Raw genomic sequence first — 144,179 nt, forward strand, 5'->3', positions numbered from 1 at the left:
AAACACGTAAGATTATAAATTTTAAAGTGTTGGTTAAGCTGCATTTCATACATTTTAAAATGCAGTTTTTCTATTGTTCAGTTTTTAATATTTTGTTTTCCATTATGGTTTCCTTTTTATCGTGAGTTGAAAGTACATTTCTTAATTTCCAATTTTTTTTTATGTTTTTTGTTGTTTTTCTTTTTTTTTTTTTTTTGAGACGGAGTCTGGCTCTGTCGCCCAGGCTGGAGTACAGTGGCGCGATCTCAGCTCACTGCAAGCTCCGCCTCCCGGGTTCACGCCATTCTCCTGCCTCAGCCTCCCGAGTAGCTGGGACTACAGGCGCCCGCCAACTCACTCGGCTAGCTTTTTGTATTTTTTAGTAGAGACGGGGTTTCACCGTGTTAGCCAGGATGGTCTCGATCTCCTGACCTCGTGATCCACCCGTCTCGGCCTCCCAAAGTGCTGGGATTACAGGCGTGAGCCACCGCGCCCAGCCTGTTGTTTACTTTTTCTTATTAATTTCTAGTTGTTTAGTGTTGTTAGAGAAGGCTATCTGATACTACCTGTTTGAAATTTGTTGCACTTTGCTCCATGGTACATGGCAAGTTCTGAAATTGTTCCATATGAGCTCAAAAATAATGCGCCCTTGGTTCTGTTCTATATATGTGTGTTAGGTAAATCTAGCTAATTGTGTGGTTCAACACTTCTATATTTTTAATGTTTTCTCTTTTAAATCTGTCAATTACTGAGAGAAACACGTTAAAACCTCCCGTTATGATGGTGAACTTGTCCATTTCTATTTATACTATATCAGATTTAGTTATGTATTTTGAAGGATGTTATTAGCTGTGTGCAAATTTAGAATTGTTATATCTCCTTGTAACTCTCTTCATCTTGAGTAATGCCTTGAAGTATTTTTTTTCTAGTATTAATAAAACCATACCATTTTGTTTTGGTTAATGTTTGACTGGTATACCATATTTATCTTTTTCTATCCCTTTCAACTTTTCTGGGTCCTATGTTTTAGATGTCTCTTTCAAATAGCACATAGTTGTATTTCTTTTCCTAAGCCAGTCTGACCATTTTGACGTATAACTTTCAGTATTTAGTTTAGGTATTTACTGAAATTATTGATATGTTTGTATTTTTACCTTATTTTGTTGTATTTTTCCTGGTTTCACTTTCTTTAACTTTATTTTCCTCTGCTGGTTTTAAACGTTGATGCTCTATTTATATTATTTATGCTCTATTTATATTATTTTATTACATTACCCTAGATAAATTGATGGAAATACTTAAGTTATCAAAGTCCTAAGTTAATGTTTTTATCTTTCTCTCTCCCAATATGAGGTCTTTAAAATACTTAGGTCAAACCTTTTTTAAAAATGTTTGCTTGCTAATTGAATTGCAGATTTTTTGTTTCCATTTATATAAAAATATATAAATTTGTTTGCTTAAATCCATGAACTCAAGCAAAAGGTGCTTCTGATTAATATTACCTAACTCACGTTAGAACTTTCTGATTAGTGGCTGTTTAATTATAGGGCTTTTCTTTAAGGGAGATTTTTTTTTTTGTCATTAGTTGATACCATTTAAATAGTTCAGAAGTAAATGGGAGCCTGGTAGCAGTGGTCTATTAACACATGAAAGAAAAGAAGGTAAATGTCTTCCAATTAAGGTTAACTTGCAAGTAAATAAATAATGGAATTTAAGACTTTGGAACTTGGCAAAATTCTTAAATGTTCATTTACAGGAATTCAAAGGATGAAAATCAAGCTAGCAAGATGCTCTGAAACAGTAAGATTTACTTAGAATTTTGAAATGTTTTGTGATATGTTAGTATGGTCACCTATTCATTTTTCATGTGTATTTGATTCCCCAAGTATAAATACTTATTAAAAACAAAAACCTCATCAACTATTCTTGAAAAATAAGCAATTTCTAAAAGAGAAAATAGTATGGGATCCCAAAAGTTATGTAGTCTAACTCCCTCAAATTAAGGAAACTAAACCTCAGTCAAAATAAAGGTGTCTTAGTCCGTTCTGTGCTGCTATAACAGAATATCTGAGACTGGGTAATTTATAAAGAACAGATACTTATTTCTTACAGTTCTGGAGGCTGGGAAGTCCAGAGTCAAGGGCCCACATCTGCTGACAGCCTTCTCGCAGCATCGTCCCATGGCAGAAGGCGGAAAGGCAAGAGAGCACATGAACACATCAACACATGTGCATGCCCAAAAGAGAAAGAGACGGATGGAATGGGGAATGCAGGGAGCCAAATTCACCCTTTTACCAACGACCCATTCTCACGATAACTAACCCTCTCTCGTGATAATGTCATTAATCCATTCGTGAGGGCTCTGCCTCATAAAAGAGCGCATCTCTCAACACTGTTGCATTGAGGATTTACTTTCCAACACGTAAACTTTGGAGGATACATTCAAACTAGAGAAAAATGATTTTATAAAAAGGAAAGAAGTTACAAAGTGGATGTTATTCCAGAAAGAGCAGCTTCAGGATTCATCTTGATTATCTCTGTTTTGCATAATTGAAGTAAAAGACAAACCAGTGCCACACACTGTTAACCGTGAATCCCCTAAACAGTTGTAAAATATTATGTCAGAGATGTCAATAGTATGAGTAGTTTAGATTACTCTTCTCAGTTTTTACCCCACTATGACGCAAGCCCCCACTCACCTAAATAAGTCTTTCCGCTGGTCATGCAGAAGAAGGTTGATACCCGCCAGCATGCTGCTTATAATTCACCAATAGGAGATTCTATTCGGAAGGAAGAAATACTGAAATCTTTAGGATTCCCTCCTAAGTCCCAGAACACGTATTCTTGAAGGGAAGCAACTTGCTTTGAGAAGGCTGGAATCAATAAGGAGTCCATAGTCACATCCTGGCTGGGCGCAGCTTGTCTGCGAAGTTCAGCTGGCTAAGAGAACTTTCTAAAAGCTGCCAATGGCCAGGAAAGCCAGTCACCCAGTCATCAGGGTCTTCTAGTTCATCTACTTCCTCAGTTGCAGAATGCCCTGGTGCTGATGGCTCCTCAATGGGAAAGTATAGGAGCAGTTTCTGACCTGCCTGCCAGCCCAATTTTGTAGCTTCCTTAGGCTCACCCAGCTGCCGTAACAGAGGGAATATTCCTTTTGAACTTCTATTTTGCCACCCTTTAAATGTCTGGTCATCCTAGGACTGGGAATTATTGTTTTCATCTAAAAGAGTATTTTCCCTTATTTCCAAAACTTTGCTTCTACCGTGGAAGAGTTTGTGACCCACATCTTTGTTCATCTCTAATGTTCTTTCAGCCTTCTTTGGATAGGGATGGTTGTCCGCTCTCCCACAGCCCCTGGCTGGTAACGTTCTACAGGGCTGGTTGCTGCTCATACAGTTGTGCCTTAAGCAGCTCTGTGTGGATGATGGTCCTTTTGCTGTTCTTCCACTAATGAGTGAAAATAGATTTCTCAAAGGCTCTTAGCTGATACAGCCTGATCCAGTTAACTGGGGATGAACAGGGCAGGAGTGTCAAGCTCACTTCTAATTTCAAGTTCTGTAAAATGACCAATTATATAGGCTAGTATTTACTAGCCTAAGTATTAGTATTTAGTACTTCACTCTTCAAATCAGAATAAGAGGGCTTTCCTCTGGGGGTAGGGAAGGCTATTCTAGTGACAGGGCAAAGGGTTTGGAATTAGGACTCTTTAGTTTGATCGTTTTGTCTCTTAGGAGACATGTGCTCTGGCAAGTCACTAAACATACCTGAGCTTCTGTTTCAATTACAAAATGAAAGAGTGTGGACTAGATCCCTGAGAGATGTTATTCTAGCACTAACATTCTCTGTTTCTGCAGATAGAAGAATGATAGTCTACTGACATTACTGAATCCATTTAGTCCCTGAAATTCTTGGAATGCTCTTTTAGCAAAGCGTAAATTGATACAAAGGGAATCTTATGCATAAATAACACTATTCTTATTGCTAAAAGGGAATATTCCTTCTACAATGTCCCACTATCTATAAAAAGAAGTTTAGTGGCTGTTCTGTAATCCTTTAAAAATATTTTATTAAGCATTGATTTAGAAAATGCAAGACAAGATTGTAACACCTCAGGGCAAAGGCTTGAAGGTGAAACAAATATCACTATAAATATTGCACTTCTAAAATCTCTTTTTGACATCTTCACACAACTCAATTCTAAAATATCCTTTTACAGAGATGTATAAATAAACTGCTTCCAAGCTGTCAACGCTTGACACTTTCAGCTTCCTATCACCACACTAAGTCAGCAGGTTTCCAATCAGATAGCTGCTCCTCTGACAGCAGGCAAAGAACTTCCCTCAGCTATCTCCGAGGCCTCATACCTCCATCATGTGAAGAGTCAATCAGTCCCATCTTTCGGAATGCTCTTTCAGAATATGTAATTTTATAAGTATTTTTTTTTCTACTGAGAGAAAATAGATCTTTCAAAGGCAATGGCAGAATACAGCTTAAACGGACACAGTTCACTGTTAACACTGCTTGTTTTTTAAGGCATTCAGAAGCTTCTGATTCTTGGTCTTGAACATCATGATAAAGCTGTTTGGCATGATTTTGCCTCGCCCATCTTCACCTACTTGGCCCATAATAATGTAATTTAGACCTAAAGAAAGAGAATACAGAAATTAATCTTCTTCTCTATGTATGATGTATGAAACAACTTAGACTGTAAGTTACCTCTAGATAAATGTTCTCTTCTGCAGATGATAAGATTATACATGTATTCCATCTAGGATAAAATCTGAGTTTTCTTGTTGTTGCTTTTTAGAGATGGGGGTCTTGCCATATTCCCTAGGCTGGTCTTGAACTACTGAGCTTAAGCAATTCTCCTGCCTCAGACTCCAAAGCAGTTGGGACTACAGGCACACGCCACTGTGCCTGGATGATAAAATCTGGTTTAAGACTCTCATCAGCAAAAAGCCAAATTCAACTAGTAAGGTATTTCGGCTACGCTCACGCCAGGAAACTGGACTGAGTGGCTAGATCCAGCCATGTCCCGCCCTGCAGTGCTGTTGGTCTGTTGTGGTTCCAAATGCCTGATATGAAGATGGTACCGCATTAACGTGAAAGATTCTCCTTCCTTGAGGGGCCTCCAGGGCTCCATGACGGGCCATCCTCAGATGGCTTCTCAATCCCATCATGTGTCTGGATTTTCCGGGCGTTTGGCAACCAATGATCCACTCTCTTATGTTGCTGTTGTCTTGAACTTTAATCAACATCTCAAACATGTATGCTATGTAAGCTTCTTGAGGGCACAGATGGATCATATACTACTTGCATTTGTACAGTTTCTTGCAAAACATCGATGTCAAGAGTACTTATATTGGTTATACTATGTTTTTATACATGGGTGTGACTGGCTAAGTTAGGCCTAGACTGGGGCCTGAGGTGTTAGGTAACTCTGAATATTTACATTACCTCAGAAATAAATCAGAAAAAAAGGTATGTGTTAATTCCTCCTTTAATCTCCCTTTCCCCTGGTGTGTCATAGAGAAAATGTGTCCTTTTTCTCTTGCATTTTCCTGTGTGGGTTGACTTTGTCATCACAGCGGTCTGTGAGAGTCTGGGCAAGCAATGCTGCCTCAAGGCTGAAGTGCTAGCAGCATTATGAGACCTTATAAAACCTTGAGGTGCAACATCTGCTGTTCTGGCAGTTCTGGAAAGAAATTTCTCTTTTACAGAGCCTTTGTGATTCTCTCTGGAGAGTCAACATGAGGCTACTAGCTCCTGACTTTTCTGAACAATCTGAATTCACAGTAAAGGTTGCTTTATTTTTAAATTTTTTTTTTAGACAGTCTTGCTCTGTCACCCAGGCTGGAGTGCAGTGGTGTGATCATGATTCACTGCAGCCTCGACCTACTAGGTTCAAGGCATCCTCCTGCCTCAGCCTCACGAGTAGCTGGGACCACAGGTGCACACCACCACATCCGGACACATTTTTTGATTTTTAATAGAGAGGAGGTGTCACTATGTTGCCCAGGCTGGTCTCTAACTCTTGGGCTGAACTAATCCTCCCATCTCAGCCTCCTAAATTGCTGGGATGGTAAAGCTTTCTTGAAGTGGATATTCTGTCTCTCTCTCTCTCTGTGTGTGTGTGTGTGTGTGTATGTGTGTGTATGTGTGTGTGTGGTTTAGTTTGGTTTCTTGTTCATAACAAGACGAGGAAAGGAATGAGCTGAGGTTGAGCTGAGAAATCACGGTATATCACGTGGTGGAATACCAGGCATGATACCATTACAAAGAAAGAGATCTGTCTCTATGTGCTGTTGTGGAAAGATGTCTAGAGCTTATGTAGGGGAAAAATTGCAGAACTTGTGTGTAGTATGATTCCATAAGTGTATATGCCCATGCTTTATATGGATAGAAACTTTCTGGAAGGAACTTTAGAAATAGGGTCTCACTACTTCACCCAGTCTGGTCTCGAACTTCTGGGCTCAAGCAATCCTCCCACCTTGGCCTCCCAAAATGCTGGGATTACAGGCATGAGCTACCATGTCTGGCTGGAAGGAACTTTTCAGAGTACTTCTAGGGAAAGGAAAAGGGTTTCACTTTTAACACTCTTACCTACTTATTTCAACTTTTTAAAAACCATGAAACATATGTTACTTTTATAAGTTGTTAAATATATATTCCTAAAAAGTCATGCGCCTCTAGCTCTAGAGTAACTGTCTGTTTTTCGTAATTTCTTTCAATAAACTCATTCCCATCCATGGACTTAATAGTCCTATCTCTGCAAATGATTCCCAGATCCTTGAGTCTAGCCCAGAGATACCTCGCTCTTCTGAACATCGGGTCTGCATTTCCCGTTGGCTGCTGGATATTTTCTTTAAACCTAGACGGTACTGGCACCTTCAGTGCAATAATCTAAAATCTCTCCACCGTGCACTGCTCTGTGTGTCTGTTGCTTATTGACTCAACTTCAAACACTTCTTTCACTTGTTCATCATGTCCACTACCCCTTCTTCTGCCACAAGTTACAAGCACTTGGATGAGAGCCCAATTCTTCCTGACTCCAAAGGCCTTCCTGCTCTGAAAGAAGTGGGCAACATATTAGCCCTGATTTGACTTCCCTAGACCAACCATGGCATGGAAAATCCATGGCTTGCTCAGAGAGACCCAGTTTTCTCCCTACTCACCTCTTCTGAGGAGAGGGCACTGCTTGCAGACCACAGTGAGCCTGGCACTCATGTTCTTGCCCGCCTGCTGAATCGCCAAATTTCCCTCTTTGTAGATGTTGATGATCGAGACTGTGGCGTGCAAACTCCCACCACGAGTGACGGTTGTGATGACAGTGCCGGCTAATACTGCAGAAGAAAACATTTTGAAATGATGTGACAGTGAAGACAAATGCAAGCAGAAGTACATTCTTCTAAGTTTCAGACACGAAACATTTTAATGTTAAAGAAAAGGCCCTCATAGAGGTTTCACATTTGCTTCTGTACATTTGTCACCAAAATGCAGGTTGGAGCTGTCATGTTACCCTGGTTGTTGGGGACTGATAACTAGAAGAGAAGCCTAAATACTTGCCACACTGCGGTCCATTGCCAAGGCTGAAACTCTTTAAAATGTTTTATCCAACATGTGGTTGATTGTCAGACAGGGCATAGTCTGGCTTATGAGGCTCTACCTGTGAATGCTTGTATCTGTAGAGGCAGCGCCATGCTAAGAGATTGCGCAATGGGGGTTTGGGCCACTAAGATGTGAGTCTTTGAGTCGGTGTGGGTGTGTAGCCAGCTTTCTGTGTTCTCCTCACCCTTCTCTGTAGCTGTCCTTTCTTCTTGAACTCTTGTTCATTCCCTGAGTCCTCACCTCTGTCTAATTATCAGTAAAGCTCTGTCTTCTGTGGTCTATTCTCTTTCTTATCCACTCTGTTTATTTCATTTAACAAGCTGAAGTATAGAACTGAGGTATTAAACTTTTTTTTGTTAAAAAAAACTCTAGTAGGCCGGGCGCGGTGGCTCACGCCTGTAAAAAAATCCTTGCACTTTGGGAGGCCGAGATGGGCGGATCACGAGGTCAGGAGATCGAGACCATCCTGGCTAACACGGTGAAACCCCGTCTCTACTAAAATACAAAAAAAAAAATTAGCCGGGCGCGGTGGCGGGCGCCTGTAGTCCCAGCTACTCGGGAGGCTGAGGCAGGAGAATGGCGTGAACCCGGGAGGCGGAGCTTGCAGTGAGCCGAGATGGTGCCACTGCACTCCAGCCTGGGCGACAGAGTGAAGACTCTGCCTCAAAAAAAAAAAAAAAAAAACTCTAGTAAAATTCAGTTGATTTTCATTACGTAATCCCCTGTTTTTTCCATCAGACACTCTGAGAAAAGTCTCTCTTTAGAGCCACAGATGGAAAGATGCTGTCTTTCTCACGGAGGTGCTTCCGGCATTCTGGGGGCTTGAGTGAGGACAGTTCCTCGTGGTGCAGGACTTGCACTGAATATGGTTTTGTTTGTTTGTTTGTTTGTTTGTTCTGAGACGGAGTTTCACTCTTGTTGCCCAGGCTGGAGTGCAATGGTGTGATCTTGGCTCACCACAACCTCCGCCTCCCGGGTTCAAGCAATTCTCCTGCCTCAGCCTCCCAAGTAGCTGGGATCACAGGCATGAGCCACCACACCCAGCTAATTTTGCATTTTCAGTAGAGACAGGGTTTCTCCATGTTGGTCAGGCTGGTCTCAAACTCCCAACCTCAGGTGATCCGCCTGCCTCGGCCTCCCAAAGTGCTGGGATTACAGGTGTGAGCCACCTCACCTGGCCTGAATACATTTTTTTTTTTACCAGCCTTGTCCTTCCTAGAAAAATCAGCAGCAGTTCCTAGTTATTGTGACAACCAAAAAAATGCAGTAATCTAACATGTCTACCACTCCCCAGGGAACCATTACCAGCCCTGGTTGAGAACCAGTGGCTGGTGATAGATTTGGTCATTTTGCCATGTAAGTGGTCACATTAATGGAATAAATCAAGTTTTGGACTGGGTTAATCTGACTCCTTCAGAATAAAGTGAACACTCACTGCTTAGGCAGTGTGCAATGTTCATAAAGTCAGAATTCCTATGATGCTTTACGTTGATCCTGTGTGATGAGTGTTCACTGCAAAATTCAGTGTATAGTCAGGTGGAATCAGTGGCTCCCAAGACACAGGGAGGGAGACTTCCTGAAGCACCTCCTACAGAAGAGTAAACCGGACGTGGTAGCAATTACACGTGGCGTTGCTTTCAGTTTTATGCCAGTTATTTGAATTGCAGCATGTGAACTCTAGTAAGGCTTAGGGCCCCAGAGTCTTCAGTGTCTTCACACCTTCACTATGATACAGCTCGTCTGGACTACAGAAGTCACTTCAAGGCACAGAAAAAGCAAGCAAAGCCTCTCTGGGGAAGTTTGGTTTGGGGAAACCTATTTAGACCATAGCAACTTGCTCTTCCTGATCAGATTTGTCTTAAATGTTCCTTTTAAGCCACTTAAAAAATAACCGAGATAATTAAGTTTTGTATCTTTTGCTCTTAAGTAGCTTTCATAGATGGTGCAATTTTTCCATTGGAAAAACTCTTAAAAATTCTAAATCTTTAAAGAATACCTCCTCAGGTTCCAGTTTGTAAGAGTTTCCAAATGTACTCCAGATTTCCAACTTTTGCTTCAGTACTTTGGAAAGGCAGTACAGGGGAAATACTTGAATTTCTTCTGAGAGAGGCCAGCTTCTGAATATAAGCTTGGGTATGTTTCTAATTTACTTAAGTTGAAGTACAGATGTGTGAAAAAATACTCTGCATATGAAAAATATGTAAGGAAAAAAGTATATAGGTTTTTATGCAGGAATAGTCAGCCAGAATACGCAGTGTGGCAGTACCATGTAACAAGACCCAAATTATTAAACTTATATGAAAAAAAGTATATTTTCTAAATCCATATTTTTCTCAGCTGTGAAATCTAACAATTTGACCATTCTCGTGTACAGGCAGGTATTTTCTTGGATAAACGAGTGGTGTTACTGACCCTTCGCCATAAATTCATAGGAATTCCTTTGAGATGAAGCATGCAGCCTCAAGTTTCTGGTTAAAGAGAAAAAGACTGGCTTTTTTTTCTTACCAAAGTCACTTGAACAATAGTTGCCCTCCAGAGTCCCAGTCCGTCTACACTTTTGTTGACACAGGACCACAGTAGGCTTTAAACCTTAATTCAAAGAAGACATAAGTTTTAGGAAAAATGAATTCAAGCATAACTGGTCTTTAGTTCTGAATCCACCCATTTAAACTTATCATTTATTTCCCTGAGCCACCAATCTATCACTGCGAAGAAAAAATTTAAAACCATGCAAAATACGTTCTCCATGCTACCAACTACTGCTGTAATTTCGCCAGGGCAACTCAATACTCTCTAATGAATTTTAAACCTGAGATCAAAGATAGCACAAATGTAGCCCTGTTCTCTTCTTCCTTTGTATAAAACTAGCACTATAAGAAAATATAGACATACTCTGAGTGTGTGCCCTGTTTAGAAAAACCCAGAACAACAAATTGGAACTCACAGAATGTAGCTTAATCCCTCACTTTACAAAAGGAATCCTGGGGTGTTCCCCTGAGGACATCCTTAAAATATGCAATTGCCTCAACATGAGTAGTATAGGTTTAAAGTGTGTTACATCTGTAATTAGATGCAACCAATCACTAAATACTTATTTTGAGCCTGGCACTGGCTATAAGGGTCTTAAGAACTAAGAAGCAGACAAATTTAAAAGTAAACCAAATAGACAAAACACAGCAGTTCTTAAGTACGAGTAAGTACGGGTGATGCTGCCCCCAGTAGGCATCTGGCAATATCTAGAAACATTTCTGGTTATCACAACTAGAGGGTGCTGCTAGCATCTAGTGGGTCAATGCCAGAGACGCTGCTCATATCCCACAGAGAAAAGGACAGTCCCCGCAATACAGAAGGATCTGGCCCAAAATATAAACAGTGCCAAGGCTGAGAAACCCTGGGTTAACAACGTGAAAATAGTTCATCCTCATAATCATCTTAAAAGTGTTTCAAAAATAGTTGCTAATTATTTCTTTCTGTGTGACAATATGCTAGGAAAAACTAAACAGAACCACGATAACAGAATTGCCCTTGTTGGGTGAATATCCGCAATGGTAATATTGCTCTTCCAACAGGCCCCACCAACTCCTCTGTTAATTTATTATTTATCCGTTTGTTTTGAGATGGAGTCTCGCTCTGGGAGTGGTGTGATCTTAGCTCACTGCAAGCTCTGCCTCCCGGGTTCAAGCGATTCTCTTGCCTCAGCCTCCAGAGTAGCTGGGTATACAGGTGTGCACCACCACACATGGTCAATTTTTGTATTTTTAGTAGAGACTCGGGTTCGCCATGTTGGCCAGGCTGGTCTTGAACTGCTGACCTCAGGTGATTTGCCTGCCTTGGCCTCCTAAAGTGCTGGGATTATAGGCGTAAGCCACAGCGCCCAGCCTGTACCCCCTACTTAACTCCAAAAAGAATCTGAAGCAGATAGCAATATTAAAACATATGTAATTTAATGTTAAAATACATATAATAGCTTACATATGCATTTTTAAAAAGAGAGACACACAGAAAGAGCTCAGAAGATGCTTGGAAGGGAAGAGTCACACCACTGTTCCAGAAGTTGGGAAACTCACTTCAGCTGTAAATTTACAGAATTAAATTTACTCCATTAACCGAGTCAAAAAGTTGTGGTGTCGCTGATGGCGAGCCCTTTCCCGGGCCCACTGGGAACCAGCTGCTTCTCAGCCTCGGAAGGTCAGTCTGGAAGTGGGGTGAGTGTCCCACATGCCCTTCTCCCGCTTTGGTGGGGCCTGCTGTCTGGCCTGCAAGTTACTGGCTCTCTCCTTCCCCTCCTCATTTTAACTGTCACCTGTCTCCTTGCCCTTCACTCACAAAGCTGGTCCCCGGTTCTCGGCCCTCCCTGGCTGTGTTCCCGAGATGGTTTCTGTGGGTTCACCCTCCCATGCCTGATCCCACAGTCCCACGGCCTCATCTACGCCAGGGACTTTCCTAGACACTCAGTTCCGGCCTCGGATGTCTTCATGCTATGGCTGTTCATTGTCAGTCTGTCAAATTTAGACCTGCTGGCATCCAGCGTTCTCCCCTTCAAGCTTATTTATTTAATTACTCTATGACTACGTTTTCTTCCATCTTTGATGGTTCAGCACATTGGCTGCTCTCATTTTTCCCAACCCATCAACCCTGGCCTGTCTTTACCTCCTCAGCAATTCGATTTCATTTCCATGGTCCATTATTTCAATCATTTTCTACACAATGCCTTAAGGTCCCTTCCCCTCTGTCCTTTAGCCCTGTATGAATCTGCAGAGAAATCTGTTTTTCCTGTGCCTGCCCTCAGACAACTGATTACACAAATGGGCCTTCAGCAGAGTGACAGCCTACTCTCCGATTTCCACAGCGGTTTTTCAAATTCTTTCTCATTCTCCTAACCTCCCGTGCTGCCACTCCCTTCTCCCTCTCAGAGGTGACCCTGCCTATTTTCCAGGAAGAAGAGAAGCATAGCAGAAAATGTCCTCGAGATCCCCACCAAACCTCCAAGTCATCTTTATACCATCTCTCTTCCTCCTCCGAGAGAGGGGGCACCTCCTCCGACCTGGAGTCGTGTCTTCTGTGAGTCCTCTGGAGCCAGCCCCTCGCACCTTTATTGAAACTTTCCTTCTCAGTTTATTGCTTCCGTCTGCCATTGCCTTCTTCTTCTTTGCTAGTTACTCCCATCAACATAAGCAGCTTTAAGACTCTCAAAGCCTCTCCTTCTTCTTTAAGGCCGAACTTGGGGAATGAGCTACTGAATTTCCTATTTCAATTTGCCGTGTTCCACACTCCCCTCAGCACACACTGTCCGGGTTCTGCCAGCACAACGCCACTTACATAGATTGTGCTGCCATCTCCAGTAGCCTCCATGTCATGAAACCAAATGGAAACATTGTAGTCCTCCCTTATTGGAAGTCTCACCAACGCTTGACTCACTGATCACTCCCTTTTGAAACATTCCCTTCCACCACTTGCAGCTTTCAGGACACATCTTCCCAGTTCTCCTCCCTCCTCCCTCGCCACTCCTTTTCAGTCTCCTTGGCCAGTGTAACCTTCTCTTTTAAAAGCTGTAAGTTACTAGAGGGTTAATCTCAGCTCCTCTCCTCCTCCTGCCCTCAATCTCTCTCTAGGTCATCTCGTTCTTGATCATTGTTTCAACTATCTATGTATTGATGACTCCTAAATTTTTTTTGGTTTATTTTGGCATAAAGACAAACTTTATTGGGCCCCTCAGCACTAGTTCTCTTTCTCCTGCACGGTCTTGGTTCCCCAGAGACGTCCAGTCTGGCGGGCAGCAGTGAGATCCACTTTGCAGCCAGCAGGGTCATCTCTGCAGACGGTGGAGGGCTTGCCGATGTGCTGGTGGTTGCCGCCTCCAAAAGGATGCTCCATAGGGTTCATGGCCACATCCTATACTCGTGGCCAGCAGTTCCCCTTTGCCTTATATTTGTGGTAGGCTCAGCCAGCCTTCAAGATGGGTTTGTCAATTCGGCAACCTCCAGCCACCACACCAACCACAGCTCTGTTGGCTGAGAAGATAACCTTCTTGGAGCCAGACGGCAGCTTCACACGGGTCTTCTTGGTCTCAGAGTTGTGGGAGATAATGGTGGCATAGTTCCCAGATGCCCAGGACAGCTTGCTACGGCCTCCAGGCTTCTCCTCCAGGCAGCACACGATCATACCCTCAGGCATGGTGCCCACAGGGAGCATACTGCCAATGTTGAGTTGGGCCTTCTTGCCGCAATACAAACTAGTCCGTGTGAATGCCCTCAGCAGCAGTGAACAGCTCCACCCACTTCTTTAACCGGTAAGGATCCCAGAAGACCACCTTGGCGAGGGGCACGTTGTGGCCCGGGTTGTGGGTGATGGGTCACTCTTAAATTTAAATCTGGCTTAAATCTTTCTTTTGGATGGCCAGGCGTGGTGGCTCAGGCCTGTAATCCCAGCACTTTGGGAGGCCGAGGAGGGTGGATCAGCTGAGGTCAGGAGTTCGAGACCAGCCTGACCAACATGGAGAAACCCCGTCTCTACTAAAAATACAAAATTAGCCGGGCTTGGTGGCACATGCCTGTAATCCCAGCTACTCGGGAGGCTGAGGCAGGAGAATCACTTGAACCTGGGAGGTGGAGGTTGCGGTGAGCTGAGATCGTGCCACTGCACTCCAGCCTGGGCAACAAGAGTGAAACTCCGTCTCAAAACAAAAAAAAAAATCTTTCTTTTGGTCTGGAGACCCATGTATCCCTATGCTAGTATATCCACTGGAAAATCTCACAGACACCTCAAACCCAACAAAGCCACTGCCTAATTTATAAATCCACCTCCAAATCCAGTTCTCTACCTCAGTGAACAGTGGCAGTATCACCCCAGCTGGGCAAGCCTGGGACCTGGGAGGTATTCCTGACACCTCCCTGACCTCCCTAGTCCAATGAATCACCAAGGCCTGTCACTGTCTCCCTCTCATCTCTTGACTCTCTTTGAATTTGTGCCGTAGCACAGTTCACCTGGACCAGCACGAGATTCTGATGACCCACTGGACTTCTACGATTCATTCACCTGGCAGTGGCCACGGTGATCTTTGTAAAATGTGAAACTAATCCTGAACTTTGCTTAAACCCATCAACAGCGTCCCCCACACATAGGATAAAAGCAAAAATACTTAGAGCATAGGAGAGAGTTGGCAAGGCCTGAAGATGAAATTAGAAAGAGAGGCTGGGGACAAAGTGTGAAGGGTCTGACATACCACGGGAAGGGGTTTGGGCTCCCATGTGGTCCAATCTGGTAGTCACTAGTCACATGAGGCTTTTCAATTTTAAATTCATTAAAATTAAATTAGAAATTCAGTTCCCCAATATCATAGCCACATTTTAAGTGCTCACAGTGGCTGCCATATTGGATAGCATAGCTGTAGACTATACATTTAATGGAAGAACAACATGGTCTACACGGTGTGATGGGAGCGGGGCGGGGCATGAGGTCGGGAGAAAAGACAGAGGGTATCAAAGATGACCCTGAGTGAGGCTACTGATGCTGCGGACGTGCTTGGGAAAATAAGTGGAGAAGTAGGTTTGAGGCAGAAAATAGTGTGATAAAAACAAGTTTGTATATGCTTTCATTTAAACAGCTACAGTCACATTGTGTCCAGGAGAGAATTACAAATCCATGCTTGCGATTTCAGAGAAAGTTCAGGATGGAGATAAAAGCAGGGGAACCACTAGCTCAATGAGTGTGACCAGATAATTCACTAGAAAGAACATGGACACCAAGGCTTATTGAGCTGAGCTGGAGAAATACAGCAGTTACAATGAGGCAGTACACGTCCATACCACACGGTGGCGCACTTGCGGAATGAGAGGAAACGTTAGACCCAGAGGCGCCTGCCTGTACTCAGCCCCAGCCTGAGTGTACATGGAAAATGGGGGCAATAAAGCTGGGCTTATTTCAGCCTATTTTATATCTTAACCTTCAGTCTTTCCTTCCTGCTTTTCCCCCTCCTCCCTAGATTTGGATTTTTAGATCTGAGGCCTGAAATCCCAGGGGGTGGAGCTGATAGGCCAGGTACTAGCTACAGACACCCTGCCTCCCTACATCAAGTCTCAGCACCCAGGCCAGTTTCCCAACCAGCCTCTGTACTTCGTTGAATATTGTTGTTTAATTTACTCCGATTTGAAAATAAATAAATAACATTTTACATGACATTTCACTGAGAAGCAAAAAAACAACAAAAAACAAACAAACAAAAAAATCAAAACCAAACATTGGCAGACTATGAAAAACAGACAGCAAGGCCCTAAAACTTCAACCTAAAATATCACAATTCTATGTAATAAAAAGCAAACGACAATTTTGTCAGTTCCGGAAATGGAAACCTAGGCTTAGAATGATCTGTGCTTATAACAGGCTTCCTAGTCATTGTTCAATGGTCATAATTTTCTTACCTGATATTTAAAAACTATTAGCTTATAAGCATTCTTACCTCCTATACCTTTCTTTCATTAATGCAGTCATATTATTCTCTTACCAAAGCTTTCATCCTATTTAACTTTAATTTCAAGTATCTTTCTCTTATTTTTTTTCTACTTTAAAAGAATTCTTCTTATACTCCTAAAGTTTTTGCACAAACTTCCAAACAGAAAAACTTACCTGTGGTTACAGGGAATGTGGTGGTGACAGGCTGTGCTGTAGTTGCAGGCAGTTTTTTTGGCCTGAATTTGTAGTGACCAATAAACCCATCTGCAGTTAAACTTAAGTCTGATAAAAACTGAATAAGAAGTTCATTTCTCTCAGATACAATTGGCCTAAAAAAAGAAAAATGTGTTTTTAAACATATACATAAATACTTAAAAGTGGTGCCTCTCTGAAAATGTAAAATTTTCTAGTTTTCCATACTTCTGACAATAGAATTACCAGTTGTTTAAACTTAAAAGTTAAAACGCTTAAAAATACCAATTCTAATACCTAACATTTACTGAGTGTTTGCACAGCTAGGCACTGTGCTTTATGTGAATTGTCACATTCCACCTTTACAACAACCCTATTTTTATCTCTTTTTTATGGAATAGGCAACTGAAGTTCAGAGAGTTCAAGTGATTTATTCAAGGCCCTACAGCTAGTATGTTGGGAGAGTCAGAAGTTGAACCCAGGACCAGGTAACTCCTGCCACAGAGACTGTGGCAGACACTGGGACATGGCTGGTTTTCAAAAAGCACCTCATGATTTGCCTGATTGGGAAAAGGCAGATTCTTTGAACTAAGACTCTTGCATTCAAGCTGGCCTGGGTTTGCCATATGTTGGCTACAGAGCATAAAATGAACAAATCTGGTGAACAAATTCCCACACCCTGTAAAGACAAAGCCAGAGGGATTAACTCAGTGGGCTGATTATCTTTTCTATCCACTCTGGGCTAAGAAAGCCATGCAAAGGACTTCCATTTCATTTTCAATGGCAGTTCTTAGGTATGCCTGAAATGGAAGCATTTCTATTATAATCTCCATTAGCAAAATGCTGCAAAGGAAAAAAAAGAAAGTGATGAATGTGTTTTGGTGTTCATGAACGGCATCATGGATTAAGAGCTCTAATTTTAGGAGCTTCCTGGTTAGCTGGCACTAAAGATTAAGTGGAAATGATAACTGAGGCTCGAAAGCTCTCTTAAATCTTAGGGGATTACTACATTACACAAGATCGTTTCATTTAAGGTTTGCTATTGTTATTTACACAATGGTAAAAAAAAAAAATGCTGTCTGATGAATTCTGTTTAAAAACTAATTTAGAAGTAGAAAAAAGTTAACAAGTTATTTAAATGAATTACCCAGTGGTTTGACTGAACACCTTTTTGAGACATCTTCTCAGCCAATCACTTCTTACGCATCGTGGACAGCAAATAATAAGGCACCTCTTTTGTTTTTTTTCCCTACTGTCAGCTATGCTGAGTGGGGTTGGGTGGCAGAGAGGGTAGATCTACCTGACCCAACCAGTTAGAAAAATTGCATGATCTTTTCCATCCTGAATATAACCTTCTGAGCCAGGGGATGGGATGAATCAAAAAGTGAACTTTGTGATCTACAGTTATAGCTTACTATGGATTGACTACTTATCTCCTCCAAAACTCATGTTGAAATTTAATGCCCAGTGGAGCAGTATTGAGAAATGGAACCTTTAAGAGGTGACTGGGTCATGAGGGCTCTGCCCTCAAGAATGGATTCATCCATTCATAGATTAATGGATAAGTGGGCTAATGGGATTAATGGGTAATCACAGGAGTGGGACTGATGGCTTTATAAGACGAGAGACCTGAATGAGCACGCTCTGCCCCCCTTGCCATGGGATGCCCTGTGCCACATGGGGACTTTGCGAAGGGTCCCCACCAGCAAGAAGGCTCTCCCCAAATGTGGTCCCTTGACCTTGGACTTCTCAGCCTCCATAACTATAATAAAGAAATTACTTTTCTTTATAAATTACTCAGTTTCAGGTATTCTGTTACAGGCAACACAAAACGGACTAAGACAGTTCCAGCCACAAAAGTGATCAGGTTATTTAAATAATGCTTCTGAGATTCAAGCCTTTTATGAAAATATTCTATCATGCTTTTGAAAAACACTTCCATTAAATAAAAACAATGCACTAAACACAATTCTCACCTACAATTACAAATAAAACATGTTAATTTTGTTTAAATAAAATTACAAAAAAAGTACTTATAAGCAGCAAAGGAAAGACTCAATCAGGTCAGCCTTCTAGACACGATGTTATAATTATATGATCATTCACTGCCTTTTCTATTGGAAACTGAATTTTCTCAAGGAATAGTATTTTAGGAACAAAGACATATTTTTGTTCTGCTGCACTGAGCTTTAGGATAAATGTGACAGAACCACAGTGCCACAAATGTACTGGGGGCCATGTTACATCGGCAAATTGTTATAAATCACTAGGCAGATAAGAGGAAATTTCACTTAGATCCGCTCTACACTGGCAATTCCAAGAACGGACTGAGATGCTGTTTCATGTCGTATAGAGCCAGTTACTGTTAGCTGGCTCAGTTATCATTCCATAGCCATCCTGTCCTTCAGTCACTACAGCCAACCAAACACGATGTCCTGCCAATTTTGCCTCCTAAATATTTCTTGATCCACATCCTCCTCTTCATCTCTACCACCCTTCTCTACCTCCTCAACTTTACCTGAACCATTGCAATAGCCTCCCTGCTCACCTTGTCTAGGACGGGGGTTCTAGAGCCTCTGGTCCTGTCATGCCTGGCTTAAATTCAGTTGAGCGTTACCATCTCTGCAGCACACGGAAGCCAACTCAACCCTCCTGCCTCATCTCTATAGAGGCCCCAACTCAAGGTTTTGTCTGGATAATAACATACATCTCTCCTGTGTATCTTTATTAATGGAGTTACCTCTGCTTGAGATGAGCCTGTCCTCCCTGCTCTCTCTAACTCCAACTCTTCCTTCAAGACTCATCTTCGAGAGGCACACTCTCCTTTCAAAAGCTTTCCCTAATCACTTGTCCAGACTGGGCCAAAGAACTCAGAAACCCACCCAGGACATTCATTAGCCAATTTACTTATCTGCCTGGTTTTGTTCCCTCCCAGTACTTATCTTTGCAGTTTGAATTTATCTTTGTATTCCAGGTGCCCAGCACCTAGCTGGGGAGTAATCAATATTTCTGAACAGAATTCAATGGCATTGATCTACATGGAATCAAACCAAGTATGATGGGGTGCCGTCTACCTATCCCCAGTGCTCCTCCTGTTCATATTGTAACAGGGAAAAGCTCCCCAAACAGGTTTTCTCATTTTCTGCACTGCTCTAACCCAGAAGTATTCTAACTGTGAAAAATATCCCTCTGGATAGAAGTGTTAGTCGGTGAGCCGGCAGCCAAGCTCTTCCAGTCAAACCCCTGGTAAATGAGTGACACTCAACAGCGGCCGCCGGTGCCGCCCCTCCTCCACCCTCGTGGAGGCAGCCACTACCCTGAATTTTGTGCTTCTCATTTTCTTGTTTTTAGCTATAGGTTTATCACACACATATGCATCACTATGCGATATGTTGTATAGGTCTGCATGTTTTTAAACGTCATAAATGAAAGGGTATGGTGTGCATTTTTCTTTTCTTTTTGGTTTTATGTTTTTGAGACAAGGTCTCACTCTGTCGCCCAGGCTGGAGTGTAGTGGCGTGGTCTTGGCTCACTGCAACTTGTCTTCCAGGTTCAATGGATCCTCCCACCTCAGCCTCCTAAGTAGCAGGGATTACAGGCAGACATGCACTACCAGGTGACATTAATTGTTTTGTATTTTTAGAGACAGGGTTTTACCATGTTACCCAGGCTGGTCTCGAACTCCTGAGCTCAATGATCCACCCGCCTCGGCCTCCCAAAGTGCTGGGATTGCAGGCATGAGCCACAACGCTCAGCCTTTTTTCTTTTTTAATTAAAAAAAAAAAAAGCTCATTCAACATTATAACTGTTTTTTATAACATATTAAAAAAATTCAACATTATGAGATTCATTCAGTGTTTTCATTGCTATATAGCGTGCACTATAACACAATTTAAAAATTCTCTTGCTGATAAACATTGGGCTATTTACTGTCTCCCACCCTCATTACAAACCATATTGCTGAGAACATTCGTGTATATGTCTTGTGGTGCAAAAGTGGTCATACCAATTTACACACCTTTCAAAGGTTTATTTACTATGCAGTTTTCTTCTTTTGGGAATGCCTTTTCATGTCTTTTACCCCCCCCCTTTTTTTTTCCTACTGGGTGGTCATCTTTTCCTTATTAATTTTTAGGATTTCTTAATACATTCTGGAACCTAGGCCTTTGTCAAATGTATGTTATAAATGTTTCCATCTGTGCCTTTTCTTCTCCCTCTCTTTCAGGTAGATTCTGATGAACAGAAATTCTCATCTAAGTTTCTCATTTCAGTTTCTAATCCATCTGTCACTGATTTTTTTGTGTGATATTAGCTATGAATGTAACTTCATTTTTCCATATGAATAAAAATAGCCTAGGCCCCATTTTTCAATGAGGCCATCCTTTTCCTGCTGACTGATGGTTCTCTGTGACAGGCCCAATCCGCAGATACACGTGGATATGTTTCTGGCATCTCCTTGTTGTTTAATTAGCCAGTCTGCCCATCACTCTTTTAAAACCACACTGTCTTAATTACAACATCTTTCTGATAAGGTTCCATACATCGTAAAGCAAGTCTTCCTGCCAGGTTCTTCTCCTTCAGAACTGTCTTACTTTTGCCCCCTTCTTCCTATCCCCTTGCAATCCCATGCACATTTTAGAATTAGACTGCTAGGCTTAATGGAAAACCATTTTTAATATTTTTAAATGATATTGACTCTTCCTATTCATGAGCATTGTATATAGCTCCATTTATTTAGGTCTTTTAAAATATATTTTAGCAAGGTTTTATAATTTTCCCTATTAAAGCACATTTTTATACTTATTCCTGAGCAACATTTTTAGTGCTTTTAAAATAATATATGTTTAAAATATATAAACTTTTAAGTTCAAGCTATTTAAGAAAAAATATTTGTGAATAAAATGATGTTTCCATTATAAGTCCACAAGTCACACTTTAATCTGGTAAGGTACAAAGTTAAATTAATAAAGTTTCTAAATTCAAACCAACCTTGAATTCCTAGTCACAGAGTATTTTTTCATACATTGCTAAATTTGGCCTGCCAAGTTTTTTGTTTCAAGATTTCTTTTATATCATACCGATAAATGAGACTGGTCTCTAATATTCTTTTCTTATACTGTCCTTACCTTGTTTTTGGTGTCAGGTTCATACTAGCTTTATAAAATTAGAGGTGGAACAATCACTATTTTTCTCTGGAAGATTCTGTGCAGTATTAGAAATGTCTGTATCTCAAATATCTGTCAGAACTTTTCCTTCCTTGACAGGAAAACCTCTAACTACTGATTAAATATCTTTAGTGATCATTTGGCAAATATGGCTTTTTCTTTCTCCTGTGTCCATTTTTGCTTGAGAAAACTAGTTTCTCCAGTTGCTGGATGTAGTGTTCTCTATTTGTCTATTAGACCAAGCCTGTTCATTGTTTTTCAAATCTTCTACCTCCTAATTTCCCATCTTTCTCTCATTAACAGTTAATCTGTTAATTATTGAAAGAGATGTGTTAAAAATCTCAGCTATAATAATGAACTTTGTAGGTCTGTCTTTCTTAATTTTTTAAATTTTTTTGCTTCATATAATCTTATGTACAAGTTTACAATTTTACAATTATTACACCTGCCTGATAAACTGGATCTTTTATCATTTATATAGCAACTATTTCTGGTAATGCTTTCTGCCTAAAATTGATTTTTTCCTGATATCAATGAAGCTATGCCAATTTTCCTTCAATTAGTGTTTGCTTCTAATCGTTTTTATATCCTTTTATTTTCAAACTCTGTTTTTATTTTGGGGGATGTGTCTTGTAAACAACATATAACTGGACTTTGTTTTGTTATTTAGTATAACACTGTTTTCTATTAATTATTTGGTCCATTTGTATTTATATTGATTACAGGCATATTTATAGATATACCTGTATGTCTATCTAGATGGCAGATACATTTCTACCATCTTATTTTGTGCTTTTTGTCTTTTGAGACAGGGTCTTGCTCTGTCACCCAGGCTGGAGTGCAGTGGCACGATTATAGCTCATTGCAGCCTCGATCTCTAGGGCTCAAGTGATCCTCCATCTCAGCCTCCTGAGTAGCTGGGACTACAGGTACATGCCACCATTCCCAGTTAATTAAAAAAAAAAAAAATTGTACAGATGGTATCTTACCATGTTGCCCAGGCTGATGTCATATTCCTGGGCTCAACTGATCCTCCAACCGCAGGCTCTCAAAGTGCTGGGATTATAGGCTTGAGCCACCACGCCTGCTCTGTCATGCTTTTGAAAATATTTCTCATTTTTTCTTTTCTTACTTTCTTTTGCACTGAATTTTTTGTCACTTCATGTTTCCCTCCACTGTTTTGCAAGTTGAAGACCGTATTTCTACTTTTCTCAGAGGTCATTCCAAATTTAACATCCACATTTTCTTTAGCATATTATAAAGTTAATATCTTCACCCTATGCTCAAATTTTCTTTGGAATGCTTCCTTTTGCATGTCAGTCCTTTATTCTGTGATCATTATCTTTCTGCGTCCAGTACATGAGGATGCAGTGAGGGTCTGCTGGTATGTTGTATTATCAAATTTCCTTCAGAAGCTCTAGACTGAATTCATTCAAGACATATTTCTCAATTCCCTAATTCTTTCTGTAACTGTCTTATCAGCTATTTGACACAAGTACTAAGTTTCTTGTTTTAAATTATTACATCTCTGTTCTGGGAATTCTATTTGGTTCCTTGTTAAATCTGTTCGATCATTTCTTAAAGATTCTTGTTTCTTAGTCATACTTTCAATGGCCTGTACTTTGTAGGCTATTGATTGACTTTAAGCACAATGATTTTATATTCTGTATCTAATAATTTTAAGATATATAATCTCTGTGGGTCTGATTATACTGTTTGTTTCTACTGACTCTGTTTATCTTGGCTTTCCTTTCAGTTCTGTGATTTTTTGATTGGGAGTTTACATTCCTTGAAACTTTAAAAGGATTCTGAAGCTTAAGTTCAGATGCATTCTTCCAGAGATTTGTGTTTTCATCTGTCAGCTCCTGTGGGCATTATCAACTTGGAAGCTTTAAACTAAATTCTTGACCTGTTTTTTTGGGGACAGTCAGGTAGTGTAAATTCTAACCCCAAATGTTGGCTGGTGTTTGGTTAGAAATTCTCATCGGAGACTAACTATCCTTTCCTTCACCAAAAGCCAAGGCAAAAACAGCCAGTTTTCCTTATCTCCCTTAAGGAAGAGAGAAAGTTAGCTTACTTACATTGGTGTCACCTTCTTTGGGTCCCTTTTCTATACATGCTGTGGTCTTTGCTCCGACCTCCCCTTGCCTAGACCCCGAGCTTTGTCTCTTGTCCGCAAGCACGGTCTGTTAGAATGAAGTGCTGGGCCTCCAGGAACTGGCACATGCCCTGCGGGAGCTGCCACCTTCAGCATGTGCTTCTCTCTCTGGCTTTGGGCTTCTTACTACTTCTGACCTCTGACGAATTCTCTTATTTGTTGCCAACTCAGCAATGCTTTCAAAATTTTTTCTTAAACTTTAAGGAACATTGCTTAGTGTTTATGAAAAGTTTTTAAGGATATCTTATCTTGCATATTGCTAGAAAATGCAACTTGAAATTACTTTTTAAAGGTATTTGGATATGAAGAGGAGAGACATGGAAGAAAAGCTAGAGCAGGACAGAGTCAACAGAATTGATAACTTTTTTTTTTTTTAATTTGGGAGAACTTAGGTTTATAGGCTATGGGGAAGTATAAAAAGGGAGGTAGAGGATAAACATGAAGAAAAAGAGGACGGTTAATTAATGGAGGAAAGTTTCAAGGGAGAAAAGGAGGAGGTCCAAAGGAAGACATAGATGAATGTGTTGGCTTTCAATAGGGTGTGGTGGTCCCCAAAAGTGTCCATATCCTAATCCCTGGACCCTGTAAATATGTTTCTTTATATGGCAAAGGGGCTTTGCAGATGTGGGTAAGACTCTCCAGAAGGGGAGAGTGTCCGTTATTACCTAGGTAGGCCCTAAATGTAACCAGTGTCCTTATAAGAGGGCGATTTGACTAAGAAGAGGAGACAGAAGCAGTGACTGAAGTGACATGCTTTGCCAATGAAGGAAGAGGGCTACAAGCCAAGGCATGCAGGCAGACTCTAGAAGCGGAAAAAGCCAAGGAAACAGATTCTCTCTCAGAGCTTTCAGAAGGAAACAGCCCTGCTGACACCTTGACTTTAGTACAGTGAAACTGACTTCAGACTTCTGACTTCCAGAACTGTAAGAGAATACATTTGTGCTGTTTTAAGTTGGTGCATGTGTGGCAATTTGTTACAGCAGCAATGGGAAAATAATTAGGAGCTTAGAAATAGGCCCTTCTCCAATATATTCATCTGTAAACCAAATTTGGGTATGATTATGCTTAAATTATAACTACTATCTTGTACGTATTAAAACATTCTTAATATTATCAATGTAAATGTAAATGAATTGAAATAGAAAAATACCCTCCTTTAACTCAAATATGTCAATGAAAAATCATAGTAATGCATATAAAATCAAGTGATGCATATAATCTAATTATGTTTAAGCAACAGAGTAGAAAAGGGTATTTAAATTGGCATAATGGTAACTTGAAGGCAAGCTGCAGTAATTTCAGCTGTTGTTTTTACTAATATTGTCAGTGAAGTTGTGAAATATCTTGCACCAAAATACAGTTATATATCAGACCAGAATACAGCAGAGTTAAGTAACGTGCTCAGTGTCACACAGTTATTAAGTGGCAGAACTCTTGGTTCCATAAATGTTTGTTGAATAAATACATGGTGCCTTCAAGGTCCACTTAGCAAAAATTTGGATAGCAATGTGAGGGGGAGGCATAAGGCCTCAAACAGTCCAGGACAGAGCTCTGATAAGGTAAAATCATTTGGGTTTGTCGTAAACTTCTGGGTTTCCTTGTCTGGATCCCCAGTACTCAGCCCCCTGGTTGTTTTTATTTTATCTTGTTTTCAGAATTTTCCCATTCCACTCTGATGCTTGATCTCATTCTTACAGGGCAGTGATGTATCCAGGTACCTAGCTCTGCATCTTACCCTGGGGTATCACCAGCTCTACTTGTTTCTGTTTGGCTGTTGACACTCCTGTTAATGTTGTCTCAGGGTATGGGTTGGCTATTCTTTGTTGGTGGTGCTGACTCCATGGTTATGAGACTTATAGTGGTTTGGATCTGTGTCCCCGCCCAAATGTAATGTAATCCCCAACGTTGAGGAGGGGCATGTGTGCTGGGAGATGACTGGATCATGAGGGCAGTTTCTCATGGCTTAACACCATCCCCCTTGATGCTGCCATTGCGATAGTGAGCTCTCTGCTCTCTGGTCATTTAAAAGCATGTGGCACCTCCCCCCTACCTTGCTCCTACTCAGGCCATGTGATGTGTGTGCTCCCTCTTTCCCTTCCACCATGATTGTACGCTTCCTGAGGCCTCCCTAGAAGCAGAAGCCTCATGCTTCCTGTACAGCGTGCAGAACCCTGAGCCAATTAAACCTCTTTTTTTATATATAAATTACCCAGTCTCAGGTATTTCTTTATAGCAGTGCAAGAACTGATTAATAGAAGACCCAATAATTTAACAAAACAACAACATAAAATTTTCCAGAAAATAAATGTGATTGGGAAACTGAACAAGAAACAAGTTTAGAGCCATAAAACTATTAATGACATAAACAGGTGCTACTTACGCAGGTGGACTATCACCACAATACTTTCCAATTCTTTCAGCATCATTGACTTCCCCGCCATTAAACACAGCCACATAATCATATCGGCAGTAGTTATCTCGCTCCACATCAAACTTCTCAAACTTTAATTCTATAAGCTTTAGAGAAAGCACAATAGAAGTGTCAAATATTAATAGCATTGTTGTATAACCTCAAATGGAATTCTTCCTCTCCCCAGATTTGGAGGATACTACAAATTTCCTTTGTAAAAAAAGTATGCATTATGTTTAAGTGCTTTTTGTTGCATATTTCTTTAGTTAAAAAAAAACAACTCTGGTATTCTTTTGCTTTTAATTGTAATCTTTCCAAAAGATCATCTCAAACTCAGATCAACTCTAGTTAGGATATTAAAGTTAAGAATTCTGTTCACTTACAGCTACAAAAGTATGGGAACATTATGTAATGCTAGCAACCTACTTTAAGACTATAATTGGTTTTGGAGATCTATTGTACAGCATGGTAACTATAGTCAACAATAATGTATAATAAACTTCAAAATTGCTGAGAGTAAATTTTTTTTTTTTTTTTTTGGAGACAGAGTTTCACTCTTATTGCCCAGGCTGGAGTGCAGTGGTACGATCTCAGCTCACTGCAACCTCTGCCTCCTGGGTTCAAGCAATTATCCTTCCTCAGCCTCCTGAGTAGCTGGGATTACAGGCGCCCGCCACCATACTCGGCTAATTTTTTTATATTTTTAGTAAAGACAGAATTTCACCATGTTGGCCAGTCTGGTCTCGAACTCCTGACCTCAAGTAATCTGCCTGCCTCGGCCTCCCAAAGTGCTGGGATTACAGGCATGAGCCACCATGCCCAACCAAGAGTAAATCTTAAATGTTACCACCACCCTCCACACACAAACAAAAGAATAACTATTTGAGGTGGATATGTTAATTACTTTGATGGTGGTAATCATTTCACAACGTATACATATATCAAAATACAATGTTGCACACAGTAAATATATAATTTTCACTTGTCACCTATACTCAATACAGTTGCAGAAAAAAAGAAAAAGAGAAAAACAAGACTGTAATTGGATAATTGGATGTGTGTTGTAGTGGGAAAAGAGTCTACATACCCTAATAGAAGCTAATAGAAATAAAAAGTATTATCTAAGGTGCTCCTTATATTAGTGTATGTCAGGGAGTAGTAGTGTGTGTGCGTATATGTGCAGGAGGGTGAGCTGAGTGGATAGAGTTGTTCCTCTTTTGAGGGAAGGAGACTGACATTTCTATCCGATGTAAAGGAGTCAAACTTTCAGGACCAATTATTCAGGGAAGTGGAATTGACGGCAGTGTCTTCTTGAAGTATGTTTGAAATGTGTGATACCGTGCACAGCCTAATCAGGGTGTGGTTATTTTTGAAGAAGTGGCATAGGAGCACTGATCTACAAAGTCAGTGTTAGGTTTTTAGTATTTCTCAATTTTTTGCACTAGTACCAATAATAGTGTCCTAAATTATTCAAGTGAATAGGAAATTTTGATTAAATAGGCAATCAATCATTCCCCATACAAGCAGATGTTTAAAAGAACATTTCCAACATGTGAATGAAAAGAAATCTCACTGGATTTATTATTACCTACGACAGCTGGTACCCAATCTTGCTGGGCAGCAAGTGAGCAAGAACCCTCCTTGCTACTTCAGGGAAGATAAAGGGCATCAATTTCTATTAGCTAAAGAAGGTGCACACACAGTACTCCAGGTGAAGATGATAACAGCAACAGCATCACAGATGGACACAAAGGTAATTTTGGCTTTGAACATAATTGCCGCGTATCTTCATACTGAACTACCTTTTAAAAAGTCAGTGCCAGTGACAGGTGAATAATGCTTATTCATACTTAACGCGGCTTTAAATTGTATTAAAATATTTCCTCTTTGGGTCCAGTGATTTCTCACCACTTACTAATAAAATGCTTTCCAGGTTATTAAAAAAATTGGTGAACTTTTTCTACTTAGAAATTAGTCACAAAGGCTGGGCGTGGTGGCTCACGCCTGTAATCCCAGCACTTTGGGAGGCTGAGGTGGGCGGATCACGAGGTCAGAAGATCAAGACCATCCTGGCCAACACGGTGAAACCCCGTCTCCAGTAAAAATACAAAAAATTAGCCGGGTGTTGTGGTGGGTGCCTGTAGTCCCAGCTACTCGGGAGGCTGAGGCAGGAGAATGGCGTGAACCCGGGAAGCAGAGCTTGCAGTGAGCCGAGATTGCGCCACTGCACTCCAGCCTGGGTGACAGGGCGAGACTCCGTCTCAAAATAAATAAATAAATAAATAAATAAGTCACAAAAGTCTTTGCAGAGAAGATTTTAGAAAGTAAAGAAGAAGATAAAGAAAAGAACTGTGGTAACAAATGAAAGTAAGGTAATTCTTTAATAGAAGAAAATTCCAATAAAATTCCTTCAGTAGAATAATTCCCTTGCATAGAAACTATTTAGGACTTAATTTTCCCATTATATTTCTCTCCTTTGAGAAACTGCCAGTGATTTCAAACACAGTGATTAAGAACTCAATTGACTGAAGCCAAAAATCACATTAATAAAATAAAAATCAAACTTAAAATTTAAATGATCAAAGAGAAGAACAATGGAAAAGAGATGCTTAACCATAATCTGCAAGTATAATTAAGTTGGAATTATTTGGTCAAATATATTTACAAATGTTACAGAGAAAATGATCAATACAATTTCAAGAAATACATAAAGGTTTAAATGTTTCAGAAACACAATTTTTAAAGTTACTTTAAAACTATAAAACATTCAACAGACTTATAAAATCTTCCATTATTAAATAAATGGCCATATATTTCTTCTTAAAAATAAAACCAAGTTTTGGGATTATGATCAGTGTTTATGTCTGTGTGTATGTTCAAATCACTAACTTGCATGGTATATTAGCTTAAATAATTTTCTATGAAAAAAAGAAATATATGACAAATGGTATCTGTGCAAGCCATATGAAAGGTCAATTTAGAAAAGTTTTTTAAAAACAATATCATAATGTTTAACTCATAGTGTTTGGATTAAAGTCTATAGTGTTTCTAATAGTAATAATTTTTATAAAGTTATCTTTAATGGTCCAGAAAGTAGATTTCATCTGTTTCTATGCTAAGTTCTTTCCTGCAATTAAGATGTGAAAGTGGTTCCCAGAAAGGGTAAAAAGTTGTATATGTAACCACAAATTAATAAATACTAGAAAAGTCGACCTTCTCTGTGGATTATTTTAGAACAATGAATAAAGCTTTTTGTGGGGAATCTGCACATATTTTATTTTAAAAGACAACCAAAAACACACTAAAGCAGACCAGCTTGTTCTTTGAAGAGATAATGTGGCTTGCTTTTGCTGGCTTTGTTAAGGAAAAGCATCCACACTTTTTGATTTAGTGACTACGATAACTATTACCAGGACATGATGGGTTTGTGATGTGAGCAAATGGTAACCTGAAATGTCCACGGACCTGGGGATTTTTATCCTCCCACAGTTAGTTGCTGCTGCTTATAATATCCACTACAGGGTTAAACAATCCTATGTGGCATTTGCTTACCATTTGTATTTTTAAAACTGTTTTGAAAATTGTCATTATATAGCAGGAAATTAAATCCATGACTTTGCAAGTCAACAAATGCAAAGGCTAGGCCGTGAGCGGTGGCTCACATCTGTAATCCCAGCACTTTGGGAGGCCAAGGCAGGCAGATCACCTGAGGTCGGGAGTTCAAGACCTGCCTGACCAACATGGAGAAACCCCGTCTCTACTAAAAAAATACAAAATTAGCCGGGCGTGGTGGCGCATGCCTGTAATCCCAGCTACTCATGAGGCTGAGGCGGGAGAATCGCTTGAACCCAGGAGACGGAGGTTGCGGTGAGCTGAGATCGCACCATTGCACTCCAGCCTGGGCAACAAGAGCGAAACTCCGTCTCAATAAATAAATAAATAAATACATCTGGGGTTTTCGCATGAAGAAATACGTGTGTCCAGGAGCCTTCCTCTTCTTGTATCCCTTAGCTCTCGAATAGACCCCACAACCGGAGGCTCTTGAGAGCTCGTGGGCCCCTCCCACTGTCTGGGCAATTCACACATGCATGCTTTCTTTACACTTCCAGGGAATCTCACCTGATTCTTTGGGGCTACAATGTGCCACACACAAGTGACTCCTGCAGGGTAATCCCGGTCTGGCCAGTTGGGGGTTTTAAAAGAGCCGGAAGGTCTGTCAAGGCGTCCTCCACAATACTGATCCCCTTCAAGTATTAAACAAGGAAAAAAGCACAGAAGTTTATGTAGGTTACAGCAATACAACCATGTGAAGATTAGGAATGTGGGATCTTTGGTGAGAGTACAGTAAATAAAGGCAACGGCAGAAGCGCTTACATTTTCCCTTAAAAATATGGTTTACATATATAACCCCCCCAACACACACAATGAATGATCTCCGTTACCTGACATAGCGTATCAACACAAGAGAGGGCAGAAGTGGACTCAGGGCCTCTTTTTCTTTTTTTTTTCTTAGACAAGGAAGACAAAACATTTGAATTTGCACTCATTCAGAAAGCTTGTAGGCTCAAATAATCATAGAGATGTGAGGATTCCTCAAGGCATTGGTATTTAGTAAATACCCAGGGACAAAATTTGAATTAGTTGATATAGACAGCTCTCATTACTAGAAAACTTTACATGTTATATATATAGATATATATATCTTTAATAAGTTTTAAGAATAAATTTGGTTTGTAAAAATAATACATTTATAAATTTTCAGCAGTACAGGAAGGCATAAGGAAGAAAGTAAAAATCTATCCCCAAATCCCTAGTTTCAGCCACCAAAAACTAATCACATTTAATAGGTGACAAATAACATTTCAGGCAGCTGTACTCATAGGTTGCACATGTACCTGTAGGTTGGCAGAAATAATGTAAGAATTATTTTAATACAAAGTTCTAAATTTAATTTTACTTGAATGTAAATAACAAAAACTGAACTGAAACTAAAATAATTATACTTTAATGGAATATTTCTTTGACACAGAATATAATCATTCTTAAACTTCTAAATTTAAGAAAATGTATTATAAAAATGGAGGTTGGAATAATTTCTAAATCTCCATTTAATGAAAAATTTCAAGTATACACAAAGTAAGTAGAATAATATAATGTCCTCCTACATATCCATTACCCAGTTACAATAATTGTCATCATTCTATTATTCTATCTATATTGTTACCCACTCCCCACCACCGGCTTCATTGTTTTTATTATTATTATTTCACAGGTTTTTGGGAGATAAATTCACATACACTGAAATGCACAAATCTTAGCTGTACAAATTTGAAAAATGGCTATACCTGTGTAAACCACACTGCTATGATGATATGGAATCCATTTCCCACTAAATTTGTGCATCCCTGCCCATCCTGCCAGTTCTCTACACTACTTTTCTGAAAAACTTCCCCGTAGATGAGGTTTCTTTTTTTTTTTTTTTTATACTTTAAGTTCTAGGGTACATGTGCACAACGTGCAGGTTTCTTACATATGTATACATGTGCCATGTTGGTGTGCTGCACCCATCAACTCGTCATTTACATTAGGTATATCTCCTAATGCTATCCTTCCCCCCTCCCCGCTCCCCACAATAGGACCCGGGGTGTGATGTTCCCCTTCCTGTATCCAAGTGATCTCATTGTTCAATTCCCACCTATGAGTGAGAACATGCGGTATCTGGTTTTCTGTTCTTGCAATAGTTTGCTGAGAATGATGGTTTCCAGCTGCATCAGATGAGTTTAATTTTACAGCTCCATGTAAATTTGTTCACCCATTCTCCTGCTGATGGGTTGTTTCTAGTCTGGACTATTGTGAATGAAGCTGCTATGAACAGTTTTGTACACATTTTTTGTACATGTACCTTCATTTCTCTTATATAAATACCCAGGACTGCAACTGCTGGGCCAAGCGTAGATGTAAATATTTAATTTCATGAAAAACTACTGCAACTTTTCTCCAAGTGGCTGCATCATTTTGCACCTCTCTGAGTAGAACACTTTGGTTGCTTTACATCCTTGCTACCACTTGATGGTGTCAGTTTTTTTAGCCAACACGGTGGGTAAGTAATGGCATCTCACTGTAATTTTAATTTGCATTTCCCTGATGACTAATGAGAGATACTGAGTAGTTTTGCATGCACTTATTGGCCATTCATATCTTCCTTTGTGAAGTGTCCAAGTGTTTTGCCAATTTTTATACTTACTGGAATCTTTATCTTTTTATCATTGAGTTGTATGAGTTCTTTGTATATTCTGAATACAAGTTCTTCACCAGATATTTCTGTGAATATTTTCTCCCATTCCGTAGGTTGCCTATTCGTATTTGTAACCGTGTCTTTTTATAAGCATTAGTTTTAATTTTAATGAAGTTTCATATTTTTCCTTTTACTTTCAAACAACTTGGTTTTTGTATTTCAAGTGCTTTCTTGTAGACAACATAGAGCTGGGTCCGACTTTTCAATCCATTCTAACAATAACTGTCTTCTAATCAGAGTATTTAATAATTTACATTTAATATATTTATTGATCTTCTTGGATTTAATGTGCGATTTACTATTTTTTTCTATTTGTTTTACCTTTCTTTTATTCCATCTATTTTTCCTTCCAGCCTTCTTTGGGTTAGTTGGATAATTTTAGTATTCTATTTTAATCTTTTGGCTTTTAGTGATAACTCCTGCATTTTTAATGGGTTCTCTAGGGATTATAATACGAATGTTTAACTTATCAAAATTCACTCAGAGTTAATATTGTACTTCTCTAGGTGTTGTATATGTATGTGCAACAGTATAATTACATTTATGTGTCCATCCTTTGGTTGTCAAACATATTACATCACACACTATATATTCCACATCACAGTGCTAAGGTTTTTTTGTCTTGAACAGATACATGTAAAGAAATTAAGAGAAGAGAAGAAAAAACATATGCCCTATTATATTTACTATTTCCAGTGACCTTCATTCCTTCTGTTACTTTCATTTTACCCTACAAGGTCATTTCCCTCAACCTGAGGAATTCTCTTCAATATTTCTACCAGTGCAAGGATAAAAATGTCTTTCAGAGATTTGTAGTGTTAATCTGAAAATGTCTTTATTTTACTTACATTCTTGAAGGCTGGCTATAGAATAGTGGTTGACAGTTTTACTCCAGCGCTTTAAAAATACTATGACAGGCCAGGGGCAGTGGCTCACACCTGTAATCCTAACACTTTGGGAGGCTGAGGTGAGATCACCTGAGGTCAGGAGTTCGAAACCAGACTGGCCAATATGGTGAAACCCTGTCTCTACCAAAAATAGAAAAATTAGCCAGCCGTGGTGGCGCATGCCTATAATCCCAGCTGCTTGAGAGACTGAAGCACGAGAATCACCTGAACCTGGGAAGTGGAGGTTGCAGTGAGCTGAGATCACGCCACTGCACTCTAGCCTAGGCAACAAGAGTGAAACTCAGTCTCACAAAAAAAACCAAAAAACACACTATGACACTGCCTTCTGGCTTCCAATGTTTCTGATGAAATGGAAGCCATCATTCTTATCACTGTTCTTCTGTATGTAATTTAGTTTCATCTGATTGATTTCAAGATTTTTTCTTTGTCTTTAAATTTCTGTAATTTAATTATAATGTGCATAGGTGGTGTTTCATTTTTATTTGTCCTGTAGAGTGTATTGACGCTCTTGACTCTATTTTTTTTTTTGAGTTACACTTTATTTATTTATTTTTTAAAAATTATTATTATACTTTAAGTTCTAGGGTACATGTGCATAACGTGCAGGTTTGTTACATATGTATACTTGTGCCATGTTGCTGTGCTGCACCCATCAACTCGTCAGCACCCATCAACTTGTCATTTACATCAGGTATAACTCCCAATGCAATCCCTCCCCCCTCCCCCCTCCCCATGATAGGCCCCGGTGTGTGATGTTCCCCTTCCCGAGTCCAAGTGATCTCATTGTTCAGTTCCCACCTATGAGTGAGAACATGCAGTGTTTGGTTTTCTGTTCTTGTGATAGTTTGCTAAGAATGATGGTTTCCAGCTGCATCCATGTCCCTACAAAGGACATGAACTCATCCTTTTTTATGGCTGCATAGTATTCCATGGTGTATATGTGCCACATTTTCTTAATCCAGTCTGTCACTGATGGACATTTGGGTTGATTCCAAGTCTTTGCTATTGTGAATAGTGCCGCAATAAACATACGTGTGCATGTGTCTTTATAGCAGCATGATTTATAATCCTTTGGGTATATACCTAGTAATGGGATGGCTGGGTCATATGGTACATCTAGTTCTAGATCTTTGAGGAATCACCATACTGTTTTCCATAATGGTTGAACTAGTTTACAGTCCCACCAATAGTGTAAAAGTGTTCCTATTTCTCCACATCCTCTCCAGCACCTGTTGTTTCCTGACTTTTTAATGATCGCCATTCTAACTGGTGTGAGATGGTATCTCATTGTGGTTTTGATTTGCATTTCTCTGATGGCCGGTGATGATGAGCATTTTTTCATGTGTCTATTGGCTGTATGAATGTCTTCTTTTGAGAAATGTCTGTTCATATCTTTTGCCCACTTTTTGATGGGGTTGTTTGTTTTTTTCTTGTAAATTTGTTTGAGTTCTTTGTAGGTTCTGGATATTAGCCCTTTGTCAGATGAGTAGATTGCAAAAATTTTCTCCCATTCTGTAGGTTGCCTGTTCACTCTGATGGTAGTTTCTTTTGCTGTGCAGAAGCTTTTTAGTTTAATTAGATCCCATTTGTCAATTTTGGATTTTGGTGCCGTTGCTTTGGTGTTTTAGACATGAAGTCTTTGCCCATGCCTATGTCCTGAATGGTACTACCTAGGTTTTCCTCTAGGGTTTTTATGGTATTAGGTCTAACATTTAAGTCTCTAATCCATCTTGAATTAATTTTCGTATAAGGAGTAAGGAAAGGATCCAGTTTCAGCTTTCTTCTTATGGCTAGCCAATTTTCCCAGCACCATTTATTAAATAGGGAATCCTTTCCCCATTTCTTGTTTCTCTCAGGTTTGTCAAAGATCAGATGGCTGTAGATGTGTGGTATTATTTCTGAGGACTCTGTTCTGTTCCATTGGTCTATATCTCTGTTTTGGTACCAGTACCATGCTGTTTTGGTTACTGTAGCCTTGTAGTATAGTTTGAAGTCAGGTAGTGTGATGCCTCCAGCTTTGTTCTTTTGACTTAGGATTGTCTTGGAGATGCAGGCTCTTTTTTGGTTCCATATGAACTTTAAAGCAGTTTTTTCCAATTCTGTGAAGAAACTCATTGGTAGCTTGATGGGGATGGCATTGAATCTATAAATAACCTTGGGCAGTATGGCCATTTTCATGATATTGATTCTTCCTATCCATGAGCATGGTATTTCCATTTGTTTGTGTCCTCTTTTATTTCACTGAGCAGTGGTTTGTAGTTCTCCTTGAAGAGGTCCTTTACATCCCTTGTAAGTTGGATTCCTAGGTATTTTATTCTCTTTGAAGCAATTGTGAATGGAAGTTCATTCCTGATTTGGCTCTCTGTTTGTCTGTTACTGGTGTATAAGAATGCTTGTGATTTTTGCACATTAATTTTGTATCCTGAGACTTTGCTGAAGTTGTTTATCAGCTTAAGGAGATTTTGGGCTGAGACAATGGGGTTTTCTAAATATACAATCATGTCATCTGCAAACAGGGACAATTTGACTTCTTCTTTTCCTAACTGAATACCCTTGATTTCTTTCTCTTGCCTGATTGCCCTAGCCAGAACTTCCAACACTATGTTGAATAGGAGTGGTGAGAGAGGGCATCCCTGTCTTGTGCCAGTTTTCAAAGGGAATTTTTCCAGTTTTTGCCCATTCAGTATGATATTGGCTGTGGGTTTGTCATAAATAGCTCTTATTATTTTGAGGTACGTTCCATCAATACCGAATTTATTGAGCGTTTTTAGCACGAAGGGCTGTTGAATTTTGTCAAAAGCCTTTTCTGCATCTATTGAGATAATCATGTGGTTCTTGTCTTTGGTTCTGTTTATATGCTGGATTATGTTTATTGATTTGCGAATGTTGAACCAGCCTTGCATCCCAGGGATGAAGCCCACTTGATCATGGTGGATAAGCTTTTTGATGTGCTGCTGAATCCGGTTTGCCAGTATTTTATTGAGGATTTTTGCATCGATGTTCATCAGGGATATTGGTCTAAAATTCTTTTATTGTTGCGTCTCTGCCAGGCTTTGGTATCAGGATGATGTTGGCCTCATAAAATGAGTTAGGGAGGATTCCCTCTTTTTCTATTGATTGGAATAGTTTCAGAAGGAATGGTACCAGCTTCTCCTTGTACCTCTGGTAGAATTCAGCTGTGAATCCATCTGGTCCTGGACTTTTTTTGGTTGGTAGGCTATTAATTATTGCCTCAATTTCAGAGCCTGCTATTGGTCTATTCAGGGATTCAACTTCTTCCTGGTTTAGTCTTGGAAGAGTGTAAGTGTCCAGGAAATTATCCATTTCTTCTAGATTTTCTAGTTTATTTGCGTAGAGGTGTTTATAGTATTCTCTGATGGTAGTTTGTATTTCTGTGGGGTCGGTGGTGATATCCCCTTTATCATTTTTTATTGCGTCTATTTGATTCTTTTCTCTTTTCCTCTTTATTAGTCTTGCTAGCGGTCTGTCAATTTTGTTGATCTTTTCAAAAAACCAACTCCTGGATTCATTGATTTTTTGGAGGGTTTTTTGTGTCTCTATCTCCTTCAGTTCTGCTCTGATTTGAGTTATTTCTTGCCTTCTGCTAGCTTTTGAATGTGTTTGCTCTTGCTTCTCTAGTTCTTTTAATTGTGATTTAGAGTGTCAATTTTAGATCTTTCCTGCTTTCTCTTGTGGGCATTTAGTGCTAGAAATTTCCCTCTACACACTGCTTTAAATGTGTCCCAGAGATTCTGGTATGTTGTATCTTTGTTCTCATTGGTTTCAAAGAACATCTTTATTTCTGCCTTCATTTCGTTATGTACCCAGTAGTCATTCAGGAGCAGGTTGTTCAGTTTCCATGTAGTTGAGCGGTTTTGATTGAGTTTCTTAGTCCTGAGTTCTAGTTTGATTGCACTGTGGTCTGAGAGACAGTTTGTTATAATTTCTGTTCTTGTACATTTGCTGAGGAGTGCTTTACTTCCAATTATGTGGTCAATTTTGGAATAAGTGCGATGTGGTGCTGAGAAGAATGTATATTCTGTTGATTTGGGGTGGAGAGTTCTATAGATGTCTATTAGGTCTGCTTGCTGCAGAGATGAGTTCAATTCCTGGATATCCTTGTTAACTTTCTGTCTCGTTGATCTGTCTAATGTTGACAGTGGAGTGTTGAAGTCTCCCATTATTATTGTATGGGAGTCTAAGTCTCTTTGTAAGTCTCTAAGGACTTGCTTTATGAATCTGGGTGCTCCTGTATTGGGTGCATATATATTTAGGATAGTTAGCTCTTCCTGTTGAATTGATCCCTTCACCATGATGTAATGGCCTTCTTTGTCTCTTTTGATCTTTGATGGTTTAAAGTCTGTTTTATCAGAGACTAGTATTGCAACCCCTGCTTTTTTTTGTTCTCCATTTGCTTGGTAAATCTTCCTCCATCCCTTTATTTTGAGCCTATGTATGTCTCTGCGTGTGAGATGGGTCTCCTGAATACAGCAGACTGATGGGTCTTGATTCTTTATCCAGTTTGCCAGTCTGTGTCTTTTAATTGGAGCATTTAGTCCATTTACATTTAAGGTTAAGATTGTTATGTGTGAACTTGATCCTGCCATTATGATATTAACTGGTTATTTTGCTCGTTAGTTGATGCAGTTTCTTCCTAGCCTCGATGGTCTTTACATTTTGGCATGTTTTTGCAATGGCTGGTACCGGTTGTTCCTTTCCATGTTTAGTGCTTCCTTCAGGGTCTCTTGTAAGGCAGGCCTAGTGGTGACAAAATCTCTAAGCATTTGCTTATCTGTAAAGGATTTTATTTCTCCTTCACTTATGAAACTTAGTTTGGCTGGATATGAAATTCTGGGTTGAAAATTCTTTTCTTTAAGAATGTTGAATATTGGCCCCCACTCTCTTCTGGCTTGGAGAGTTTCTGCCGAGAGATCTGCTGTTAGTCTGATGGGCTTCCCTTTGTGGGTAACCCGACCTTTCTCTCTGGCTGCCCTTAAGATTTTTTCCTTCATTTCAACTTTGGTGAATCTGGCAATTATGTGTCTTGGAGTTGCTCTTCTCGAGGAGTATCTTTGTGGCGTTCTCTGTATTTCCTGGATTTGAATGTTGGCCTGCCCTACTAGGTTGGGGAAGTTCTCCTGGATGATATCCTGAAGAGTGTTTTCCAACTTGGTTCCATTTTCCCCCTCACTTTCAGGCACCCCAATCAGATGTAGATTTGGTCTTTTTACATAATCCCATACTTCTTGCAGGCTTTGTTCATTTCTTTTTCTTCTTTTTTCTTTTGGTTTCTCTTCTTGCTTCATTTCGTTCATTTGATCCTCAATCGCTGATACTCTTTCTTCCAGTTGATCGAGTCAGTTACTGAAGCTTGTGCATTTGTCACGTATTTCTCGTGTCATGGTTTTCATCTCTTTCATTTCGTTTATGACCTTCTCTGCATTAATTACTCTAGCCATCAATTCTTCCACTTTTTTTTCAAGATTTTTAGTTTCTTTGCGCTGGGTACGTAATTCCTCCTTTAGCTCTGAGAAGTTTGATGGACTGAAGCCTTCTTCTCTCATCTCATCAAAGTCATTCTCCATCAAGCTTTGATCCGTTGCTGGCGATGAGCTGCGCTCCTTTGCCGGGGGAGATGCGCTCTTATTTTTTGAATTTCCAGCTTTTCTGCCCTGCTTTTTCCCCATCTTTGTGGTTTTATCTGCCTCTGGTCTTTGATGATGATGGTGACGTACTGATGGGGTTTTGGTGTAGGTGTCCTTCCTGTTTGATAGTTTTCCTTCTAACAGTCAGGACCCTCAGCTGTAGGTCTGTTGGAGATTGCTTGAGGTCCACTCCAGACCCTGTTTGCCTGGGTGTCAGCAGCAGAGGCTGCAGAAGATAGAATATTGCTGAACAGCGAGTGTACCTGATTCTTGCTTTGGAGGCTTCCTCTCAGGGGTGTACTCACCCTGTGAGGTGTGGGGTATCAGACTGCCCCTAGTGGGGGATGTCTCCCAGTTAGGCTACTCAGGGGTCAGGGACCCACTTGAGCAGGCAGTCTGTCCCTTCTCAGATCTCAACCTCCGTGTTGGGAGATCCACTGCTCTCTTCAAAACTGTCAGAGTCGTTTGCGTCTGCAGAGGTTTCTGCTGCTTTTGTTGTTGTTTATCTGTGCCCTGTCCCCAGAGGTGGAGTCTACAGAGACAGGCAGGTTTCCTTGAGCTGCTGTGAGCTCCACCCAGTTTGAGCTTCCCAGCGGCTTTGTTTACCTACTTAAGCCTCAGCAATGGCGGGCACCCCCTCCCCCAGCCTCGCTGCTGCCTTGTGGTTAGATTGCAGACTGCTGTGCTAGCAATGAGGGAGGCTCCGTGGGCGTGGGACCCTCCCGGCCAGGTGTGGGATATAATCTCCTGGTGTGCCTGTTTGCTTAAAGCGCAGTATTGGGGTGGGAGTTACCCAATTTTCCAGGTGTTGTGTGTCTCAGTTCCCCTGGCTAGGAAAAGGGATTCCCTTTCCCCTTGCGCTTCCCAGGTGAGGCGATGCCTCGTCCTGCTTCAGCTCTTGCTGGTCGGGCTGCAGCAGCTGACCAGCACCGATTGTCTGGCACTCCCTAGTGAGATGAACCCAGTACCTCAGTTGAAAATGCAGAAATCACCGGTCTTCTGTGTCGCTCGCACTGGGAATTGGAGACTGGAGACTATTCGGCCCTCTATTTTTTTATTTTTATTTATTTTTTAGACGGATTCTTGCTCTGTTGCCCGGGCTGGAGTGCAGTGGCGCAATCTTGGCTCCCTGCAACCTCTGCCTCCTGAGTTCAAGCGATTCTCCTGCCTCAGCCTCCCAAGTAGCTGGGATTACAGGAGCACGCGACCATGCCTGGCTATTTTTTTTGTATTTTTTAGCAGAGACGGGGTTTCACCATGTTGGCCAGGCTGGTCTTGAACTCCTGATCTCAGGTGTTCTGCCTGCCTTGGCTTCCCAAGGTGCTGGGATTACAGGCATGAGCCACCGTGTCCAGCCCCTCGTGACTCTGTAAGTTGATGTTCTCCACCATATTTGAGCAGAGTCAAGTCATTATATCTTTAAAATTTTTTTTACTTTATTATCACTTTCTTCTTCTGGGACAAAAATTACAGATGTTAGACCACTTGATATTGTCTCACTGGTTTCTCGAGCTCTTTTTCTTCAATCTTCTTCCTTTTTCTTTAGATTGAGTGATTTGTATTTAAGTTCACTGACTCTTTTTTTCTGCCATCTCCAATCTACTTGTGAGCACACCAGGTACATTTTAAAATTTCAGATCCTGTTTCCTTTATCTCTAGAATTACTCTATTTTTTTAATAGTCCCTGTTTCTCTTCTGAGATTCTCAATTTGTTTATTTATTATGCACATATTTCCCTTTATAAATCCTGTAACAAACTTGTAATAGCAGCTTTAAAGTACTTGTTTGCTAATTGCAACATCTGAGTTACCTTTGGATCAGTTCTTATTGACTGCGTTTGTCCTTGAATAGGGACACACTTTTCCTGTTTCATTACGTAACTATAGACTGGACATTATGCATGATACATTATACTCTAGATTCTGTTGTGTTCTGATAAAAATGATTTTGTTTTAGCAGGCATTTAACTTGGCTAGACTCAAACTTAAAGTCTGTTTCCCTGGCAGCAGGCAGCAGCTGTAATCTCTCTTCAGTTCTTTCATTTTTCAGCTGATGCTTTTGTGCCAGGCCAACTGGGCTCTCCTCCACACATGTAGAGTTTAGCTGTCAAAGATTTCAGTAGATTTTATATGAATATTTTGCACCTCAATTCTGTAGTTCCCTGCCTGGATTTCTTCCCCAACATTCTGGCTACTCTTGCAGCCCCAGATGCTGTCCTCTGACCTTTCAAGAAAAATGTGGCACTACAGTCCAATCCAAAAGCAGATTATGGACTGCTCTTTGGCTGAAAACATACAAATATTGCCCACTGCAGTGATCTTTCAAAAGCAGAGATTTCTACCCTTAGGAGACATGTACTAACATGAAAATATCCTAAGACCTAGCGTTAAGTAAAAAGAAAAGGCTGTAAAATAATATGAATGTATGTCTCCATATAAATAAGCGTGTGTGTGTGTGTGTGTGTGTGTGTGTGTGTGTGTGTATATATATATATATATATACACACACACACACACATATTTATTGCTGAGACAGGGTCTCACTCTGCCACCCAGGCTGCAGTACAGTGGTGCGATCATGGCTCACTGCAGCCGTGACGTCCCTGGGCTCAGGTGATTCTCCTACCTCAGCCTCCCGAGTAGCTGGGACAACAGGTGTGTGCTACCATACCCAGATAATTTTTGTATTTTTTGTAGAGATGGGTTTCACCATTTTGCCCAGGCTGGTCTTGAACTCCTGAGCTCAAGACATCCACCTGCCCTTGGTCTTCCAGTGTTGGGATTACAGACATGAGTCACCACGCCTGGCCTCCACTTTTATTTTTTAAAAGCTATTGTATAAGCACTCAAATAAAAGTAAGCACACATAGAAAGGTATGGGAACCACTGGCCATGGCTATTTCTGGAGAAGGGACTATGGAGTGGTGAAGAAGTGTGTTTGTATATTTGCATGTGTGCTTATGTATGCAAGCTCCACATTTTTACTCTATGAATTTCTATATTTGATTTTTTTACAAGAATGCATGTGGACTTAAAAGGCTGATTTCTTTCTTTATTGGTCTTGTCATGGTTTGATGGCATTCACTAGCTCTTTGAGAACTACTCTTAAGCTTTAAAGGAGTAAATAACTATCAGGTGCCAAGAACAGTGAACCAACATTACTGTTGTTATTGCCATTATGTGGAAACAGTACCTCTTTCGTTTGGTTCAGCAGCGGAGAACATGGCCATGAAGCCATTGCCAGCAGTGTTGGCGTCAGAAATCATCTGCACCATCATCTTGTTGCTACTGGACACAAGGGCTCCAGGCCGGAAAGTGCCACAGAAGCGGCCAATGCGCTGGCCATTGGCGTGGCCATTGTACACATCCACAAAGTCATAGCGGCACAGGTTGTCACTCTCAAGGTCTATGAATCGGAAATTAAGAACGACTACTTTTCCTTCGGGAACCTGCCAAGAAAAGGGCCAATTAGAAAACTGTCATGAAAACAATATCTGAGGCTTTGACATTTAGTCACTTACTTCAGTGTGTAGATTAAAGTATAATATCCAAGATAATGCTTTTTCCTCTCTCACATCTGAACCAACCCAAGGGAAGTTTTCTAGCATATTGCATTCCTAAAAAATTTAAGTACTTATTTTCTTTGGACAAATTCCACAATTCTCCAGGATTCACAATCTTATTCCTTAAGAACTTACCTCAACAAAGCTGCAAAATATTAGATCAGTCTTATTAATGGATGAGTCATTGCGTAGAAAGAATACCAGTCCTGATTGGACCTTAGCATATATCTGCATATTCTAAAACACCATGGCACCTAGAGATATTGCTTAGCAAAGAAACATTTTAAAATATCATTTCTTACAAATAATACAGTAGAACACACTCAATGCCTGTGTATAGAATGTTTCTATGAAGTTCAAAATAAAGAATTTATTTGGCAATTGTGTAGTTAATTTACAGGTAATTCACTTTGGGTCCTGAAACATCCAGATGAACTAACTATACTGAATAAACGAACTGAGTAATTGCTGAATCATCTCTTCTGAATGTCACTGAGTTTTGTGTACACTTGTTTTCCAGGTGAAGACTTTATATGTCAGGAAGCCTTGAAACACAAGGCACTAATGAAGAAAAAGACAAGCTTTCATTTTCTCATATTTTATTTGTCATAATTTCCCCATAAAATTCTTAATGATGGTTTCTTCCTTATTCCCTGAGTAGGCAGAAAAAAAATGGCTATAAAAGCATTTGGTAGGATTCTTAGGTTACAAAAGCCCCATTTCTTTCCCAGTTCACACCACTTTTTAATTTTTTCATTCAAGTTGTTCAGTCATAAAGTCTTGATCATAATTGTTTTACTCCTTTAATCAGATGAGGTCTCCACTTAATAGTGGAGAATTCCATTCTGTAAAAACTTACATATAACAAAACTCAGTGATTAAAAAAACCAAACTGAAAAATCCAAACACACACAATCAAAAGTGGTTGGTTTATATTCATCTTAATTAACTATTTCAGACTCAAGGGTCAATAGATGCTTTGACATCAATGTGGCTTCCCCATGTTGGTAAGTGCAGTGCCATACATTTTATTTTCCTACGGTAAGATGAAGAGTTTTCAGTGCTAATTTTTGTGTCAAACACATCTACACACCTCATGGTAGAAACTGTAATGGCATAGTCCCCAAAAGGGACATGTTTGGCTTTGCCATGGTTGCATTCTAATTCCTAGAAGCTTATCTCAGTGGTGTGAATATCAGAGTTCCAAAGAACTTACAACAGCTTAAGAAGCTAATAGCATAAAGAACAAATTAAATTGTAAACATTATCACCAAGATGTCTCTTGTAGAACTTCCTGTCTTTTGCTTTGTTTATTGTTTTGCGCACAACCTCTATCTGTACAATGATCAGAAAGTTATCAAAATACGATGCCACATCTGTAATCTTAAATATAAGCAGGCTCTCTATGAATCACTGAAAAAGTCCTAGCCATGAAAAGAATCTCAAACTAATTTGTTTTTTTCTTGCATGAACAGTGACTATTTGTGTAAATGTATAGGGGGTTAAGTAACTCAAAGCTATGAAACTTGGTGAAGTCACTCCCAGAGTGAATGTGGATAGAAAAAAAGGAAGAGGTCTAAGTATAGAGGCCTGGAACACTCCAATGTCATCAAGTCTGTGAAGAGGTCAAACCACAATAGAGACAGAGTCAGCAAGTAGGAGGCAACCAAAGCGTGTGGCGTCCGGAAGCCAGGCGAAGAGAGTACGTCAAGGAGGAATGAATGGGCAACTGAGTTAAGCACTGCTGCTGAGAAAGACCAGCGGATTCAGCAACACAGAAGTTGATCAACCAGAAGTCACTGGTAATGCTGACAAAGCTGTTTTGGTGGCACCATGGGGAGAACACTGGATAAGAGAAGGATCATGAGAAAATGGGGTGAGAGGAAATGGTGACAATAAATATAGACAAGCTTTTGAAGGAGTTTTGCTGTAAAGATGAACAGAGTAATATGGGGATAGCCGGAAGGGGATATGGGGTCTAGGCAGGGTTTTTGCAATGGGTGCTTCCTAAGGCATGTTTGCATGCTGATGGGAAGGATTCTGTAGAGAGGGCAAAACTGATGAAGCAAAAGAGAGGGAGGATTGCTTAAGAGATGTCCTTGAGCAGGCAAAGAGGGATCTGATCTACAGAAGGAACAGCTGTGGAGTTGGCCTTAATAGGAGCATGGACAGTTTTGCCCAGTGAGAGGAGGGAAGGCAGATGTAGGTAGGTCAGTAAATGAGGTGATGAAAGCATATAGAATTTTTTTTCTGGATTGCTTTTCTTAGTGAAATAGAAAACAAGGTCATCGGCAGCAAATGTGGAAGAGAGAGGAGTTACTGGGAATCTCATAACAGAAGAGAAAGTGAGGAAATGGATTAAGGAAATGCAGCAGGAGTACCAGGACTGCTGGGGGCCCACTTGAAGTAAATGAATTAAAATTAAGACTTCTCTGCATGGTGGAGGTATTAGTTTTTGTTTGTTCGTGGTCTTCTTCCCCAGCCACATTCAGCTCCGTGGGCGGAGGTAAGGGCAGGTGGAGAGTTGGATGTAAGCAGTAGGGGAGAGTGATGAGCTTTGCCAAGTGAGGATATGGCGGGACAGAGGGACAAGGGAGTTGAAGACATAGGCAAGAGAATGACCCTAATGACGTGCCATGCAATCCAAACTGGGTTAGGATGGAAATTAGGACCCAGTGGGGTGAGGACAGTAACAACCAAGACTGTGGTGGAGTAAGGACAAAATAACAGTGGAGGTGGGAGGCTGAGGAATTAGGGAGCATACGTTCTTTGGCGGAGAGGAGGTTAAAGACCTGAGAAGATCACCCATATAGATACTGAAATTATAGTGGATTAGGACAAGGAAGAGTGTTGAAGACAGTGACAGTGAACCAGGAGTTAAAATTTGCAAGAAGTGAGGAAGACTGTCCTGGAGGCTTTAGATGATTTCAATGAGCAGAGGAACAGGGAGATATAATCATGTTTCATTGGCAGGTTCTTAGTCCTCTGACACTATTTAGACAATTCTGTCGACTCTCTCCTGTAGACAGGTGTTGAAATTAACTACAGGACTTGGATGCTCATTCTCAATAAAATAAATCATTTGTTCCAAAAAGTTTTGTACCTGTTCCCATGGCAATGAAAATTTGAGAATGAGACACAGATATGATCATCAATAGAAACTGGGTTACATCATTGCAATTTTGAACACATGCTGACCCGAACAACCCCAGCAAAGTTTCTTTTGAAAGAAGGATGCAGAGGTAATCTGTACCCGTGTGAGTCTCCTATAATCAGAGACAAATGTCATCTTGCACTGAAAGCCAGAGAGAAATTCTATTGCAAATGAGATGCATACTGCTGTGAACCTTTTCAGTATAACACAACATCTGTTCTTCATTTTTATACGAGTGATCAAGATTGTCTGATGCCCTCTCAAGCAAGCTTTGATAAGAGCTCCTGATTGTCATTCTAAAGGACTTTAGAAAGAATATTCTCTGAAGATGGCCTTTCCACTTGGAGAATCCACAGTTCGTATCCTTGAATTTTCTTTGTTAAGACTAGCAAAAAAAAAAAAAAAAAAAAAAAACAGAAAGATACACAGAATAATTTAACACCTGGATACCAAACACGAAATTGACTTTTGTTAACATTTTGTTAATATATTTTTAAAGTCTCCTTTAATGAAGTAAATAAAACATTTCAGATAAAAATAAGATTTCCTTTGTCTTCATCCCAGGCCCCATTTCCTCCTCCTTCCTCAGAAGCAACCACTGTTACAAATTTAGTGGGTTTCCTTCCATGCTGATCAAAATATTTGTGTGTGTGTGTGTGTGTGTGTGTGTGTATATTTATATATATATATGTATGTGAGTATATATATACACACACATAAATATGTATATCTATACACATAAATATTTGTGTATACATTATGTATACATGCTTGTAATCTTAATGCTTTGGGAGGCCAAGGCAGGAGGATTGCTTGAGTCCAGGAGTTCAAGACCAGCCTGGGCAACATAGGGACATCGTGTCTCTACAAAAAATTTAAAAATTTAGCTGGATGTGGTGGTGCATGCCTGTAGTCCCAGCTACTTAGGAGGCTGAAGTGTGAGGATTACTTGAGCCTGGGACATCAAAGCTGCAGTGAGCCATGATCACACCACTGCACTCTAGCCTGGAGGACAGAGAGACCCTGTTTAAAAAAAAAAAAAAAAAGAAAGGAAAATGGGATAATGTTGTACATCTAACTCCACAACCTGGGCATCCTTGAATTTTCTGGCTGAGGAAGAAGAGAAGAAGGAAAAATAAAAATACATAGGACCTTCACAAGCTATTCCTTCCACCTGGAACATGTTCCCACTTCTGCCTTTCTCTCACTCATGCTTAGGGTCTCAGTCTCAAGGTCACTTCCTCCTGGAGACATGCCTAGACACCCCCAAACCCCAAGGTGGGCTCTGTCCAATTAGCAGTGCACCCCTCAGGTCTGTGAGCACGGGCAGGCTCAGCCCACTCACTCACTCACTGTATGTTATAAAGCTCAACCTCGAGAAGGCAAGGATCCTTCCTGCCTTGTTCACTGTTGCATCACCAGGATCTGACATGGCCCCAAGTTGAAGCTTAACATTAAAAATATTTGTTAAATGAATAACCCATTAGGTACTCAATGAATCACCGGCTTCCTTGCACAAATCACAGACAATATACCTACTGCTGGCTCTACCTCTTTCATTCTAATATATTCTGCCTTGCCTGGCAGCGGAGCTCCAAAAGGCCACCCTCTTTTCTAAGCCATTCTTTGCAAAAAGAAGATGAATATCTTTTTGGAAACTTTATATTTCAAATCTCCTGTAAATGCTAACACTTAACGCAGAAACTCAAGGTGCTTTTTTGGTGGCAATCAGATGAAGCTACTGTTTTGTGAGATTATATTGACTTGGGTATTCATTATCTGCCTGCAGAAAAACAATTCGATGTTTGTGTTTTTTCCTATCAACAGCAAAGTCCTGTGTGGGCCAAAACCTAGAGCTTCCACAGTGACCTCAACTCACCCCACAGCTCCTGGGATGTCCTCACTGTCACAGGCAAACATGCCAAGGCTCTCGATGCCGGGGCTCCTGCCAGAGGACAGAGGAACTGCATTTTAAGCTGATGGTTTGCATTTTTAGGACACTATGAGCGAAATGAAAATAGGAGGCCAGCTTCTGTGTGGAGGAGTGAGTTTCTGCAGGAATGGGAATGCTCCTTTGTGTCTGCAGCTTTTCCTCCCCAAACACATCATTTACTACTTGGATCAAAAAGAACTGTGTTTGCAGCACATGTGATTTTTTTTTAAGCCATCATTCTAATCTTCTACAATTTCCCTCTTCCACAAACAAACCTTTGGGAACGTGCATTCTAAAATGAAGACCACAGTTTATCTACGTAAAGCTCGAGGCACAGCCACTCAGTGTCACCTCTCTCATGTACCTCCAAAGGTATTCCAGAAAGATCTATAGACAAGTTATGTACAAATATTTGGCAGTCTTTCTAGAGGGGGATAAATCAGAAGCTTACAAGATCTTATTCATCTATATTCTAGATATATTTCAATACTACTTTTTTAAATGTAAATCTTATACATGTTTAAAAAATAAAACATATATTGATTAGCAGAAATAACGTGATGTTTTGAACATTTTCTTTTGTTTTTGGGGATTTCACCAAAAAAACTTTACCCCTGGATGTCCAGAAGGAGCATGGAAACTCCCATCCACCTTGAGCCCAGCATGAAGACATCAGTGGAGATAACCACTGAAAACCACCCAAAACTTTCCCGCTGCACTTTAGAATACACTCTTCACCTTAATTATAGTTCACTCTTACTGAACATCAGGTGCCAGGTATTTTTCTATGCACTATATACGTATCACTTCATTTAATCCCTTACAGCAACCCTATGAAGTTGATATTATTATTAGCCCAACTTTACAGTTTACAGGTGAGGAAACTGAGGCACAGAGAGGTTAAAACACTGCATGATATATCCCCTTATCTCTCATCTTTCTCCTTCAAGCAACAACTTGGCTGTCATGCCACTTTTCTGTTCAAGGCGCCCTCCGAGCTGGTTTCTACCTAAGGCCCTTTGCACAGCCTGGTCCTCTGCCTGGCACAGCCTTCTCCCTGATATTCACGGGTCTGACTCCACCTCATCATCTAGGTCAGCTCAAGAGTCACCGTTTCAGAGAAGCCTATCCTGAGCACCCCTCGTCACTTAGATCACACAGCCCTCTTATTTCTTCACAGATTATTTATCATCTGTCTCACCATCAGAATGTAAGCTACAGAGAACAGCTTGTCTGTGGGTCTACAGTTTGTCCAATGCTTGGCTACTATAGGTGCTCAGAAAATATTCACTGAATAAATGACGGGGATCCTTATAATCTTATAAAAAAAAATAGTGCAGGCCATGACTCCTCTTACTAGCACATACCTTTATATAACAATGTAAACTCACAAGCACAGGGCAAGCATCATTAAGATCCTTACGGGGAGGAAGAAATGGCTGAGAGCGGTTATGATGACTTGCCTAAGGCCACCCAGAAAGTCAATGGCAGAACTCAGGTCACCTGACTTCCACCTTGCTGTGTTTTTCCATGACCTGACTGTGGCAGAGGCTGAGGAGATGCTCCCAAACCTTGTTTCTTCTCAGGTCACACATGGAGTCGACATTTCCCAGCCTCCCTTGCAGTTAAGCTGGGGCCATGAGTCTGGGTCCTGGCCAATGGAATGTGGATGGAAGTGATGCACCCATTCCCTCCAGCCCTAGCCTAATACACCCCGTGCAATCCTTTTGGAGTTCTCTTTTTGCTCTAAGGAGGGGATTCAGTAGAAGAAACGTGGAGGTGCTAGAAGACAACAGAGCCACACAAGGAGGAGTCAGTGCTTAAAGGAGAGCTGCCCACAACAGCTCTCCCACTGCACTGGACTGTGCTGCGTTAGGCCACTGAGACTGGGGGTTGTTTGTTAGAGCCATTTTGCACTTTGTGTTAATTACCCTGATTAACAAATGGATAGTGACATTCACCAGGTGTCCTTACCCAGCACCTCTGTGGCAGGTAACTGTATAGACACCCTTGTTGTTTGGGGTGCCTACAGGCTCTCTAGGAATCAACAGTGTGACGTGGCCACCAAAGAAGCCGACACAGGCTGTGTGAATAGTAAGGGAGGTACCAGCTTTGCCTAACTGTAGACTGCTTGGAGTACCATGGGCTGAATTCAGGTCAAAGCACCTCACTTTTGAGTAGACATGGATGATCTGGAGCCACCACAAAGGTGAGAAAATTCAGAATCATCGAGGCACATGCTGTAATTTCCATGGCCGCTGCAAAAGTGTAACTAGGGCCCTCGAGCCCCTGTTACCATCTCTGAGTTATCACCCCTGAGTCCTTTATCTGTGGCTGGTCAGCTGGGGTGACAGGCAATCAGCAGCTACTAGTACTTCTTGAGCTGAATGAATGAAGACTCGGTTACAAAACAAACAAGAGACAGGACTTCAGGTTACGCTTCTTGTGCAAATGCTGCCTAAGCATGAAGAAGTCAGAAAGATCCTGGCTGGGCCAGGCCCTGCCCTTCGGCACTGGGAAGGTGTTCAGACTGAAGTCTGCCAAGTGGAAAGGCAAATGGGAAAAACGTGAAGGAACAACAAAGCAGAACCCAGAGAAGCAGGAAGGCTACGGTAGATGCAGCAGGATGAGGAGACAGGCAATCATGCCAAGAGCTGCCGCCTTAGGTTTTGGTTGGGAAAGAGACAACGTTGAAAACGAAGAGTATTCCTTTTCACATACATTTGTCTTGCAGTTTTCCTTTGGCCAATGATACCCTGAGATCCTACTGTGGACATTAGTGGTGGCAAATCTTCTAGCAAGTTATACATTCCTCATCCACGTTCTTGAGAAAACTGGAAATTCACTACTCAGTTTTTCTCTAAACAGGAGCTTTTTTTTTTTTTTTAAGCCATTTGCTCCTGAAAGGGTTTACAGCAAAACACTTTTTAAAAGCATTACCAAATGATAAGATAAAGAGCTGTGGATACACACCGAGCAATGAATTTCAAAAATACTCTAGGCGAGAGCATCCAGGATATTCTATATACTCTATAGTAAGAGTCCCCATTTCCCAATCCATCGTACATGTGCAGTGAAGCTGTACTTTCCCATGCTTCCCACTGAACCAGCTGGTGTGAGCCTGGTGCTTCGGGCACCTTACCAGGCCTGGCATCAATCACAGCACTGGCACCTCCTGTGGCTGCAAGGAGCAGCAGCAGCAAATGCTCAGCCCTCCACAACCTGAGACTGGAAGGAGTAGCAGTATCTAGTGGCTGAAGCCCAAGCTGTTTCATGTGATCAGTGTGCGCCCCACCTGCTGTCCTTGAAAGGTGTTAGTTGTGCTGGGAAAGGAGAGACAGGTTATCACTGGCTGTCTTTCGCATTTGTCATGTGTTGAAGGAGAACTCTGGGCACTGCATATGTGTGTGAAACACTTCTAGACAAGACCATGGTAAAAGGTGGAAGTACTAAGTGAAGCTCTACCAAACCCATCCTAGATTATTTTAAAGCAACTATTAAGAGTAATATTTCTAAAGTCCTTAAAATGACTATAAAAAAGGGAAAGAAGGTAATACTTATTTTAAAACACTGAAAAATCCGTGACAAACGGTAAATCATATGAGAGGCCCTGGATGACAAGTACACTTCAGAAGTGCCCAGGACAAATGTGGACACAGGGCCACCCTGGCCTTAGAACCTCTAGGCCTCTCCTCTAATGTTTGAAGCTGCCCCATTGAATTCCCAACAACCACAGGTTGAATGAATAAATAGCTGTTGAATGAATAAAAGAATGAAAGAATAACAGAAGGGCTTTGTATTACCTGCAGAATGAAGTCCAAACTCCTTAGAATCATAGGGTACGAGGCCCACCCCAGGCTGACATTCTGGCCTCATCTACCCCCCAGCCCTTTGTCTTGGGATCATTCTGTTCATCCTCAAACATACCTGGCCCCTTTCCTTTCCCACCTCTGTGAGGTCGTATGTAAATTCCCTGCCTGGAATATTCTTTCTTCCCTTCTCAGACTATTAACTTCCGCTCCAATTTCAAAGTTGGGGCCAAATACACCTTCTCTAGGAACTCATCCTCTCCCACCCAATTCCTAGACCTGGGGGGATGTTATCTTCCCTCTTTCACCTCCCAGAGACAGAGTCCACTGTTCCCTCTCCCCCTTCAGTACCTCCTCAGCATCCACAGGTCTCGCAGGTGTCTGTGGTGTGCATCTGGTCCTGCAGCGGACTGTGAACCTTGCACAGACAGGAATGTTCTAGTCATCTGTGTCTGAGTAATTGAACCCACATGCCCCTGGCAGCCAGGCATCCCAAAAGCACAATGAAGGTGAAGATGGAGATGGAGAAGTTTCCTATCTTCATATATTTTGGTCTCAGATCTGTGAATAGTTTTGGGATTTTCTTTGCTATTTATTTGTTTTGCAAATCCAACAAGTATTCATCAAATACCAGCTGCTGGCACAGCAACATACACATATATGTGTGTGCATGTGTGTGTATGTGTATCAAACTAGGATAAAACATAAACTCCAAGGGTTCATGTGACCCAGAACCTGGCAGTGCCTCCCTGGGGGAAGTTGGGGGTTCCACTAAGACATGTGAGAGATGGCACCAACAGTTTGTTCATATGCCCATTCTAAGCAGTCTTCTTTGTTATATTCCCTCAACCCATGTATAAAGGATTGTGTGTGTGTGTGTGTGTGTGTATGTGTGGGAGAGAGAGACAGGGTCTCGCTCCGTCACCCAGTCAATTTCTTTATACCTTTGAAAACTGAAACAAAGTACTTAAGCCATTTTAGGGCATTCTTTCAATTCTCCAGAAGTTGTCAACATAAATTAATCCAGAAGACAGACATGACAGGTGGAGATTCCTGGAGAAAAAGCATCCGTAGGCTAAACCACTAGTACATATTGTCTGGCAGATATTCTTAAAGGTAACAGACATAAAAGCTGGGGGAGACTTTTGCCCTTATAGCTAGGAGCCTTTTTGTCATACAACACCCATGGTTTTTTTTTGTTGTTTTTTTTGGAGACAGTCTGGCTCTGTTGCCCAGGCTGGAGTGCAGTGGCACGATCTCAGCTCACTGCAACCTCCTCCTCCCAGGTTCAAGTGATTCTCCTGCCTCAGCCTCCCAAGTAGCTGGGACTACCTACAGGCACCCACTATCACGACCAGCTAATTTTTGTATTTTTATTGGAAACGGGGTTTCACCATATTGGTCAGGCTGGTCTCGAACTCCTGACCTCAGATCCCCCCACCCCTCAGCCTCACAAAGTGCTGGGATTACAGGCATGAGCCACCATACCTGGCCCATGTTTTCTTCTCAATGACACATGAATATATATATTTTTTCAAAAATGTTTATAGGACAGAACTGACTTCTATGCAATAATCTAAGAAACAAATCTGAAATATTTTCAAGAAAATATCTCCATAAACTGGAATTTCATCTGATAAATCTTTTATGGGTCAGGAACACAAAATTATACTAATTTTTTCTTTTCTTTGTTTTTTTTTTTTTTTTTTTTTGAGACGGAGTCTTTCTGTGTTGTTCAGGTTGGAGTGGAGTGCAGTGGCGTGATATAGGCTCACTGCAACCTCTGCCTCCCGGATTCAAGCAATTCCCCTGCCTCAGCCTCCTAAGTAGCTGGGACTACACGCACGCGCCACCACACCCGGCTAATTTTTTGTGTTTTTAGTGGAAACAGGGTTTCACCATGTTGGCCAGAGTGCTCTGATCCACCCGTCTTGGCCTCCCAAAGTGCTGGGATTACAGGCATGAGCCACTGCGCCCAGCTATGCTAATATTTTATTAGGAATGAAACAAAAAGCTCTTCCCTTCTGGAATAAGAGAAATCAGAGTAAAGAAGCAAGCACATTTAAAACAGAACAGATGTGTACATGAGTATCGAATGTTCTCTTAAATGAGTAAAAGACAGGCTTTACATGGTAGCATTAAATTGCTACAAAAGAGAACTAAAATTGTTTTCAAATCCAATTCTTACATTAAAAGTATGTCCACAGTTTACAATATAAAAGTATGTCCATCGTTTATAACAGCAATGGGAAATAAGTCCTTGCCCTCTTCCTGCCCCTGACAGCCACTCCTCAGAAGCAACCAGTGTAATTCTTTCAGACATTTTGCCTGAAATTTATTTCCTTGTTGCTTCATATATTATATGCTTATGCTGCTACTTCTTGACTTAGCCCTTTTCAACTTTACCTCTTTGCTTTCTGTTATTCCCCCTATTCCTCTGTCAAAAATTCTGGTTAAATCCATATTCAAGATTTTCATGACTATGCCCACATGAATATTAAATTTTTCACTGCTGAGCTAATTTTTTTTTCATTTTTCCTAAAGCTAATAATTGCCTTTTTGTTGTTGTTGTTGTTGTTGTTTTGTTTTGTTTTGTTTGAGATGGAGTTTCGTCCTTGTTGCCCAGGCTGGAGTGCAATGGCGCAATCTCGGCTCACTGCAACCTCTGCCTCCCAGGCTCAATCTATTCTCCTGCCTCAGCCCCCCAAGTAGCTGGGATTACAGGTGCCCACCACCACGCCCAGCTAATTCTGTCTTTTTAGTAGAGACGAGGTTTCACCATGTTGGTCAGGCTGATCTCAAACTCTTGACCTCAACTGATCTGCCTGTCTCGGCCTCCCAAAGTGCTGGGATTATAGGCGTGAGCCACCACGCCCGGCCCTGCCTTGTTCTTTGGGTTAGCTTAGTTTTCTATGTGCCTATCACTAAAACCTGTCTCAATACTGGCCAGGCACCAGTATTCTATCAATTCCATTCTCTCCTTGGAAACACCCATTCTGGAGCTCTCCTTCCTCCTGCCCACCCTCTATCCAGTCTGGACTGGCCACTCTCAAGGCCTGCAGCACAGCTGTGGGCTGAGACTTCGCTTCTTCACCAATTCAGGAACCCCTGTTCCCAGGGATTCTATGTCATTTTCCTTGCTTGTTTTATTCCTTCAGTTTTCTGGAGATCCTCCTCCTTTAGGTTTCTTACAAAGGGTGTACAGAGATTAAAAGTTTAAGATAGTACACCTCTGAAAATGTCTTTATTCTGTACTCAGCACTTGTCTGCCAGTTTGGCAAGGTACAGAATTGTAGCTTTAAAATGCTTTTCTCAGAACTCTAAAGGCTTTGCTCCACTGCCTTCTAGCTTCCAGCAACAGGCTGAAGCTGTTCTTCCCCCTTCTATGTGATTGTCCTCCCCTGCAGAGACTTGTAGGATTTTTGTGAGTAAATTTAACAAAGATGCACCTTGGTGTTTATCTTCCTTCACTCATTTGTGCTGAGTGTTATTTCTTTGATAATTCCCTCCTCTCCAAATTCCCTGTTCTTTCTTTCTAGAACTCTCACTAGTCAGACTTGGACTTCCCTGATAGGATTCTCTAATATTCTTATCTTTTCTCTTCAATATTCTACCTCTTATTTTATTCTACCTGCTGAGTATCTTCAAGTTTATCTCCCAGCCCTAACAATAATTTTTTTCATTTCTATTATCAAGCTTTTAATTGCCAACAGTGTTTTCCTTGTTTCCTTTGTTTTTAGTATCCTGCTTTGATTTTATGTGCACAGTGTCTTTTCGCATCTCCCTGAGGATGATAATGATCATTATTTTGACATTTTTTTCTGCTCTGCCTTGTCTCTGTTTCCTTGGAGTTTTTGTTTCCCTCGGTTTGGGTTCTGCCTTTTCATGTAAGAGGCTTTCCTCAATGTCTAGTAATCCTCAACTGCCTCTTCATATTCAGAACTGAGGTGACGCTGACTGGAAGCTCTGTGGCAGGGCTTATCACCAGTGTGATGGGGACAAGCTGGCTTTTTCCTTGGGCCTCCCAATGTCAGTATTTGGACAGAGGTCCTTTCTCAAGGGCTGTTCATTTTCTCTAAGATTGTTCAATGCCTCGCCTGAGGGGTAAAGACCTTGCTGCAGCTTTCGTGGGAACAGAGGGAGAGGTGGGGCCTGGGGTCTCACCATTCTAGTACGCACGCAGACTGTAATTACCCTGTTTTCAGTGCCACACCTGGGCCTGACCTCTTCTGCTAGCCTTGCAGTTCTGAAGCCCAGAACCCCTGTGGTTCCCAGAGCATACTCCCTGCCAGGCTGGAGGGAGAAGGTGGGGAGGTGGAAGACAGACAGCACTCTTGCTGCTTAAGGTGGAGGAGGGAACCTGTAGGGTTGACTGCTCTTACAGAGGCCTTCAAACAGAACTAAAATTTCTAACCTCATCTGCCCGCCTGCCTTCCAAGAAACCAGGTGCCTCCAGCTCCAGAGCCTTTCTAGAATTCTGTGGCACAAATCAGCTTGTTTCCTACTGACACCTTCCTTCCCCTCTGGCAGGGGAGTGTTTGTTCTCTCTCTTCTGTTAATTCAGTCACCACTGACCATCTGCTTTCTTATCTTCCAAAACCTTGTTGGTATCTCTCATGTACTATTAATTCTGTTCCAATTCCATTTGTCCTATGAGTTTAAACTTTTCAATTCCTTTCCTGCAATTTTGGTGGGAAGAGAAATACTTAAATAAACGCTTAAATATGTAAATAAATGCTTAATTCATCATGTTTGACCAGAAGTCACTGAGGTGATTTTTATTAGGATGTAGTAAGAATGATAGATGCTGTATTTGTAGGTTATCTAGAAGAAAATGTCATGTTATAACATTATAAAATAATACAAGTATATTTTTAAAATGGAAGCCAGATCTGTTAAGCACCTATCAAATATCCAGATAACTCCAAAAGACTGAAAGACAGCTATACTACCATCTGTAATGGCTTTATACTATTCTAATGTACACTTGTACCATAATTTATACAAGAAATCTCAAGTTTTTCTAAATTTAGCATGTTTCCAAATTTTCATTAATATAAATAATGCTATTATAAACATAATTATAAAAATATTCTTGTGCTTAAGGGAATATTTTTATAGGATAAATTCCTAGAAATGGACTTGCTAAATCAAGGAGTTGGGCATTTTAGATGATTACAGAATATCCCCCAAGAAGAGTTGTATTAATTCCCATTTTTCACACCCTCTCCTACACTGGATGCCTATCAATACTTATCAATCCAGCAGGCAAAAAAAAAAAAAAAAAAAAAGAAGATACCATTGTTGTTTTAATTTCACAGTGGGCATTTGCATGGGAAAGCTTGGTTCACTTAATGTGGCAGAGGCCAGATGTCTGACGGCAAGTTAAAAAAAAAAAAAAACATTGAAGATAGCTTCAGGGTTTCAAGCCCTGCAGGTACCATCCACAATACAAAGGCAGTAAGGAGAGAAAGGTTTTATGTTGTTTTGCTTTAGAGAGAAGTAGGGCAGAGGGACAGAGGGGGTCATAAAGTTTGCTTTTGAACATGTCAGGTTAAGATATTTGAGCTGAATGTTGCAATATCATAAGGCAGTTAGAATGACGGGGAAAAACATTTCAAAAGGTCCAGTTCTCTCAGGAAAGAGGACATCTGATCAGATAGATGGGACATGGAAAAACTTTTACAAGAGAAAACAACGTCTGAGGCCACAGACGACTCTCTTACTCTAGCCAGATGGCTCACAAATGTGTAGCTTCAAATAGCGAGGAAGAGAGGAAGAGGGTGTGGGAAGGGCTAGGAGGTGCCAGAAGCAACAACCCGAGGGCACATCCTTGGGATGGTGGTTAGGAGCATCAACAGAGGAGGCACCTTCATTATTTCCACACCCGTCTGCCCAAGCCTCCCGACAACCTAGCTAACTTTGCTTATAAATTCTTTTCAAGCTAGCTAAATAAATAATTTTCCACTCAGACTCCTCCAAACACAAAGCTTTTTAAAAAATGTAAATGAAATTAAAAACAAAAGTGGATAAACTAGCATGCTATTTAAGAAAAACCTCATGATTCCCGGAGGAGAGTTTAGTCAGCAGAAGAAAAGACAGTGAATCATTTTGCTCAGATGGTGTGGCATTTAAATTAAATGTTCTGTGACAACAACACATTTAAGGAAAAAAATCATAAAAGAAGACACTAGTAGACAGGAAAATAAGACTGGGGAGCATCTCAGAAAGAACTTACTAGTCCAGACTGCGTGAAACTGGCACAGATGGCTTGAAAGTTATGGCAGGCTGGGGGTAATTACGTTCAAACATGCCTGGTACTTCCTGCATGTTGACCTGGTACAATTGCAAAGCTTAGGGTTATTCATAAAATGCGAATACCCAAGTTTCACCAAGCACCTTTTCCTCAAAGCCCTCAACTGTCTGAAGAGATGGCTGATGTTGATGAGAAGCACTTACGCTGTGGTTTTTCAATTCAAGGAGAAGCTGATTCTTAAACCTGAGAGTCCTAGAATGCCATATAGAGCAGTTCTGCTTTTATCATTCCCCACTTGGCCACAGGTTTCAGGCAGGGTCCTGGTGTTTTTCCTTGATATTTCAGACCCAATTCAGGTCCGAGTTTTTCAATCATAAAACACTTTTTTCCTTAAAACACACACACACACACACACACACACACACAACTTTATAGAGGTATGATTTACAAACCATACTAACCCACTCATTTTAAAGTGTACATTTCAATGATTCTTAGAAAATGTATGGAGTTGTGCAACCACCACTACAATTCAATTTCAGAACATTTCCATCACTCCAGAAAGATTTCTCATGCCCATCTGCAGTCACTGCTCATTCCCACCCACAGCCTCAAGCAAGCACTAATCTACTTCCTGTCTCTACAGACTTGCCTTTTCTGGACATTCATATGAATGGAATCAAACAGTATGTGGTCTATTGCATCTGGCTTCTTTCGCTTAGCATAGTGTCTCTGAGGTCCATGTTTTAGCATGAATTAGTACTGCATACGTTTTATGGCTGAATAATATTCCATTGTATGAATATGCCATATATTTATCCATTTACTCTGTTGATGGGTATTTGAAATGTATCTCCTTTTGGCTATTATTAATAATGCTTCCATAAACATCTTTGTACAAGTCTTTATGTGGATATATTTTCATTTCTCCTGCACCTAAAAGTACAACTGCTGGGTCATATGGTAAATGTTTAACTTTAAAAGAAACTGTTTTCCAAAATGGCTGTACCATTTTACATTCCTACCAGCAGTGTATGAGAGTTCCAACTTCTTAACATCCTCACCAACACTTGTTTATTCTCTGTGGTTTTTTTTGTTAAAGTCATCCTAATGGGTATGAAGTAATAGTTTATTGTGGTTTTAATTGCATTTCTCTAATGACTAATGATGCTGAGCATCTCTTCATGTGCTTATTGGCCATTTATATATCTTCTCTGGTGAAATTTCTATTCAACTCTTTTGCCTGTTTTTTTAAAATTGTCAACCCTAAAGCACTTTTAAAATACAAATAGAAAAGCATCAACATTTAACTTGTGATAAAGATGAACATCTGAGTCACACTGCAAAATCTGGTTTCATACATCCATTTTATGCCAAGAGTGAGAGGCAAGGAACCCCTTACAAGCTTGTTTAATGAAGTTACCCTATACAAAATAAGTGAGTTGACAACAACATCTCTTAAAGAATGCATTGGCTAGGAACACTGGTTTCTCACTTTAATTTCTGGATCAGCCATAATTTCTACAGAATATAAAAATAAACAACATCCTGTGAAGGATGGCGGGCCTCTCGCTGCTTTTTAGAGGATAATATGAAAGAGCAAAAATTAAAACACATGGTGAAGTTTTAGAAATAACTACAAATACAGGTATTACGTAGTCAACATGCTCTTTATATAAATATGTCAACAAAATCAATGTATGGAGAACTTGGAATAATTTGTGTGACTGGATAGGAAGAAAGGAAATGTGGATATAGTCTTTCAATCTAAGGCTTATTTTTCTCTTTTTAAAAAAGTAGTTCACTTAATATGTTGTTAATTATCAACATAATAACGATGTCTAAAAAGACTCCCTGTTAGCAAGATAAAAATAGTCAGGATAGGCAAACAGATCAATGGAATAGAAAAGAGTCCAGAAATAGACCCACACATATAATGGTCAATCAATTTTTGCCAAAGGTGTCAATGTTCTTCAGTAAGTGTGATGGTTGATTTGTAGGTGTCAACTTACTGGGCTAAGGAATGTCCAGGTAGCTGATAAAACATCATTTCTGGGAGTGTATATGAGGGTTTGCCTGGAAGAGACTACCTTTTGAATCAGCAGACTGAGTAAAGCAGATCCATTGTCAACAGTGTGGGTGCACGTCCTCTAATCTGCTGAGGACCCAAGTAGAACAAAAAGGTAGAGGAAGGGCAAATTCTCTCTCACTTCTTCCTTGAGCTGGGACATCCCTTTTCTCCTGCCCTCGGATTATCAGAGCTCCTGGCTCTCAGGCCTTGGGACTCCAGGACTTACACCAGAGGCCCTCCTGGTTCTCAGGTCTCTGAACTTGGACTGAATTACACCACCAGTTTTCCTGGTTCACCAGCTTGCAAAAAGCAGATGGTCGGACTTCTCAGCCTCTATAATTACACGAGCCAATTCCCATAATCAATCAATCAATAATAAATAAAATCTTTTGACTCTTTCTCTGGAGAATCTTGACTAATATAATGAGTAAAAGAACAGTCTTTTCAACAAAAAATGTTGAAAAATATGAATCATAACCCCATCTCACACCATACATAAATTAATTTGAGATGAATCACAGACATAAATGTAAAAGCTAAAATTATAAGCTTCTAGAAAAACATAGACATATTATAGGAGTTATTAAGAAATTATTTTAGGCAGCTAGAAAGGGTAAAACAGTCTTCGGTAAGGCTTTTACTTTTTAAAAAAAGCAGCCCCCAAAACTTTTCTTTTTTTTCACAATTTATTTATTTTTTTATTATACTTTATGTTCTAGAAAACATTTCTTTTCTAACAGAAAATGGCCTGAAAAACCAGACCTGCAAGCATTGATATGCAAGCCACAGGCCTGCATATGTAAATACAGGTGGCTAAGAACCAGGTCCACCCAACAGGGCAGTTCCCACTCCCTTTTCCTTGTGCAGGAATCATGGTGGTGAGCCAGGTAGAAGCCACAGGTACAGGCATCATGGCAACCTGCCAGGTAGAAGCCATATTTGCATAATAAAAGGTTAGGGTGGGAGGGCCACTTTTTTCGAGGGCTATGTGAATGATGCACCTGATCAAAACAATCCCCTGGGCCCTATGCAAATCAGACACCGCCTCCTCAAGCCTCCCAGTATAACTGACTGTTTTCTGCCACACACGGGGGTTAGTCCTCCCTCCGTCGTCGGGGGAGCTGTTCTCTTCTTTCTTGCCCATTAAACTTTCTGCTCCTTAATCCACTTCACAAATGTCTCCACGTCGCTAATTTTCTCGGTGGGAGATAAAGGACCCTGAGTGTTTCCCCAGACAACAGAGCCATATCAGAAGAATATCTTTGCAATCTTGGGTAGCAAGAAAGTAGTAACTGCAAGAGTTAAAAACTACTAAATTGGATTTCAAAAGTGTTTTAATTTCTGCTCATCAAAAGTAACTGTTAATGAGTAGATAAACTACAGATGGGGAAAAAAATTGCAATACATACACCTGACAAACTTGTATTTGGAATAAAGAATTACAACTTCCTGATAAAAGACAATCCAATAAAAAACATGGACATAAGACTTAGCGTACACTTCACAAACAAAGACCAATATGCACGTGAAAAAAGAGTTCAACCTTATTAGCCATCAGGGAAATGCCAACTAAAATCACAATGTGATATGACTAGAATTTTGTCCCGTAGAATAGCTAAAACTAGAAAGACTGATGATACCAAATATCAGAATGTGGGGCAAACAGAACTTCTAACCATTGCCAATAGGAGCGCAAAATGATCAACCCCTTTGGAAACTGGTCTGGTAGTTTCTCATGAAGTAAAGCATATAGCTACATATATAAATAAATTAGGAATATCAGTGGTTAGTTTGGTAGCTTCCAGGTTGTGGAGGATGGTGACTTCATTTTGGTTTCAGCTCAGAAAAGTACCTGAGATGCCTGGGAAAACTGAAGCAGAATGTAAAACTCAGAAATGAAATGGTTATAAACTCTTCCCAAATTAATATTAAGTTACTTGAGGAGAAGGCAAGGAACAGGAGGAAACAATGATAATTCTTTTGTTTCTCCCATAAAGGCCATACAATGTTTAAAATAAATTAATCAAATATTTATTAAATACCTACTATGTGTCAGGTCAGGTGCAGGGCTCTAAGGAAAGGACAAAGGTAACTGTGGCTTCTGCTCTCAAGGACAGCACTGTCTAGGATAGTGTTTCTCAAACTTTTGGCCGCCAAGGACCACTTGATAGATACTGGTAATATACACAGTTCATTGCAAACCAAATATAAAATTCTAAGCCCCTCAACCAACTGAATGGATCCCTCCTCTTGGCCAAGGGCATTCCAAAGCTAATCTGAAAAACTAGTTCAGCCATGATGGGAAAGGGTGTTAGATATAAGTTCTAAATTTCTCTTCAAAGAATCAATATGTTAGTATGTTCACTTCTTTGCCTTCTACTTTTAAACTTACCTTCCGGGTAAAGCAACCTTTTTCAATCACCTGCTCCACCCTGACTCATTCTGATCACCTGCTCCACTCTAACTTATTCAGATTACCTGCTACGTGCTCCACCCTGACTCATTCTCCACCTTGCACAACCATTTTTTCCCTGCCAAAGCACTCACATCATCATTCTCTTTAAATCAGCCTATCAGAATTAGTTTAGCCTGTGCAGTCTAACCCTAGGCAATAGGGGAACGACACAGCAGCAGGGGCCACATGCGTCAGGGATAAGAACCCTTCCCCTCCCTTGTCCAAGTATGTGCTCACCATTGCTCCATCTGTAAGGGCACACCCTTCTACAGAAGTAACTTGCCTTGCTGAGAATTAAAAGAAAATTTTATATTCAAGTGCTATTTCTTTTGCAGCACCGAAACTTTATATATAACAGGGGGGTCGGACATGACTCATCATACCCTCCTCCCTTTGGAATCCAGGCACAGGTGACCAGCATTAATATTAAAACAGAGACCTTAGACTGACAAAACAGACTCTTTGTAGCAATAAGATATCAACATGACAGATAGCAGGCCCTGAAAGAATTCCAAGTATTTTACCCTAAAATATATATCTTTCACATATTTTGAAATGGCCTTGCAAAGCTGTCTGTTGGGGGAAAATCTACATTCTGTAGAGAATTTCCTTCCCTTTCCAGATCTTCTCCCTGATCCAGGAGAGAATTAACTAAGAGTCTGGCACCTTTTGAAATCTGGTAAGAAACACTTACAGTCTATTCTCTCTGAAGCCTCTTATCTGGAGGCTTCATCTGCATGATAAAAACCTTGGTCTCCACAACCCTTTATCTTAATCAGACACTTACTTCTATTGATTCCAGGTCTTTAGATAATTAACTCTTTCAACCAACTGCCAATCAGAAAAATATTTGAATCCAGATGACCTAGAAGCCCCCCCACTTCAAGTTGTCCTGCCTTTCCAGACCAAACCAATGTACACCTTACATGTAATGATTGATGCCTTCTGTCTCCCTAAATGCATAAAACCAAGCTGTGGCCCAAGCACCTGGGGCACATGTTCTCAGGGCCTCCTGGGGCTGTGGCATGGGTCATGGTCCTATTTGGTTCAGAATAAATCTCTTCAAATATTTTACAGAGATTTACTCCTTTTGTCAACACCATCAATGGTAGGCCTGTTTTTTAAAAATAAAAATTAACCATCCTATCTTAAAATTAATACTACTTTCACATGAATGAGAGGGATAATTTTAACATATGTCAATCTGTTAGGTAATTATCGCAAAAGCAGTCACTTTTTTGTTCTCTGTCTCTATAAGTGAGAAGATCCTAACTCAAAACAACAGGCTGTCAACGGTGGCAAAGTGCTTGCTAGCTTCATCAGATGGTTCTGGATAGTCAAATCAAATTAGGACCCAGAAGTAACGGAATGATTCCTCATTACAAATTCCAGTATTATGGAAAATGTGTTAGGTTGATGGATAGATCACACTCAAGATCTAAAAAGTAGACTGTTTAAATTTGGACAATAGCAGTAAACGTGTCCCTGATTCTCTCTCTCATAGCATTTAGCTCTAGAAAGTATTTTTCATGTTTTGCTGCAGCATCTGGGTAGGGTTTTGTGCAATAATAAATTACTGATTTCTCTGAAGAGTGAAGAAAAACATCGAACATTAGGAAGACTCCAAACTCTCAACAACCAAGCCCTTTGACCACAGTTCAACCTCAAAAAATCCTGATGTCTTACTTTCGATGTAAAATGGTGACATTTTGGTTCAGAACAGACTCAGGTTAGGCAAGAAATAGGATTTATTCCTGTGATACACTAGAGCAAGCCATCTGAAACAGAAGTGTCTTTATTGCCATTATCAGTGAATGAGGCTTTTGTTTGTTTGCTTTTTACTATATACTGTTCTTCTCAAAACCTAAGTCAAGAGCAGCTTTATCTTCAGCAGCCAACACACCTACACATAGTTGGATACAGCCACCCAGTTCCTTGAACTGCATGCTTTAAAGACAGGGACTCACCAGCTGCCATTTATCATGTTTCCAATTTTTGTTACATCCTAAAGTACTGGTCCAAGAACAGGAAGGAAACTGTTACCTGCTCCCTGTTCTCCCTGATGATAAAATCATATTTGGAACAGCTATCTGCTGTGACGTCATCACTTGGGGTCTAATGTACAGCTGAGCTTAACATGTCGAAGACAGACCCTCGGCCTCCCCTGCCAAAGCTGCTCCACCTCTGTCTTCCCTGCACAGCTGATTGCATCTTCATCCTTCCAGTTTGCTCTGAGGTCATTCTTGACTCCTCTTTTTTCTCTTACACTCCTTATCTTATCCATTAATAATTTTTATTGGCTCTATTTTAAAATATATCCAGAAAACTGACCATCCCCTCACCACCTCCATGGTTCCCATGCTGGCCCAAGCCCTCATTCTCTCTCATATGAATTGCAGCAAAAGGTTCCCACCTGCTCTCCCTTCTTCCATTCTTGCACCCCATGATCTGTTCTCAGCACAGTATTCAGGGTGATCCTTTGAAATCACAAGCCACATTATGGCACTCCTCTGCTTAAAACCCTGCAGTGGGTTTGAGTGGCTGTGGCTCTGAGATGGTTTAGTTTTCTGGGTCAACTTGGCTAGACTATAGTAAGTGGTTATTCAATCAACAATAATCTAGGTATTGCCATGAAGGTGTTTTGTAGATGCAGTTAACATCTACAATCAGTTCACCTTAAGAGATTATCCTCAATCATGTGGGTGGCCCTCATCCAATCAGTTGGAAGGCCTTAAGAACAAAACTGAGGTTTCCCTGAGGAAGAAGAAATTGTCTCAAGACTGCAGCAGTATCTTCTCACTGGGAGTCTTCAGTCTGCTGCCTTGCACTGCAAATTTCAGACTATTTCCTAATCCCACAATCACATAAACGAATTCCTTGAAATAAAGCTCTTTATATGTGTGTATATATATGTGTGTGTATATTCAATATGCATATGTACTTGCATTAACATAGACATACATATTTTTATATACATATACATTTATATATCTACATCTCCTATTGGTTCTACTTCTGGAGAACCCCAATACAGACTCCCTGTGCCAAACATTGTCCACTTGCCCCTCCAGATCCACTCTCCTCCCATCTTCACCCTACTCTTCTTGGGTGGTTGACCTAAATGAATGCATCAACAACTGTCTTTCAGTTGCTTTTGGCCATGGGAAGCCCCAACAAGATACTAAAAACAGAGAGGAGAGTCCGGTCAGGGCATTTACTTTCCTGTCTCTTTCTCTGTGAGGTCACTTTGTGCTGACTCCTGGCTCCACACCTCCTTTGGGGACTAGAAGCGGTGACAGCCTGTCTGCCACTTTCTCTGTGTTACTGTACTATCCTTTGTAGCCTACCTACTCTTTCTGGATAGTCCCTATGTAAACAACCCCCCTTGAATCACTGTATTTTGACTGTGCTATTTTCTACGAGAGCCCTTATTGATAAGCTTTCCATTTCACTCACAATGGCCCACTGGGCTCTTTAGGATCTACCCCACTTCCTTCTCAACGACCTCAGCTTCTACAACCTTCTGCTTGTTCACCCCATAGGCCTCTTTGCTGCTCCTAGAACATCCTAGGCATGTAAAGCTTCTCAAGGGCAAGAGTCTCTGTTTGGCTCACTGATATATCCCATGTGCCTAGAACAGTCCAAGCTAAGTAAATGTTTGTTGTATGAATCGAATAAAATAATCTCATTGATCCCCATTCCAACATCCTTCCTTGTTGCATCCATAGCAGGTGTTCAACCTTCTGTCTTCATATAGCTCACCAAATAACCACTAAGGGAAAAAAATCTTCTCTCCTGTTACAAGGCTCTACATCACAAAGCCACAATGCCCGTTTCCCTCATATATTTACTCCAGGATCACTGAATACCTATCTTGGGCAAGTGTGAAAATCACAGGTTAGCCAGAGCCAAGTATCATCAAAAGGATAAGATTTACTATTAATTCATCCTGAGAAGATATAAAGAATTCCCCCCCAAAAAGTGCTTTTATTTTTCCCCAAAAGACTTATGGTCCAAATGGAAAGAAATACTGAAAACTTAAATACATACTGAAGGTGATTTTATTTAATGTTATAAATGTTAGTTCAATATTCAATTTTTAAAATGTTAGAATTATGATAAAACCTCATCTATATCACTCAACCTTATATTACTTACATTTTCATAAGCACTTGTTGACTCTAAAAGAAAACGTTGGCCAGGCATAGTGGCTCACACCTGTTATCCCAGCACTTTGGGAGGCTGAGGCAGAGGGATCACCCTGAGGTCAGGAGTTCAAGACCAGCCTGGCCAACACGGTGAAACCCCATCTCTACTAAAAATACAAAAATTAGCCCAGTGTGGTGGCAGGCGCCTGTAATCCCAGCTTATTCAGGAGGCTGAGGCAGGAGAATCACCTGAACCCGGGAGGCGGAGGTTGCAGTGAGCCAAGATCGCACCATCACACTCCAGCCTGGGCAACTAGAGCGAAACTCCATCTCAAAAAAAAAAAAAAAGAAAAAAATTTTTTAAAGTTACCTACCTATATAATATACTCTCTTAATTCATATTAACTGTTAACCTATTTCCTTATTTGATGATTTGAAAGTTTAACACAAAATGATTTTACACATATAATTAACAAAGTTAACATTAAAATTGTAGCATTATACTCTTGCATCTACAAGAAGCATAATACATATTTATATTTCAACTGACTGGTGGAATGTAAATAGAGAAAGCACATAGGAGCTTCAGTTAATGATGTATCTGGAATGTTCACCTACACTGGAAAGTGAGTATTCAGAAACCAACAATAAGTCCAAACGGCCTGCTGCTCTGTCAATGTTGGTACACTGACAGTCATTCAATACAATCATATGGTGACAGAAAATGACACACTTGGGGGTGTAGAACGCAACTAGACACACAGCAGGGGAGGACACAGGAAGAGAACATCTTTCTCGATGTAGAATTCTACAGAGTACAAAAACTTAGAAGTCTCCTGATATGGTCTGGCTCTGGGTCCCCACCCAAATCTCATCTCAAATTGTAATCCTCACATGTTGCAGGAGGAGCCTGGTGGGAGGTGACTGGATCATGGGGGCGGTTCCCCCATGCCATTCTCGTGACAGTGAATGAGTTCTCATGAGAGCTAATGGTTTTATTTTATTTTATTTTATTTTAGACAGAGTCTTGCTCTGTTGCCAGGCTGGAGTGTAGTGGTGCAATCTCAGCTCACTGAAACCTCCGCCTCACGGGTTCAAGAAATTCTCCTGCCTCAGCCTCCCGAGTAGCTGGGACTACAGGCGCACACCACCACACCCAGCTAGTTTTTGTATTTTTAGTAGAGATGGGGTTTCACCATGTTGGCCAGGATGGTCTCGATCTTCTGACCTCGTGATCCGCCCGCCTTGGCCTCCCAAACTGTTGGGATTAAAGGCATGAGCCACTGTGCCCTGCTGAGCTGATGGTTTGAAATGTGGCACTCCCCCTTTACTCTCTGCCATGATGTAAGACGTGCCTTGCTTCCCCTTCACTTTCCATGGTGATTAAGTTTCCTGAGGCCTTCGCAGCCACGCAGAACTGTGAGTCAATTAAACCTCTTTTCTTTATAAATTACCCAGTCTCAGTTTTTTATAGCAGTGTGAAAATGGACTAATACGTCTCCTTTCTCCAGACATCTTTGGAAACAAATTGATACTTTTCTTCAGAGATTTATCATTTCTGTGCTGTTCTGCCCAGAAGCAGGTGGATGGAGCTATGAATTGATTGATTAATCAATTCATTCTTTCACTCACCTACTACTGTATGTGTCAACCACTACGTTAGCTACCAGGAAAATAGACAACTAAAACAAGGGCCTTGTCTGCAAGAGCTTTATAGTTTAGTAGGGAAGGCAGATTAATAAACATGATTATAATACAGGCTGATCAGTGCTGTAATAAAGATGTCCCCGAATGCTATGGGAACACAGAGGAAGTGGACATCCGGTGTGTACTAGGGTACAGACAGGTAGTTAGGAAGACTGTCTGATAATTCCCTTCTGACTTCATAATTCTGTCATTTCTATTCTAAGAAACATAGTTTTGTTATTTGCAGATGTATACAGATTGATAAGGAATAATAAAATAGTATACGCATAGCTAAGATTTATAGGAACAAATTTTCATATATCTAAGATTTATGGGGAAATAATAAAATAAGTTCATTAAAATTATAGTTATCATAATGAAAACAAGCATATTGGGCATCTCCTGGAGTAGCTGCCTGGCTCCTGATGATCCCCTTGTTTAAAAAAATTTTGTCAACCACAAATATATGTATCTTTAAACAATGCACAAGTTGTAACCACTAAAGCACAATGGCTCAAGTTCATAGCAGCTGATGACTGTGCCAGCATTCTCTTCAAAATGCCAGTTGTTTGGGAGCAACTCCAGGGGACATCCACACTGGCCTACAAAGCAGTCTGGCTTCCTGGTAACAGTGTTCACCAGGTTTTTTCTCTTTCACTTCTAGAAAACAGTTTGGCGATTCCTCAAAACCTAAATTATCACATGATCCAGCAGTTCCACTCCTGACTACATATGCAAAGGAAGTGAAAGCACTGCATGGATCAAAATACTCAAAATAGCCAAAAGGGAGAAGCACACCCAAGTGTCAATCAACAGATGAATGTGTAAATGAAATGTCCCTGCTGATGGAAGTACCCTGGACAGACCCATGAAGAGGAAATCTCTATCTGTTCCAAGGGCGCTCTTTCTTGATGTTCTTAAGATTCCCCCCAACAAAGGTTGCAGAGAGCTGTGAATGGAGATGACGAAAACAGCTTCCTCCCAACTCCGCACCACAGTGCAAAGTTCTGGTACCCAGAACCCAAGGCAACATTCCTCATAAAAACAGACCCTTCAGCTCCCTCCTCCCCGTGTCACATCCCCAAAGCATCTCTCAAAAGTCAAAAACCAAAGACACCAAACATAAAGAAGCAATCCAAACCTACCACCCTCACCACAGGAGCTAACCTTAATCCATGAGCAAGGCCTTTCCATTTATAAACATCCAGGAGACATTTTGTGCTTCACTTATGATGGGCAAGAAGCCTCAGAGATACTGTCTGCTGCCACATAATAAATCACTGCACCCAAAGGAGTGGTGACCTCACAGTTTCTCCAAGAACCATCAGTGGGTAGACTCTTTGCATCATCTAGGTTTCCACTCAAATGTCACCTCATCAGGGTCACTCTTAACATCACCATCCTATCTATTTTACGGTTTCTCTCCTGCTCCTAGAATGCAAGCACCATTAGTGCAGGGACCTTCTCACTGTGTGCCCAGGATATGAAACAGGCCATGGCACACAGTGTTCAATAAGTTTAATATTTCATGAAGAAATAACATTTTTTGAGTATTTACCATGTGCTAGGCACTGTTCTTAATGTCGTACACATAATAACTAATTTCAGTCCCAAAGCAATCCTATGAGGTAGGCAGTATTATCATCCACATTTTATAGATGAGGAAACTGAGGCACAGGGAGGTTAAGTAGCAAGCCCAAAGTCATACAGCTCGTAACTATTACAGTAATCTCCTGCCGCACAACAAACCACCACCAAATTTAGTGGCTTAAAACAATAATGCATTCTTATTTATTACGGTTCTGTGGGTCACTGGTCTCAGCTGGATGGTTCTGGCTTGAATTCTCTCACGCATTTACTATCAGTTAGGAGCCTGGGCTTGAGTCATCTGAAGGCTCACTGGGCTAGGCCTTCCAAATGACTTCATTCACATGTCTGGCACCTCAGCTGAGAAGACTGCAACTACTAGGGACCTTCTGGGCCTCTCTCTCTCTCCACAAAGCCTCTCTACATGGCTATGTTGGGCATCCTCACAGCATGGTGGTCCTTATATGGCAGCTTCTCATGTTCTTGCCCCAGAAGTCATGCAATGTGTGTCACCTCTGCTCCATCCGATTTGTTCCAAGGGCAAGCCCAGATTCAATGCTGGGGGATACCAGAAAAAGGCATGAATAGCAGGAGGTGTGGTGATTGGGGAGGTCATCTTTGGAGACTCACCAGCACAATAGTGGAGCTGGTATTTGAACCAGGTTGTCTGGCTCCAGAAACTACACTGTTAGAAAATACACTTGTAACCACCATATTATGTTGTGTCTCTATTAGGAATAAGTGAATACAGTCTTTACTTAATTTGTATAATTAGTGAGGCCTATCCTAATGATTTGGGACTCCAAGGGTAAAATAAAATCTCCATCTGTAAACAGAGAAAATTATTTGCAGTTTTTAACCGACAATCTTTTCTCTACTTTGAAAAGTTAACGGTTAAGGAATGCCCTTGGTCGGTGATGGGGTAGCGGTGGCTGGTTGAAGTAGGGAGGGTTTGGAAGCACTTCTGTGGACAAAGTCCAGATCTTATGAAAGATCATATTTTAAATGAAGAAAGGGCATAGTGAGTAGGAATGGGTATTTCCAATGGGAACTCGCCATGCCCCAAAGGGATTACCATCCAGCTTGAAACAAGTTGGCTTGTAGACAAGTTCTACACAAACACCACACTTCTATTCCTTATTACAGACCTGGAAGAGAGGTTAAAAAATAAATAAATAAAGCAACACTACCATTTATTGAGTGCCTGCTTGTGCCAAGCACTGTGCCAAGAGGCTTTCATCTACTGCCTCCTTCAGTCTTCAGATCAACCTTACAAGGCAGGTTTGACCATTACATCCAGGATACTAACTTCAGAAAGTTCCAGAAACTTAATCACATACCTAGTAAATTAAATGGCTGAACAGGGATTTGAACCCATGTCAGTATAACTCTCCAATGCCCATTCTTCTAGTAACTGAGCAATATCACACATATAACCCTGTACCATGATCCCTGCCACTGTTCATTGTTTCTGGGACATCCCCCCAACTAGTAAGAGCCTCCTTACCTCACCCAGCCCCATTCAGGAATGTGATTTTTCAATTATTGCAGTTTCTGTGCCCAATCCAGCACCTGATCTCTGATGGGTACTTTAGAATTTTAATGAATTAACAAATTACAATTTATTTGGAGGCGCTCAAGTGTAGCCCAGGGATTTTAGAAGGTCTGTGTCTAGCAATCAAACCCTTATTCATTTCTAGGAGCATTTAGCAGGAGTAAAATTGCCCCTGGGTTCCCTGTGCTTTTCTTCTTGTCAGTCCGGTCCATGTAACAGCCTATCTTTGATTAAATGGTCTCTCCCTCCCTTCATATTTTTGAAAACACTATTTTATTATATGCAGTACTGAGGAGCGGCTTGGGGGTGAGGTGGTAAAAGAGGTGATATTTAGTGGCAGGGCTTGTGCTTTGGGCAGTTATAATTCCAACTCCCCACTTCTCTGTGGGTGTTCCATTTATTTTGGGATGTTTATATTTGTTTCCTAAAGACTTGCCATACTGACTCTCATGATCAACCAAATAATGTATCTGAGGAAAACACTTATTTTCTCCCAAGTTCCTAGAGTAAGAAATTCAAAAGTCCCCCAAAGTGCTATTGCCACCCTTGATAAAGCTGTGAACTCATAAGTTGCAATTGTCTAAGTTGACAGTGGTTATTACAGTTTTCACAGGATTGAGGAGCAATCCATACATGTAACATTTCTCTGTACGAGAAACATGGGAAAGTGACAGCACACAAAAGCACTCTCCTGACTCTAAGTAGAGCAATGTGGGAAAAGAAATCCCACTTTGGGAGACCAAGGTGGGCGGACTAACTTGAGGTCAGGAGTTTGAGACCAGTCAACATGGCAAAACCCTGTCTCTACTAAAAAATACAAAAATTAGCCAAGCGTGGTGGTGGGTGCCTCTAGTCCCAGCTACTGGGAGGCTAAGGCAGGAGAATCTCTTGAACCCAGAAAGCGGAGGCTGCAGTGAGCAAGATCATACCACTGCACTCCAAACTGGGTGACAAAGTGAGACTTTGTCTCAAAAAAACCCCGAAAGAACTCCTTAGAATTAGGAGCCCTCTAAATGTTTCTCTGGTCTTCAGCATTAAGCAACCAATAAATGAGACCCTTCCCTTTTTTACTGCCAAATCAGAGATTTTAAGGCATTTTCAAATTTATGGTACAATTCTTATTTGCCCATAATTTCACATCATAAATTTAACTCTGGAGGTGGTCAAGGGATATAGAAGTAATTTAATCTGTCTTTTAAATAATATATTCTTAAAAATCCTTTCTGAGTGTTTTAATTATACTAAATGCCTTCTTGATTTATACTACTTTAAAAAAATGTGTTATCTTTATGTTCTATTTTTATAGTGATGTTTCAGGAAAGAATGATTTTTGTTTGGTATGAATATGTTATTAAAGAGAATCTCTTTCAGAAAAAAAAATATACATGAAGACTTCATTTTCATGTTTTCTCATTTTCTTTTCTACTCATTAAACCTCTTCTAAGGCATCTGCTTGAACACAGCACTAAAAATGCAAGTAGTACAAACAAGTTATTTATAAAACATCAAGTTTTCAATCAATAAAAACAGACTTGATTTCCATGTGAAAGAGCAAAGAAAAAGAAAACAAAAACAAGCAACAGAAGCCTTCAAAAGCAGGCAGAAAGCTAAACAAATTTAGAAAAATTGGACTGAGGCCCTGGTGGGAAAATGTCACCTACAGTGCTTGCTTATTTATTTAGGATTTAGGATTTATATTTGCCCTGCTTCCCAGAAAAAGTTAAGGCAATAATGAAAACTTTTAAATTTTTCTGCTATCTTTTCAACTGAATCTAATTGAACAGCTTATGTGCCATAAGAATTGTAACGTTTTGTCCCTGCGTGGTAGCTCACGCCTGTAATCCCAGCACTTTGGGAGGCCAAGGCGGGAGGATCACGAGGTCAGAAGATTGAGACCATCCTGGCTAACATGGTGAAACCCCGTCTCTACTAAAAAATACAAAAAATTAGCCAGGTGTGGTGGCGGGCGCCTGTAGTCCCAGCTACTGGGGAGGCTGAGGCAGGAGAATGGCGTGAATGCAGGAGGCGGAGCTTGCAGTGAGCCAAGATCACGCCACTGTGCTCCAGCCTGGGCCATAAAGCGAGACTCCATCTCAAAAAAAAAAAAGATTTGTAAAGTTTCCAAATTATACTTTCTGGATTAAAAAATAACCCCATCCCACCCACCCACCCCCCAAAAAAAAAACAAGCTATAGTGCTCTTATCCCATTCATATAGTCTGGATATGCAAACATTTTCTGTTAGTTATACTCATTTTTACTATTCTTAAATATAAAGAATACTAGCTCAAGCATTGGATTAAGTTACTATTCAGGCAACTGAAATAATGAGCCTAGTGCAACCAATGTATACATATATATTTTCTTTAAAAAGCCCATAGTTAAGATTGGAATTTAAGTCTCTATATAATTCTAAATCCTATGTGCAGTTTAAAGTCAGGAAATGTGTTTTTAAAGTCAAAATTCCATTCCCCTATCTGTCCTGCTGTGGTTATACCAGGCAAATAATAGTTACAGCAATTTTAGAACCCCTTGCTATACCCTTAGGTATAATTAAGTGACTTAAAAGTTGAGTTCCTGCCTAAATTCACTATTTGTTTTCTCAAATTATACACCTAGCACTGATCTTACTAGACTATCACTATGTCTCAATTTTCGCAAACCCTTTGCTCACCACTGCTGACTCTTTCTTCTCATGAAGCCATACAAAAGTTACTAGCAAGGCATAAATCCCAATCACTTTTTTTTTTTTTTTTTTTTTTGAGATGGAGTCTTGTTCTATCGCCCAGACTGGAGCGCAGTGGCGCGATCTCGGCTCACTGCAAGCTCCGCCTCCCGGGTTCACGCCATTCTCCTGCCTCAGCCTCCCGAGTAGCTCGGACTACAGGCGCCCGCCACCACGCCCGGCTAATTTTTTTTTGTATTTTTAGTAGAGACGGGGTTTCACCATGTTAGCCAGGATGGTCTCGATCTCCTGACCTGGTGATCCGCCCGTCTCGGCCTCCCAAAGTGCTGGGATTACAGGCGTGAGCCACTGCGCCCGGCCCCCAATCACATTTTTTTTTTTTTTTTTTTTTTTTTTTTGAGACGGAGTCTTGCTCTGTCACCCAGGCTGGAGTGCAGTGGCCGGATCTCAGCTCACTGCAAGCTCCGCCTCCCGGGTTCACGCCATTCTCCTGCCTCAGCCTCCCGAGTAGCTGGGACTACAGGCGCCCGCCACCGCGCCCGGCTAGTTTTTTGTATTTTTAGTAGAGACGGGGTTTCACCGTGTTAGCCAGGATGGTCTCGATCTCCTGACCTCGTGATCCGCCCGCCTCGACCGCGCCCGGCCCCCAATCACATTTTTAATCTACTAGTTCCTTCAACTAAATAGGAATGCCATTTAAAATTAATCAGGCATCTGGAGGATGGATTAAGTATGATGACTTTAACATATGTAAGTTATAAAATTGCCCTCAAGGCAATGTTATAGGAATGCCTTCACATAATTGTTTATTAGGCATCTTCAGAAATATCAAGGCACATGTAAAATAATCCTGGGAAGTCAAACAGATCCTTACAAAGGATACAGTAACAACTTATCCAGTCTTAGAGTAGCACACACGTAAAACAGGTCATACTCTTTGCACGAAGCAATAATTATTTTCACCTTAACTAATCTTAAGATCTTCAATAATTTTTAAAAGTGAAAATAAGCTTTATTCCAAATTACTAACACTTAAAACTGCTTACAGTGGGCATTATAAGAATTCACACACATAACCGTTACCTATTCTCTTGTCTAACTGCTCTCCACGAGATTATAAACTCCCTGAGGACAGAAATTATGCCTTGTCTTTCTACCCCCACAGTCCAATGCAATGCCCACTAAATAGGAGGTGCTCAAAAAATCTTGGTGAATATTTGATAAATAAGTGCATGAGAGTATAATGGTATCCTGAGTCAGAACGTTATGTGCTGACGTTTTCATACCATTTACAAGTATGACATTAGTTAAGATACAAGTTCTTTAGACTTCAATTTCCCCACTTATAAAATGGTCATACTAAGGTCTGTCACCCCAATCCCAGAGAATCAGATGCAAATAAAATAAAATGATTCAAGATATGCTAAAAACTATAAATACTATTATTATTTTTAGTTCCATGATTTCTATCACAAGTATACAGTCAAGTGTTGTTTAATGATGGAGATACATTCTGAGAAATGCATCATTAGGTGACTCTGTTGTCCAAATATCACAGAGTGCATTTACACAAACCTAGATGGTATAACCCACCACACACCTAGGCTATATAGTATAGCCTATTGCTCTCAGGCTACGACACTGTAACAGCATGTTCCTGTACTGAACACTGCAGGCAAGTGTAAAACAATGGTAAATACTTGCGTATCTAAACACAGAAAAGGTACAATAAAAACACGGCAATATAATCTTACGGCACCACTGTCATATATGTGGTGGTCATTGACTGAAACATTGTTATGGGCTGTGTGACTGTATTTCACTCTAACTGAACAGAAAAACATATGTAATTATAAAGATGATAATACTTGAATTACCTGGAGAATCTGAAGATTTTTCTATGTAAGACAACTTACACTTTTTTCTTCATGAAGTAGCTAAATAAGGAAAATTATGCCACATACTTTTTGCTTTAATGGGACTGCCTCTACCCATTGCCACATTCTCCTCCCATTTCTGTCATAGGTCTGTGACCCTCCCACATCATCATCATCATCATCAGGATCTTGCTCTGTCACCCAGGCTGGAGTGCAGTGGCACAATCATAGCTCACTATACCCTCTGACTCCTGGGCTCAAGAAAGTCTCTAATCTTAGCCACCCAAGTAGTGAGGACTACAGGTGCGCACCACCACTCCTGGCTAAAAAAAAAAAAAAAAAAATTAAAAAAAATTTGCAGAGACAGGATCTCTTTACGTTGTCCAGGCTGATCTTGAACTCTGATCTTCAACACCTTGCCGCAAGCAATCCTCCTCCTCAGCCTCCTAAAGTGTTGGGATTACAGGTGGAGTACAGCCACCATGCCTGGCCTCTCCCATATTTTCTTCATAAAGGGATAAAAAGTTATATTCTAGGTGGACCCCAAGACTAAATCTTTGCTCAATGTTTGCTGATTTTTCTCAGGTTAGATTTATGCTGAGAATGAAATGACTGAATCCTTAAATAATTGGCCAATGTCAGTACTTTTAAATTATAAATAATAAAAACCTAATGATTTTTAACAACAGGACCACATACATGGATTGCCTTATTTTATGTTTGCTTGTTTATCATTATTATTATACTTTAGAGAAGGGGTCTCACTCTGTCGCCCAGCCTGGAGTGCAGTGGTGTGATCACAGCTCACTCCAGGAGCCTTGAACTCCTGGGCTCAAGCGATCCTTCAGCCTCTGCCTTCCAAAGTGCTGGGATTACAGGCGTAAGCCACTGCACCTGGCCAGATCATCACCTTCTAAAAACAGATTTGTAAATTATGCCCAGTTTTAAATCTAAGAACAGAATCAATTCCAGCGATCTCTGCATAACAATTGCTGTTTCAATTAGATAATGTAACAGCAATTGCATTAGACATTCAGATGTGATGTTTAGTTTTAAGTTTGGGAACCAATTTTAAACAAAAATTCCTATATACCTGTTCAAGGAGAATTCCCAGAAGGTTCTAGGCTTTAAGTTTCCTCTGGTTTGCAGTTACTATAAACAAAGTTTCAGCTGGTTCCACTCAGCCACCCATACCATATGCAGCCAAAGTCGAACTCTAAATAGAGTTGCTTTCACAAGGTCTTATTTTTGCTATTAATGTCTATCTTTCTTTTTCCGTTTTTTTGGTTTTTTTTTTTGAGATGGAGTCTCACTCTTATTGCCTAGGCTGGAGTGCAATGGCGGGATCTCAGCTCACTGCAACCTCTGCCTCCCAGGCTCAAGTGATTCTCCTGCCTCAGCCTCCTGAGTAGCTGGGATTACAGACGCCTGCCATCGCACCCAGCTCATTTTTGTATTTTTAGGAGAGACGGGGTTTCACCACATTGGCTAGGCTGGTGTTGAACTCCTTACCTCAGATGATCCACCCGCCTCAGCCTCTCAACGTATGTCTATTTTTCTTTAAAAAAAAAAAACAAACCAAAATGCATATTTGGTCAAATCATCAATATGTATCTCTCATTCTATTATGGGAATTATAAAATGAACAAGTTATGAATGAAAATATCAAGGAACAGAAGAATTGATGATTTGCTGAGTTTGCAATGAATTTATAATGAAGCGATTAATGGAATGGTGGTCTCTATGCCAGGGGTGCCTGCGGAGCACAGAATATAAGACGCCTGGTGGGCTTTCTCTCACTTCCCACTTAGGGCCTCAGGAACACATCCTAGCAGGTAGCTCCCCATGTGCTCATCACCTCCAAACTCACCTATGTGTCTCCAGCACCCAGCACCATGCCTTGTGGGCTCTTCTAAATGTGTCCTATGTTGCAGTAAAATACATCACACCAGCTGTGTTTTTTTCCCACAATGGTCCACTCTCCCCTACTTCCTTTATGGATCTCGGAGATGTTTCTTACTGTTGTCTCCTGCACACAATCTCGAACTGCAGAAAAACCACTGTAATAGAGGGGTCCAGGTGGTGGGATGTCAACTTTTGGAGTTCCATTTCTTGCTGCAGGGCTTAATACAGGTGGAGTTACTGATTCTTCTTCTTAAATAAATTAGGGTGACTTATGCCTCACCCCAATCCTATTGTTCTTCCAAGCCTGCTTAGAAGACCAGTCACTGCTTTCCAAAGGATTATATATACCTTAGCTGTCAAATCACATTTCACTCATGCCCACATCCCCGTATATGAGAATTAGGGGATTTTATGCAGATGCCTTTTAGCTTATAGTCCCCAGAATCAACTCCTAAAGGAAACTAAGAAACTCTCAGCCCCATCATGGATTACAAAATATTCAACTATTTCTTAACACTCAAATTCTCTAATTTAGTCTCTAAGCATACATTTTTTGAGAACACATACAGTAAAAGTAAAAAACCTAAGACTAGTTAAGGCCATCAACTCTTGGTGGTAAAGCTGAGTCAAGAGTCTTGAGTTCCAGTTACAGCTGCAACAACTACAAAGAACCAGTGCAGCTTCCCTATTTGCAAAGCTTCCCTAGTTGCAAAGCAGAAGTACAACTAAGCAGCACAGAGCACCTCTGTCTTCAACATATCCTTACGTGAGTAAAATTAAGCATAAAATTTTTCTATTAATAGCACAGCACTGTCCACAAGAAAAATTGTGATGACAGAAATACCCATATTATGTATTGTCCAGTAAGGCAGCCACTATCCACATATGGTTACTGAGCACTTGAATGTGGCTAGTATGACTAAGAAACTAAATATTTAACTTAATTAATTTACATTTAAATAGCCAATATAGTGTGTTGGAACAGTACAGCTGTCTAAGAAATTGCCATAAAAATTTTAAAGTACTATAATGTAAGGACAAATTAAATTTCCAATCTGCGGGCTGTACTTCCATATCAGAAAGTCCAATACAAAGGACTGGAAGTTTGGTGGTAACAACTAGGATTCACCTTTCTTTTTTTTTTTTTTTTTTTTTTTTTTTTTTTTTTTTTGAGACGGAGTCTCATGCTGTTGCCCAGGCTGGAGTGCAGTGGCGCGATCTCGGCTCACTGCAAGCTCCGCCTCCTGGGTTCACGCCATTCTCCTGCCTCAGCCTCCTGAGTAGCTGGGACTACAGGCGCCCGCCACCGCGCCCGGCTAATTTTTTGTATTTTTAGTAGAGACGGGGTTTCACTGTGGTCTCGATCTCCTAGGATTCACCTTTCTTAAAGCAAAAGTTAAAATCAGACATTTCCCATTCTTCCATTGATAAACAGTTTAATGAAAACTATTTAGTGGTGAAAGCTAGCATGCTGGGACACATCTCCGGTTTGGACGAACAGAATGGGAGGCCAGTGAGTGAAAGCAAGATATTTCCCCCCAGCTACAGGAACTACAGTTTAAAGACCACTCTGAGGCTTTCCCATCTCCATTGGTCTCTGTGATAGTTTAATAAAAGTGATACTGAATCACCCAATGGGAACACTATTCTTGGTTTACGACTGCAGGAACAGAAATGTGGGGTGGACCAACCAGCTTTGGAAACACCTTTAATAGATGGCCTTGGACAAGGCCATAGCAGAGCACAGTCCTGTCTGGAATGGCTAAGCAGGGAGACAGAGCCTGGTGCGTATCCTCCTAGCTGGTACCACTATACCCTAACTGCAGGCAGAGCTTTTGAGAAAACACTGTAGGCAGAAGACTCCGCATTTCTTCATCTTTTCTGTTACCACCTTGTCTACTCCACCATCTTCCCTCTCCTGGATACCACAACAGCTTCCTAATTGGTCTCTCTGCTTCTACTCTTAACTCCCTACAGTTCATCTTCCACACAGACGCCAGATAAGCTCATCCCTCTGCTTAAGATCTTCCAGGGACTCCTACTCAAAACAAAATGCAAACTCCCCACCATGGCCTACAGAGTCCCGTTCACCTTCGCTTCTCTTCCCACTGTCCCCTTGCTCATTCCATTCCAGCCACTCCGACCTCCTTGATTTGTTCTTCCGACAAATCAAGCTTCTTCCCCACTCAGGCACTGAGTTGAAGCGTTTTGCACTATCTCATTTTGTCTTCACAGTTATCCTGAGGTTTAAAGGAGGTAAATCCCAGACACAGAGTTTATGACGGTGAAACTGGAATTTGAATCCAGGGAAGTGACTGCTGAGCTCACAGGCTCTCCCTTCACAAGACATCCATGATGGAGCGTCCATTTAACTTCCCCACTCCTACACAGTAAACCATGCCTCTCCTGAGGCAAACGCTCCTTTATCAAGGAAAGCTTTCACTGGACGTGTCCCCCAGCCTCAGTCAAAGTTTAATGTCACATCAACACTGTCCACAATATTCAGAACACATGGCCAACCATGAATTTCTTCTTGGGCACATGACGCCTCTGAGCCATTGATTTTCTAGGGTCGTTTAAAACTTACAGCCATTTAATTACATTGAAAACACAATTACGATACGAAAATCAAGCTGCTTTTATTTTTGTTTCAGAGCCTTATTTCACATTTATGTTAAAGGTATTTCAAAATTATTTTCTATGACTTCTCTCCTGGCCATATGTGCTATAACATAATGAAATCTGTACCAGTTTGTGACATGGTTGGTATTTTACAAGAGGCCGTCAAGGCATGTAAGAGTTGAGTTTTATATTATGAAAGGGGACCTCTCATATCTGCCTGCAAAATGACCTCAGTGGGAGTAGGTTTTACTTTACATAAAGTTGGGCTTACCAACTGTCTGATTAAGTCAATTTCTGTAATTGTTTCAGGCCTCAGCTTCCCCTTCTATAAAATGGGGATGATAACAGATACTTTCTCACAGAGTTGTTTTGAGGATTCTGGGTGATTATACTTGTTAACTACTTGGCACGGTAAATGCCTGCACACAGTAACTGCTAGTTTACACAGTCAGCCGGGGCTACTTTTTAAAAAATCATAAGTCCTCCAGTGGCACAACCTGACTAAAGGAAGTTCTCAGTGAACCAGTGTATTCAATTACTAAACAACTTCCCAACAACAAAAACGTGAAGAAGATAACAGTCCATGCTACACTGACTGGAAAGATGACTCACTCTAGTTGACTCTAAATCAGTTTAAAAAAAAAAAAAGGCTGTCTCTAAATCCAGCTTATCTTGACTCAGCATCATCTATGTGATTACTGATCAGCATGGACTTTCTATTGGCCCTTGGCTGCTATTTAGATTCCCACCTGCCCCCCCCCACTAATTCTCTTTTTTTTTTTTTTTTTGAGACGGAGTCTCGCTCTGTCGCCCAGGATGGAGTGCAGTGGCGCGATCTCAGCTCACTGCAAGCTCTGCCTCCTGGGTTTACGCCATTCTCCTGCCTCAGCCTCCCGAGTAGCTGGGACTACAGGTGCCCGCCACCTCGCCCGGCTAGTTTTTTTTTGTATTTTTTAGTAGAGACGGGGTTTCACCGTGTTAGCCAGGATGGTCTCGATTTTCTGACCTCATGATCCGCCCGTCTCGGCCTCCCAAAGTGCTGGGATTACAGGCTTGAGCCACCGTGCCCGGCCTAATTCTCTATTCTTACACTGCCTTTAGAGGTGGTTTCAACCCAGGAACATTAAGTGGGCTTTTTAAATTTTTTTTCTTTTTCCTTTCCTAATGGGCATAGAGTAGTCAAAGCACTATCTTTGATCTTCTATTTCCCACTGGGAATTTATGAAGGCACGAGCAACAAAAAACCTCTAAAAGTCATTACCACAGGCCTTTGACTGAAAACAGCTTTAATTATTGAATCTATAAAACTCAACTGAGTCACACTGGGCTTTCAGAAACACATTTGCTTTGAGAATTTATTCCTTCGAGCATTACCTTGTGCCCTTTGTAATCACTAATGCAGGACACGACTAGATCTATTATATTAATAAAAATCTTCCCAATAGTTGGGGTAAATCCAACATTTCCCTATTTCAGGCATTTGCCTCTTACTCAAATCCTACCACCAGAGGAAAAAGGCAGCAGCCTCCCACTGTTTCCAACACCCACTTCCAGGAGAATACCTTTTTAAAAAATGCTTACTGTGATTTTCCAAGTACATTTGCTATTTGGAGGGTACACTCCAGGAAAACCTTCACTGCCAATAAATCCAGACTCTCCAGTAAGAATGCCACCACATGTGAAAACAGGTCTGGGAACATAAAAGAAGAAAAGATAATGTAATTTGAAACATGGTCTAACAATCTGCTGTTACCTTCAGAAAGGTGTAGCCTATTAATATAAATAAAAGTTAATGTTGATTAATCAATTCTCACACCATAATGGGATCTGAAAGCTTGCTAGCTCTTAGAATATTTAAATTGCAGCCTGATAAAGCATTCTGTCCAGCTGCCATCTGTCTCCATCATAGTAACACAAGATTTTATATACATAATCAAGTCCTCGGCATTGTGGCAAAGTCTTGTAGGAAAATGGTAAATACATCAATTTAACTGGGGGGAGTGGGAGAGAAGGTAAGAGTCAGGCTGAATGAAGAACATGGTTTTAAAGAAAGATAGGCAAGCAATTGGTTAATATAAAAAAGTTTGCCGTTCCCATATTTGGAGATGCCCAGTTCTCCTCCCCCTTTCTGAAAATTACTGGCCATTGGCAGCGCTTCCCATCGAAAGGGAGGCTGATATTAACGAAGGCTGAAGAGGCGATGCCAACGTTGGCCACCGGGCAGGTCCCACAGCCCAGCTCCTGGGGCCGTCTCGAGGTTGGCGAAGAGTTAACTTTCCAGAGCGGCTCCCTAGGCGCCGCGCCGCTACGGTTGTTCCCTAGTTTAGGTCTCTGGGCAAAGCCTCTCCGCTAAGAAAAAAAAAAAAAAAAAAAAACAGCGGTAAACCAAAATCCACATATTTGGGCCCCAGTGCTTCCCTCCGCCTCCATAGACACGGGGAGAGGGGAGACACAAGTCAGATTAAGCCCCGCCACGTGGTGGCCAAGCCAGCTGCAGGGCCATCAGGCAGGCCGGGCCGAAGACCCAGGAGGGAGCCCCGCGAGCAGGGATGGGTCCCCAGGTCCGGGACTCAGCCCACGCACGGGGGTGGCGGACGCCTGCACCGCTCGGGGAGCGCAGGGTCGAGCGCTGGGTCACCCAGGCGCGCCGAAGCGGGTTGAGTAAAGCAGCCGGCGAGGTTGCAGAGGTGGAGGAAGGGAGGGGAGAGAGAGGGAGCCCAGGCGGGGGTCGCGTTACCTCTCTGGGGACTGCTGCCGCGAGAGCTGGGTGGCGGCAGCCAGCAGCAGGCAGAGTGGCGCCCAGGCGTTCGCGCCCCTCATGGCAGCGTAGACGCTCGGGGTTTGCACCCCACGGCGCGCGCGCCGGCACACACGCCCCTCCGCACCCACCGCGCTCACACCGCCGCTCACACCGGCAGCAGTGCAGGCTCACACCGGCGCTCGGCGGCCCGCGCGCTCCCTCTCACTCGCGCACCGCCGTGGGGCGGCCCAGGTAGCCGAGGGTTGCGCGGCCGGCGGGGCGGAGGCGCTTTTAAAGGCGATTACGGTGCCGTCTGACTCGACGCTTAATTTCCCCTGAGGAGCTGCTCTGGCAGCCACAGGCCACTGCTGAATATCCCGTTTGTTCTCTGGCGGCAGGAGGGGCGGCTCCGAGGCCAGAGCCGCCCCCTCTCGTGGGGAGGGCGGGCGTCTCCTCGCGGCACCCCGGGATCAACGGGTCCTCTCGCGTCCAGCCCTCAGGGATCCCAGGGAGAAGAGGAACCCCTTGCGGAGTGGCACCCCAGCGGCCCTGGCCCAGACGCCCACAGACGATTCTCAGGGAGAACTTCGGGTTTTGCTTTGGGGAATGTTTCTCCCAGTTGCTTTTAAATAAAAAGTAATAGCACTTGCTGGCTGCTGGAAAGCCTGGGGGTCCTTCTTTGTCTCCTTCAAAACCCAGATCCAAGGAAAGAAAGGGAGAAAAAGAGGGATTTTATCGTATTTTAACTTCTGTGCTTATTCTCTCTGTAGGTTCTTTTCCTTTTACTGGTGTGACAATGACAAGGAAGATAGTCTCTGTGCGGGCATTTAAACGGGTTCTCAGACGAGCGATTTCTGTGTGAACTGTCATTAAATGTCAGATAATGAGGACGGAACCAAATGAGCAAATCTCACCATCTCATGTCATGTTCTGAAAATGGTGTTTCTCTGCTGGCATATCTCTGTTCTTAGACCTTTCCAACATCTTTCTGTGGTATTAACGGGTTAAAATTTATGGAGAATTTGTTTTTCTTAGACGAACAATTCTAGCCTTGTGGAATCAATACTCTCTTTTACTTAATTACAGAAATATAATTTTAAACATTTATTAAGAGCTTCCCAATAACCAGGGATTAATGAAAGAATAACAGAACAGACTAGATTCATTGAGATTTTAAATTATCACCAGCCGTGGTAGATACAACTTAACTTTGGTGCCTCGTGTTGTTCCTTCTAAATTGTTTTCACCTTTCTAAACAAGAAAAGTAAGTATTAAAGTAGTTCTTATCAAGACTTTATTTCTAATGAGCTGTTAAGAATCTAAACACGGGTGGGCGCGATGGCTCACGCCTGTAATCCCAGCACTTTTGGAGGCCCAGGCAGGCAGATTACGAGGTCAGGAGTTCGAAACCAGTCTGGCCAACATGGTGAAACCCCCGCCTCAACTAAAAATACAAAAAATTAGCCGGGTGTTGTGGTGTGCGTCTGTAATCTCCGATACTCGGGAGGCTGAGGCAGGAGAATCGCGTGAACCCGGGAGATGGAGGTTGCAGTGAGCCGAGATCATGCCATTGCACTCCAACCCTGGGTGACAGTGTGAGACTCCGTCTCACAAAAAAAAAAAAAAAAAAAAAGAAGAAAAAGAAAACACTCCTGGCAAGGAAGTAAAACTGACTACAGGAAATATTCTGACTTTTCATAGTGAGGGAACCCTGAAGCTTATACTAGGAACCAGAATATACCCACAGGACTTAGATTGTCTTACCATTTTTTAAAAAAGTGAAGGCAAAAACATCATAAAGTACAACTTTCAAAAATTCTCTACAGGCACCACACCCTTTATGACATTAAAAAAAAAAAAAAAAAAAGAATGACAGAATTTGGCAAACTGCTTTATATCCTGAAACACCCTCAACCCAATAAAAATGTCTTTAAAACAGCGAAGAGGAGAATAAATGGTTTATTTTGCATGCATTTCAAGAATATGCTATCTAATAGCATAAGTGTTTTTACATGATTGTTTATTTGAAAGTCATAGTTTTAAATTATAAAGTGAAAATATTGCTCAATTCACTTTCTGGTAATGATTTGCAGTCCTCGTAAGCCAGAAAATACTTCATTCAGGACTAAGCTAAGTTTTCAAAATTTAAAATAAACAAAGTATTAAATGTGCCTAAATAGATAGGAAACTATTTGAACTAAAATACACAACCATTTCTTAATTTATAGATTGATGACTGTGTTCATATGCTTACTAAAGAGTTAGGATTTTAACACCAATCATTCTGTTGTTGTTGACACTCATAAGAAGGACATTGATTTTACCTTGTGATTTTAGAGTTTACTAAGACCCATATTATTTGCTCTTAAAAACACATATTTGACTTGGAACTACAGTTCTGACCAAAATTATAAACCTTAAATGTCCTGAGAAGTTGATGTGTTAAAATTGAGGGAGACTTGTATTAGTTTGTTCTCACACCGCTATGAAGAAATATCTGAGACTGGGTAATTTATAAAGAAAAGAAGTTTAATTGACTCACAGTTCCACATGGCTGGGGAGTCCTCAGGAAACTTATAATCATGGCAGAAGGCACCTCCTCATGGGGTGATAGGAGAAGACAGAAAGCCCCTTATAAAACCATCAGCTCTCCTGAGCACTCACTCACAATCAGGAGAACAGCATGGGGGAAACCGCTCCCATGATTCAGTTATCTCCACCTGGTCCCACCCTTGACACCTGGGGATTATTACAATTCAAGGTGAGATTTGGATGGGGACACAGAGCCAAACCATATCAAGACTCAAGTGCACTTTGAAGGTATATGTGGGGTCCAGCTCTGTGAGACCAGTTTCGGGACATTTGTGATAACAGAATTAGTATAATGGACAGGGAGCTACCCACACAGGCAGTAGAAAAGTGAAGAGAGAGAAAGAACAAAAGCCCTGTGGGTAGATTCTTTAAAACAAAAAGTGGAGTGCTGGGTGAACTGATTCTTATTATCCAGCCTCTGCAGTTACCAGGTTGCACAGAGCATCAACATCATGGGAATATGAAAATATTCACCGATGAACTGACCACTTATAAAATTAGGCCCCACTCAAACATTCCTTGCTACATAATACTAGCATCTAGCTGGGCCCAGTATGTCAACATCATTGTCAGTTAATCTCTGATTCACTCATCAACCTTGTAAACATCTGAAAATGTCACGTAAATCCAGCGCACATTCATTCCATAATGTGGTACTCATCTTGTAAAAATTCCAGAATTTTCATAAGTTAGTTCACACTGGGTATGGTGGCTCAGGCCTGTAATTGCAGCACTTTGGGAGGCAGAGGTAGGTGGGTCACTTGAGCCCAGGAGTTCAAGACTAACCTGGTGAAACACTGTCTCTACCAAAAATACAAACATAAATTGGGCGTGGTGATGGGCACCTGTAATCCCAGCTACTCAGGAGGCTGAGGCACAAGAATCACTTGAACCCGAGAGGCAGAGGTTGCAGTGAGCCGGGATCGCAGCACTGCACTCCAGCCTGGGCGACAGAGCGGGATTCCGTCTTAAAAAAAAAGTTAAGTGTTTTTTGATGTCTGTAAACATACGTTAGGAACAAATGTAGACCTTCCTCTTTCCCCTGTCCCACCCCAACACATCTCTCTGCCAAGGATAAGATATTAGGGAGGAATTGTACTGGTCAGGTTTCTTAGCTACAAACAACTGAGTCCACTCAGAATGAGTCCCCTCTTCTGGTTCAAGCAGTAAAAGCAGAAAGTTCACATTACCATCAAGAGAGTCATAGAAACAGTCTCAAAGCTCATTTTCCTGGAATAATAGCCAAAACCTCGCCTCAGAAATGGCCAGTGAGAACTCTATTGTCATTATTGCCACCAAGACTAAGCACTAAATGCAGGTACTTGAACTGAATGCAGTCGCCACTGTTGTGAGCACTTCAGATACATTTCTGCCTTGGGAAATTCAACCTTGCCACAGTCCTGCCCCAAAGACCAGACAGCCTGTTGCCTCCTACAGAATAAGAGAATCACAGAACCTCTTTGCTCACGGTGATCTCTTGATCAAACTCTCATGCAAGCCTATATGATTGGTACTGTCCATGTGACATGACTTGCAGTGTCTCAGCCACAGGGGAGGCTGGAAATTCAACACTATTAGGAGGTGAGGTTACATAATGTAGAAATACCTCCAAATATTAAAAGGCTACTAAAACAAAATGGGCAGGCACAAGTATGTTTAATGTCCATGATAGGGATCTACAAAGTTCAATTAGCCTGTCTCCCTGCATCCCTCTGCTGAGGAAAGCAACCCCAAGGAGGTCTTGATATATGAAGTTGCAGAGTTAATAGGATGTGTTGAATGAAACTAGTTCCACTCACCTGTCCACCTTGGACTGGGTCAGGCATTGTTTGAGTCAAAGGCAACCATGTGAAAGCCGGCCAAGCTGAACACAAGGGAATCAGCTGCTTCTTGTTGGTGTGGAATGAAACTTTGTTTAGTGGAGTCCTTCCATAATGAACTGTCATTATCATCATCTCAGACTTTTACTGAGCATTTATTATACACCTGGAACTGTGCTAAGTGCAAACAATATTTTGTATAATTCTCTTAACAAACTTATGGGGTAAGAACGAGCATCATTTACAGGTGAAGATTCTGAGATTTATAATCCAAAATTTTTTTTTTCTTTTGAGACAGGATCTTGCTCTATCGCCCAGGCTGGAGTGCACTAGTGTGATCCTGGTTCACTGCAGCTGGGACCTCCTGGGCTCAAGCAATCCTCCCACCTCAGCCTCCTGAGTAGCTGGGACTACAGGCATGTGCCACCACACCAGGCTAATTTTTTTTTTTCTTGAGAGGGAGTCTCTGTCGCCCAGGCTGGAGTGCAATGGCGCAATCTCAGCTCACTGCATCCTCTGCCTCCCAGGTTCAAATGATTCTCCTGCCTCAGCCTCCTGAGTAGCTGGGATTACAGGCACCTGCCACCATGCCCAGCTAATTTTTGTATTTTCAGTAGAGATGGGGTTTCACCAAGTTGGCCAGGCTGGTCTCAAACTCCTAACCTCAAGTAATCCACCTGCCTCGGCCTCCCAAAGTGCTGGGATGACAGGCATGAGCCACAGTGTCCAGCCTGGGCTAATTTTTTTTATTATCATGATTTTTGTAGAGACAGAGTCTCACTATGTTGCCCAGGCTGGTCCTGAACTCCTGGGCTCAATTGATCCTCCTGACTCGGCTTCTGAAAGTGCTGGGATTACAAGTGTGAGCCAACATGCCTGGTCTTAAGGCCTACAATATATAAATAAAAAGCTGGGGGAGAAAAAAGCTGGGGGTTGGGCACAGTGGCTTATGCCTGCAATCCCATCACTTTGGGAGGCAGAGGTGGAAGGATCACTTGAGCCTAGGAGTTCAATGCCAGCCTGGGCAACACAGTGACACCCTGTCTCTACTGAAAAAAAAAATTTGTAATTAGCAGGGCATGGTGGTGTGCACCTGTAGTCCCAGATACTTGGGAGGTTGAGATGGGAAGATGACCTGAGCCCAGGAGGTCAAGGCTGCAGTGAATTACAGTCCTGCCACTGCAACTCAGCCTGAGTGACAGAGCAAGATCCTGTCGCAAAAAAAGAAAAAGAAAAGCTGAGATCTGAACCCAGGCTAACTGGAAAACTCAAGGTTTTCATCAATATTGCATGAAAATCCATCAGAGCCTTTCTGGGAATTCAGGAATACTCAGTACACATGGAGACAGCGTGAACAGACCTATGCTGTTTATCTACTCAGGATCCCTTCCTTGGGGAGCCACCCTTCCCTATGCCGTGAGCTTCTGTGAGCACTGATTCCATTCACTGCTGCTCCAGCCCCAGTGGGACATGCGACCAAGGGTTGTCCAATCAGAGAGCTCTTCCTACTACTCTGGAGATGCTGCCTAAGAGGTTCTTTCCTTTTCTTTCTTCTGGAAGCAGCATGTAAGCAAATATTTTCCTGGTAAAGCAGGACCAAGACTGAGGTGACTGCTTCAGAACAACAGGTCACCCCACTTCCACATGGCAATAAGCCTTCAAGAATTTGGAAAAGGCTGTTGAGAGAACCCAGGGTTCTACCATGTCATACGGAGACAACTTGAGTGTGAGAAGAACTGTAAGGACAAGTGCTAAAAAAAAAAAAAAAAAAAAAAAAAAATTACCTTGGCTGGGCGTGGTGGCTCAGGCCTGTAATCCCAGCACTTTGGGAGGCCGAGGACAGCAGATCTCCTGAGGTCAGGGGTTCGAGACCAGCCTGACCCAACATGGAGAAACTCCATCTCTACTAAAAATACAAAATTAGCCGGGCATGGCAGTGCATGCCTGTAATCCCAGCTACTCAGGAGGTTGAGGCAGAAGAATCACTTCAACCCAGGAGGCAGAGGTTGCCGTGAGCTGAGATCGTGCCATTGCACTCCAGCCTGGGCAACAAGAGTGAAACTCCGTCTCAAAAAAAAAAAAAGAAAGAAAAGAAAAAGAAAAAGAAAAGAAAAGAAAAAATATGTATCTATAACTTTGACACTAAAAAAAAAAAAAAAAAAAATCTCAACGTGTGGCCATTGATGGTAATGAGGACCATGGAGTAAGAATTACTACTAACAACAGGTGGGGCCCGGTGGCTCACACCTGTAATCCCAACACTTTGGGAGGCCAAGGCAGGTGGATCACGAGGTCAGGAGATTAAGACCATCCTGGCTAACCCAGTGAAACCCCGTCTCTACTAAAAAATTCAAAAAATTAGCCGGGCGAGGTGGCGGGCGCCTGTAGTCCCAGCTACTCGGGAGGCTGAGACAGGAGAATGGCGTGAACCCGGGAGGCAGAGCTTGTAGTGAGCCGAGATAGCGCCACTGCACTCCAGCCTGGGCCACAGGCGAGACTCCATCTCAAAAAAAGAAAAACAAAACTACTAACAACAATACCAAATCAAACCAAAACTTCTTGGAATTGTTTTATTATGTTGACTTTTGGGGATGAATCTTTGCCTATAAAAGTGATTTGTATCAACTGTAGGTAATAGATATCTTTTTGTTAGGTGTACTCATCATATTTAAAGAACCTCATCCAACAGATTGACCCCTTTAGCCAGCTGGATGCTTTTGTAGCTAATTCATCTGACTTTCTCACCAGGACTCAATGTTACTGATAATCATGAGTTAAGCTAAGATGGTAGTTGTCTGCAACGCAGGCAATGCTATAGGGCCATTAGGGAAGTGCTGGGACATTACAAATGAGGAGAATGTCACCAAGACTGGCTGCTAACAAGGGGCCAGGACTCTGGAGCAAGAAATACCGAAAACACCACAGGATATCAGCCCAGATCCCCTTTTTCCCAGACTATCTTGGGGTCCCTGTGCTCTCCTCACTCACTGATTCTCAAAGCTTGGGGCAAGAACTTGGCATCAGTGCCTGAACCCTAACCCACGCCAAGAAATGAAACTGAAGCTCTCTCCAGTTTTGCTCTATGGTCTTCCATTGTCATTAAACATCTCTTCTTCTTTTTGTTTTCAAGTAAAAATGTCCTCAAGTATAAAGGAAATACCTGCTCCTTATATAAAATCTGGAAACTATTTAAAAAAGAGAAATTAGAAAATGACCCTTAACTTTGCCACCCAAAGACAATACTAGTGCCACTGCACTCCCCTTTCTTTCCAATGTCTTTTCTACGATAAAAGTATTATCCAGGGATTTGAAGAGTTTGTTTTAGTTCCAAGTTCTTCTGGGTCTTTGCTTTTGGAAAAGCCACCATTTAAAAAATCAATGATGATGATTTTAGTGTCAACGTTACCCTAATAAGAGACTGGCTTAGAATGAGAGGAATGATAGTGGATCTTTTTCTGTCTTAGCTCCCTTCACAAGTAACTTCCTGTTTACTCACTGTCTTCTAAACTGCCATTTGGAGAACACCATTCTAATCACAGGCAGAGATAACAATCTACCTCAATTCAAATTGCTGTTTATTTGTTCCTCAAGGAAAAGGTTTACATTCATTACTCGCTAAACAACTGGAATTAAAGAGTCTGTATTTCCCACGTTTGTTACGGGTTACAAGATTGCTTAAGGGTTGTACTTCTGAAAAAGGAAGCTAACTACCTAAAAGGCATTATCCAAATAAATGTTACATGCAAACAAAGTCTTTAGAACTATGAGATTGTGTAATTTACAGATTCTTTAAAGTTGTGAGCGTAACAGAGAACTAACTGCAAAATTAACATATGTGCACATACACACACGTGTGTATTTTTACATGTTTGTATATATACACACATGTATACACATAATCATGGCTATGAACACAGTCCTAAAACCATTATATTAATAAAACCATTACATAATATAATAAATTATATTATATTAATAAAACCATTATATTAATAATGTATGTGCCTTGAGTCTTATCCTCAGAATTCTGACAACATTTTAAGTCCTGTAAATGCTTTAAAAATAATCCCAACATAAGCTTTATTTTCCTAAGAAATAAGTAGAACCCCGAATATGTATATTTTTCCTGCTAAGATAATTGCAAAAGATCTATATGGGAAAGGATCATTCTAAGTAAATTCTAAGTGAAGTCAAAATGCTTGAATATCAAATTATATTTATTGTGGGTATTAAATGGTTATTAATTTTTAAAAACAGCAAGAGACTTACCCATTTGATTGAATTTGATAGGATTATAGCTCTTCATTGAGACTAGAGCTTTTTCTCAGGGACACTGGAATTGATGCTTCTTAGCAGGGATATATTTGCCAGATGCTAATGACAGGAGTATCCTGGCCCACTGTGTAGGACTAATTGTACAAATGGGAAGTTGGAGCAACAGAAGCACTGTCTCTGCCTGGAGCTGGCAGTTGTCTCTGTTTTCTCAATTGGTAATGTTTCCATTGGCAGTATCTAGAGAATTTTTTGTTTGTTTCATTTTTCTTTTACCTTGGAGGTATATTTAGGTATTATTTATATGTACTGGATATTCTGGGTATATATACTGAGCAAAATAACAGGCATATAAATATATGTATAATATACACATACACATTACTTCCCATGTATTAGAATTTATGCATATTAGATATGGATACATATATAAATGTGTGTATGCATCTGTGTGTGCATCTGTGAGACAATGCTGGAGACACACGCAAATTTTCACTCTTTGAAGCTCCTTTCTCTAAATTCCAGACTGACCACCCTTTTCTCCCTACATATGTTCCTTCTAATGCTATGGCTTTTTTTTTTTTTTTTTTTTTTTTAACATTCACTAAGGCTTCATTAGATTTTTAAGTCCCAGCTAATCAAAAAATCATTCCTTTTCCCTCCCTCCATTACTCCCTCCCTCCCTTCCTTTTGCAAGTTATCAAGAGCCTACGCCATGCCAAGTGCTGCACTAGGCACTGTAGATAACAGTGTTGGATAGAAGAGACCTGGTTCTTGCCCTTACTGTTGAGAATGCTCTTTAAGGTTATTTCTTCAATGAGTCTCATTCATTTTATATTGTGTTTGTTTGGGTCTTCTGAGAAGGAGACACCATTAGAGAATTCTATTCTGCAAGAGATCAATGTGCAAGAGAGGTATCAGGGGAAAGGTCTATGGAGGACAAAGGGAAGAAGGACTATGAGTAGGTGGGGAGCCTCGAACTGCAATGCAGGTCTGACACCTGTGAGAGGAGTTAGGGAGAGAAGGAGATTTGGGCTGGAAGTGCTTCAGATCATAGTGCAGACCTGAGTAAAATACTGGCCAGGGCAATGAGGAGCTCTAGCAAAGATGGCCTGCTAGAGGAGACCTGTGTTGGGGAGGAGCCACCTGGCTCTGGTACCCCTGCCTTGTTCAGTCGTTGGCTGGGCAGCCTGGCTAGAGTATGGCTTGGCATGTGTGATGCAGCAGATCCCAAGAGTGTGACAGATGGAAGCTGCCAGCTAATGACAGTCCTTTGGCAGATTCTGTCTTGGAGGAGATATATGTGGTACACTCCCATGGCAGTCACATGGGTGGATTTTAGGGTTTTATTCTCAGAGGCAACTTTATTTTCAAGTTCTCAGTATAGATGGAAGTAGAGTCCTGCCCCCATGTAAAGACTACAGCTATCAAGAATTGAACTTTGTGACTTATAAATTGAAGTTTATACTTGAGTGCATCTCGGTTTTACGAGGGAGGTCACTATGTTTGGTTATTTCAATACTATATGGAAAGCATATGTTGGATGTCATGGTCCTTCCTGGTATCACGAATCTAGGGATATCTTCGGACTGCATTTCTCCTTTTCTTAAAGCAAAACAAAACCCCTTACAATATGATTAACAACAAAAGACTTGTAGCAGAGGAAAATAAAGATCAAGTTGTCTTAGTCTGTTTGGGCTGCTATAACAAAAATACCATATACTGAGTGTCTTAGAAACAATACACATCTCTTTCTCATAGTTCTAGAGGCTGGGAAGTTCCAGATCAAGGTACTGGCAGATTCTGTGTCTGGTGAGGGCCTGTTTCTCATAGACAGCCCCTTCTCACCGAGTCCGCACATAGTGGAGGTAAGGCAGCTCTCTGGGGCCCCTATTTATTATTATGTTTTTGAGACAGGGTCTCACTTTGTCACCCAGCCTGGAGTATAGTGTTGTGAACACTGGTCACTGCAGCCTCAACCTCCCAGGCCCAAGCAATCCTCCCACCACAGCCCCACAAGTAGTTAGCTAGAACTACAGGCACACACCACTACTCCTGGCAAGGTTTTGTTTTTTGTTTTTGTTTTTTTTTTTGTATTTTTTGTAGAGACAGGGTTTTGTCATGTTGCCCACGCTGGTCTCGAACTCCTGAGCTAAAGCGATACCCCTGCCTTGGCTTCCCAAAGTTCTGGAATTACAGGCATAGAGCCATTGCGCCTGGTCTGGGGCTTCTTTTATAAGGACACTAATTCTATTCATGAGGGCTCCACCGTCATTCCCTAATCACCTACAGGACCCACCTCCTCTTATCCTGAGGATTAGGATTCTCACATGTGAATTTTGGGTGGACATAAACATTCAGACCTCAGCACCAAGCAGGCAAAACGAATTTAAAAAGAGAAACTACAAAACCATGTGATTATCTCCAGAGTAATTACCCAACTGCACTTGACTGAACCCTTCTCCAAGTTGTCATCTCATCAAAGATAGCTCTTGCAGATCTGAAAACTTAAGTAGTTCAAAGTATCTTAACCAGAAACATACCGGGTAAATAACTCTCTACCTTCCAAATTATTAGCAGCAAACAAATTTTGTAATAGCAAAACCAACAATTAACTGAACTCTTCAGGGCATAAGGAAAATGAAGGAATCAGTAAATGTTCAGGTGGGCAGTATTTCGGATAAAGATCTGATAGTTGGACATTTTATTTTTTTAATCTCTGCAAAAAAGCACTACAGTAACAAAATAAACTTTTTTCTTGGCTTCCAAAAAAGGAACTATGAGAACATTAGACACAATAAGTAGCCAAGAAGATGATCAGATCTTCCCAAATTGTTTTTTTTCTTGAAGTCAAATCTCCACTTATCCAAAATACTAGCTCCATTACGTTCATTTTGAAACATAATGATGATTACTTTAATATTGTTCTAAGAAACAGTAAATTCCAACACTTAAGTATAACACAGCTAATTATCTAGATGCTGTCCAATACAGTAGCTACAGCGTCTAGATAATTAGCTGTGTTATACTAAGTGTTGGAATTTACTGTTTCTTAGCTGCAAGTGGCTATTCGATTTAAACTTACATTAATTAAAATAAGGTTTTTAAAAAATTAGTTCCTCAGTTGTATTAGTCACATTTCAAATGTCCCAAGAGCTACAGGTCCTAGACAATGCTGGTCTAGATGAAGGATTGGACTTTTAAGCTAAATTAGCTGGTATACTGGAGAGTCAAACAGCTTCTCACTTATAAATGGTTAAACAATGAGTTTGACCTTAGCAAATGGTTTTAACTTCTCTCTTTGCTATGAGAACTCCTTTCCCCCTTTCCTTTTTCCCTTGGTCCTTCCTTCCCTTTCTTGGTTTATTCTTTTGTTGTCTGGTGCGAAAACAAAAAAACTCCTAAACATTCAGAACAGGATTAGCCTTCCCCTCCCACATTTGGGGTTTAAAGCCCAAAGGAAAAGACAGATCAGTTAAAATTTCAAGATGGTGGCCGGGCATGGTGGCTCATATCTGTAGTCCCAGCACTTTGGGAGGCTGAGGCAGGTGGATTGTTTGAGGCCAGGAGTTTGAGACCAGCCTGGCCAACATGGCGAAACCTTGTCTCTAATAAAAATACGCAAATTAGCTGGGCATGGTGGCAGGCGCCTGTAATCCCAGCTACTTGGGAAGCTGAGACACAAGAATCACTTGAGGCCAGGAGGCGGAGCTTGCAGTGAGCTGAGAATGTGCCACTGCACTCCAGCCTGGGCGACAGAGCCAGACTTGGTCTCAAAAAAAAAAAAAAAAAAAAAAAAGCCAAAAGAAAAAGAAATAGTAATCAGCAGGGGATCCATACTGTTCCTCTTGGAAATGAGCTTTCACCTAGGTTAAATCTAATGCTTTAGAATTAAACAAGATCATATTATCTTAATTCTATATTTTATTTATCCAAGTAAAAAAAAAAGACCTTAGAGTTATAAAACATGAAAAATATATTTGAAAGTTAAGAAAAATAGCTTTAATTATATTTTCAGAGGAGTCCCAGCTACTCAGGAGGCTGAGGCAGGGGAATCACTTGAACCCAGGAGGCAGAGATCGTAGTGAGCCGAGATCATGCCACTGCACTGCAGCCTGGCAACAGAGCGAGACTCCGTCTCGAAAACAAAACAAAACAAAAAAAATCAATTACTTTTTCCTAAAGACATACTCCGAAAATTTTACAATATGTAAAAAAATGATCATTTTAAAGATGTCAGAAATATTTTTATATTTAGTATGATCAGATGTCATATATACTAGTGACACTGATGCATAGTAATATAATTTTACCCATCACACCAAATACTAATTTTAATCAAATAATCTTCACATGAGTAAAAACATTCATTCACGGCCGGTTGTGGTGGCTCATGCCTGTAATCCCAGCACTTTGGGAGGCTGAGGCGGGCAGATCACGAGGTCAGGAGATCGAGACCATCCTGGCTAACACGGTGAAACCCCGTCTCTACTAAAAATACAAAAAATTAGCTGGACGTGGTGGCGGGAGCCTGTAGTCCCAGCTACTAGGGAGGCTGAGGCAGGAGAATGGCGTGAACCCGGGAGATGGAGGTTGCAGTGAGCAGAGATCAATCACCCCATTGCACTCCAGCCTGGGCGACAGAGCAAGACTCTGTCTTAAAAAAAAAAAAAAAAAAAAAAAAAAAAAAAAAATTTCAGTTTATCGATTGTGCAGCATGTGTGAATCTTAACAATTATAGATCAAGATGTCTCAGAAATGGAACTTTCTTTATTCCTCTATAACTGAAACTAAACCATCTCTCAAGCCCCAGATAGCAGAAAACCTATTCTTGCCAATTGACTCTAAACTGAATCATTTCCAGATTCTTCGCAGTTTATTTTGGATAATAACTCAGGCAATTCAGTCATATCCTGGGTTGGTACACTTCCCTTCTCTTCCCCTTCTCCAAGGGGCAATCTCATTTATTCATTCATCAAATATTTATTGAGCTCCTCTTATGCACCAGGAACTATAGTCGTGGGGGGTATAGAAGTAAAGAAGAAAAATTCTTACTCTTGAGGAGCATATGTTCCAATGGGAAGATGGACAATAAGGAAGAAAACAAATACATGAAAAATGTCTTCAGTGATGAAAACTCTGTAGACAATTAAAACAATGTGGTGTGATAAAGAGGCCTGGATGAGCAGGGAGTCCTTACTGTGGTAGTATTTAGACTGAGAGCTGAACAATAAAAGAATTAGAAAGGGAAAAGAGCCCTTCAGGTGAAGGGAACAGCAAGCAAAAAGACTCAAGTCCACCGTGAGAAAGAGCTTGGTTTGTAAAAGGTTTCTGAAGACTTCTGAAGGCTTGCAAGGTCTCCAACCACCAACAAAAGGGACGCTGCCTCTCCTCCCTGACCCTGAGCAAAGCATGAGGCTGCGTCAATAAAACAGGGACCTGGGAAACTAGAAAATTCTAGGAAAAAAAAAATTCAACATTATCTTAGAGTTATATTATACAAAAATAAAAACTCTTTGATAAACTGGTGCATTTCTTACCTTTTATTTTCCATTCCTCACCTTGCTTATTTTTGGTTTTTAGTAGAAAATAAAAAGGGTAGTAGGAAAGTCTAAACAGAGCTTGATGATAGCATAATTTGAAGGAAGACACAAGAGGACCCTTTTTCTTTGACGGGAGCATTGTCTTTCTTGCCTCAATTGAGCACCTAAAAAGACAACACATATCACAGAGTTGTTTGGGACCTCCTTTATGTTAATGTGATTTTTAAAAACGTGTCACAAATGAATGAACTAATATATTCTTTATATTCTTTTCTTTTTTTTTTTTTTTTTTTTTGAGACGGAGTCTCGCTCTGTCGCCCAGGCTGGAGTGCAGTGGCGCTGCCTCGGCTCACTGCAAGCTCCACCTCCCGGGTTCACGCCATTCTCCTGCCTCAGCCTCCCTAGTAGCTGGGACTACAGGCACCCACCATCACGCCCGGCTAATTTTTTGTATTTTTTAGTAGAGACGGGGTTTCACCGTGTTAGCCAGGATGGTCTCGATCTCCTGACCTTGTGATCTGCCCGCCTCGGCTTCCCAAAGTGCTGGGATTACAGGCTTGAGCCACCGCGCCCGGCCGTATTCTTTATATTCTTAAAAAATTTTTTATTCCTTGAGGATGTGTCATCTATCCATTCCATTCGTCCATCTGTCCATTCATCCACCTGTTGGGCAGATTTAATTGAGCATCCAAAGGTGGGCTCCTTTTCCAGTCAGTCTTCTGTGGTCTCTTCAGCCCTCATTTATCTCTCTTCCCTCAGAATCTCTATAGCTCTCTCTTCACACTGCACAATTTAGCACCTTATGATGTGTTGATGTACATTATCCATTCTGATCATCACAAAGGTGGCAAGAATTAGACAGGGTAAATATTGCTGTATTCCTATTTTACTAATGAGGAAGCCATGGCCCAGAGTATTGACATACATGAATATTCTGTTATTCTAGTAAATATGCATCTGCCTACTTTCTTACAAAGTTAAACATATACTTTTGACTTGGAGATCCCACTCCTAGGTATTTGCCCAAGAGAAATAAAAACATATGTCCACACAAAGACTTGTACACAAATACTGATTGTAGCTTTATTCATAACAGCTAAAAGCTGAAATAGCCCAGGTGTTTATCAATAGAATAGATAAACAAGCTGTGGTATATGTATACAATGGAAAACATTACGCTGGCTGGGCTAGGTGGCTCACGCCTGTGATCCCAGCACTTTGGGAGGCCGAGGCTGGTGGATCACTTGAGGCTGGGAGTTTGAGACCAACCTCGCCAACATGGTGAAACCCCATCTCTAGTGAAAATACAAAAATTAGCCAGACGTGGTGGCTGCACCTGTAATCCCAGCTACTTGGGAAGCTGAGGCAGGAGAATTGCTTGAACCCTGGAGGCGGATGTTGCAGTGAGCTGAGATCGTGGCACTGCACTCAAGCCTGTGCGACAGAGCAGGATCCCCAACTTAAAAACAACAACAACAATAAGCAAACATATATATATATATATACACACACACACACACACACATATATATAACTGAGGTGGCCTTACCTGTGGCCTGGCCTTGGTAAACACTGGGACAGAGCGGTGAGTTGGTGGTAGAGCAGGAGAGGAGAGAAGGAGGCAGGGACTATGTCTGGGTCTATGGGTAAGCCAGGGCTCCCTGAGAGTCAGGGAGCCTCTCAAGACTGCAGCACTTGCTGGCTTCCTTCAGAGGCTGAGGCTTTTCAGTGGGAAGGAAGTGAAAATGTTCCCACAGTGTGGACTCCAGAGAAGATGGCTGCTTACAAGTGAGATGATAGAAATCGATCCTTCTGGAGAATCTGACTTGGTGCTGGTCACATGGAGCCCTGTGGTGTTGAGTTGCTCCAGATTCCTGGTGACAGCAAGACTGGTGCTGAGACGAAGGTTTGTGGTCAACGCTCCCTTCTTGGAAGAACAGTGCCCAGATTGTCCTTTTGGAATCTTAGAGCAAGTTGTCCTGATGAGGATAGCTCCACCCGTCTCTACGTGGGAGTGATGACACAGGCCACAGTTAATCAGAGCTTCACCTTGCCTAGCCACAGGGATTTCTTCAGGGGCATATGACTGCCACCTCCCCAGAGCCACTGGGATTCTGTGAGACATTTTCAGAAACAGTGGCACATGGTAGTATTCTTTCCTCTAAAGTCAAGACCTGAGACAATATAGGGTCAAATCTGCTGTCACCATCTTGAGAGCACTGGAGCCACCTCAGAGGAGATGAATGAGAGACAGAGAGAAATCAAGTATTGAAGACAGTGCATGGGCCCTGGATCCAGCCAGCCTGACAGGTCTACTCTTGGGTGTTTTTTTTTTTTTTTTTTTCCCCCTCACTCAATTCCCCAACAACTTTATTTGTTGCTTAAACCCATTGAGTGGGGTCCGGTTTTCTGTTACATGAGGCTGGAGTTGGCAAGTTCCTGTTACTGCCTCTATCTGGAATTCCCCTATGTGGTCACATCCCCATCTACTGGCAAAGACCTTCATCTCTTTCAAGACTCATGTTAAGCACTGACCACCTGTATGCCTTTCCTTTCCGCTGCCTCTCATGGAACTGATTCCTCCTTTATAATCCCCCATTGTACTCTGTACACACTTTTATCATAGCACCTAAATTATTTGAAACCCCTTGTTTCTAAGGGTATGGGTCCCTCTCTATAAGGTTGTAAATCTGTTGAAGGTAGGGGCTATTTGTAGGCTTTGTGTCTTCAGAGTCTAGCCCAGTGTCTGACACATGATAGGTTTATGACTAGCATTTGTTGCATGAATGATGAATGAATGAGGCAAGAGCCTGCCTCTAAGTTTTTTCTAATAAAAGATATTCACATCTCAGCAGTAGACACAGTGAGGCCTTGAATAACTTGGAATGGATAATGGAAGGAACTAATCTACTTGTCAGTTGGTATGTCTCAATGTCCTTGGGCATCACTTAACAACGGGACTTCCAGGCCAAGAGAATGACTCATGCTTAGGAGCAGAAAGTTCAGAGCTGTTTAAATGCTACCTATACCCAGCACTGATTTTTGTAGCAACTATTGCCAAACTGCTTCCAGGTGGGGAGTTCAGTAGGCAGCTCTGGAGAACCGGAGGCATAGAACTGAGGAAATGAAATGGGAGCTGATGAAGCAGTTTCTAAGCATTTAATATATTCTTTTTGATCATTTGAATTTGTTTCTTATAGGCATTTTTTTCTCTCCATTAATATGAGAAAGTTTGTGGGGTTGTAAATATGACCAATAGTGTTACAGCAGACCGCTGGTCAGGCGTGAGCAGGGCGGGAGAGGGTTCCCCATACACACACCAGGAATGTCAGGTGACCACCAGGTGATAGGCAGGCAGTTCTGTTAACTGTCTCTCTAAAATAATCATTGGTCACAGCCAGTGCCAGGAGAAGGCAGTCTCCTGATAGAAAACACCTGAAACTGGTGATCAGCAGCTTCCCGATGAGATCTCAGGAGTGGAGCGAGGGGGCTCAGGCATGCGCATTAGGAGGCAAAATGGCAAAGTTTAGCTGGCATATGACCTTTCTCTAGGAATGCTAGACTGTTAAGGGGAGAGCTCCTCAAGTAAGCATGCATATAACTCCAGTAAACACACTGCGTGTGGCCCCTCCCAAGCGTGCCCCTCCCAAGCGTGCGGGCTGCCCACCCCAAGGGAAGACTCAGGGGAGAGGTAAGGCAAGACCCCGGAAGTATGCCGACACATAAAACCCCAAATCGAAAAGTCAAACTGTGCACTTGATCTCTCAAGTCGCCCGCTTGGCCTCTTCCAGGTGGACTTTTCTTCCTTCCATTCCTGCTCTAAAGTGTTTTAATAAACTTTCACTCCTGCTCTAAAACTTGCCTCTGTCTCTCCTTCCACCTTATGCCCCTCAGTCGAATTCTTTCTTCTGAGGAGGCAAGAATTGAGGTTGCTGCAGACCTGTACAGATAGGGATTTGCTGCCTGAATAAAATTAGATTAATAGATGTAGACAGAAAATGTTTGAAGCGTCACATAATTTTCTAAAATTATCTTTAAGACAATCCTTGTAAACAGGCCTGCTTAACTGTCATGTTTTGGTGTACTGATGTTACTGGTCTTGACTGCAAGTTGTCCAGGTTCTTGGTGTTTTGAAGAAAGAATTGGACAAAATGCACGGCAAAGCAAGGAAACAATGAGGCAACGAAAGCAGAGAGTTATTGCAAATGAAAGTATACTCCACACTGTGGGAGAGGGCCTGAGAAGCAGCTCAAGGGCCCCAGATACAGAATCTTCTGGGGTCCAAATACCCCCTAGAGGTTTTCCGTTGGCCGCTTGGTGTTCACCTCATGTAAATGAATTTGTAGCCCGCAATCATTCTGGAAAGCAACCAATCAGAGGCTAAAGTGAAGCTACAAAGTTGCACTTCTGTGCAAACCAAGACTTGACCTGCAATCAATCTGATTGGACAATAACCAATCAGAGGCTGAAATGAAGTTACAAAGTTACACTCCTGGCCAGGCATGGTGGCTCACGCCTGTAATCCCAGCACTTTGGGAGGCCAACGCGGGCGGATCACCTGAAGTTGGGAGTTCGAGACTAGCCTGACCAACATGGAGAAACCCCATCTCTACTAAAAATACGAAGAAATTGGCCAGGCGTGGTGGTGCATGCCTGTAATCCCAGCTACTGGGGAGGCTGAGGCAGGAGAATTTCTTGAACCCAGGAGGCGGAGGTTGTGATGAGCCGAGATCACACCATTGCACTCCAGCCTGAGCGACAGAGCGAGACTCCGTCTCTAAAAAAAAAAAAAAAAAAAAAAAAAGTTACACTCCTATGCAAACGTTTTCAGTTTTCCATCTGCTGCCAGGAAAGGTGGGGTTTTGCAAAGGGAGTAGCCGCTGGTCCTTTTGGTACTTAGATGTGGAAAGTTGGGGTTTTCCTTTCGATTTAGTTCTAGGAAGTCAGGGTGAATCAGCCTTAGGTTCCCTGCCTCCAGACCCTATTCTCCTGCCTCACTGATCTTGTTGGCTTTCCCTTTTTCCCAAATTTGAAGGTGGCCAACTCCAAGCTCTATCATCTGTTAGCTAGAAGACTGGGCAAGTCATTCAACATAACGAGGTTACAATTTTAGCACCTCTTCAGTGAGACAATAAAACCACCGCCCCTACTTACATCTTATAGTTATAATGGGAGTAAATGAAAGGAGAAAAGGGAAATGAAAATTAGCTTGCATGCCTTCATGTTCCCAGAATTTTTCTGCTTGTTTCGTAGATTGCATCTGTCAGGATATTCTTGGTTGAGAGTGACAGAGAAAAATAATACAAGATGCATTGGCTGTCATAACTGAAAAATCTAAAGGCAGATCTAGACTCAAATGGTATCACTGGAATCCAGCCACTCTCTGTCTCACCTCTGTTCTCCATGCTGGCTCAATTTGCAAACATTACTGCCCCATGAGATTACAAGATGCCTGCAGCAGCAGCAGACCTCATTTGAATCTATTATCAAGGAAGTAATTATCCTTTTCCTAGAATTCCCAGCAAAACCACATTGAGTTTTATTGGCTTTGTTTGGATGGTGTACCCATCCCTGACCAAACGAAAAGATACTCTTTCTAATTGGCTAGGCTTGTATCACATGTCATACATCAAGTCAAGGGTGGAGTCAACCGCACCATGATTGTATGAACTGAGACAGGTAGAGCTTCTGATCCTCCTGAGGAGAATCATGCTACAGCTACCACGTGGACGAATGGAGGCTGAGTGACAACAGATGCCCATTACCCAGATGCAGCTCCTAATACCTCAGGCCCCAAGGGGGGGTGGTGGTAGCGGCAGGAGGCAGATGGGAGGGACAAACAGGTTTACAAGAGCATACAAACTAGAATTCTTCTGGCTTTATCCCCACCTGCCGTGTGGAAACCCCAGCCTCTTAGCTTCCTCCCAAATTGTCCTGGGTGTTCCCAGAGGCTCTCCTAAAGAGCAGTTTCATGTGCACTTATAAAATAGTTCTTTGGGATAACACTCAGCACCTGTAACCTCTCTCTTCCTTTGCTGTGGTCTCCTGTGATGTTTCTGTGGCTGCCAAGACCAAGATGCTCACAGTACCGGTGCTGCGGCTGCTGTCTAAATGTTCCAGAAGCAGCAGAGACACTGTGTATACTGTTGAAAGGAACAAACCCTTCGAAAAATGGTGTCTCTTCCCTCTTCTCCAAGTGCCTTGAGAACAGTACCCTCACTCTCATTTCTGCCACCCACTCCCTCTTACTTGATAGATGGGGGCCAGGAGTTGTGTGTCCAGCCAATGGGTAAGCCAAGAGATGGGGCTAGGAGACCATTATTTGTGATTGTAAAATCAAGGATATGGAGCCATAGAGCCAAGGGCAATTCCTGGATGTAGTGCCCTACTCAAACCCCAGCTCAGAGCCCAAGTACAGGAAGTGAATGAGGGGAGCAGATGTTTGAGGAGCACCAAGCTGGAGAGATGGACTTGAGCTTGAGTTGATTGCCTGATTAATATCACACAGCTTCTCTCCCACAGCTCCTGGTATAGGCTGGTATTCCAAGAGGGGCTATGCTTATTTACTTGGCCACAGAGATTTTAGTTAAAAACAGGCCTGTGAGTTGTTATCTACTTTTTCTTGCTGCCCTCTTGCACAATGAGTTCCGGAGGCTGGGCTGGCCATGAGTCAACGTGATAGACTACTGAGAACGTGATAGACCTTCAGTGCTAGATTTTATTGTCCTTGGCCCAGGCCCAGTGTCCCAACTCTTTCTCCCCTAGGTGGGCATTTCCCAGGGGCTCCTTTCTTCTTCATGGAAATACATGCCTGGGAAGGGTGGTAGCAGTGAAGCTGACCACCCTGCTGATGCTCCAGGCAGTCTTCAAACACTGAAGAATGGACGTTATAAATGCTAATATCAACTGAGAGCTTGCTATGTGGCAGGCAGAATTTTAAGGACTATACATGTATTGTCTCATTCTCTCTTTACTGTGAGTTAGGGGCTATTATTAGCCATAGTTTAGAGATGAGGTCACTGAGGCAAAGAAAGGTTTAGTGAATGTCACTATACCTTGTCAGGTATTTGTCTGTCTCAATCACTGATATATTTCCAGTGCTCAACACTGATGTATTTTTAGTGCCTGACTTTTTATATGTTATTTTATTTTATTTTACAGAGACAGAATCTCACCCTGTTACCCAGGGTGGTCTTGAACTCCTGGCCTTAACCCATCCTTTCATCTCAGCCTCCTAGAGTGCTGGGATTATAGGCATGAACGACTGCACCTGACCTCAGTGCCTAACTTATAGCAGTTATTCAGTAAATGTTTATTGAATTGATGGAAGGTTGAGTGGGTCCTGCGGTGGGCCTCCCTGATCTTGCATTCAGGACCAAGGCACTCATTCCCTCAGCTGCCAAAGGCTCTTACCTGGCATCTGTCCAGGAATTTCCCACAGAACAAGTTTACAACCCTTTCCCAAGGACAACACCCAATGACTGATCTATGCTGGAGATAAAGGATACGTCCCAATTTTGGAGGACTGAAAAGGCCACCCCAGTTCCAGCTGAGGATGGAATCATCAGTAGAGGCATCTGTTGCATCTGCATTGGCAGTTCAGCCTCTCCCTCTGCCTGGCCCTGCTTCCCTCGCTTCTTTATGGGTGTCATTACTGACTACACCCGTCCGTGAACTACTTGCCCGTGAGTCTCCATCTCAGAGTCGTTTCCAGGGAAACTGACCCAAGGCAGTTGGAATGTGTTATTCACACGGCCTTGTGGCTCCCACCTCAACAATGCTCTCTATAGACTGGCTCTTTCTCTGAAGCCATTTAAGGCAACATGGCAGCCTCTTGCTCCCAAATACACTGTTGTGAAAACCTATGCTGTCCTCTCTGACCAGGAAGTTCAAGAAGATGCCACCTCTTACCCCTGCTGTTTTCACTACAGCTGGACTCCTTGTTCAGCCCTGCAGCTGGGAATGGCTCTCGCCATCATGCCCCAGTGCAGATCCCTGCCTAGGCCACAGCGATAGGTCAAGACACATAGAATGATGCTTCTCTCCCATGGAACTCTCTCAGGAGCTCCACCCCTGCTTTGTGGCACTTCTATATGCCCTCCTCCAGCAACACTCTCAGGCCTTGCCAGTGGCCAAGGCTTCAGTGACCAGTACCAGTGTTCCCCCAGTGAAGTAATGGCACCCTGGCCGTTGGTTCAGTCTTTGCCTACCTGTGAGGTGAATTTCCTCAGAGCTCTCTTGTTCTCTCTTCCCATCTGCCTGTTGTCGGGCCACATTCTGTACACTTGTGAACCACAGAATGGGTCTACTTCCTCCCCTCTGCTCCTTTATAGATTTTCCTGACTCTCCACTCCCCTTATCTCTCTCTAAGAACCACCAAGCTCTGCAAATAGTATTGAATTTGTTGAAGCCAGGGAGGAGGAGAGGTGTAGGAGGAGACCACATCTGTTTACAGAGACAAGTCTCAGACAACATCGTCTCATCAACTTGATGAACCTGGCTTCTTTACTTCGTCATCTATGAAGCGGGGCTGCTTCGTTAATTGGTTAGGATAATTCAGTAAGGGAATGCACACAAAGCCCTTGGCATTGTGCCCAGCATGGGGTGAATGTGCCATAAGTGGCATTTGTGCCATTTATCAGACTTTGGTTTCTTAGTTCCAAACCCACCCTTCTAAGCTTTGTGAACTGGGACTCTGCAGATCCCATTCTATTTTACCAGCTGTTCCCTGTTGGGCTTTGTTAATAGGGAAACCAGAGGGAGGCTGTGAGGCTGGAGGAAGGGAAGGGGACTTGCTCTTCCCCGTGGACGTGTAGCTACTTCCTATTCCCATGAACATCACATCAGCAGCTTCTGGATCCAGTTTGCAGTTTTTCCCTCACTTGCAGGACCAGTCTCATTGCACACCACCCCAGCCCCCACCACAACCCCCAGAAATGTCAGCTCTAACTTGTTGTGCCCCAAATGTCCTATGTCGCTCTTCCAGCTTGTTCTCCCTCCCCCCATCTTTAGGAATGGTAGCTGTTTCTCTTATTATCTTTTCAGTTACCTAGTGAACAACTGGTGTGGCTTCTGTCTCCTGATGGGACTCTGATGAATAAAGCATAGTTTTTCTATTTTATGAATGAGGAAACAAAGGCTCATGTTGGTTAATGAATTCCCCAAGGTCACAGAGTTGGGAGGGAGCTCTTTAGGATTTGAATGGAGGTCTACCTGATGCCAGAACTGGGGCCTTTTATACTGTAGAACACAGCTGAGATAAGCCATGTTGCTCTCGCTCCAGGACACTGTCACTTTTTCATTCCTTCTTTGGCCTCACCCAGTGGAATAGGTGAGGATGTTCTCCACCCTCTACCCTGGGCCTGGAACTACGGATGAAGCACAGCTGCTGCATGGTTGAAAATGTGACATTGAATGCCCCTGCCTCTGAAGATAGCTTCCTCTCTAAGATCCTCTATTTAAGAAAATGATTCTAACCAACTTTTGAAATGTTCATTAAGTAAAAAGGAATTAATCATAAATCAGTTATGAAACTCTCAGATGCTAGTGAATAGAAGAGGATTCACTAAGGGTTATAAAATTATCTTGACAGAAACAGATTCCCTAGTCCTGACCTAGAATTCTGTGAAGAGAAGAAAAACCCTCAAAACACTGCTATTTTGACTTCACTTTTATTTTAAAAGAAGTTTCATGGAGTACTTTCTGATGGAAGACAGGTGGTCAGAGAGAAGAAAGGGAGTCAGGCCAGAAGAGAAATCTTTCATATCAAGCAAGGATGGACTACTCATCTTTTAAAGACGAGAAGCCGGCATTCTAATAGACTAGTTGGGGAAAGGCACAATGACATTACTGGGAATCTGGCCAAAGCAGGGACTATTACTGGATGTTTCTGACTTTGTTCAGAATATTCCTGGAACTGAATGTCTTTATAAAGCCATAGAGATATAATTTTTTTCTAATATGAAGAGCACCACAGTCCATTAACAGAAATTGATTTATATTTTAATTTAACTTAATTAGAAATAGTATCCCAAAGAAAAACAAGTGAGTTGTCAAATAATCATTGTCTAGAAATAATGAGTAATGTTATTAGACAAATGGAAAAAGGCCGTTCTGTTTATGAAAACAGAAAATACAGTCCAAGTCCTGGATCATTACCTAGGAATGAGGGCAGAGTTCTCATTCCAGGCTGTGATAAGTTGCAATGCTTGATATTTTTCTGCTGGGAAAAACAAAATAAAGTTAAAAAAAAGTCATTTTTATAAATTTGAAGAACTAATTTTGTGTTATCAAGAAAGAACGTTCCTAGGAAAATCACTCATAAATATAATTTTTGTAAGAAATCGATTCTCAGAATAATGCCAGAGACTTGAACATTCAGAATTTATTAAATATTAAGTGTTGCCAAGTAAAAGCCAAGAAAGGTAAATGTTTCCCCTATCTAGCTGCTTCTGTCTAGTATTCCAACATTTCATGTTTTCATCGACTATATTCTACCTGGCTATTTCTAGGAGGTTCCTGTTGTTTATGCTGTTTACTCATTACTGAATGTAAAGAAAGAAAAATGACAGAATCCACTGATTTTTCTGCCCATCTGACAGCTTCCTAAAGTAGCATATTTTACAAGCTTTTGTATGACTATTACTAAGAGCACTGTTAGAGTATTTCCTAAAATTATTATTGTTTTTTTCATTCTTCAAGTCAGCAATGGAAGCCATGGCAGTGTGGGGTCCTGGATAAGATCACAGTCTTCAATGACCCACATATGTGTGTTTGGAAACTTGGTTCAACCACTCACTAGCTGCATGACCTTGGGGAGATTACTTAACTTCTCTGAGCCTTAATTTCCTCATCTATAAAATGGGGTAATGAAAGTAGCCACCTCATTGGACTGAAGAGTGAATCAAATTATCTACTTGGTACACAAATTATCTACTTGGTACACAATGTGTGTGTCATTCCATGGGGGAGTTACTATTTAATAAGAATGCAGGGGCCCAGAACAGGATTGGAGTGAGGGTTACCTCTTGCTAAGGCATCAACTGTGTATGATAAAGAAACACACCCATGATCCATGATAATTGATACTTTAAAAATTTTATTGTATTTATTTAAGGTGTACTACGTGATTTTTGCTATGCATATACATCGTGAAATTATTACTATAGTCAAGAATATAAACACATCCATCATCTCACGTAATTACCCATTTTTATGTGTGTGGCAAGATCAACTACATTTGCTCTTTTAGCAAAAAATTTAAATACAATACAATATTATTAACTATAGTCCTCACTTGCATATTACATCCCTAGACTTGTTCAGCCTACATATCTTCTACTTTCTATCCTTTGACCTAGATCAAAGGATAGAAATCCCCAATTGCCTCCTCCCTCAGCCCTTAGCCCTCCCTTGTATCTCTGTGTATTTGAATTTTTTAAAAAATAGATTTTATTATACCCTAAATATTGACTTTTTAAATTGACGCTTTCGTTCATTCACTTATTTATTCACATTTATTGATCCCTTACTGCATAAGAAGAGCTTACAAAATGTTAGGTAAGCTACAACCCACATCCCCAAGAAATTTAAAGTGAAATAAGGGAATGTGAGTAAAATCCAAGTATCTTAGATACAGAAGATAAGGAGGGACATTAGAGTGAGACAAACAATGAGTGCTAAGGTTCTCAGTATGGAGAGTTGTGAACTTCCTAAAGCCAGAGAAGATCAGTGCAGGTGGGAGGGTTATACCAGGGCTTAGCAATGGCCATTTCAGGTGGAGGAAACAACATCAACCCAGAAATGGAGATAGTTAAGTCTGTAGTTTATGTGGGGAACAGTGATTAACCTGTTTGGCTGAAGCATAGGGTCAGGGGAGTGGAGAATAGAAGGAAATTGTCTTAGTTCATTTGGACTGCTGTAACAAAATACCACAGACTGGATAGACTATAAACAACAGAAACTGATTTCTGCCAGTTCCAGAGGCAGGGAAGTTCAGCATCAAGGTGCTGGAAGCCTCAGTGTCTGGTGAGGACCCACATACTGGTTCACAGATGTTTTCTCACTGTGTCCTCACAGGGTGGAAGGGGCAAAAGGGACTTCTTTTATAAGGGCACTAATCCCATTCATGAGGGCTGTACCCTCGTGACCTAATTACTTTCCAAAGACCCTAGGTCCTAATATTACCATTTTGGGGATTAGGATTTCAACATGGGAATTTTGGGGGGAACACAAACATTCAGACAAAGGCGGAAATGAAGCTGGTTAGACTTAAACTTTGGAGGGCCTTGAATAGCAATAGACTGGAGAGTTTTGTTGGCTTTGCTTTTGTTTTTTTGTGTGTTTTTGTTTTGTTTTTAATTTTTATTTTTGAGACAAGGTCTCACTCAGTTGCCCAGGCTGAAGGGCAGTGGTGGAATCACAGCTCACTGCAGCCTCAACCTCCTCGTCTCAAGTGATTCTCCCACCTCAGCCTCCCGATTAACTGGGACTACAGGCAGGCACCACTACATCTGGCTAATTTTTCATATTTTTTTGTAGACATGCAGTTTCACCATGTTGCCCAGGCTGGTCTCAAACTCCTGGGCTCAAATGCTCTACCTGCTTTGACCTCCCAAAGTACTGATATTGTAGGTGTGAGTCACCATGCCTTGTGTATTAGTCCGTTCTCATGCTGCTATGAAGAAATACCCGAGACTGGATAATTTATAAAGAAAAAAGGTTTAATTGACTCACAGTTATGCATAGTTTGGGAGGCCTCAGGAAACTTACAATCTCGGAGGAAGGCACCTCTTCATAGGGCGGCAGGAGAGAAAATGAGCGCCAGCAGGGGAAATGTCAGACGCTTATGAAACCATCAGCTCTCATGAGAACTCACTCACTATCACAAGACCAGCATGGGGGAAACCACTCCCATGATTCAATTACCTCCCACCAGGTCCCTCCCACAACACGTAGGGATTATGGGGATTACAATTCAAGATGAGATTTGGGTGGGGACACAGCCAAACCGTATCACCTGGCCTGCTTTGTTTTTATATATGTGGTGCTATGGAGCCACTGGTAGCATCCAAATGATCTCATGTCTCTTTTGCCTGCTGCCTGCTTCCCGCCAGCTGCTTCTACCTTTCTATTCTCCTTTCAGCTATACTTCTTGAAAATCTTACCTAAATGTTTTTTTTTTCTGAAATTCAGATGCTTCTACATCCACAGCAACCTGGCTTCCATTCCATCGTTCTACTTGGGACTGGCTCATCAAGCCCACCACTGATCTTACAGCCACTTTGCAGCTCATACCATGTTGATACATTGACTCTCTCTCCTTATTTCATCCAACACCTCTGGCTGCTCTTTCTCATTCCTTGGCAGGCTTATCTTCCTCTGCCCATCCTTAACTATCAACATGCCTTGGGGATCTAACCACATTCCTCCTCCCTTCTCCTCATCTCTCCCTGAAGGATCTAGTGGCTCCTCTTCAGCTCTATATCACCACTTCTGTGCTGAGGACACCCAGATCCTCACGTGCAGCCCTGTCCTCTCTCCTGGGCTTCTGAGCCATATTTCCACCTCTGCTTGGATGTTCCCAGGCACCTGAACCCCAATGTGCACAACTGAACTCATTATGGGCCCCCATCCTGTGGTCTCTATCTTAATAAATTGCCAGCCATTGTCTAAGCCAGAAATCAAACGTCATTCAAGCCTCTATTCTCCCTCATTTCCAGCCACCAAGGCTTATTGCCTGTGTCTGTTTCTTAAAATCATCTACCTCTCTTCATCCTCATTGTCACTGTCTTATATTCTCTGCTAACCCTAAGTGGTCTTCCTTACAGGAAGTCTTGCCTTTTCCTCTCCATCTATTCTCACACTGTTACCCAGCCACCGTTGTTGTTTTTAAATGCAAATATGGTCATATCATCTCCTTACTTAAAACCTTCCGTAGTCCCCATTACTCATAGGGGTGAGTTGCAGACCCATCATGACTTACAGGCTCTACAGGATCCAGTCCTGAAATGACAAGCAAGTTTTATCCTAAGATTGCTTAGCGGTTTCCTATTCCCTCAGGATGGAGGCCAAACATAGGGGCTCACAAGACCTTTCATTCCCTGGCTCCTGCCTGGAATGCTTATCCAGTTCACATCTGGATTCTCACCCATGTGCACTCTGCCCTCTAGTCAGCCTGAATCTCTTCCAGGTCCTCAAATGTGCCACACAGCCTCCTCTGTCCCCAGCCCATGCACATGCTACTCCCTCTGCTCCCTCTGTATGGGGCATTTGTCTTCCCTTCCACAAGTGATATGTCCTGTTTATTTACACATTTAATTTAATTTATTTATTTTGAGATGGCGTCTTACTCTGTCTCCCAGGCTGGAGTGCAATGGCCCAGTCTTGGCTCACTGCAACCTCCACCTCCCAGGTTCAAGCGATTTTCCTGCCTCAGCCTCCCGAGTAGCTGGGATTACAGGCGCCTGCCACCACGCCTAGCTAACTTTTGCATGTTTTAGTAGAGATAGGGTTCCGCCATGTTGGCCAGGTTAGTCTCAAACTCCTGACCTCAGGTGATCCACCCGCCTGAGCCTCCAAAGTGCTAGGATTACAGGCATGAGCCACCATGCCCGGCCAGAGCAGCCTTTTCAGATTGACTTTTATCACTTAGTAATATGCATTTAAGTTTCCTTCATGTATTTTCATGGTTTGATAGCTCATTTCTTTTTGGTGCTAAATAATGTTTTGTTATCTGGAAGTACCACAGTTTACCTATCCATTCACTTACTGAAGGTCATCTTGGAGCTTCCAAGTTTTGGCAATTATGAATAAAGCTCCCATAAATCTTCACGTACAGGTTTTTGTGGGGACATAAGTTTTCAACTCCTTTGGGTAAATACCAAGGAGTGTTATGGCTGGATCAAAGGGTATGGTTAGTTTTGTAAGAAACTGACAAATTGCCTTCCAATTTTATTCCCACCAGCAATGAGTGAGAGTTCCTGTTACCTCACATCCTTTCCAGCATTTGATGTTGTGAGTGTTTGGATTTTGGCTATTCTAACAGGTGTGTGGTGGTGTCTCATGATTTTGATTTTCATTTCCTTGATGACACATGATGTGGAGTATCTTTCTGTATTCTTACGTGCCATCCACATGACTTCTTTGGTAAGGCATATGTTAAGGTCTTTGGTTCATTTTTTTAACTGGGTTTTTAATTTTCTTATTGTTGAGTTTTAAGAGCTTTTTGTACAATTTGAATAACAGTCCTTTATCAGAGATGTCTTTTGGAAATATTTTCTTCCAGTGTGTCACTTGTCTTATTCTCTTGTCGTTGTCTTTTGGAGAGCAGGAAAATTTTATTTTAATGAAGTCCAGCTTATCGGTTGTTTCTGTCATAGATGTTGCCTTTTGTTTCACATCTAAAAAGTCAGTGCCCAACCCAAGGTCGTTCAAATTTTCTCTTACATTTTATTCTAGGAGTTTTAAAGTTTTGTGTTTTACATTTAGATCTGTGATCCATTTCGAGTTTTTTTCATGAAGGGTATAAGCTCTGTGTCTAGATTCACTTTCTGGCATGTTAATGTCCAGCTGTTCCAGCAACATTTCTTGAAAAGACTATCTTTGTCTATTGTATTGCCTTTGCTCCTTTGTCAAAGATCAGTTGACTATACTTACGTGAGTCAACTTGTGGGCTCTCTATTCTACTCCACTGGTCTATTTGTCTGTTCTTTCACCAACACACATTGTCTTAATTACTGTAGCTTTGTAGTAAGTCTTAAAGTTGAATAGGGTCAGTCCTCCAATTTTATTCTTTTCCTTTAATACTGGGTTGGCTATTTTGTGTCTTTTGCCTTTAGAATCAGTTTGTTGATATCCACAAAATACTTTGCTGGAATTTTGATTGTCATTGCGTTAAATCTATAAATCAAATTGGGAAGAACTGATATCTTGACAATATTGAGTCATTCTATTTATAAACATGAAATATCTCTCCATTTATTTAGTTGTTTTACTTCTTTAATCAGAGTTTTGTAGTTTTTCTCATTTTGTTAGATTTATACCTAAGTATTTCATATTTGGGAGCACTAATGTAAATGGTATTGTGTTTTCAGTTTCAAATTTTACTTGTTTGTTGTTTACATAGGAAAGTGATTGACTTTTGTATATTAACTTTGTACCCTAAAACCTTTCTATAATCCCGTACTAGTTCTAGGAGGGTTTTCTTTGTCAGTTCTTTTGAAATTTCTACACAGGCAATCATGTTATCTGTCACAGTTTTATTTCCTCCTTCCTAATCTGTATACATTTTATATCATATTCTTATCTTATTGCATTAGCTAGGACTTTCCAGTATAATGTTAAGCACAGACATGAGAGGGGATATTCTTGCCTACTTCCTGAACTTAGTAAGAATGTATCAAGTTCCTCACAATTAAGTATGATGTTAGCTGTGTGGTTTTTGTAGACAATCTTTATTAAGTTGAGGAAATTCCCTTTCTAGTCCTAGTTTGCTGAAAGCCTTTACCATAAGTGAGTGTTAGATTTTGTTAAATGCTTTTATGCATCAATGTATATGATTTTGTAATTTCTAAATTTGGCCTGTTGATGTGATGGATTACAATCCCATTTGTGCCTAGTGTTCCATTATTGGAACGTTAAGCATGTGGGAGTAATTTTTATCTTACTGCTCAAGGTCATCTCCAAGGTCTGATTGCAAAATTAAAAAAATTGTAACCTCAGGTATAAATGGGTTAATTGATTTTCAAATGTTGAACCAGCCTTGCCTACCTGGATAAATTCCACTTGGTTGTGGTGTATAAGTCTTTTTATACGTTGTTGGATTCAATTTGCTAATATTTTGTTGAGGATTTTTTGCAACTATGTTTATGAGAGATATTGGTCTACAGTTTTCTTTTCTTTTCTTTTTTTTTTTTTTTTGAGATGGAGTCTTGCTCTGTCACCCAGGCTGGAGAGCACTGGCACGATCCCGGCTCACTGCAACCTCTGCCTCCCGGGTTCAAGCGATTCTCCTCTCGGCCTCCCAAGTAGCTGGGATTACAGGCGCACGCTACCACGCCCAGCTAATTTTTGTATTTTTAGTAGAGACAGGGTTTCTCCATATTAGCCAGGCTGGTCTTGAACTCCTAATCTCAGGTGATCCACCAGCCTCGGCCTCCCAAAGTGCTGGAATTACAGGCATGAGCCACCGTGCCCGTCCTATAGTTTTCATTTCTTATGATACCTTTGTCTGGTTTTGGTATTAGGATAATGTTGGCCTCATAGAATAAGTTCAGAAGTATTCCCTCTGCTCTGTCTCCTGAAAGAAATTTAAAAGAATTAGTGTGATTTGTTCCTTAAGTGTTTGATAGAATTCACCAGTAAACCCATCTAGGCCTGATGGTTTCTGGAAGTTTTCCTGATGGTTTTGGAAGTTTACTAATTTTTGCTTTAATTTCTTAATAGATATAGTTCTATTCAGATTGTGTATTTCTTCTTGTGTGACTTTTGGCATATTGTGTCTTTCAAGGAATTGGTTCATCTCATGTAGGTTATCAAATTTATAAACATAGAGTTGTTCATAGTATTTTTTAAAATTCTTCTAATGTCCATGGAAGCCGTAGTGATGCCCCCTTTTAATTTCTGACATTAGTAATTTGTGTCCTCTTTCTCTTTCTCTTAGCCTGGTTAGAGACTTAACAATTTTATTGATCTTTGCATAGAATTGGCTTTTAGTTTTGTTGATTTTCTCTACTGATTTCCTACTTTCAATTTCATTGATTTCTTCTCCAATTTTTTTTGAGATGGAGTCTTGCTCTGTAGCCAAGGCTGAGGTGCAGTGGCACGATCTTGGCTCACTGTAAGCTCTGCCTCCCGTGTTCACGGCATTCTCCTGCCTCAGTCTCCTGAGTAGCTGGGACTACAGGTGCAAGCCACTACACCCAGCTAACTTTTGTATTTTTAGTAGAGATGGGGTTTCACCATGTTAGCCAGGATGGTCTCAATCTCCTGACCTCAAGTAATCCGCCCGCCTTGGCTTCCCAAAGTGCTGGGATTATAGGCGTGAGCCACTGCGCCCTGCTCTTCTCTAGTTTTTTATTATTCTTTTTCTTCTGCTTATTTTGGATTTTATTTATTCTTCCTTTTTAGTTCCCTAAGGTAGAAGCTAAGATGATTGCTTTCAAGTCTTTCTTCTTTTCTAATGTAAGTATCCAATGCAATAAAGTTCTCTTAGGCACTGCCTTTGCAACTTCTCACAAATTTTGATTTTGATGAGTTCTATTTTCATTTTCATTTATTTCAAAATATTTTAAAATGTCTTGTGAGATTTCTTTTTCTTTATTTTTTTCACTCTTGTCATCCAGGTTGGGGTGCAATGGCACAGTACCCTCTTGGGTTCAAGTGGTTCTCCTGCCTCAGCCTCCCGAGTAGCTGGGATTACAGGCGTGCACTACCAAGCCTGGCTAATTTTTGTATTTTTAGTAGAGATGAGGTTTTGCCATGTTGGCCATGCTGGTCTTGAACTCCTGACTTCAGTTGATCCACCTGCCTTGGCCTCCCAAAGTGCTGGTATTACAGGCATGAGCCACTGCACCCAGCCCAAGAATTCTTTTTTTAATTCATGTGTTATTTACAAATATGTTATTTAATCTCCCAAGTATTTTGGGACTTTACAGCTATCTTTCTGTTTTCCAGGTTAATTCTGATTTCCAGGTTAATTCTGTGGTGATCTGAGAACAGACATTGTATGATTTCTATTCTTTTTTTTTTTTTTGAGACAGAGTCTCACTCCATTGCACAGAGGCTGGAGTGCAGTGGCGCGATCTCGGTTCACTGCAACCTCTACCTCCTGGGTTCAAGCGATTCTCCTGCCTCAGCCTCCTGAGTAACCGGGACTATAAGTGCCTGCCACCACGCCCAGCTCCTTTTGTATTTTTAGTAGAGACGGGGCTTCACCATGTTGGCCAGGCTTGTCTCGAACTCCTGACCTCAAGTGATCTGCCCCCCTCGGCCTCCCAAAGTGTTGCGATTACAGGCGTGAGCTGCTGTGCCCAGCCTTCTGATTTCTATTCTTTTAAATTTGTTGTGGTGTGTTTTATGGCCCAGAGTGTGGTCTATCCATGTGAATGTTCCATGGGAGCTTGAGAAGATTGTGTGTTCTGCTATTGCTGGATGAAGTAGTCTCTAAATGTTCATTATATCTAGTTGATTGATAGTGTTGTTGAGTTCAATTATGTCTGTACTGATTTGCTGCCTCCTGGATCTGCCCATTTCCTATAAAAGGGTGTTAAAGTCTCCAATTATAATAGTGGATTCTCCTATTACTCGTTGCAGTTCTATCAGTTTTTGCCTCATGGATTTTAACGCTCTGTTGTTAGGTGTATATACATTAAAGATTATTCTATCTTCTTGGAGAATTGACCCCTTTATCATTATGTAATGTCTCTCTCTCTCTCCCCCCTTTTATTTTATTTTATTTTTTTTGAGACAGGGTCTTGCTCTGTCATCCAGGCTGGAGTGCAGTGGCATGATCACAGATCACTGCAACCTCTGCCCCCTCGGGCTCAAGTGATCCTCCCACCTCAGCCTCCTGAGTGGCTGTGACCACAGGTGCACACCACCATGCCCAGCTAATTTTTTTGTATTTTTTAGTAGAGATGGGGTTTCACTATGTTGCCCAGGCTGGTCTCTTACTCCTGAGCTCAAGTGATCCACTCACCTTAGCCTCCCAAAGTGCTGGGATTACAGGTGTGAGCCACCATGCCTGGTCTGTAATGCCTCTCTTTATCCCTGACAACTTACCTTGCTCAGAAGTCTGCTTTGTCTAAAATTAATATAGCTGCTTCTGCTTTCTTTTGATTAGATAATACATTATTCTCCATCTATTTGCTTTTAATCTATATGTGTATTTTATTTAAAGTGAGTTTATTGTAGATAACATATAGTTTGGTCTTTTTTTTTGGTTCATTCTGATAATGTCTGTTTTTATTTTTATTTTTTAATTTATGTAGTTATTTAAGAGATAGGGCCTCATTCCGTTGCCCAGTCTGGGTTGCACTGGCACAATTACAGCTCACTGCATCCTCAAACACCTGAGCTCAAGTGATCCTTCTGCCTCATTCTCCTGAATAACTAGGACTACAGGCATGTACCAAGATGCTTGGCTAATTAAAAAAAAAATTGTACAGATGGGATCTCACTATGTTGTCTAGGCTGATCTCAAACTCTTGGTCTCAAGCAATCCTCCTGCCTCAGCCTCCCAAAGTTCTTGGATTCTAGGCATGAGCCATTATGCCCTTCCTCTCTGTCTTTTAAATGGTGCGATTAGGCCATTGATGTTCAAAGTGATTATTGATGTAGTTAGATTAATATCTATGATGTTAGTGTTTTTTTCATTTGTTGCCCTTGTTCTTTGTTCCTATGTTTGTTTTCCACTCTTATTCTGACTCTTGTGGTTTAATTGAGAATTTTATGATTTCATTTTTTTCTCCTTAGCAAACTAGTTGTACTTTTAAAAACCTCTTTTAGTGGTTGTCCTAGAGTTTGCAATACCCATTTAGAAATAATGCAAGTCTACTTACAAACAGTATTATACTGCTGCACAGATGGTATGATAACTTATAACAAAATAACCCCAATTCTTCTCTCATATCCCTTGTATCATTGTTGTCATTCATTTCAGTTATATATAAGCATATATAAGAAAATATATATGAAAAAATATGCATAGGTAAGCATACATAATCTAATACAGTGTGGCTATTATTATTTTGAGTAAACCATTATTTGTTAGATCAATTAAAAATAAAGAAAATAAAAGTTTTAACTTTACCTTTACTAATTCCTCTTTAATGTTCTTCCTTTCTTTATGTAGATTTGAGTTTCTGACTATATCATTTTCTTTCCCTCTAAAGACTTCTTTGACAACAAATTTCCTCAATGTTTGTCTGAGAAAGCGTTTGTTTCTCCTTATTTTTGGAGGATAATTTTGCATAGTACAGAATGCTAGGTTGGTGCATTTTTTTTCTCTCAACAATTTATATATTTAATTCCACTTTCTTCTTACTTACATGATTTCTGAGGAGAAGTCAGATGTAATTCTTATCTTTGCTTTTCTATAGGAAAGGTGTTTTTTCTCTGGCTTCTTGTAGAATTTTCTCCTTATATTGATTTTCTGTACTTTGAAAGTGGTATACCTAGGTGTAGTTTTTCTGGCATTTATCATGCTTAGTGTTCTCTAAGATGCCTGGATTTGTGGTTTGGTGTCTGATATTAATTTTTGGAAATTCTTAGTCCTTATCATATCAAATATTTCTTCTGTTCCTTTCTCTGTTTCTTTTCCTTCTGATAGTCCCATTACACATATGTTATACCATTTGTAATTGTTTCAGAGTTCTTAGAGATTCTGGGTTTTTTTTTTAGTCTTTTTTTCTCTGTGCTTATCAGTTTGGGAGGTTTTTACTGAGATATCCTTATGCTCAGAGATTCTTTTCTCAGCCAGGTTCATTCTACTAATAAGCCCATCAATGGCATTTTTCTTTTCTTTATTATTATTATTATTATTTGAGATATGGTCTTGCTTTGTCACCCAGGCTAGAGTGCAGTGGGGCAAACATGGCTCACTGCAACCTCGACTTCCCAGCTTCAAGTGATCCTCCTGCCTTAGCCTCTCAACTAGCTCAGACTACAGGCATGCCACCATGCCCTGCTAATTTTTGTATTTTTTGTAGAGATGAGGTTTTGCCACGTTGTCCAAACTAGTCTTGAACTCCTGGACTCGTGTGATCTGCCTGCTTTGGCCTCCCAAAGTGCTGGGATTACAGGCATGAGCCACCATGCCCAGCCTACATTTTTCATTTCTATTGCAATGTTTTTGATCTGTAGCATTTCTTTTTGGTTCTTTCTTAGAATTTCCATTTCTCTGCTTACCTTGCCCATCTGTTCTTGCATGTTGTCCTCTTTATGCATTAAAGCCTGAGTACATCAATCATACTGGTTTTAAGTTTCTGGTTTGATAATTTCAACATCTCTGCCATATCTGAGTCTGATTCTGATACTTGTTCTGTCTCTTCAGACTGTGGGGTTTTTTGCTTTTTTGTATGTCTTGTATTTTTTGTTTTTTTTGTTTTTTGTTTTGGATAACAGAATACAATAGGTGTCCTGGGTAAAAGGAACTGCTGTCAATAGGCCTTTAGTAATGTGGTGGTAAGATGTGCTGGGAGGGGAAGTGTTCTCCTCAGGCTTTCAGCGAGCCCGTTACTCTGGATTGTGAACTTCACAGGCCTCTAGGTCCCTTCCCCCACCTCACCTTAGGTGGGACAGGATGGCTGGAATGGACTTGAGTTGGATATTTCCCTTGTCCTATGTCAGTTATGCTCTGATGAAACCCTAGCAGGTCAGGCTCTGGTTACATAGTTTCTCCTGAGGATAGACCTTGTTAAGAACATAACGCTCTAGTATTTTTCAAAATGGCTCCTCTTCCCCTCCTGGAAGCAGGAGGGGATTTTTCCCCTAATATTCACTATGAGACCTGGTAGTGCTCCTGGAGGTAAAACTCACAAAAGTGTGGGGACCTCCTTATGATTCAGTTCCCCTGGAGTTTTTCTCTCTCAGACTTGTTCATACTTGTCTCAGAACTGGCTCCACTGGTTCCCACGGAGGTTTTGCTCTGGAAGTTGTGATTCTCTGTATTTGCCTGTTGGTCTTCCCAATTCTGGGGGAAGAAATTTGCCCTGTGCCATCACTTCTCTTATAGAACTAAGAAGGGTTGTTGATTTTTCACTGTTTGTTTTTTTGTTTGTTTGTTTTTTGTTTTTGAGAACAAGAGTCTCACTCTGTCACCCAGGTTGGAGTGCAATGGTGCGATCTCGGCTCACTACAACCTCCACCTCCCAGGCTCAAGTGATTCTCATGCCTCAGCCTCCCAAGTAGTTGGGACCACAGGTGTGCACCACCATGCCTGGCTAATTTGATTTTTCAGTTTGTTCAGCTTTTTACTTGTTAGGAAAGAGTGGCAACTTCCAAATTTCTTACATGCTGAACCAGAAACTGTTTTGTTAGTTTTTTAGGATTCACCTTAAGTCTTTTCCTCCAGGGAGCCTTCCCCAACTTTCAGGTGTGCATTAGGGACCCCTATGATGTGGTCCTGTAGATGCTTTTTGTTTCCCATAGCTTTTACACTTACGTATTGTGATTGTCAATTCACCTGTCAGATTTCCCCCTCAGACTGTTGACTCTGTGTGGAAAGGACGGTCTGCCTTATTCATTCCTGTATTCTCAGCACCATCCATCAGTGCCTGGCATATAATAGGTATTGAATAAATATGTGTTTGGTGAATAAATGAATGAATGAAACAGGTTATTCTCTATAATTGCAAATAAATTAGAAGCAGCTGTTAAATATAATCCATTCACTCAATCAGTCACTATTTACTAAGGGCCTATCACATGCCAGGCACTAGGTTAAAAAACTGATGATGAAAAAGCCACAGAAATATGGATACATGTTTATAACACAATTTAATGAAAAAGAAAACCACAATACATGTATGTACACCATGATTTAAACTCTTTAAAATATGTAGGAGGCAGCCTGGTATTGCACAGTGGTTTTAAGAGTTTCTATTTTTAGTTAAAGTCTCTTTCTTCAAATGAAATCTTAGAAGGCCAATATATAAAACATAAAAAGCAGAGATTTTCTGCTTGATGTAGGGGTGGAGGCCAGAGCCTGCCTACTCTTCTCTTCCTAGTCTGTTCTCTGTGCTATTGTCTGTCCTTTGTGCTACTGCCACCTTCCCAAGCCAGAAGGAAGCCACTGTGGCACCTCACAGGGGATTATTTGAAAGTCCCCAAAATAGACTTCTGGTTAAACATTGCACTTTAAAAACCTGTGTTTTTCTTTGATCTCTTTCAAAATGCTACTAAAATGACAGCAAAGAAGCCAAAAAGGCCCAAGTCCACAAGACAGAAAGAATAGGTGAAAAGTCCATGTCATCTCATTTTTGGAGATGGACATGGACAGGGGCTGGAACTGCAGTATCAGCAGATGGGGAGCTTCAGAAGGAAGTTAGTTCATGGTAAAGCACAGCAGAAAGTCCCCAGAATTGGAGGCACCAGATTCTTCTGAAAGAAAAGGTAAGAGGTGGAGCCGAAAATGGGAGGTTTATGGAAAGTCTTTAGAGAAAGTACTCAGACCTCTGGATTCCTTCCTCATCTCTTAGCAGCCTCTCTCCTGTCCTGGCAGAAACCAGGTTTACTCTCTTGGGAAACCGAACCACAAGAGGATCTGGGGACACAGACCAGCCAAGGATGGTAGAGATGCCTCACTGAAATAGGAGAAATAAGTGATTGGCTTAGGGTTGGGAATGCGACCTCAACTGGATCAGTTGAGGCCATCCTTGGCATTTTTAAATTCTGAAGCTGGAAGTGTGGGGAGGATAGTGTGTGTATCCTGCAGTTGTTGAGGTCCTTGTTCTAGTCCTTGAGATTCCTGGCTGCGACTGTTTCCTGTAACTCTTTAATTCTATGAAATGCCCAATATTCTTCTATTTTTCTCTGCTTGGGCTGCATTAACAAAGTATCACAGATTGGGTGGCTGAAAATGGGAATTTAATTTCTTGTGACTTTGGAGACCAGAAATCTGAGATCCAGGTGTCATGGGGGTTGGTTGCACTCTGGGAACTCTCTTCTTGCTTGCACATAGCCCTCCTCTCTGCAGCTTCACATGGCCTTCCCTCTGCTTGTGTTTGTCCTAATCTCACTTTCTTATAGGGACACCAGTTAGATTAGATTGGGATCCATCAGAATGGCCTCAATTTATCTTAATTAGCTCTTTCAAGGTCCTATGTCAAATATGGTTATATTTGGAGGTACTGGGAGTTAGGACTTCAACACATAAATTTTGGGGGGGACAAAATTCATTCTATAATGCCTTCTACTATTGCCAGCAAATATTGAGATAATTTAAGCAATTTCATATTTAGTTTCTGTTGCTTGCACTCACAGAGAGCTCTGACTTATACTATTCACTTGCCTCTTAGATATTGCCTTTTGTCCATTATAGTCATCATTAACTGTTATTTAAATCTGCCTTACCATTAACCTTTTCCTATGTTTCTGTTCCTTAAGATGACCCATAGTTTGCATGACCCATGGAGTCAGATGACCAAAGTAGTAAAGTTCTGTTTGCTGGCTGCCTGATCTTTGGTGAAGTTCTCTGTGCCTCAATTTTCTTATCTGCAAACTGGGGATGGTGATAACAGATATTCACAGAGTTGTGAAGATTAAATGTCTTAATAAATGTAAAGCACTTAGACCAGACTGGCTTATGGTGAGTGTTATGTAGGTTCATGCTATCATTTATTCATTCAGTAGTCTCTATGGGGAAGAGCCACGTGCCATGGACGTGGTAGATACTTAGTAAATATTTATTCATTTTCTCTTGTTAATGTATGTGTTATAATAGGTGATTCTCAAAGTTACCTGCAAATTCTTATTACTCTGTATACTGTTATCTGACAATGTGATGATATCTGAAGCACGTATCTTAAATACTTTAAACAATTTGATACAACAAACAAAAACAGAGTCATTTTCTTCTGTATTGGAAGCTGTACTGTGTTGGATGAGAGACTGGGGTGGAAGTAGGGATTGCAGGCTTCTGGTCCTGGCTATACCCTCACACTGTAGACTCTGGACAAGTCTATACTCTCTGCCTCGTTTATTTACACATCAAGGCTGGACTATGTAAGTTTTAGGTTCTTTAATGTTTTATATCACTTATCTTTGAAAGGTCATCTTAGGTGAGCTGCGCAGAGTCTTTAAAAGCTACATTTCCCCCTCCTTTCTTACTTTAAATATAATGGTAATTAAAATGTGTTGGAATTATAATATATATTAGATGCATCCCTGGGTATCAGTTACAAGAATGAGAAAGAAATTATTAACAGTTGGCAAAGATTAGTATCAGTTGTAGTATCTTGTGATAAATTGAGAATTTTATTTACTAATGAGTAACCTCTCCTCCCCCATACAAAAAACTAGTGTGCTTATAAAAGAATTAAAAAATGGAATTTTATTTGATTGGATTTTAACTTCTTAGCCATTCTTAATATTTTTGGAATAGCATTTTGGGTCCTGACCTTCTAAGTCAATTTGTTAGTCTGCAACTGTAGTGTCTCTGGCACGGCTGGGAAGTGGTGGGGGATGTGGGGTGGGTGGGTGCAAGAAAAGTGAAACATACGATGTTCACTCTTGACAAAACGATTTTGTGCTGTGAACACCCACACTTGCACACAATACTCAGACATATTAACACATGCGCATGCACTCTCCAATACGTGCAAAGTAACATCACATTCCTTCTTTCACTCAACAAAAATGTGCTGATTGCTCACTCTGTTCCTGGGGATCTGTGTGAACCAAGACAAAGTTGACACTGTAGTTAGATATATCTCTCTGAATAAAAGAATAAGTTTAAGGAAGCGTGAGGGTTAATTCTCTGTTTATAAGCCTCAAGGGTGAATTCACACCGAGCAGCAGGGAGCAGTGTTCTCAGGCAGGGCAGCTCTCCAGAGGATCTGCAAGGAAGCAGAGTATGCCTTGTGTGACTGGTGTTATCCAGCAGATCATTTTTTTAACACCCCACTGCTCCTTACAGCATTATTTTTGGTAATAATAATGAAATGAATAAAAAGAAAAATGGACTGAAAAGAAACATGGTGAGATTTTTATTTTATTGAACTTTGTATATGTAATCATTCCAATAAAAATGAAAAATAAAATAATAAAATACATTTTATAGTATCAAAAAAGGGGAAAGTAGTGGACTAATATTTTTAATTACATTAATGTTTTTCAAACAAAAGAGAAAATACATACACCTACATACTAGACTGCCATAAAAATGAATAACATTATTGTGCAATAGTAATTACACAAGAAAAAGAACAATAAAAAAGACATCAACTTCAATTTTTAAAGATATTATTCAAAGTGTGAAATACTGCACATGTGAAATAAACTTGCAGTTACCAAAAGAAGTGGTTTACACTGCTTTATTATTTTAAATTTTAATTGTATATAAAAACTCCAAGTGAGTTTTCATGAGAGTGCTAAATCGGATGAGAGAGAATTGAGGTAGCCCAAGTCCCATCACAATCGCTGTACTGCCAATGTTTATTCCAAATCTAGTGTTTAAATGCAGAAGCAGATAGTCCCACATTGGTTGGAGCATGAAGTGTACCCAAAGCAAGCACAAATGTGAATGATTCTGAACCATCAGGAACTTAACTCTCAAACAAGAGCGTGTAGATAAGTCCATTTATGTCGTCTTCTCTGAGTTAACTCCCACGTAGGAGTTATTACTAAATGAGAAAATGTGTTTCTTAAGAGATAAGCAGTAACATTGCTGATTTTATTTATTATGAAATTGAATGATAACCACAGAAATTTTTTAGACTGCAGATCAACCAAAGGTTTAGTGGGGAGGAGGACAGCATTTGACTATTGTGTAGAATCGCCAATGTGTGAATATAGTAAAAGCAAATCAGCTTTTAGTCTATTTAATTATTGTTTTAAAATTCTCTATAGAAAATGTGTCTCCTTATTGCCTGAGACTACTCCTATTACCACTGTTGGTCTACCAATGCCATCGGCAATTGGAAACAATGATACAGGGACTGGACTGTAAATTAAAGCCATATGTATTTAGCAGTAGTGGAACCAGCTCTACATGGGAACCTCATGAAGCCCCAGTTGACACTCCGGATCTTGCAGCAGGGTGAAGAGTCTGTTCAAAGTTGCTTTGCATAGGTTCTGAAATGGCTGCATAAGCTGATTAATAGATAACCAGACATTTTATAAAATAAGAGTTAGGGTGCACATGTTTATGTGTGGGAGTGTGCATGTGTATACATGGGGTAAAGTCAAGAAAGGTGGTGAAAAGCACTAAGAATAAGCATAAGATGAATTTGTGCCCTCTCCTGGAAACAATGGGAAATTTTAGGTTTAAAAGTAACATGGATTTAAATAGCCTCTCCAAGTTTAAAATACCTCAAAGCATTTGATTCTTACTGTTAGTTTCCCTGTGAGTTTGCTGAGATGTCTAGTGCCAGTTCAACAAGGAGGCAATTGTGATAGGGATACTCAATGGTACTTTCCCCCAGGATGAATTTATGGATCGATAGATGAGTTTTGGACGTATTTATAAGAAAAGAACCAAACTTAGTGACAAGCAACCATTTAAAGCTATTATTTAAAAGTGTTCACTTACAGAGACTGTACGTACAGATATTCACTGAAGAAAAATCTCCTGCATGTGCACCAGGAGACATGTTATGAAAATGTTCTGACAGTTTGAGGTTATTGATCCTCAGCTATGGTTTTCTGCTCAATGCTACTAATGACCCTCAAAAAGATCACCTTCTTTTGAGTGCAGAGAGGTGGTTTTGGTCATTATTGTGGAGAAGCTCTTGGAACTCTCTCACTGCAGAAACCATGTTGTTGCAGTGTTCCTCCTGCTTAGCCAGCTGGGCCTACTGCCCGCTGCTCCAGGTGTCCCAGGTGTTCCATGGCACAGCTCAGGATCACACTGCCTCACGCCTCACACCACCGGCCTCCTCCCTCCTACTCTGGGCCCTCCTTGTCACCAGGTGCAAGACACAACAGGACCACTGGGGGCGCACTGCCTTGATAGGGCCTGGAGACCCCAGGCTGCAGGCAGAAAGGAAGTGTCCCTGGCTTGTGCCTGCTTGCTGACTTGTGTTCTGAGACTCATATAAGGGGCGAGGTAACAATGCTAGAAGCTGATGCCCAGTGAAACAAAACAAATTTTTTTTTTTTTTTGCAACAGAATCTCACTCTGTCACCCAGTCTGGAGTGCGGAGGCAGGATCTCCGCTCACTGCAACCTCTGTCTCCCAGGTTCAGATTCTTGTGCCTCGGCATCCCAAGCAGCTGGGGTTACAGGCGCCACCATCACGCCCAGCTAATTTTTGTGTTTTTAGTAGAGATGGGGTTTTGCCATGTTGGCCAGGCTGGTCTCGAACTCCTGGCCTCAAGTGATCCGCCCACCTTGGCCTCCCAAAGTGCTGGGATTACAGGCGTCAGCCACCGTGCTGAGCCCCAGTGAAGCAAATTTGAAGTACTAAGAGGCAGATGATAGGCAATAACCCATAGACAAATTCTTCCTCTTCTTCTCTTCCAAAGGATTCTTCTGAGAAATGTTTCCATGTGGGCCTCTCTGGAAACTTCCAGGTGACAGAACAACCAATAGTGCTTTCTAGTGAAGCAAGGCCAGCCCAATAATCTTCTCTTTGCTTTCCTGCCTTCCTGTATTATTGGCCTGCCCCCGTTCACTCCTGCTCCCTTGGGTTTGCACCCCTCTAGTGAAGCTTTAGAATGTAAATTTTGCCTCAGCCTATAATTTCTAGGAAACCTAGACTCAGACAAAGAGTGTTTACTGCAGTAAAATTGTCACAATGCTCATTGTTTTATGATCACAAAATAAGTAATTAAACTATCAGTACAAAGAAAAAGAAGAAAAAATAGACAAAAAAGTATTTTCAAAACCAGAAACTAGAATTAAAGCAAACACAGGCTCAGTGCAAAGAATAGATTTCACTTCTATTCTTTCTCTGCTGCTTATTTTCAAGCTGTCTTGTACACATTATATTTTAAATGTACAATATTATGAAAAAATTGAGCTCCTTAAGAAATGCTTAAATATATGGATGCCAATGATTAGTCTACAAAAGAAAAAGTAATATTCAGAAGAGTAGTAGTTGCTTCAGATGTAACTTTAATATATTTCATTATATAAAATTGGCTTGAGTTTCAGAAGGTCGGCTAAGAGTTCTGGAGTCAGGTTGACCTGGGATGAAAAGCCCAGCTGTAGCCATCACGTAGAAGTTACCAAGTCTCTTTAAGCTTCAGTTTTTCTCCTCTTTTAGATAAAGATGGGATAGTACATAAGTCATAGGGTTATTATAGGTTTTAAGCGAGATAATTTAGTATGTGGCCCACAGTGCTCAATAAACATTATTATTATGACCCATAATAGTTCCAGTGAGGAAAACTAATTCTTTGTGAGCAATAATTGGTGTTGAGCAAAGCTATATTAATGCTAGTTATCTTGGGAAAGATGAATTCTAGTTGGAACTTTTGCAATAGAAAGCAGGATGTGATTTTTTCACCATTTTAAGAATGTGGGGTGTGTGTGTGTGTGTGTGTGTGAGAGAGAACTCATTCAGTCCATTTTATGGAGCACCTACCTTGGGCCCAACAATTTTTCTAGGCACAAGGTTAGATGGAAGTCAAGGTAGAGTAGGTCCCTGTCCTCAAGGATTTTCTGTTCATGAAAAACAGCTTATTATTGTTCTTCATTTGTTTTCTTTTGCAAAAGGAGCAGTTCAGCACTTGACAGGGAGACAAGAGGTCGACACCCCAGGACAGAGTGAAAACCTAAGGTTTGTATTTTTGATACACAAAGTGCTCTTTTGAAGAAAACCAAAAAATGTCAAGTTTCTGGCAAGATATGGAAAGAGGACAGAAGGAGACCAGAGCCCAAGCACCAGAGGGCAAAGATGTGGAAAGTGGTCCTAGTTAGGAGCTGTTGCCCCGGAAATGTTGAGGGCACAAACTGTAAGCAGGATCGCAGTGGAGACAGCTAGTGTCAAAAGCCCTGCTGAGTCAGTCCTTTACACGGGCTGTCCAGCCTTCAGCATGGGGGTCTCAGCATGGCAGGCTGCACCTGCTAAAATTTCTGTCTTCGCAGTGGTGAGAATCGGCTCCTTCTGCACTTGTAAGTGCAAATTTGGTTCTGCCACTGTCTGATTGCCTGGTGCTCACGCCTCACTTCCCTGTCAAGCCGGGTCTTCATAAAACCAGAGAGGACTTCACTTCTCCCTAGCAATTACCAATTCTGTGAAACTGATTACTCCAAACTGTATGTATAGACTTATCAACGAAGAAAGACTTTGCCAGATCATCTTTTAAAATTAAACCTCAACTTTGATGTACTCGCTGTGCTCCAAACGCACCTGTCTTTTTCCTTGTTCCTCAACGATGTCATGTTTCTGTTACAGGGTCTTAGCATATGCTATTCCTTCTGCCTGGAGTGCGCAGCCCCAGACCATCACATGACTGGCCACACTGCTCAGATTTTAGCCTAGATGTCACCTCTTTATAGAAGCCTTCTCTGACCACCCTATTTAATGTTGATCACTCCACCTGCAGCTGAGATGCCAACTAATAAATTCCCTCCTACTCCTCCATTCTTTCTTTAATTTTTATGCCTCATGTGAAAAGTATCAAGTCAATCACATACTTCAGTTCATGGTATGCTATTATTACATTTCTTTCATGGATATTTTCCCCATTAATCCCTGGTTTCCATTTCCATTACCTCTCCTTTCATATATTCATTCACTATAAGGCATTACATGTATATCCTTGTCTAAAAATGTAATATTGTCAAATGTAAGTTATTATTTGGCATATTATATGTTTCACAAATAGTATTGTGCAATTGACCTTGTTGTAGGTATTATGTTTTGTATTCACCAGTGTGTTCTAAAGACCCATCTGTATCTGTTATATATGTATGCACACTTGGTTCATTGCTTCTAACTGATCCTTGGTATCCTGCAGTGTGCATTCATCCCTGCTCTCGATACAGTCAGCTCCCAAATTCCGTAAACAACTCCTCTGTAAGTAACCTCCTTCTGACAGGGGGTAGAATTGCTCAGAGGCCAGATGCTGCCATTGTTATCTGTTCCTCACCCTGGCCAGGCTGTGGCACTGCCCTGATATTATCCTATCACCTCCGCGTAGCAGATATTTTGTCTCAAGGTGGTGCCAGGCCAGGCGATTATCTGCCAAGAACAGCGGTTGGAGAGAGGAAACAGCCTGCAACTCTGCCTGCACCATGTCCTAACAGTGACTTTCTCTGCTCAGCCTATGGGTTACCCACAGCAGGTCACAGCCACCCTTTCTCTCTGCCCAGGGGTTTCTTATGGTTTTTACCTAGATTTACATCGACTTGCAGATCGGTACACCCCTCTCTTGCTTCTGGGGCAACATCAGGGTTGGAATGTGTGGAGGTCCTTATAGTCTTCATAATGCTAATCACTACCTGGAATTATCATCTTTCTTTATTGGTTTACTTGCTTATTGTCTGTCTCCCTCACTGTAAGACTGTAAATGCCACATGAGCAAGGACCTTATCTGAACACCTTTCTGGGTTTGGGGATATCTCACCACATGCATACCATTGAGGGGCAGAGATGCCTTCCAATGTAGAAACAGCCAGGACCATATAGTCACAGCCCCAGGCAGCTTCACAGCTAAAGCGCAGGCATTTCTTCTCTATGTGACCATCAGACCAACCTGTGAATCCCAAGCTGGAGAAATGAAGTCACCAAGACAGTGGAGAATTCACTGGTGGGCGCAGCTGTAGTGGCAGCAGTAGCGCTTATGGCAACAGTTTCAGGAGTAGCAGTTGGTATCCTGCCTCCAAAGACAGAATGTCAGACCACCAGCAGCACTGCCTTTACCGGACTGGTACTAGGACCTAATTTTGGAAGTGGTTCTTCCTATCTAGCCTTTGGGCTACCTAATAGCCTTTCAACAAATTTGTCATTTCCTAAATCAGTCAGAATCAACTTTTAGTGTGTAAACTGAGAACCCCCAGAAGAACTACTAGCCACAGTGTCCCCTTTTATTGTCTAAGTCCATTTGAGCTGAACTTTCTGTCACTTGAAGACAGAAGCTCCCTAACTCAGGGTCTTCAACTCCCAGGCCACACAGCAGGAGGTGAACAGTGGGCTGGCAAGCAGGGGAGGCTTCATCTGTATTTATAGTCACTTCCCATCACTTGCATCACCGCCTGAGCTCTGCTTCCTTCAGATCAGCAGTGGCATTACATTCTCATAGGAGTGGGAACCCTATTGTGAACTGTGCATGTGAAGGATCTAGGTTGTGTGCTCCTCATGAGAATCAATGCCTGATGATCTGTCACTGTCTCCCATCACCCACAGATGGGACCGTCTCGTTGCAGGAGAACAAGCTCAGGGCTCCCACTGATTCTACATTATGGTGAGTTGTATAATTATTTCATTGTATATTACAATGTAATAATAATAGGAATAAAGTGCATAATAAATATGATGTGCTTGAATCATCCCAAAACCATCCCCCACCCTTATCCTGTCCATGGAAAAATTGTCTTCCATGAAACCAGTCCCTGGTGCCAAAAAGGTTGGGACAACTGCCCTAACTGATGTAAGAGTATGGGCAGTAAGCGTTTTCAGTGCACTGAGTGATTAAAGATTGTTGCGGCAAGGTGGGTGCACAGTTGAACTGAGCTCAGTGCATCCACTGGCAAGGAGATGGTAGCAGGAAATAGGCACGTGGTGGCTTCAGTAACAGAGAGGACTGCAGGGCAGACCTGAGCTTAGTAGCCTGGCTTCTCCGGGAGCTGAGGGTGAGCATCATGCCGGCTCCATCTCCCTCTTTGTTGTGGAAAAGGCAGGTAGGAAGAATGACAGATTGCCTTACCCTTTCTAACTGTTGTGTGCTCTCCATACCCCACCCAATCCTACTTCAATATTGTCACCTAAGGCTTCACAAACCCACACTTGTACGAGTCCAGCTGTCTGTGGTCTAGACTGTCAAGGAACATATCTGATTCTGAGATGCTCAGGAAAGTATGCTCCCAATTAGCCCTTATCCAGACTAGTTTACTTGCTGAGTATCCCCAGGGCACAGGGACAATCATTTGGGGTTGCGGCTTTGTTCATAAGGTCATCAAGACAGGAGGATATGAGGCAGAATCACCACACAAGGTAAGAGTACATTTAGAAATTCTCTTGAATAAATAATACTGGCTTTATCACTATGCTTATTTCTGTGTTTCTACTTGCTCTCATATTTTGGCTTGGTTATTTGTTACTATCTTGTTAGCTTTTTGATGCCTCTAGTTTTGTTTTTATTTTTGATATTGTTGTTTTCTTTTTTTTTGAGACAGAGTCTCACTCTGTCACCCAGGCTGGAGTGCAGTGTCACAATCTCAGCTCACTGCAGCCTCCGCCTCCAGGGTTCAAATGATTCTCCTGACTCAGCCTCCCGAGTAGCTGGGATTGCAGGTGCCCACAACCATGCCAGACTAATTTTTGTATTTTTAGTAGAGACAGGGTTTCATCATATTGGCCAGGCTGGTCTCGAACTCCTGACCTCAGGTGATCCGCCTGCTTCAGCCTCCCAAAGTGTTGGGATTACAGGCATGAGCCACTGCGCCCAGCCGTTGTTGTTTTTTCTGATTTAGCTGCATCTTTTGTTATTTTCAGTGGGAGAATGGTCCAAAATATCTTGGTTGCCATATTGTCAGAAATCAGAAATGGTAATCTTCTATTGTTTTTTAAATTTCATCATTCTTATTTAATTCTTCATTTAATTGGTTCTTTAAATCTCTTTGACATTTTAAGATAATTTCTCATTTCCTGCCTATATTTTCAAGGTTGTTCGATATTTCTCTAAAATTGTTAAACATAGTATTTTGCATTTTGTATATGATATGTCCAATATTGAAAACACCCATCCTGCCACTACAAGAAAAGTTTTGCCCAAGAATGAACCAACATAGAGAAAAACAGAGCTAAGACAAACCAAGGCTAACTGCTGATTTAATTTCCTAGATCCAGCTATTCTTGAAGCCTTCTCAGTTACACAAACCAATAATACTTAAATACTTTTTTTACTTAAACTATTTTCTGTTTCCATTACTTACAACCAAAATAGTTCTGATTAATACATAGAATAATGTGAATTTATATTTTTATTCTGATTTTTATTCTGACTTTATAAAAAAGAACTTTTACAGTTATACATTATGCTTGGATAAATACATGTATAAATATTTGTTTGGGATGGAGGATGTATACTAAAATGTTAACATCAGGTTTCTGTGGAGGATGAGTTGGAAGGGATGAAGGAGACATTAATCTCTTTTTCTGGCAGGGTGCAGTGGCTCACACCTGTAATCCCAGCATTTTGAAGGTGGAGGCGGGCGGATCACCTGAGGTCGGGAGTTCAAGACCAGCCTGACCAGAATGGAGAAACCCCGTCTCTACTAAAACATACAAAAATTAGCTGGATGCAGTGGCAGGCGCTCATAATCCCAGCTACTCGGGAGGCTGAGACATGAGAATCACTTGAACCTGGGAGGCAGAGGTCGCAGTGAGCTGAGATCGCACCCTTGCACTCCAGCCTGGGCAACAAGAGCGAAACTCCATCTCAAAAAATATATATATATATCTTTGTCACCTATGCAATGTTTGACCTGCAAGTGCTTGTATCTTTTGTAATTGTTTAAATCCTACAAAATTTTAAATGACTATTGCATATACTTTGTGTTTTTCCAAATATAAGATTTTATAAAGAAGAGAATGGTGTAAGTGACCCGGGGACAGTGGGGGGAGCTTAAATTTGAAACTAGAAAAAATTTTGAACAAAGTAATCATAATTGTTAGCTGATGAAAAACTAGAAAAGATTTTCTGAGTAAATTCTTGATTTCAGATATTAGTTATAATTTATATTGCTCTTAATATCTTACCTTTGAACATAAATGATTAATGCCCTTTAAAATGTCCTTTTTTCTAGCTAACCTGATGTACATATGACATTAATCCAATAGACTTAGGAATAAGATACAGGGGGCTTTCCTGAATGATTCAAGTATATCCCCATTCATATTAAGAAAACAAAGTATTGGCCGGGTGCGGTGGCTCATGCCTGTAATCCCAGCACTTTGGTAGGCCGAGGCCAGCGGATCACCTGAGGTCAAGATCACCAAGACCAGCCTGTCCAATATGGTGAAACCCCATCTCTACTAAAAATACAAAACTAGCCCAGCATGGTGCTGGGCGCCTGTAATTCCAGCTACTTGAGAGGCCTAGGCAGGAGAATCGCTTGAACCCCAGAGGCAGAGGTTGCAGTGAGCCGAGACTGTGCCGTTGCACTCCAGCCTGGGCAAAGAGAGCAAAATTCCATCTCCCCAAAAAAAAGAAAGAAAGAAAGAAAGAAAGAAAGCAAAGTATTAAGTTATTTCATGGACCTGGAAATTTGTCTTTATCAAATTCTAATTCTGAGTTAAAAAACAAATTATAAGTTCTTATCACAATCTGTTTTGCAATATGTTTTAAATAATTACTTATTACAACGTTGGACACTTTTTTCCCGGAGATATCTTTCGTTTCTTGATTATGAATGTAACCAAGTGTCTGAACTGCTTAAATGATCAAAAATCTTTATCTCATAATTTTATGAAAACATAATTTAGATACATAGGTGTACAATATTTACATTTGCATTATTTTGTGAGATGGGCTTTTCCCCTGCTGGAGGCTGGGGAATGAGATTAATGGGAACACTGGTGACGAGTGCAGGGGAAAACACACATTGCCAACTCTTGCCTTGGAGTGGCATTTCACAGTCTTAACCTCACAGTATACTCCAAACCCATAAAAGGTCATTTGCCTTCTCTCACAAGCCTTTAATTCACTTGAGAGATGGGCTTAGACAAAGATAAAGCCCCTGTGAATTGGTAGCCTGGCTTTGGGGAAAGACTTACACAGTAACTAAGGGTGTTGGATAAACAGATGCTAACCATTTACTTACAGATCTCATAACTATGATTATTGTATGATCATTTATTCATAGCACATAATAGCTGCCTTGAAGTTCCTTTTAACAGAAAAAGGATCAGTTTCAATATAATTACAACTTGGAAATTATTTCCTTGAATCTGGGTATATCAGATTGTTAGATTTTGTTTTTGTAAATCCATGTTTATAGGTAGAAATGATCATGTCTTTGTGTAATTTATAGAAAAAAGGTATTCTAGCAGAATAGCATTTTTAATGTACTGTGTATTAAATATTATCCATTAAATCCTTCAAAATGAAAATTTTGACACTTGATAGTGAGTGAAAGAAGTAAACAACACACCCTGAAAAGGCACAGTAATATGTAAATAATTTTTATCTTATAACATCCATTCCATAAGACAGCATAATTGATTTTATTGATTTACAGTACAGTCAACGTTCTTGTAATGTAAAATTTAGCAGGTAGCTTAGACATTAAATTTTAAACTCAGAATCATCATCAATCTTTTATTTAGATCTGATAAGCTTCTGGAGTTGCTCCAACAGTGGAATCTTAATATGGTTCTCCCACACAGAATAATTCACCTTCGGAATATTATGTCCTCTTTTCCAAATATGTAAACAAATGTATTACTTATTTTAATGGAAATAACATACAACTACATTTTTTTCCACTTTGCATTGCAGTAAGGATTACGTTGCTTTGACTAACAGCTTATACTTTTTTCTCGGCTTTATTAACTCCAGCCAAGTCCTTAATTTTCATGAATAGAACTGAAAATGCTGTTCTTTTAATCTTCTGAGTTGAATTCTGGGTCATGCAAAGATTAAGTGAAGTGACTCCAAACCTAAAATCCTATAATTACGGAATGTCTGTTTAGATTGGTGCTTGGTCTTCTTTTTCCCTCTTCTAGATTGGGAAGAGAGCTTTCTGAACTGCAAATTAGGAAGACCTTGACTTGTTTGTCTGTGGTAGAGCAAACAGAGTTGAAGAGGCCATCTATTTAGCTACCATTTGTTTTGTTTAATCTGAGATTAGGCCTAGGTTTACAAAAGAAATCTACTAAATTTAGAGTAAACAGAATTCCTTAAGGCAGCATTGCTTGATGGTATTTTCTTCTTATAGCCTCTTCTGAGTGGTTTGTGATTAAGGGATAAAAAAGTGACTATTTTAAGCTCTGAAAACTGTGAGAACACAGTTTTGGAGGAAATAGAAGGTAAATTGATCAAATAATTTACTAGGGAACTTCAAAATGGTGGCATATGTTCTTTAAATGATTTTTTTTTTTTAACTTGTAATAATTCCTCTGAAGATCTACTGGCTGTTTTTAACCACTGACCATCACCTAAGGGAAGACCATGTGACCATGTGACTCGTTACTATAACGGCCTGCATTAAAAAAAAAAAAAAAAAAACTCAGGGAAGGAAGACTTACAACTATAACCTCATTTCTAATTGGACTGTGGTGAAAAAGAAACTAGTCATCGCTGAAACTAGGGGCCAGGAGAGCTGCTTGCCTGTCCTGAGCAATCTGTAGTTGGCAAAACTTTAACTTTACATATAAAGAGACCATTTTTTTACAGTGAGTTTGGGGTAAATTGTGTAAAGTCTCAAAGGGACCTAATACAGGACATTTACTAGATTCCAAATTTGACACTTTAAGGAAGACTGCGATAAGTAATGTGACCGTCCACCTTAGAGATAGTATTATTCATTAATGAAGGGTATTCATTTAGTTTTGTTTTTATAACTCCAATAAATTTAAGAAATGTCTTTGTGGTCCTTAAAAGTAGAAAACATATTTATGATGCCATGTTTTTCTACTTGCTGCTTTATCTGCTTGGAGAGCCTGCCTGGAGCAGCCAGGTAAGTTGAAAGGAGTAAGAACTTGGGGCCAGGCAGCCAGACAGACGTGCATTCACATTTCAGCATTCACGTTTATGAATTCAGTAGTTCAGCAGTTCAGTCAGAGGCTGGATGAGTGTGAGCGTGAAGCTTATGCTCCCTGCTTCCCCAGATCTTAAGTGGAATCAATAATAATTACACTGAGGAGATGTGAAATAATGAAGTAACATATTCAGAGTGCCTAGTAGATGCTTCAAAATGATGCTTTCCTTCCTCTTTCCCTTACGTTTGCCTGGTAAATCACCCATCCTTCAGATGGACTCAACGACTCTCTATTACCATCCAGCTCTCAAGTCCCTTCTCTTGTGAAAATGGAAAAGTTGAACTACAGTTGAGATATTATTCCCAGATGTTCTTTGGAACACAGGGGATTTCTCCAAAAGACACAGAACAAATTGCCTCCAAACAGCCAGGATTCCAGCAGAAGCCGGAGTAGCAGACTACTTGGATCTTCGAAGTACCTGGCCCTGAGTCAGTTAAGGAAGATCGTTTCTTCTCTTCTGTACAATCCTATCATGAGAGCTGCGAAATGAACTAAGAGCTTCTGCTTTCATCATTGACCTCCCAATCCTAATAATATGTTCACTGGCCAACTTCCTAGTCAATTTGTCTTTTGGATATAATGTTCCTCTACTATTTGCCTGATTGAGAAATCTGCTACAGAACATGACCAGTTAGCATTCCCACCAACCCCAGTGCTACACTGACTGTCTTTCGATGGACTTTCCTCCTTGCTGCCTCTCTGAGGTCCCAGACCTTCAGAGTGACCCTCACGGCTCTGCCTAAGTTTCCGTCATACTTCTGTCAAGAGAGACAGCTAAATCAATATTTTTAATGTGCTTTGCTGCCAGAATTCGATGATCTGTCACAGTTCTTGCCTAATACACCCAATCATTATTGTTAAAATTTTTTTAGCTTTGTTTGTAGAATTGCTTTAACTGGTTCCATCTCTGGGAGCTACACTTTGAAATATAACTTTAGCAATATTTTACTATACTTTTTCACAACCCAGAGCAGTAATATTTTATGCTAAGTGGTTAATCTAATTCCATAAATCTTTTGCAACTATCCTCTATTCTTTTCCTTGTAATTTCTACCTGGGAAGGTTTTTACTGATTATCATCCTATCCTGAGTCATCCCACAAACCAATCTGTCTCACTTCATTGCTTCTAACCTACAGACTAAGCATAACTTTGGCTAAATGATCTTTGATAAGATGCTATGACTCTATAAAGTCTTTGATATTCATGTCTAAATTTAATCAATCACTTGTAGATTTTCATAGAATCAATCTTTCACTTCTACAATTGGGAGTATTTGTAAGTTGTTTATCTTAAACAGTTCCTCTATTATGCTTTTCACATTAAATAAATCAACCCCTTCAAATCAATTTTCTGTCATGTCTATGATGTTATTATTTCATGGCATGGGTCAAGGGTCTACAAACTTTTTCTGTTAAGACCTAGATAGTAAATATTTTAAGCTTTTCAGGCCATCCAGTCTCTGTTGCAACTACTCAGTTCTGCCATTGTAGCACTAAAGCAACTATAGACAATACATAAATGAGTGAGCATGGCTGTGAGCCAATATAACTTTATTTATGAATGCTGAAATTTGAATGTCAAGTAATCTTCATGTGTCATAAAGTATTACTCTTTTTTTTTTACCATTTAAAAATGTAAAAATTATTCTTAGCGTGTGGGCTGTACAAAAGCCGGCAGAGGGCCAGATTTGCCTGGGAGTTATAGTTTTCTGACTACAGTATAGTTTATGGCCAGGAGCAGATTGAGGTTTTGTGGGGACTGAGCTCTTTACAATTAGGGGGCCCTCTTTAAGAAAAGGAATACAAGGAGGGGCGCGGTGGCTCGAGCCTGTAATCCTAGCACTTTGGGAGGCTGAGGCAGGCAGATCACGAGGTCAGGAGATCGAGACCATCCTGGCTAACATGGCGAAATCCTGTCTCTACTACGGGCGTATTGACGGGCGCCTGTAGTCCCAGCTCCTGGGGAGGCTGAGCCAGGAGAATGGCTTGAACCCGGGAGGCAGAGCTTGCAATTAGTGGAGATCGTGCCACGGCACTCCAGCCTGGGTGATAGAGCAAGACTCCGTCTCATTAAAAAAAAAAAAAAAATTACAAATATAAAATTAGATACGGTGCTTTAGAAAAGACCCATGCAAATGAGAGGCCCTGAAAATTGAGCCTCTTTGGCATCCTGGTGAATCTACTTCTAGTAACACTTGGACAATTCTGCTGCAAGGGTTCCCTGAACTGGCTGATCACTGGAGTCACCAAGAGAGCTTTTCTTACTTCAAAGCCCCAACAGGCTGCCTGAATTAGAATCTCTGAGGATAGAAACTGGCAATCAGCTGTCTTGTAAAGCTCCCTAGGTAATTGTACTGCGAACCCAGGCTTGGCAACCAGTATTTTAGTAACCATTTTATAACATCAAACAAATTCATTTGAACCGGTATCCCAAACACACTTATTGCCTTAATTGTGTTGCTTACCCAGAAACAGGTTTTAACTGTTGTTATTGACCCATAGCCCAAATGTTTACTTATCAAGAATACCCTATTGTTCAATGACCTCAACACAGAATATATAGATACCTTACGCCAGGCCATCTATCCCCTTTCTTTTTAGTAAGAGTCAACACATATATAAGCTGGCTCTTCACCATTTGGGCTCAGTTTAATATTTTTATGTATTAAATTTTATTTTAAAAACTATTGGTAATTTTTAAAAATCTTAAATGTTTGAGTTGGCATATAATTCAGACAATCTATAAAGTAAATAAATGACTGTTGAAGAACATCTGACACTTATGTTACCACAGCTGGGAGAGTCAAGCTTATAAACCTAGACATAAAGGTAGCAGTTGAGTCATTTGTTATTGCCTGATTAATCATCAAATGTATAGAAGACTCTTTTCATATCCCCGTGAGTATTCTGCAACCTTTGTATTGTTCAAATTTAATATTATTCCCATGATACTGAGATATCTTCTTGGTCAAAATTGAGTAGTTCTGTCTATAGAGTAGGTAGCATCTATTTTTGGTAAGATAAATATGAAACAGTGTTACTTTTAGTAAACAAATGCCTTGTCATTGCCAGCAATAAAGCTCTAGTGTCAACCGAAAGTTTCATTTTAAGGGTTGAGAAAAACCTGTCCCAACTTTTTCAAATTACCTTTTTTAAATAAGGACTTGAGAATTTCATATCCCAGAAAACATGCAAATATCAATTCTTCTAATTTTGTTCACCTATTGGAAGGCAAAACTACTTATTTTCCTGACTCAGAAGCACAAACAGAAAGTAAAGCGTACTTCCTGACGCATTGATTTTAACTGTTACTGGGGCAGTATTGACATAAATAGAAAATGAAGCTGCTTTTTCCATTGTTTGGAGGTTTCATTTTTAGAAACTAGGACAATATTATATCAAACTTGTTTCCTCCAACAAGGACTCCCACATCTAATAATTTATTCATTTGCTCATTCATTAATTCATGCAAATATTAAGTAAGTGCCTATAATGTGCCACATTCTGTGCTGAGTGCTGAGGATCTAACTCTGCAGCCTGAGAACGTAGGTTCTAATGAGGAGAGGGAAACAATAAACAAGGGAATTTCACATGGTGATATATGGTGTGTTGAAAGTAAAACATGGTGAAGCTAGGTGAATGTATGTGTATGTGGGCATGAAGGGGGCAGGGGCAACTGCAGCTACTTTTTTTCTTCTGTTTTAGAGATAGGGGTCTCACTATATCCCCAGACTGGTCTCAAAGCCTCTAGTAGCTGGGACTACAGGCAGGAGCCACAGCTCCTGGAGAAGAGGAACCTACTTTAGATAAATGGTCAAAGGTGGTGGTGACATTTGAGTTGAGATCCAAATGGTGGAAAGGAGCTGGGCATTCATATGAAATGGGAGAGTTCTCTGATCCCCCTGCAGGATGTGCAGCAGGGTTGTGGCTCACCTATTTGGTCACTGCCACTGCTCAAACCCCTGACAGGAGTGGGAGCATGCAGATGGGCAAGTGCAGGAGCCAGGGGAAGTGCTTTGGGCTCTGGCCCTGTGGTAGTGTCTAGGGGTGGGTGCCTGTGCTCCCATTGTTACGATGCTCTTTCAGCCTTGCTGTCCATGAACAGCTTAAGTGTTAACCAGCTCAATGGACCCTCTGCCTTTTTGCAAGGGCAAAGGGCCAGGGTGACAGCTTTCTAAATCCCAAGCTCTTGCCCAGCATTCCAAAAGAATCCAGTAACATACGGGCTTGAAGGATGAATGTAGGGTGTTATTGGTGGTGGAGTTGGCTCTCAGTAGGATGGATGGGGAGGTGGAAGGGGGATGGAGTGGGAGGATGATCGTCCCCTGGAGTTTGGCCGTTCAGCAGCCGAACTCCTCTCTGACCACTCCCAGCTGAACTCTTGGCATTCAGATGTCCCTCCTCTTCTTTTTGTCTGCCACGCCATTCATCTGCGTGTCCCCCCATCTCCTTGTTGGCTGGTCTGCTTCTGGAGCCTAGGGTTTGGGGTTTCTGTGGGTACGGGCCTGGGTAGCCTGGTAGGCCAAAAGGTAACTTTTGGGGCACGAAAACAGAAATGCCTGTTCCTACTTAGGGCTGAGAGTCTCCAGGCTTAAGGGTGGGGCCTTTGCTGGGGAACCATTCTCTTCTACCCAGTATCTCCCTGTCTCTTGGCCATATCACAGAGATCTTAGGGAAGAAGTATCTACAGCTGTGCTGTCTAGCACAGGGGAAATTGAAGCTCTTTAAATGTGGCTAGTGTCACATGTTGAAGTGATATTTTGGATATAGTTGTTTAAAGAAAACATATTACTAAAATCAATTAAATGCCTAACAATTGGCAGTATCTTTGCTGGATTCCTCATTACCAACATTTTTAGCACTCAATCTAAGTATAAGCACCTCAACCCTGTCACTATCTCACGCTTGCAACAAATCAACACGGTTAACACCTATAATTCCACTAATTCAATTCATCCGATTGTTTTTACACTTTTAATGTGGTTTTAGAAAATTAAAGAAATACATCTATGGTTTACATTATATTTCTATTGGACATCACTGGTCTAGAGAGAAAATCTTTATCCAGTTCTCGCACACAGGTCCCTTGGATCCTCATGGATTGGGTGTGTTATCAGTTTGACCAGTAGTTTGAGACCAGTCTGGGTAACAAAGTGAGATTCCCGTTTCTACAAAAATTAAAGAGTTTGAGCTAATAAAAACACTAGCTACAATGTGCTGAACAGTTATGGTGTGCCAGGTGCGGGGTAAAATTGCTTTACATCAATTCATTGTATCCTCATACTGTTACCAGAAAGGGGTCCCTATCCAGACCCCAAGAGAGGGTTCTTGAAACTCATACAAGAAAGAATTCAGGCCAAGTCCATACAATAAAGTGAAAGCAAGTTTATTAAGAAAGTAGAGGAATAAAACAATGGCTACTCCATAGGCAGAGCAGCCCTAAGGGCTGCTGATTGCCCATTTTTATGGTTATTTATTGATTATATGCTAAACAAGGGGGGGGATTATTCATGCCTCCCCTTTTTAGACCATATAGAGTAATTTCCTGACGTTGCCATGGCATTTGTAAACTGTCATGGCACTGGTGGGAGTGTAGCAGGGAGGACGACCGGAGGTCACTCCCATTGCCACCTTGTTTTTAGTGGGCTTTAGCTGGCTTCTTTACTGCAACCTGTTTTATCAGCAAGGTCTTTATAACCTGTATCCTGTGCTGACCTCCTGTTTCATCCTGTGACTTAGAATGGCTAACCTCCTGGGAATGCAGCCCGGTGGGTCTCAGCCTTATTTCACTCAGCCTCCTCTATTCAAGATGGAGTTGCTCTGGTTCAAATGCCTCTGACAATACCATTATGAAGTAAGAAATAATTCCCGCCCTATTTTACAGATGAGGAAGTGGGAGGCTGAGGGGCAGAGTAGGTTGCCTGAGGTGATAGGAGGATGAAATAAGAGCGCGAGAAGTCGAACCCAGTACACATCCGCCCATGCAAGACACCAGAAGCCACAGGAGGAAGAAGGGGCAGGCGGGAGTTTAGAGCACTTTGGCGTGCCCAGCGGGGCGCCTTACTCCACTCTCCTCTGCGCCACTGGAGGCCTCGAGTTGTGTCCTCTCAGCGCCTGCCAGGCTGCCCCTCCGAGGCCACAGCGCCCTGCCAGGCCGGCCTCCCCCCGCCCACCCCTCTCCCTGAGACCCAAGCAGACTCCCAGGCTGACCCCGCCGTCTGCGCCCACCTATGTGGGATCTACCTGCCCGCGACCCAGGAGCTCAGGGACTGCCCCAGGAGATGCAGCCTCACCTGCTCCTGCCACGCCTTCCGCGCCTGGAAAGCACCACATCCGGCAGGCTGCATATCTGAGCCAGCATGGGCCAGCGGGAGTCGGGCAGAGCCATTTTCCTGCCTGCCCCGACTCCTGACAGCCCGTGCCCAATTCTCCTCTTCTCTCTCATGGCTCATCAAAGGGTCCTTTCTGGGAACTTTACAGCTTGGAGATTGTCTCACAGTGACCAGGGTGTTTCTGAGGTGTGTGTGTGTGTGTGACCACTGGAGTGTCAGAATCCCCCATCCCCACCTTGGAGGTCCCGCTTTTTCCTGCTGCTGTAAGGAACTTCACACTGCCCCTCCACAAGGTTGCTTGCCTGGGCAGTCATCCAACTCCGTGTCTGCTGCAAGGATGGTGGAGACAGTGCACCAAGACACAAGGACCAGGTTGGATCCTAAGATGCTCTGAACACCTGGGGAGCTGTTCCAGATACACCCTCCCATTTTTCAGGATTGCACTTATTTCCTGTTAGAGATTTCTTAAGGGAGGTTGTGAATAATCACCAGCGCTTTTAGTGGGAGCCCAGTGACACTGAAGCTTGGCAGATGTCTGTCAAAACCATTTACCGGACTGGACAGCGAGGACCAGGAGAAAAAGGTTTTCTTTTTTAAAAAGGTGCTCTGGTATTCATGAGACAAGCCCCGTTTTGTTATGCCCAAGAGCAAGGGGAGAACCTCATCTTCACCTTACTTGAGTCTGACTCAGTATGGCTGTGACTTATCCTTCTGTGTCTGGAATTGGTAGGTTCTTGGTCTTGCTGACTTCAAGAATGAAGCTGCAGACCCTCGCGGTGAGTGTTACAGGTCTTAAAGATGATGTATCCAGAGTTTGCTCCTTCAGATGTTCAAATGTGTCTGGAGCTTCTTCCTTCTGGTAGGTTGGTGGTCTCGCTGGCTTCAGGAGTGAAGCTGCAGACCTTCACGGTGAATATTACAGCTCATAAAGGTAGCCTGGACCCAAAGTGTGAGCAGCAGCAAGATTTATTGCAAAAAGTGAAAGAACAAAGCTTCTACACTGTGAAGGGGACCCAAGCAGGTTGCCACTGCTGGTTCCAGCAGCCTCCTTTTATTCGCTTATCTGATCCCACCCACATCCTGCTGATTAGTCCATTTTACAGAGAGCTGATTAGTCTATTTTACAGAGAGCTCATTGGTCCATTTTACAGAGAGCTGACTGGTCCATTTTGACAGGATGCTGATTGGTGCATTTACAATCCTCTAGCTAGACATAAAAGTTCTCCAAGTCCTCACCAGATTAACCAGACACAGAGCACTGATTGGTGCATTTACAAACCCTGAGCTAGACACAGAGTGCTGATTGGTGCGTTTACAATCCTTGAGCTAAACACAGAGTACTGATTGGTGTGTTTACAATCCTTTGGCTAGACATAGAGAGCCAGACAGAAAAGTTATCCAAGTCACCACTAGGTTAGCTAGATACAGAGTACTGATTGGTGTATTTACAAACCTTGAGCTAGACACAGGGTGCTGATTGGTGTATTTACAATCCCTTAGCTACACATAAAGGTTCTCCAAGTCCCCACTAGACTCAGGAGCCCAGCTGGCTTCACTTAGTGGATCCCGCACTGGTGCTGCAGGCGGAGCTGCCCGCCAGTCCCGCAGGCTGCTAGCATGTTGTCGCTTCTCACTTCTAGGACAGCTCCCCTGCCACAATAGTGCAAATGATGGCCTGGGGACTAAAATGACTTTGTCAAACAGTTGAATGGAGAGAAGGTGGTAGAGTCGCCACCTGATGCCAAGACCCCCCTACCCCCCAGCTTTTCCTTTTAAGTTGTTCTCTTTAAGTTCATTGTAGCCAGGTTTCATGGCAAGGCACCGTGGTTTACACCACTGACCCTGGATCCCCTTACGTGTTTATGTGACAAATTGGCACCTGTATAATAAGCTTTACATTTGGCAAGACATAGGTAACACCAGAAATCAAAGTGAGGGGCTTCTGATAGGATTTCATATCTGCTAGCTTTTATATTTGATGCTTTTTCTAGGAGCTTGGCAAAAAGAAAACACTAAAATCAAAAGTAAAAAATCAAATCAAAAGAAAAAAATCAAACCAAAATAAAGATAACAACAGGAGAGAACTGGGACACCATCTTCTTTTTTTGACGTATTACATGTATCTGTAGAATTATTTATTTCCTTAAACCTGTTTCCTTTTGTACTTTATGAC

General features: G+C 41.3%; 1 protein-coding gene, 1 long non-coding RNA gene and 1 pseudogene across 5 annotated transcripts; 1 reads left to right on the plus strand and 2 right to left on the minus strand.

The window, feature by feature from the left end:
- Nucleotides 1–4,023: 4,023 nt before the first annotated feature.
- On the minus strand, nt 4,024–83,120 carry PCOLCE2 (procollagen C-endopeptidase enhancer 2). The gene is made up of 9 exons (XM_005546004.5): nt 82,851–83,120; nt 81,695–81,803; nt 42,001–42,256; nt 30,080–30,204; nt 25,931–26,067; nt 16,210–16,364; nt 10,093–10,176; nt 7,155–7,322; nt 4,024–4,621 (listed from the first exon to the last, which is right to left on the minus strand). The coding sequence occupies exons 1-9, from the start codon at nt 82,931–82,933 to the stop codon at nt 4,491–4,493; spliced, it is 1,248 nt and encodes a 415-aa protein (XP_005546061.1). The 5' UTR covers nt 82,934–83,120; the 3' UTR covers nt 4,024–4,490.
- Nucleotides 12,739–13,930, minus strand: LOC123571889 (large ribosomal subunit protein uL2-like; annotated as a pseudogene).
- A 37,943-nt stretch (nt 83,121–121,063) lies between the features above and the next one.
- Nucleotides 121,064–137,021, plus strand: LOC102144987 (uncharacterized). Of its 4 annotated transcripts, XR_010584969.2 has the most exons (6): nt 121,064–121,194; nt 122,188–122,389; nt 127,462–127,525; nt 127,834–128,004; nt 128,144–130,154; nt 132,075–134,017. It is a non-coding gene; the product is annotated as an uncharacterized lncRNA (long non-coding RNA). The 4 variants fall into 4 exon arrangements; XR_012430783.1 differs by lacking the exon at nt 127,834–128,004 and having other exon boundaries at nt 130,097–130,154; nt 132,075–137,021; XR_012430784.1 differs by lacking the exon at nt 122,188–122,389.
- Nucleotides 137,022–144,179: the final 7,158 nt, after the last annotated feature.

This window comes from Macaca fascicularis, chromosome 2, assembly GCF_037993035.2.
Source record: "Macaca fascicularis isolate 582-1 chromosome 2, T2T-MFA8v1.1".
In the NCBI taxonomy this organism is placed as follows: Eukaryota; Metazoa; Chordata; class Mammalia; order Primates; family Cercopithecidae; genus Macaca; species Macaca fascicularis.

Bases quoted from the DNA above. Each gene is read 5' to 3' on its own strand.
- PCOLCE2 (XM_005546004.5), bottom strand. From the start codon at position 82,933: ATGAGGGGCGCGAACGCCTGGGCGCCACTCTGCCTGCTGCTGGCTGCC. The intron at 30,205-42,000 runs GTACTGTTTCCA...TAATACTTGAAG, and splicing joins TGCTGAACCAAACGAAAGAG to GGGATCAGTATTGTGGAGGA. The intron at 7,323-10,092 runs GTAAGAAAAAAA...TTTCTTCTGCAG, and splicing joins CTATTGTTCAAGTGACTTTG to TATTAGCCGGCACTGTCATC.